At 37.1% G+C, this 115,627-nt stretch overlaps 2 protein-coding genes and 1 pseudogene across 2 annotated transcripts; 2 read left to right on the forward strand and 1 right to left on the reverse strand.

The window, feature by feature from the left end:
• Window positions 1-30,544: 30,544 nt before the first annotated feature.
• On the forward strand, window positions 30,545-88,826 carry Dytn (dystrotelin). The gene is given in 14 exon segments (XM_021263434.2): window positions 30,545-30,960; window positions 34,116-34,311; window positions 35,712-35,797; window positions 36,540-36,676; window positions 46,737-46,772; window positions 46,993-47,110; window positions 47,113-47,155; window positions 49,839-49,944; window positions 51,637-51,718; window positions 51,721-51,787; window positions 79,884-80,043; window positions 82,062-82,194; window positions 82,197-82,541; window positions 88,639-88,826. Coding segments are annotated over 14 exon segments (1,713 nt in total). The 5' UTR covers window positions 30,545-30,860; the 3' UTR covers window positions 88,743-88,826.
• LOC101715714 (NEDD8-activating enzyme E1 regulatory subunit-like) lies at window positions 76,571-78,131 on the forward strand (annotated as a pseudogene).
• Window positions 88,827-90,996: 2,170 nt separating the features above from the next.
• On the reverse strand, window positions 90,997-97,953 carry Fam237a (family with sequence similarity 237 member A). Its single transcript, XM_013074492.3, has 3 exons — window positions 97,860-97,953; window positions 95,870-96,291; window positions 90,997-91,711 (listed from the first exon to the last, which is right to left on the reverse strand). The coding sequence occupies exons 2-3, from the start codon at window positions 96,279-96,281 to the stop codon at window positions 91,578-91,580; spliced, it is 546 nt and encodes a 181-aa protein (XP_012929946.1). The 5' UTR covers window positions 96,282-96,291; window positions 97,860-97,953; the 3' UTR covers window positions 90,997-91,577.
• Between the last annotated feature and the right edge of the window lie 17,674 nt (window positions 97,954-115,627).

Below are 115,627 nucleotides of genomic sequence, written 5' to 3' on the forward strand. Positions count from 1 at the left end.
GGGGCTGGGGATTTAGCTCAGTTGTTCTGGTGCCTGGCTCGCCAGTGCAAGGTCCCGAGTCCAGTCCCCAGTACCAAAAAAAGAAAAAAGAAAAAGAAAAGAAATTGGTGTATTAGACTATCTTATCTCCCATCTTGGATTGCTGTCAGGGACACATACTGTTCCTCATTGGTTCCTTGTGTATGTGAGGGATGTGCTCCTGGAAGAGGAGGGCAGTTATTGGATGTTTCTAGATGTTTTCTGTCACAGATCTGCCATATATTTTCTTATTTCATTCTTACAATAACCCTATGATACAAATTGTAATATCTCCAGAGAAAGCTCAAAAAGTTTATTTTATTCCTTTGATATTTATAATGTAAAGACAATAGATTTCTTAAAAGTGTTAAGAGTCAGGGTCTGGGGTTTTTACTTACAAGTAAGCCAGTAAGTTAGTTTATTACTGTTTCATGGGTGTTAGCAGAAGGCATAAAAGCCCTGGCTCAAAGACAGAGAACATTATTACAGTGTAGCAAGAAAACAAACAAACAAACAAGACTTGTATGGGGTAGGTTTGGAGAAAGAGCCAGATTGTGGTATGTTTCATTAAGTCTCAGTGATCTGGATTTTTTTTTTTCCAGTACTATGGATTGACCTCAGGGCCTACATACTGAATTATATCCCCAGGCCTTTTTATGATTTTTTAAATTTTGAGACAAGGTTTTACTAAATTGCTAAGTTGCCCAGGCTGGGTTTGAACTTACCAGTTCTCTTACCTCAGCCTCCTGAAGTGCTGGGATTATAGGTGTGCCCCACCACACCAGATTAGTGATTTGGATTTTGAAGCCACTAGTCATATAGGAAACTATTGTGTGAATCCAGGCAAGGAGGCTAGTGACTTAGGCTAGGGGGGAAGCAGTGGAGATGGGAAGAAGTGGAGAATTTGAAACACATTCTGGAGGAAGGATTCATGGTATTTGAAGGGGTGTGAAAGTAGTGAGTGAGCAAATAAAAAGGAGAAATACCTGGTTTTATTTCAAAAACTGGGTGGATAGTGGTGCTTTTTCCTGAAACATGGAAGGAGAATGGAAAAGAATAGGGAATCAAAGGCATATCAAATTTAACAACTAAATTGAGGTGCCAAATTATCAATGAGCCTACAGTTTAGAGGAGAGATCAGGACTAGAGTTAATTTATGAATTGCCTGCTTAACGGTGATTAAGGGACCCACATATTACACAACATACATAGGAGAGGGAAGGGAGCCAAAGACTTATTAAGATGACATTCCAGTATTTAAAGGCCATATTGAAAAGGAGTCAATGAAAAGAAACAGGTTTCAGTTTGGGGAGAACCAGTAAAGAGTGATATAGTAGAGATGAAGTGAGTTTTTAAATAGGGAAGGTTTCAAAACCCAAGCTAAAGATGGAGAAAATAAATAAATGTGTCAATGTTTTTAGAAGCCAGGTAATCAGGGTGAAACAGACCTGGAAGAAAGGAAAAGAAGAACACATGGTTTTGGATTGTAGAATTGGAGCTGAAGGTATCACAATGAAATTACAAAGGAGCCCAAGAAACTGAGCATCCTCATAATGATGAACACAGATTTTGGGTTCTAAAACCATTCCCCGCTAAAAAGAAACCCAGGCAAAATGATTGATTATTGGACTGGGACCGGGTAAGTATATAATCCTAGAATATCTTATTGAACCAGGAAATAATAAAATGCTAAAACAAAAATATAATGGGATGGTACATACCTAAAGAACACAGACACTAGCTTGAAGTGATAATTCAGTAACCAAGTATATGAAGGTAACATGATCCAGTAATTAAACTGATATCATGTTCCTCCTAATGTGATGGAGTGAGAAGGATAAAGCATTTCTTATGGCACACTGTATTGGTAAGTTTTCCTCTTATTAGGACAAAATACTCAATACTCACAACTTAAAGGAGTAGGGGTTTATTTTGGTTTGTGGTTTCAGAGGTTTCAGTCCATGGTTGCCTGGCTCCAAGGCAGAAACATCATGGTAAAAGGACATATTGAAGTAAAAGTGCTTACTTTGTGACAGCTGGGAAACAATGCACAGGGGAAGAATGCCAAAGAGGAAGGGGCCAGAGACCAGATGTGGGAACCAAGGTGACACTATGCAGATACACCCAGAAGTAAACTTTACCAATACCCTAGGTGGCTCCCAAGCTAGTCAAATTGTCAATCAGGATTAAACATCAGATATCCCTGCACCATCAAGTATGGATTGAAAATAGTCATGGAGAAGCAACATACAAGCACAATTTGAGACACCTTCAAAATAGCTGGCCCACACAATTAAAAAATGTCAATGTCATGAGAAACAACCAAAAACTAAGGAACTGTCCAAAATTACAGGACACTAAAGAAATATAAAAGCTAAAGGTAGTATATGATACTAGATTTGATCCTGGGCCAGAAAAAAAATGCTATAAAGGACATTATTTGCAAATTTTGAATAATACCCATTGGATAACTATGTTATATCTATGTTAAATTTCTTGATTTTAAAAATTGCACCATGGCTGTGTAGGGGAATCTGCTTATCTTTAGGTGTCACTTAAGAAGAAAAGGGGAAAATATCTGCAACTTACTCTCAAATGGTTCGGAAAAAAACACTATGTCATGTATGTGTGTGTGGTGAATTAATACAATAACAATTTATAAATCTGGATGAAGGGTATATGGGGTTATTTGTAATGATCTCTCAGATTTTGTGTATTTCAACATTGAAAAATCAAAAGTTTAATATAAGAAAGCTAAGATAAAGCTAGAGAAATGAAGCTCAAATTTAGTAATTTCGAGGTCACTGAAGATTTCATATATTGTTTTAGAAGCTTCAGCCACAAATACATGGGGTCTGTCACCTTTCTGCCTAAATATTTCATAATCTTTATCTAAGCATGAGTTAAATTCTCCTATTCTGTGTTCTAACTGGCTCACTGACATATTTTTAATTGCTTGACTTGTCCCGCAAACTGATGCCAATGACATAAAATAAGAAACAAGATACAAAACAACAGGAAGATGCAGCCTGCACCAAGCACACCAGCGGGGACCAGCCAGAAGGTGAGGATCCCTCACCACTGGCCATGACCATGGTGGCAATCCACTTAGCTGCACAGGGGCCTGCAGGACACCCCCACCCCCACCCCGGCCTCTTGGCTGTACCACTACCTGGTTCCACACTACAAAGACACAGGGGACACCAGGCCACCAGACCACCATACAGGGTAAGTTGGAGGGATCATCACCTCCCATAAGAAGCTGGACTATCCTCAGGGGAAGGGGAGCAGGAACCTGCAGTACAGCCTTGCAGAGTTCAACCCTACAGGAGGACAGGGAGCTCAACTTGGGACTTGCAGCCAGAAATCTGCATGAATCTCACGGGTCTGTGACTGGCTTGCTGAGACTCATTGACTTATATCTGCACACTGCTGCCCACATTGTCTATAGTGACAGCAGAGACATACCCTGAAGGAGGCCATTCATTTTCATTTTTATTTATTTCCAAATTTATTATTATTGGGGGGTTTTTTGCTCTTATTTTTAATTCGTTTCCTACTCTGAAAATTTTTCTTTTTTTCTTTCTTTTCTCTTTCCTTTTTCTCTCTCTCAGACTCATTCTTGCTGTCCCACATTGTTCTTCATCTCCCTTTTTGTTCCAGTTCTGGTCCTAATTCAGATTTCTTATTGATTTTTCTTTTATTCTCTTTTTCCTTCTCTCACTTGTGTCCTCCAGCCTCACTGCTAAGCTTCCCCTATCCTTCTACCTATCTATGCTTCCCTTCACAACTCCTTCTAACTCCCCATCCTGAAGGGTAAAGTTGCTATATTGAAGAGTTTATTCATCATAAACATGTTGGGTTGGTCCTCAACTTTGATTTAATTCACACAGTTAAAGGTGATAGATTAATAACTACTACAAGTTGTCATTTTCTAAGATGTATTTAATGCTATGGTGTTGCTGATTTTATCACTTGGGCTAAGGTGCTGTGATTGATCTAGTCAGTGGTCCTTCCTGGTATAATGAAAATGAGATAGGCTCAGAGTCATTAGAGACTCAAAACCTAAACACCAGCTATATCTGGAAGACATCTCGAAGAAGCAATCATTCCATAAGGGTTCTAATTACAAGCAATAAAGATACTTACAATAAGCAATTTTGAAGTATCAACCCAGGAATTAAACCAAGGACAGTACCAAAAACAAAAATGAGAAGACATTTAAGCAAGGCACAAACTCAGACTTTCACCCCACCAAGGGTAAATTCTGGGGGAAATGAGATGGAAAAGTCTGATAATCAACCACCTGGACACCCTGAACTGATAGCACAGGAAGTAACAAAACAGACAAATGAGGCTCTAGAAAAATTCAAAGCAGAAATAATCTCCCAGATAACTAAAGAGATGGTGAGCAGAGTGAAAGACATGATTAGAGGCTTTAGAACAGAAACAGATAAAAAAAAAATAGATGAGCTCAGAAACATGCTGGAAGCCATGAATGGCCAGCATAAGAAAGAAATGGAAACCATGATCACCCAACATAAGACAGAAATGGAATCCATGAAACAGGTTCAAACAGATATTCAGGAGATTAAAAACTCCATTGAAAGTATGCACAGCAGATTAAGGGAATCTGAAGACAGAATATCAGTTATAGAAGACAGGATTGTGGTTAAGGACCATGAAAACAGAGATTTCTTAAAAATAGTAAGGGACCACAAGAAATCAATCCAGCAGCTGCTAGATGATGCAAAAAAGAATAACATAAGACTGATAGGAGTCCACAAAAAACAGGAGAAAGCACAATTGACATAAAAAACCTGTTCACAGAAGTAATAGTGGAAAACTTCCTATACAGAGGTGGAGAATTGAACATACAGATAAGTGAGGCATATAGAATTCCAACTAGCCATGATCAAAAAAATCTACACCTAGACATATAATAGTCAAGATCCCAGAAACCCAACAGAAGAACAAAATCCTACAAGCAGTTAGAGAAAAGAAACAAATCACCTACAAAGGAAAGCCCATCAGAATCACAACAGACTTCTCAACACAAACCGTCAAGTCAAGGAGAGTCTGGAGTGAAGTATTTCAAGCCCTAAAAGAAAATAACTTCCAACCTATACTGTTGTATCCTGCAAAATCATCTTTCAAAATCAATGGGGACAAAGAATACCTGAGAAATTTCATGAACAGCAAACCAGCACTCCAAGCAATTCTAAACAATATCCTAGAAAAAAACAATGAAGGTCATAATTCCATGAGGCCCAACAGAGGGAAGCCACCAGGCAAGTTAAGAAACTAAAGGGAAAGGGGGAAAAATAAGAAATGAAAGAGCCAACAAAAGTAAAACATCATGACAAGGATGAGTCAATATCTATCATTTATAACCATCAATGTTAGTGGCCTCAATTCACCAATCAAAAGAAATAGACTGGCAGAATGGATTAAGAAGCAAAATCCAACAATATGCTTTATACAAGAAACACACCTAACTCAAAAAAGAAATTCATAAACTGAAAGTAAAAGGATGGAAAAAAGTTCTCCATGCCACAGGAACCCAGAAGAAAGCATGAGTAGCAATCTTATTTGCAGACAAAGTAGATTTCAAACCAAAACTAATTAAGTGAGAGAAAGATGGTCACTACATCCTTGTGAAGGGAACAATCCAAGAGGAAGAGATGACAATCATAAATATATATGCACCAAATAAAAGAGCCCCCAACTATACAAAACAAATATTAATGGACATGAAAAATCAAATGAGCACTAACACAATTGTACTGGGGGACCTCAATACCCCACTATCACAAATAGACAGATCATCTAGACAAAAAATTAACAAGGAAATTCTAGAACTGAACCAAGCTACTGAACAAATGGACTTAATAGATATTTACAGAGGGTTCCACCACAAAATCAGAATACACATTCTTTTCAGCTGCACATGGGTCATTCTCCAAAATACACCACATGCTAGCTCATAGGAAATGGCTAAGTAAATGTAAAAAAATTGAAGTTACCCCCTGGATATTATCAGACCATAGTGCAATAAAATTGGAGATTAATAACATAAGAAACTGCAAAAAACCCTGAAGCACATGGAAACTGAATAACACCCTCCTGAACAACCAATGGGTCACAGAGGAAATTAAAGAAGAAATTAGACAGTTTCTACAAGTAAATGATAATGCCACTACAACATACAAGAATCTGTGGGACACAATGAAAGCAGTTCTATGTAGGAAATTCATAGCACTGAACGCTCATATTAGGAAAACAGAGAGAACTCAAATAAAGAACATAATACAGAACCTTAAGCTCCTAGAAAAAGAAGAGCATAACAAATCCAAATTTCGTACAAGAGAGGAAATTATAAAGATCAGAGCAGAAATCAATGCAACAGAGACTAAGAGAACAATACAAAAAAATCAATGAATCAAAGAGTTGGTTTTTTTAAAGAATAAATAAAATCAATAAACCTTTAGCCAACCTTATCCAAAAAAAGGAAAGAAAAGGCTCAAATCCATGCAATTAAGAATGAAAAAGATTGGCTGGAGATTTAGCTCAGTGGTTCCGGCACTTGCCTCGAAAGTACAAGGTCCTGAGTTCAATCTCTGGTAAAAAAAAAAAAAAAAAAAAAAAAAAAAAAGAATGAAAAAGGTGAAGTCACAACAGACCCAGCAGAAATCCAGAGGATCATCAATACCTACTCGGAGAACCTGTACTCTAGTAAAATGGAAAACTCAAAAGAAATGGACAGATTCCTAGATACATACAAATTCCCTAAGTTAAATAAAGAAGATATAGAAATTCTAAACACCCCAATTACAATGAGTGAAATTGAAAATGCAATAAAAATTTACCAACAAAGAAAAGCCCAGGTCCTGGTGGCTTCCCTGCTGAATTCTATAAGACATTTAAAAAAGAACTATTGTAATACTCTTTAAATTCATCAAGGAAATTGAAAGGGAAGCAAGGCTTCCAAATTCATTCCTGGAAGCAAGTGTTACTTTATTTCCAAAACCAGGGAAAGACCCAAACCAAAAAGAGAACTACAGGCCAATCTGAACATAGATGCAAAAATCCTCAACAAGATACTGGCAAACAGAATACAGAGGGTCATCAAGAAGATCATACACCCTGACCAAGTTGGATTTATCCCAGGGATGCAGGGATGGTTCAACATTCATAAATCAATAAATGTAATACACTATATTAACAGAGTCAAGGACAAAAGCCATATGATCATCTCAATAGATGCAGAAAAGGCATTCGATAAAATCCAACACCGATTCATGATAAAAACCCTACAGAAAATTGGAATAGAAAGTTTTTATCTCAACCTGATTAAGGCTATCTATGAAAAACCAACAGCCAACATCATACTAAATGGTCAAAAACTGAAAATTTTCATGCTAAAATCAGGAACAAGACAAGGATGCCCACTATCACCACTCCTGTTCAATATAGTTCTGGAAACATTAGCCACAGCAATTAGAAAAGAGAAAGAAATAAAAGTAATAAAGAGAGGAAAGGAAGAAGTTAAACTATCATTATTTGCTGACGATATGATACTTTACATAGAAGACCCAAAAAACTCCACCAAAAGACTTCTACATTTAATTGACAGATTCAGTAGAGTAGCTGGATACAAGGTCAACAGTCAAAACTCAATTGTCTTCTTTTACACAAATAACAGACTCACTGAGAGAGAAATTAGGGAAACAATTCCTTTTACAATAGCATCCAAAAAAATGAAATATCTAGGACTCAATCTAACAAAGGAAGCAAAAGACCTCTACATTGAAAACTACAGCACTCTGAGAAAAGAGATCGAAGAGGATATAAGAAAATGGAAAGACATCCCTTGCTCCTGGATAGGAAGAGCCAATATAGTGAAAATGGCCATACTTCCAAAACTACTATATAGATTTAATGCAATACTAATTGAAATACCAACAATATACTTCACAGAACTAGAGAAAACAATCCAAAAATTCATTTGGAACCAGAAGAGACCTAGAATAGCAAAAGCAATTCTAAACAACAGAGACATGGTAGGGGGTATCACAATCCCCAACTTGAAACTATACTACAAAGCTACTGTGATAAAATCAACACAGTACTGGCAAAAGAACAGACCTGAGGATCAGTGGGATAGATTAGAAGATGCAGAAACAACTCCAGACATACTCAGCCACCTCATCTTTGACAAAGGAGCCAACCACCATCATTGGAGGAAAGATAGCCTATTTAATAAATGGTGTTGGAAAAGCTGGATTTCAACCTGCCAAAGATTAAAACTAGACCCTTACCTATCACCATGCACTAAACTAAGATCGAAGTGGATTAAAGATCTAAATATTAAAACAGAAACACTAAACTTGCTGGAAGATAAGTTAGGTAGAACTCTCGAAGACATTGGCATAGGAAAAGACTTTTTGAACAAAACCTCAGTAGCATGGGAACTAGCACAAAGAATCAACAACTGGAATCTCATCTTATTAAAAAGCTTCTGCACTGCAAAAGAAACCACCAACAGAACTAAGAGACAACCTACAATGTGGGAAAAAGTTTTTAGCAGCTGTGTCTCAGACAAAGGACTACTATCTAGAATATACAAAGAACTGAAAAAAATCAGACCCCTCAAATTTAAAGACCCAATTCAAAAATGGGCATCTGAAATGAACAGACATTTCTCAGACAAAGAAGCAAAAGCAGCAAATAAACATATGAAAAAATGTTTCACATCACTGGTCATTCGAGAGATGCAGATGAAAACAACACTGAGATTCCACCTAACCCCAGAAAGCATGGCTGCTATCAAGAAATCAACCAATAACAAATGCTGGCAGGGCTGTGGGGAGAATGGAACCCTTCTCCATCGTTGGTGGGAGTGCAGGCTGGTAAAACCACTGTGGAAATCAGTATGGCGATACCTCAAAGAACTAGGACTAGAGGTCCCATTTGACCCAGCTATTCCCCTGCTAGATATCTTCCCCAGAGAATTAAAAGAATCATACCACAGTGATATATGTGCACCCATGTTTATAGTGGCACAGCTTGTAATAGCTAAAGCTTGGAAACAGCCCAAGTGCCCATCAACTGGAAACTGGATAAAGAAGTTGTGGGGGTTTTTATTATAAAATGGAGTATTTCTCAGCCATAAAGAATGAGAAACTAGAGACATTTATAGCTAAATGGGTGCATATAGAGCCCATACTCTTAAGTGAAATAAATAGGACACACATGTGTAAATACTGAATAGTTTCTGTCGTATGAGAAAATGAAAGTGTAAATAAAGGTTAAAATGATTAAAATGAATAACTGATAATTTGGACTAGGAAGAAAACGCCCAAAGGGGTAGGGGCAATGGGTGGGGAAGGGGAAAGGAAAGAAGGGAAAGGAAAAAGTATGAGAAAAGAAAAAAAAATGGAAATGAAGTCTATGTAAATAGGGAAGGGTGGAGGGGGTGAAGGGCACACAGGTAATGAGGAAAAAATAAGAACCAAGATACATCATGTGCAGGTACAAGCACCCAGTGATAAATGCAAATGTATTGTATACCTAAAATGTACCAATAAAAGAATTTAAGAGGAAAAAAATCAGGAAAGAGATATAGCTATAATCATTCACACCTAGGAAATCCTCAAAAGTGCGCTCTTGTAGATTAGTATAAATGAGGCTGCACTGAAATGGAGGAAAATAATGATAATAATAGCAACATTTACTAATGAACTGAAAGATTTTTACACTGAAAAAACAAACATTGATGAAAGAACTTGAAAAGACACAAACAAATGGAAAGATATTATGTGCCTATGAATTATAAGATTTAATATTGCTATGATGTATATACAACCCAAAGTGACCTACAGATTCATGATAATTCAAATAATTATTCCAATGACATTTTCCCAATAATAGAAAAAACAGGGCTGTGGATGTACCTCAGTAGCACAGTGCCTACTTGGTAATTGCGAGGTCCTGAGTTTGATAACCAGTACCAAAAAAAAAAAAAAAGAAAAAGAAAAAACAATCCTAAAGTATGTGCGGAACCAAAAAACATCCCAAACAGCCAAAACAACCTTGAGAAAATGAACAAAGCCAGAGGTATCACACTGCCTAACTCCAAAATAGTCTACAAAGCTGTAGTGATCAAACCAGCATGGTCCTGGCACAAAAATAGACATATAGACAGACCAGTGGAACAGAATTAAGAGTCCAGAAGTGAATTCACAGATCCATAGTCAATTAGGGTTTTGTTTGTTTGTTTGATTGTTTGTTTTTTGGTACTGGGGATTGAACTCAGGTCCTTGTGCTTGCACAGCAGGCAGAGAAACCACTGAGCTAAATCCCCAGCCCATCAATTGGTTTTTGACAGAACTTCTACAAACACAAAGAGAAAGGAAAGTTTCTTCCAAAATGCTATTGAGACAACTAGATATTCACATGAAGAATAATGAAATTAAACACTTTTCTTTAACATTAACAAAAATCAACTCAAATAAAGTCTTAAGCATAAGACCTGAAACTACTTGAAGGAAACATACAGGATAAAGCTCTATGACATTGACCTACAGTGTTTTTTTATATGAACTCAAAAACAAATATAACAAAAGCAAATATATACAAATGTGATTACATCAAATGACCTAATCAACAGAGTAAAAACATAACCTACAAAATGGAGGAAAATACTTGCAAACACTATATCTAATAAAGAGTTAATTTCCAAAACATATAAGAACACAACTCAGGAGAAGGAAAACAATCTAATTTAAAATTAGGGAAATCTCAAAGAAGACTTAAAAATGTCCAGTAGGTTTGTGAAGAAAATGTTCATCATCACTAATTATCAAAGGAATGAAAATCAAAAGGAACAAGATATTACCTCACACCTGTTAGAATGACAATTATCCAAAAAACAAAAGGTAACAAGCCTTGATGAGGAGAAAAGAGAACTGTTTCACACTCTTGTGAGAATGTAAATTAGTACAGCCATTATGAATAACAGTAGAGAGCTTTCTCAAAAAGTTAAAAGTAAAACTACCATATAAGCCAGCAGTCCCACCTTGGCTATCTATCAATGAAATCACTACGTCCAAGAGACGCTGAACTTCTGCATTTGATTGCAGCGTTATTCACAATAGCAAAGTGTCAATCAATGGATGATTGGATAAAGGAAATGTGGTATGGCCCAGCACCCAGGAGAAGGCTTCCAGGCCGCCATACCACCACCTCCCCCAGCACAAAGAAGGTGAGCCACTGAGGTGCCGGCAACACCCCCACCTGACAAAACGAGAAGACACATAAACAAGTCTCAAAACCAGACTTCCAGATCACCTAAAGCAACCCCAAAGGGAAATGAGACGGAACACTGTGATATGCAACCACCTGGACTCCCTGAACTGGCAACAAAAGAGGATCTGGAAAAAATAAAATCAAAAAGGATTTCTCAGATAACAGCAGAGATTGTGCCCATAGTGCAAAACATGATTAATAAATCTAGAGAGGACACAGATAAAAAAAAATAAGAGGATCTGAGGAACATGATGGAATCTCAACATAGGAAACAAATGGAATCCATAAAACAGATGCAAACAGATTTCCAGGAGGTTAAAAGCTCCATCGAAAGTTTACACAACAGAATGAACCAATGTGAGGATAGAATTTCAGATATAGAAGATAAGATTGCAATTAGTGACCAGGAAAAGAAAAAGTGCTTTAAAATTGTAAGGGAACATGAGAAATTAATCCAGCAGCTGCTAGATGATGCAAAAAGAATAACATAAGACTGATTGGAGTCAATGAAGAAACAGGAGAGAGTGCAGATGACATAAAAAAAACTCTTCACAGAAGTGATGTCAGAAAACTTCCCAAGCAGGGGCAAAGAATTTGACATACAGATAAGGGAGGCATATAGGACTCCAGCTAGCCTTAATCAAAAAAAAAATCTACGCATAGGCATATAATAGTTAGGATTCCAGAAACCCAACAGAAGAACAAAACTCTACAAGCAGTGAGAGAAAAGAAACAAATCACACACAAAGGAAAGCCCATCAGAATCACAGCAGACTTCTCAACACAAACCCTCAAGGCTAGAAGAGCTTGGAGCGATGTATTTCAAGCCCTAAAGGAAAACAGCCTCTAACCAGATTGATGTACCCTGCAAAACTATCTTGCAAAATTGATGGAGAAAAAAGATACTTTCATGACAAAGAGCACCTTAGGAACTTCATGAATACCAAACCAGCACTCCAAAAAATATTAGACAATATCCTAGGAAAAGACAACAAGGATCACAACCCCAGGAAACCCAGCAGAATGAATCCATTAGGTGTGACAAATTAAATGCAAAGGGGGAGAATCCAACAAAAAGAAAAAGCCATGACAAGGCTTTTAAAACTTTTAACTTCATCTCCCTAGTGAGTGTATAATTCAATCTTGTTATTGTACTGATTAGTATTTTTCTGATTCTAGAGTTGCACACCTTTCTTGTGCTGTACTGGCTATTTATCAGCTTCTTGTGTCTACTTTTTAATTGGGTTGTCTATTAATGAGCTGTAAGAGTTCTTCATATATTCTGGTCATAGGTTATATGCATTGTAAATATGGTCTGTTTAAGGACTACTTTTCATTTTAACGATGTCATTTAAAATTCTAAATTTTGATGGAATCTCATTTATCAATTTCTTTCTTTTATACATCATGTTTTTTGTATCATAGGTAGTCTTGCCTACCCTTAATTCATGAACATTTTCCCTTATAATTTCTTCTAAAAGTTTTATACTTTTAGGCCTTCATATTTAGGTTCATAGATCCTTTCAAGTTATTTTTATGTATGGAAATAAAGGGTTGAGGTTAATTTTTTATATACGGATACCAGGTGTTCTAGTGCCTTTTGCTGAAAACACTGTCTTTTCCTTGGCTCTTGAATTGAGTTTATATTCTATAAAATGTTAATGTTAAATAACCTTTCTAAACTCAGTGGACCATATATGTGTGGTTCTGTTTCTAGATCCTCTGTTTTATTCAAATGATCTATATGTCTTTCCTTACACCAACACTGCCTTGATTACTGTAGCTTTAGAAGAAGTCTTAAAATTAGGTACTAAACATCTTCCAACACTGCTTTTTTTTTTCTTTTTCTTTTTGCTTTTCTAGGCCCTTTGTACTCCTACATAACTTTTAAATTTCAATATCCAATTCTTCATTTATAGCAAGTATACATAGACCTGAATTTTTGTATATATATCTTGTGTTTTCTAATCCTGCTAAATTTGAATACAAATTCTAGGGGCTCCTAGAGATTTCTTAGTATTTTGTCTGTAAATGATCACTTCATCTACATATAAAGATTTTGCTTCTACCTTGCCAATGCTATCCTAATTGTGTCATTTTATTGCCAGACTATTTTGGTTTTGGCCTATGTTTCAAAGTTTAATGGACAGATGAAGAGTAGGCATATCTGCCCTTGTTCCCCACCTTGAGAAAACATTGTATCTTCTCCATTCATATAAGGCATTCTCACTGGGAGTATGGAGTACATGTCTTTAATCTGTAGAGAAGGTTCTGGTTCTACTTCTAGTCTCCTGATAGCTTTTACCATGAGCAGCTGTAGAATTTAGTCCAATACTTTTTCTCCAACTAGTGACAGGATCATATGGCTTTTTCCTTTCCTCTGTTAAAATGATGACTTTTGGGGGTGGATCTTCCAATGCTGAACCAACACTGCCATCTCTATAATAAAACCACTTTCTACATACTTCCAGATCTGAATTCTAATTGTTTTGTTAAACAAATTTCTATCTATGTCTATACTTTTTACTTTTATTATCTTTATCCAGTTTTAGGATTAGCACAATGTTGATTTCCTAAAATGAGGAGAGAAGTGTTCCTTTTTTTCTCTGCTTTAAATGTTTGATATAATTTATCAGTTAAAATGTATATGAGCCTGCTGTTGTCATATAGGTAGGTTTTCAAGCTAGGAATATACTTTCTTTAATAGGTGCTATTCAAATTTTATATTTCCTCCAGAGTTAGTTTCATTAATTTATCTTCCAAGATACTTCATAGAAGCTGTCAAGTTTATTTCAAAACAGATTTTTGAAATATGCTTTCTATATCTTTTTAAATTCTGTAAAATCTGTGGTAATATCCCCTAGGTCTTGATATTTTAATTTAAAAATGTATAATTGATATTGTGTAATAGGAAGTTAAGGTCTAAAGGAGCAGGGGAAGTGGGACGGGTAGGGGAAAGGAAAGAAGGGAAAAGAAAAAATATGAGAAAAGGAAAAAAATGGAAATAAAATCTTTGCCAATAGGGAAGAGTGGAGGGGGTGAAGGGAGGGCAGGGGAAGGGGAAAAATCATAAGAACCAAGATACTCATGTAATGGTACAAGATCCCAATGATGTATGTAAATGTATTTTATACCTAAAATGTACCAATAAATTTAATGGAGGGGAAAAAAAGATTTACTACGTATATAAACAGGGGAGAATAGGTTTAATCGAAACCAACTGGGAAGCACATAGAGATCAAAAAGCATTCGAGGATGGCCCACATAGGATGCACACTCTACAACAGCACTACTCAGCAAACCCACAAGGGTTCATACAAACAACAGCACCTTCAGGAGGTACAGTGGTGATGCGCTGGACATGTACCTGTATTTCCTAGAAACTAAGACCAAGTCTTATATTAATTTCTGTTTTAGAAGATGCTGTAGGGCTTATTTTCGGATGATGTGTTATTTTGTCATGTACAGAAATCTATATTCATTCATTTGCTCATGTACAAAAATCTACATTTATTCAAATACAGTCATGTCATCTTCTTCTGGAACATCGTCATAACTCTCCAAACCCTAAATTCTGGACTGAATGTCTTGTAATTCCACTTCCTAGAGAATCATTGGCCCCAATCTCTCATGTCCAGCAATAAAGCTCTCCTTAAATGCACACTTCTTGAACATGTAGCCTGATCATAGTGCACTGGCAACACAGCCCTCAGTAATTTTATCCCATGAATTCTTCACCCAAGTCAGGCTACGCTTCACAAAGTTTCCATTAAATCAAGTATTAAGTGAATACTTGTGGATATAGGCATGGTAGCAAAGATGATGACAGTTAAGAGTGATGATCCACCCAAAAGGTACAAAATATTGGCAGGCACCAAAATTCAAAAAATGTTTCTTTAATTCACATAAGCACATTAAGTACATCCATTAAGATGTATTAAATTCTAAAGATTCACATTAGACACAACAACATCCATTTGTTATCAAATGTGCACATTATTTGTGCATTGTGTTTGTACACTGATTAGACATTCAGCAATAAATCTCAAGTTCATCTGTTTACATAGGTGTTTATCATTCATCCAAAGGTACCTACTTGGGGATTTACAAATTATATTATAATTTGTAATAATTATAATTTATATTATTTATTTTAAGTATTAACAACAATGGTATTGTTTATTATATTTAATTATATATTAATATTATTTTATAATTTCAATGTCTCTGTGGCGTGTTGCAATGAGTATGCTAAATGTTTCTGTCTGGCTGATGCTTTTAACTGGGGTCCATTTTGGAGGTAAGGCTTATATTATGAGCATCCTGAAAAATCATGCTAGGGCTTATTTTCCAGTTAGGTCTTATTTTGGGGGAAACACGGTATTTGTCAAGAAGTACTCTAAGTGTTCAGTAGCAGTGTCTGGACCATTAGCACTTACTTATCTCCACAGTGCTCCTGTTCCACAGCCAATTCCCAGGGGGAGAAGTATTTTATAGATTAGACTCCATAGCAGTGCCACTCAATAGATTGCTCTGTTGTGTGACCAGCATTTCAAGGAACAGCTTGTTTGACATACATTCAAAAAGACAGTTTCTACAAATAACTCCTAGTTTGCTCAGTTCCCAGTGTCCTTGAAATGCAGTCCACACAAACTTACAATGGTTCCTTGACTTAGCGGGAGTCTTAACACACAGAACAGGTTTCAGGGATATAGTACTAAATGCCTTCATTTTTCTCAAAAAACAGTACAATGAGGTATTATATATTTTTGAACAACAATAAGAAAATAGATTTTGTGATTCCACTACAAAATAATGGGCAGGTGAAATGATGCATATGCTATTTAACTCATTTTAGCCATTCTATAGCATATACATATCTTAATACATCTTGAAGTACCTAAGAGTGTATAATTTGGCCAATTAAAATTAGATAGTCTTTTTAATATTAAAAATGGTACAAAATGCATTTGTATTTACTTAAATGATCAGTTGACTTCTCTCTCTCTCGTTTTTTTTTGTTTGTTTGTTTGTTTTTTGGTCCCGGGGATGGAACTCTTGTCCTTGCACTTGAGCAGAAGGCGGCGAAACCACTTAGCTAAATCCCTGGCAACTTCTCTGTTTTTTAACAAAGCAACTTTAAGAGTTTTCTTTATGGAGCAATTTACTTAATACCTAAGTGTTTTTATTTTATTATTTTTTGGTACCGGGGAATGAACTCGGATCCTTGAGCTTGCACAGCAGGCGGCAAAATCACTGAGCTAAATCCCCGGCCCCCTAAGTGATTTTGTATATGTGTGTGTATAAATTTTCTCTTATGGCACCTATAATACATGATGTGATCAAAAATACAATATTTTTTTATTAAATTCTTTTATTGGTACATTGTAGGTATACAACACAATTACATTTCTCATTGAGAATTTTACCTTTACATAATGCATCTTGGTTCTTATTTTTTCCCCATTCCTAGCCCTCCCTTCATGCCCTCCACCCTTCCCTATTTACAAAGACTTTATTTCCATTTTTTCCATTTCTCATCAATAAATACAATATTTTTAAAGTTTGAAAATTTATTATAGTAAAAGACATATTGCCATTAATCCACCTCAGAATACTCCCCCTCACTTCAAATATACTTATGCCATTGTTCTTGCCACTCTGAAGCAATTCCAGAAGTCCACTTTTGTGTCTTTGGTTGTGCTGTCATAGCTGCTTTAATGTCCTAAATCAACTCACAGTGTTTACCTTCATGGTCATTCTGACTTTTGAAAGAGCCAGAAGTCACACAGTGCCAGATCCCAAGAATAAGGTTGTTACAAGCCTGCCTTTCCACTGGATGGCACTTGGCTGCAGCATTCACCATATTTTTGAGCCCAATTGGTAAAGACACTGTCGAAAGAGGACTTCCAGAGCATCCGAAAGTGGCAAGAACAATGGGATAACTGTCTTTGAAGCAAGGTGGAGGAGTATCTTGAGGAGGATTCAAGACAATGTGTGTTTTACTATAATAATTTTTTTAATTTAAACATTCACTATATATTTTGATCATACATACTAGATTATATTATGCTATCAATTCTCAAATGTCAAGCATCCTAGCTTACATCCCCGAATAAAACCTACCCAGTTGTAGTAAATTCATGTAGTAAATTAGTCTTTTAATATGCAGCTTCTAAGTTCTTTATTGAGGAGTTTTTCTCATGCATATTTATAAATAACATTGACCCATATTTTTGTTTTGAGCATATGTGTGGAATAGAGAGACAGAAGAGAGTGGCCCAGGGATTTAGCTCAGTGGTTTCGCCGCCTGCTGTGCAAACACAAGGACCTGAGTTTGATCCCCGATACCAAAAAAAAAAAAGAGAGAGAAATTATGACTGTTTTATTTCAGCGTGCAGAATTTTGCTGATTTCTTAAAATGAACCTGATAACTCCATGTGCCTTCTAACCACATCCACAGTATGAGAATCTTGCATTTTTAGAGCCGCAAATACTTGACACATACAATTCTCTTGGCATAGAATATTATACTTTTAGTTCTTTTGCTGTATATTCCTTGGTATTGGTTTCCTGTTTTTTTCTGGAGTCAATTTTAGCAATCTATTTCTCTGAAATTGTTCATCGTGTATGCAAATGTATGTGTAAAATTATCTTATAACTTACATGAGGGACTACTCACGTAGTTTTAGGTATAATGTCTCAAGGCTCCTCTTTCTCTCTTGGGAGTTACAGTCTTCATATGTTTATGTGTAAGGAGCCACCAGCTTGAGGGTGAACGCAGTCCTGGCTGCCTCAGACAACAGTTGCTGTGCCCAGTTTCTGGCTGGCCGGAAATGTGTATTTCTAAACCCGAGCAAGCTGCAATTGTATTGATTGAACCCTCTTCCCGCTTTCTTCCTCAAGGGGGAGCTCATTCAGAAGGTAAAGATAATTACCAATTAGGGTTTACACAGACTGCTACCATTTAACAAAAGATGTCTCCTCCTCAGTCCTTTATGTTGTAAAATTCCAATAACTGGATATGATTCATAACTGCATACAAAAAGAAGGGAGAAGGGCCAGGGATTTAGCTCAGTGGTTTGGCCGCCTGCCTGCCAAGCTCAAGGTCTGGAGTTCGATCACTGGTGCCAAAAAAACAGAGAGAGAAGAGAGAGAGGGAGGGGAGGAGAGGTCTTACTGACTGTCTAGCTGACTTGAACCACAGGTCACAACGATAACTAGAGTTCACTTAACAGAAGTTAGTGAAACCAAAAGCTTTCACATCTTTTTTCTAACCTTGTCCAAAATCCCAGTAGGTTAAAAGCTCAGGACTATCAACTGTCCATTTGCTTAACTTACTTTTCAGTATACTCTGATACATTTTTATGCGGTTTAAGACCTATTTAATTATGTTTTATTTTGATTGGAACTTTAAACAACTTTCTTTTCTTTCTTCCCTCCCTCCATGTCTTCCTCCATTCTTTCTTTCTTTCTTTCTTTCTTTCTTTCTTCCTTCCTTCCTTCCTTCCTTCTACCACTGAGCTAAAGGCCCAATTCCCTGGCACAAGATTTTTGATCCAAGGAATTAATCTATACTACAGATCTACTGAAACCTGAACATGGCAGCATTCAGAAAACATTCAAACCTCCTCCTATTGCTAATACTTCAGATACTTTAACATGTATTGATGCTGTTATAATGTAATCAGAACTTCTAAATATGATTTCACCTTTGAGTTTGTAGCATTCAGCTAGAATTCGTGTGAAATTGATTTCCTTTCTTCCTAGATTTTTGTCTTATTTGGTTATAGAAAAACTCTTTTTCCTCCTCTTTTGACCCCATTCTTCTCCCATTTATCAATTTTCATTTTTTAAGATGTTTCCAGTTTCAGTTTTTAAGAGGCATAATACTAAATTCTCAAAAAGAGAATGATAAATTGGCTATTCTTGGGCTTTATACTCAATTTTCAATTGGGATATTCCAGAGTGATTTGTGTCTGCTTATCAAGGTTGTTTCAGGCATGTCGATTGGGACCATGCACTCTTGGATGTTTGGCTTTCCAGGTATGGACTGGGCATTACACTGTGAGTAACACATCTGTGCTTGAGGTTCAGCCATTTTTGAGATACAGGTTAAAATCGATTTCTTACCTCCTCAGTACTCAGAAGACCTTAATAGTAAAGTTCTAATATATCTGGTTCATGCTATACAACCTTTTAAAAATCCCAGTAGAAGTAGAACAGGTTAATTTTTAAACTAAACTATCTTAGGAATAAGACATTTTAAAGTTATATTTAAAATTTAAGAGGAAATGTGTTTGCCTCACATATTATAATTATCCATTTGAAGATTTTCATTTAGTGCCTTTTAACATATATAAACATACTTCTGTGTTTATACAAGAATTCACAAAATGAATTAGATTTCATTTTTTTGCAACTCTTTTCTCGATTGGTTTGGGTATGGAGTGCTTCTCACTATTTCCCGATCTCTATGGTAACCCCTGCTCTCCATGGCACCCAGAAAATGTTTTACATTTCTCTACTACACACAAAACTAAGGCCCTTTGAAGCAGAGATGTACACATGGCCTTAAATTATTCAAGCTCTTTATTACTAATGAGTGCACTTTGGGGAGCCTTTACAAATGGCGCAGCCACAAACATCATTGTTTTGTGTGTAGTTGCTGGGCAGTGAAAACAACAAATGAACATAGCGTGGGATGCTACATCCAGAAGCTTGATATTACTCAGCTTTTCCTTTGCCAGAACTTCTGAGTCATTTATACAGACTGTTTGACTAGAACGCTTCTTTGAGGAAACTAGGACAGGTAAGGACCTGGCAGAGTGCATCTCCAGCCACCCTGGCTGGACGGAAGGTGACTTTCTTTTAAGGTGGGGACCTCAGCGGACACCTGCAGAAGCACTTCTGCACCAAAGACAGTGCTGGCCTGATTTCCCTTTCTGCAATTTTTCAAAATAGATCTTACCTGAATATACTTGGAAACTTCCAACATTTTGGCAATTCTCAGATTATTGTTGTTACTATCACATTTTTGTAGAACTGATGTAATAAGGTTTTGCTTTAGTTTCTCTCTGTGTAATGATATTTATCTGCACAGATGATGTGTATTTTAATTCATTCATTCATCAAAAAGAAGTAAATACTATTTAAATTTAATGACTACGTAACTTTTTAAAACAATTTTCAACTGCCCATATTAACAAATAGGTTGTATTTTTCTCAGAACTACTTAAGGCTTTCTTACAACATAACTCATTGTTTTTGTTGAAAGAACATAGTTTGAACAACAGTTGTAACTTTAAACTTTTAAACTTTAGTTGTAACTTTTAAACTATTAATGAGGTAACAAATTGACTACTCTTTCTCACAGGAAATATTGACTGAATTTTGTATAGTCACATATATATGTGCTTATATATGTTATATATATGTAAATAGTATTTGTTAGAAATTTCATATCTAGAATTATTTAGCATAGTATTATTAGAAATTTAAGCAATTGAGAGCTTCAAATTTTATCTTTAAATTTCAGTAAATTTCTTGAAATGAAGATAGAATCTACTTTACGAATGATAATGCCTCAAAAGTCCTAGGTATTGATGATACTAGTTTTAGGAGCTGTTCTCAGCTTTCTGAAAAGTGCTGTGAGTATGTTCCTCCTTTTTCTCCTCTCAAGAGATTTCATGATCTCCCTGTACACCTTGCGATCACTGTCTCACAGGTAAAATTATCTACTCTTGATTTTGTTCCCCCCAGTCACCCCTCCATTGCAAAACCTTCTGCAGAAAATATTGGTTCATTTTTAACCACAATAACCCTCCTGCTATCTGTCATCTCAGGACATTCATCCATTGGGCTCCAATAAACAAAGTGAGTAATGTTGTGAAGTTTCTGCACATAGTTTGTAAACAAAACTTTAGGCACAGATTAAGGCAGTAGGCAAATTTCTGGCTGAAAAAAGATTCTATTAGGAGATTAAAGTGTGTTTCTCTTCTAAACAGAAATCTACAATGTGTTGAAGAGTATTTGGGCACCAAAAATAATTTAATAAAAACTTGATATTGATATGAATACATTTTAAATTGTTATTTGAATGCACAAAAAGTGTGTTATTTTTACTTATCTTTGCAGTTTGGCACTAAGATGACATCACTACAGATATTTTAATGTCAAGGGTAAGTTCACAGTGCAATGTAGGCCCAAAATTGGGAGAAAGGTCCCACAGCTGTCACTGTCAAATAGAAATATTTGATAAATGGGTAGTAAAAAACCAATTCTCCTTTCTCTTAACATCTCTGGATGCCAAGTTACGCAAAGGACTGGTCCATAGCATTTTGTTACTGGATCTATTTGCAACCATTTCCACATAGCTAATCTAGATTGTTAACTTTAGTTGTTTGATATAAAATTCTGTGTGCTCTTATTATTTATTTAAAACAGCATTATAAATGATTCAAATTACCTTTGAGTTTCCCAAATTGGAGCTCTGCTCTCAGTAAGTTTAACATGAATCACAAGTAATACAAAGCTCAACTTTCTCTCCTCAAAGCAGTGTTTCTCAAATTTAGTATGCATGCAGGTCATCTGGAACATTTATGAAAATGTTGGACTCGGCTTTGAAGTTTATGTTTCTGTAGGTTTGGGACAGAGACTAGGAATGTTCATTTCTGACAAGTTCCAGGGCAATGCCAATGCTACTTGGCTGGGGCCATGCTTTGAGGACCACAGGCCTAAAGTATATATTTGTAGATCATCAAATTAGATGCTGGTCAGTTGAAGGAAATCTTATTACACTCTCAGCAGTATCTGTGGAAGATGAACATAATGTGGTTAAGCAGAACTGAAAATTGTTGAGAGCAAATGACATTTCCCAAATTGTTCCATGAGCATGAACATGTGTGGCTTATGTTAATGTCTTCAAGCAATGAAACTACTTTGTTCATAGCTTGCGGTCTGAAACATCCAGCAAATGCTTCTTTTCTTGAGTTTTCTCCCATCATCAGGGGGACAAAAAGGACAAATGAAGTCTTGAGAGAGCAGGGCTGGAGGCAGACTGCCTGGGATGCACACTTGTTTTCCCTGTTCCACTGTAACACAGCTTGCCATGTTATGCTGCATGGCTTCATCAGATGACTCTGCAAAGCCTCACTTGACAGGAGTGATGGGCCAGATGGTCAGGCGGTCACAGAGCTCCTCCTCCACCAAGAATGACATCTGGGACCTGCAGAGCCTTTGGTTTGTTGATTCTCTATATCCACTTAGTGCAACTGAGAGGAACCAGACCACAAAACTAGCCAACTTCCAGAGGAACAAAAATGTTAGGCATCACACTTTTGTAAATTTTTTCCACACAATTATGTCCACTCTTAATTTGTTTTCTTTCTCCTCACAGAACCAGGCATGTTTCTGTTCTCCTCCATTCTCTAATGTTGGACTTATCTCTGAAAACTAAGCACTTCTAAAACTTAAGGAAACATTGAATAACAAAAGAATTAGAGCAAATTGTTAGTTCTTTGGGATCTTTGAATTTGTTGAAAAAAGAAAAAGGCAGATATGGAGGGTTCTTGAACCAGTTCTCTTGTTTAGGTGACAGTTTTTGGACACAGCCCGGATTCACCTTGGGTAGGTGTCTTTGAGTCATGAGCCTATAATGATCATTGCCTCTGTATACAGTTACTTGCTGCTTGGTATCCACAAGGAATTGGTTCCAGGACTCCTGCAGATATGCCAATCTGTACATGCTCAAATCTCTTATATGAAATGTAAAAATAGTATTTGTATATAACCTATGCATATCCTCCTGGACACTGATCTCTACATTACTGGTAATACCTAATGAAATGTAAATATTATATAAATAGCTGTCATTACTGTATTGTTTAGGAAATAATGACAAGAAAAAGGTCTGTTCACATTCAGTGCAGATCTTATTTTTTTCTAGTATTTTTGATCTTCTGTTGTTGAGTTCACCAATGCAGAAACCCCTGCAGCTCTGCAAAGTGTCTAGTGCTCCGTATCCACATGTGCAAGAGTAGGACCTTACGTATGCCACAACATTCAAGGGTAAGAGGCATCATCTTCCAAACCTAAATGAAGTCACTGTGCTTCAGTATGAACTGTAGACTGAGTCAAGTTTGAGAAGAAGCCACTCCTTAGAGACAGACAGAAACTTGGAGGCTTCTATCCTTAAAATCTGATCAGACTGCCTGGTCTGATTTACTGTTGCGGTACCATGTATTATCTTTGCCTTTGATTTTGGAGTCCACTCTCCATCCCTAGTGTCCTTAGCTATTTCATGCAGCCTTAGAAAATCACCTGGGCTCCAATCCCAAATTCCTGTCCAGGCATCAACCTCTCTCCCTCTCCAGGAAAACTCCAGATCAATTCTTTGGTGGGCCTGTCTGTCCTTTCATGCTAAGCCCTACAAACAAGGTAGACTTCAAGGACAGCTTCTTAAATTCAAAAAGACATTAGATTTCCCCAATAAATAAAAAGAGCTTAGACCTTGGAACACTCCGAGGAATGGGCACAGAAAAATTCTCTTTTCATTCTTTAAATTCTCCCACTGCTGCAACAAGAAAAAAAAAGTAATGTCACCATAAATTATCCACTCACATATGTCTGAATCCATGAAATACACTGAGAAATCCATTGTTTCATTTTTGGGATCCATTTAGTGAGGGCCAAAGGACTGGTTGTGTTTCTAATCACAGAACTTCCTCAGCACATAACCCCTTTACTCCCAATAGCCTGAGGTCTGTGGTAATCAGCTGATGTTATGAAAGCTGCTTTGTCTTTGGCAAGGCTTCTTCCCCTAAGCATAACAGATACAAATCAGTATTGGGCTCAGAGCTTGGTATATGTGGAGCTCTTGCCTTAGAGTGAGCATTAGGGGGTGTAAACTCTACAAATTGGAATTTGTTATCACTAGAACTATTGGAGTCAGAGTTGCTGGGCAGTTCTTTCCAAAGTTTGCAATTGGTTTCCTCTCTCTCTGTCACCACTCCAACTAGTCCAAACCCTCACTCTTTCTAAAGTTTTATTTTTTTTTTCCATTAAGTTTATTGGTACATTTTAGGTATAAAATACAGTTACACTCATCATTGGGATCTTGTAACTTTACATGACATATCTTGATTCTTATTTTTTCCCCATTCCCCTGCCCTCCCTTCACCCCCTCCACCCTTCCCTATTGGCGAAGACTTTGCTTCTATTTTCTTTGCTTTTCTCATATTTTTTCGTTTCCCTTCTTTCCTTTCCCCTACCCCTCTCACTTCCCCTACTCCGTTAGACCTTTTCTTCCTATTACACAATATCAATTATACATATTTTTAAATTACAATATCAAGATTTAGAGGACATTACCACAAATTTTACAGAATTTGAAAGGATATAGAAGGCACATTACAAAAATATTTTTTGAAATAAATTTGACAACTTCTATGAAGTACCTTGGAAGACAAATTAATGAAACTAACTCTGGAAGAAATATAAAATTTGAATAACACCTATTAAAGAAGGTATATTCCTAGCTTGAAAACCTACCTATATGACAACAGCAGGCTCATATACATTTTAACTGATAAATTATATCAAACATTAAAGCAGAAAAAAGAAGGAGCACTTTTCCCTCATTTTAAGAAAACATTGTGCTAATACTAAAACTGGATAAAGACAATAGAAGAAAAAAGTATGAACATAGATAAAAATTTGTTTAACAAAACAAACTATTAGAAGTCAGATCTGGAAGTATGTAGAAAGTGGATTTATTATAGGGATGGCAGTGTTGGTTCAACATTGGAAGATCCAGCCCTATAAGTCATCATTTTAACAGAGGAATGGAAAAAGCTGTTTGATCCTATCAGTAGTTGCAGAAAAAGTATTGGACTAAATTCTACAGCTGCTCATGGTAAAAGCTATCAGGAGACTAGAAGTAGAACAGAACCTTCTCAACAGATAAAAGACATGTACATACTTCCAGCAAAAATACCTTATCTGAATGGAAAAGATACAATGCTTTCTTCCTAAGGTAGGGAACAAGGGCAGATATGCCTACTCTTCATCTGTCCATTAAACTTTGAAACATAGGCCCAAACCAAAATATTCTGTCAGTAAAAATAAACAAATAGCGTAGGATTGGTAAGGTAGAAGTAACATATTTACACGTAAATGAAATGATCATCTACAGGGAAAATACTTAGAAATCTCTAGGACCCCCTAGAACTTGTACTTGAATTTAGCATGATTAGAAAACACAAGGTATATATAAAAATTCAGGTGTGTGTATACTTGCTATAAATAAAGAATTGGATATTGAAATTTAAAAGTTATGTAGGAGTACATAGGATCTGGAAAAGTAAAAAGAAAAAAAAACTGTGTTGGAAGACGTTTATTACCTAATTTTAAGACTTCTTCTAAAGCTACAGTAATCAAGGCAGTGTTGGTGTAAGGAAAGACATATAGATCAATGGAATAAAACAGAGAACTAGAAATAGAACCACACATATATGGTCCACTGAGTTTTGAAAGATTATTGAACATTAACATTTTGTAGAACATAAACTCAACAGCAGAGGAAAAGATAGTCTTTTCAACAAATGGTACTAGAACACCTGGTGTAAAAAATTAACCTTAACCCTTTATTTCCATACATAAAAATAACTTGAAAGGATCTGTGAACCTAAATATGAAAGACTAAAACTGTAAAACTTTAAGAAGAAATTATAGGGAAAATGTTCATGAATTTAGGGTAGGCAAGAATTTCCTAGGATACAAAAAACATGATGTATAAAAGAAAAAAATTGATAAATGAAATTCCATCAAAATTTAGAATTTTAAATGACATCGTTGAGAAAATGAAAAGTTAAACAGACCATATTTATAACACATATAACCTATGACCAGAATATATAAATAACTCTTACAGCTTATTAATAGACAACCCAATTAAAAAGTAGACACAAGAAGGTGATAAATAGCCAGTACTGCACAAGAAAAGGTGTGCAACACTAGAATCAGAAAAATAATAATCAGTACAATAATAAGATCATATTATACACTCATTAGGGAGATGAAGTTAAAAGTTTTAAAAGATCAAATGTCAGCTTAGGTGTGAACCATTTAGAACTTTCTATTAATGCTAATGTGAATAAAATAATAAAAACCATTTTGGAAAACAATATAGAAATTTCTTGTATTACTTAAGAGAAATGAAAACACACGTTCACAATAGATTTGTACATACAGGTTGACTGTCCCTTATCTAAAATTCTTGGGACCAGAAGTGTTTCAGATTTTGGTTTGAAATCTACTTCATCTGCAGAGGATAGCTACTCCTTCTTTTTTTTTTTTTTTTTTCCATTCCTTCACATGGAGTATTGTTTTCCACCCTTTAACTTTCAGTCTATGAGTTTCTTTCTGAACTAAGTGTGTTTCTTGTATGCAGTATATTGTTGGATTTTGCTTCTTGACCCATTCTGCCAGTCTGTTTCTTTTGATTGGCGATTTGTGACCAGTAACATTGATGGTTATAACTGATACATATTGACTTATCATTGTCATGACTTTTTCTTTCTGTTGGATTCTCCCCCTTTACATTTAATTTCTTGTCACACCTGATGGATTCATTCTGCTGTGCTTCCTGGGGTTGTCTTTTCCTAGGATATTGTCTAAAAATTTCGGAGTGCTGGTTTGGTATTCATGAAGTTCCTAAGGTGCTCTTTGTCATGAAAGTATCTTATTTCTCCATCAATTTTGAAAGATAGTTTTGCAGGGTACATCAATCTGGGTTGGAGGCCGTTTTCCTTTAGGGCTTGAAATACATCACTCCAAGCTCTTCTTGCCTTGAGGGTTTGCATTGAGAAGTCTGCTATGATTCTGATGGGCTTTCCTTTGTATGTGATTTGTTTCTTTTCTCTCACTGTTTGTAGAATTTTGTTCTTCTGTTGGATTTCTGGAATCCCAACTCTTATATGCCTATGTGTAGATTTTTTTTGATTAAGGCTAGCTGGAGTCCCATATGCCTCCCTTATCTGTATGTCAAGTTCTTTTCCCCTGCTTGGGAAGTTTTCTGCCATCACTTCTATGAACAATATTTTTGTTTGTTTGTTTGTTTGTTTTTGGTTTTTTTGTGGGGTTTTTTTGGTACCGGGAATCGAACTCGGGTCCTTGCACTTGCGCAGCAGGTGGCAAAACCACTGAACTAAATCCCCAGCCCTGTGAACAATATTTTTATGTCATCTGCACTCTCTCCTGTTTCTTGATTGACTCCAATCAGTCTTGTTATTCTTCTTTCCATCATCTAGCAGCTTCTGGATCGATTTCTCATAGTCCCTTACTATTTTAAAGAGATTTCTGTTTTCCTGGTCACTTATTGCAATTATCTTCTATATCTGAAATTCTGTCCTCACATTGGTTCATTCTGAAAGAAATATGCTGTGCAGCCCCATCAGGTCTGGGGATCAATGCTGAACACAGGGCTGTTTCTGATTTCCAAGAGTAAGAGAAGGGCCCTTGTCCATCAGCAGCCTTCCCAGTGTCTCTTGCCCAGGTCTCCCCACTGTCTTCTTGTCCTCACAGCTCTCTCAGCTGCTGTGGTGCCCTCTGCTGGAGACAGCCTGAGGCTATGCCTAGGTCTAGGCACTGCTGTGCCTCCCAGGTCTTGAATGGGGTCCTCTGTTCCACATCTCTGATTATTTTCATGTTCTGGCTGGGTGGGGGTGGGAGCAATCCTTTGTCCTACCACTGGCTAAGGTTGTTTGCTTGTTTGTGTCCATGGTCGCAGTGCAGCTGGGGAATGTCCCTTTTCTGCCATCTGCCAAGGCTGCTGTCCCCCTGCATCTCCAGTCACAGAGCAGAGGGAATGCCTCCCATCCTTTGTAGCTGGGGCCAGTTTTAATGCCCCTGGGTAGTCCTGGGAGCTCAGTTTGGCTGGATCCAGTCTCTGCTTCTTAACATAAATTCCCTCAATCTGCTGACCTTCTGCTGAGAGTCTATCATGACTGGACAGCTCTTTCCTACTTTCTCAGGACAGCAAAGTGGCCCTGGAAGAAAGCAATGCTGTTCTGCTGTCAGAGTTCAAGTTTGCACCTCTCTGCACAAAATAGTGGCCCTGCACGCAGCCACCAATTGCAGGAGCCTCACTTACCAACTTTTTCCCCTGGAGTGGGAGGTTAGGGAATATTGTCTCGCACTTTCACTGCTACCACCAATGTACAAGATTCTCCTGATCCAGGTCTGGTCTCTGTTTCTCAGTGAGCCACTGAGTGGAGTGTTCTTCAATCTGAGTCAGTAATCTATTTCTTCTGTAGCAGTGGATCCTATTTTTTTCTCCTCTGTCAATTCCTTCAATGTTCTCACATGCCCTCTCCACCCTTTCTTTGGGTCTTCAGACTGTTGATTTCCAGGTTCCAGGGAACTTGTCCTGGATAAGTTGTATGTTCCCTCCCCAATGACTCTTAGATCTCCAGCTCAACCCAACCAGCAACCCTGACTCCAGACACATAATCAAAAGATTAAGGCCAGTTCAGCCCCCAGAACAGCTCCCTCCCAAAGGTCTTTAAAATGAGCTGTAAGTCTGCAGCCACTAGACACATGGGTATCGAGCCCTTGGAATGTAGCTAGACTGAATTCAGATGTATTGCAAGTGTAAAAGAGATATCAGATTTCAAGAACTTAATATGAATACCTCATTAATAACTTTTATGTTGATTACATGTTAAATGGTTATTTTTGACATCTCTATTAAAAGTAAGGAAGGAGAAAAGCAAGAATACTCCATATCACCACTATGATACATCACTAGTCTGGAGCAAAAAAATAAATAAATAAAATGTAGGGCAACAGAACCTCTACTGTCCCCTGCACACTGTTGCAAACAAAGCAGGCATTCCTTGACAGACCTTGTCCAGAGAACCCTCCAGTAAATCAGTGTCAGTTGGTTGGATTTGGAATAGAGTAATGAGTTGAAATTTGCTGTTCCTATTTGGGAATTTTAATCTATGAACACATATATTCACAAGGTAGAAATACTGGAAAGGAAGACATTCACAGCTTTTATCAAGATTTGCAGATTATCTGATCATTTATGTAAATAATCCCTAAAAATCATTTGCAAGTTGGCCGGATCCAAGACAATTGCTCCAGAATCAACAAACTCCCTCTGCACAGGTAGTTTTCAAACCTTAGTTTACATAAGATTTACTTTACTGTTGAAGCAAATGTCGGTAGATCTCCCTTCTAGAGTATGGAGTTGAGGTTTTGGGGCAATCTTGTTAGAATCTGTGTTTCTAACAAGTGCCCAGGTGGTACTGATGCTGCTGGCCCTGGAGCCATATTTTGAAGACCAGTGCTTTACACCAACAATAATCACTTAAAACAGGAAATTCTAGGTGCCTAAAATTAAACAATTAATGTTATGCCCTTACAAATCTTTTCTGGATGACATTAAAGAGGGTATGAATGAATGGGGTGATCTACTCTGCAGTTTTCAGTTTTGATAGATATGAAGACTGATCATTTTTGTATTAGACAACAAGTAATTCTGTTATGTGATGGCCAAAAGACATGTGGTTGTTACATGTCTCTTAAACAAAATGAAAATCAAATCTGGAGGACTGATGAAACCAATTTAAATCATAGGTCCTCAAGGAAAGGAAGAGAAACAATTTATTAAGTATATTACTTACATGTTTGTAGTTAAGTCATGCAAATACCCTATGAGGAATGTATCATAATCCTTATTTATCTGATGTAGAAACTGCAGATCAAAAACTAAATTACCCTAAAGGAGACAGGAAGGAAGCGGTAGAACTAGGCATGGCTGGCTCCTGGGCTCTGTCCTCTCCTCCACACTGTGAAATGGGCAGCTACACACTCAGTGCCTGGGGAGAGCTCAGAAATGCTCGCCATTGCTGGACTGATGTTAACCTCAAAATAAGATATATTAATTATTATAAAAATAATATATGCCCTTCATGGACGATTTAGATAATAGTGGCAAGTAAAAAATAACTAAAAGCACCAATAATTTCAGTATTTCACTTACTCACTGTTAACAATGAGATGGATGTCATTAAAAGTTAAAATCCGCAAGAGTAAGGATTTTTATCTGCTGTATTTTCAAGGACGTAGAATTATACCAGGATCAGGTGCTAAAAGTTCATTAAATATTTGCATAGTTTTTGCATCTTTTTCATGTATGTATACACATTAGACTGGAATATACTAACAAAATTGAGTTTATGTTCTACAGTTCTTTGTACTATTTGTTTCACAAGTACATTGCCTTATATAAAAAATGAAAAGATTGATGCAGGAGGACTCACTAGTTTTTGGTGAACTCTTTTATTTGGCAGATTCAGAGAGTACTCTTAGGGTCACTCCCAGCAGTAGGACACGGTAAGTATATTACTGCAGAATTTGTTTGTGGATAGAAAAGAAAGCTTTCCATCTTAATTTTGGGCTACGTGATCTCTAAGATTTCCTTCTAGGATGTGGGATTTATATAATAAGACAGTCCTTTACCCATGATATTTCATATTTCCTGTACAGACACTCTTAATAATATTGAGAATTCTATCTCTAGAACAGCCTTCAAATTACAGTCATGGGAAACTCTATGCCAGTGTAAGTACAAGCTCTCTTGAATCCCTTGAAATATCTGACCTTGATGATGTGTGATGTAAGAGTCATACAGAAACCAGAACTTTTCCCTCCCCATGCAGGTAACTGCTGGGTTCTAGAAGGTTGGGCCTCTGCACTGAGCTCATTTGTGACAGAGAAGACCAGCTCTGTGTGGGGGTGGGGTGGGGTGTGTGGAGGGTGTCACTGTGTGGCTTTGTTACTGGCAATAGAAAATGACTGTGGATGAGGACTTCAATTTTTTTAGTTTTCCTATTTGGCTTCTAGAAACATTTAGTTTTCGTTTTCCTTTCAAGATACCAACATCAACACAAAATACAACTACCAAAAAGTTAGTTAAGGATCTGTCCTTACAGATTTAAGTACAAAAATTTAAATTTCAAATTGAATGTTCAAATTGTATTTCCTATCTATAACTGACCATGCAAAGGAATGGTCAAATAAAAGATATACAGGCCATAAAAGTTAAAATCAGCTAGAGAGTTCCCTCGAATCCCCCTTTTGAATTAAATGTATATCTGTTTGAGTACTATGGCTTTCTTTCCTTATACTGTTTTCTAGGTAAAATATAGTAAAATTTCTCCATAGTGAAATAAATTCAGGTATTCACCATATCCAAAGTTATTAATCATTCACACGTTCTTTATTGCATTAAAATCACTTCATGTGAAATAATTTCTGACATTTATATCAAACTTAAACTGATGTAACTTCTGATTGTTGCAATTTTTACATTTTCCCTTCTACCTAATAAGTAATAAAGACAGACAGTTTTCCAGTTGCGCTTCACAAACTGTACATGATGTGAGGTAGGGAACAAGGTGGGAAGAAGAGATGGAAGCAGGCAGAATACTCAGATACCACATCCTCAACAAGAACAACTGTATTTCTCTGTTTTCTGTACTGTGCTTCTATAGCAGATTCCTCTGAAGAAAGGATTTGGGGCTTTACAAACAGTATTTTTTAATCACCACTCTAGACAAATAAAACTCACCTATTACTATTTTTTAAATTCTGAGGATAAATAAAACATACAATGTGCTCATTAAAAATCTATTCCCAGCAGAGGTGGAAGGATTCCAAGTTCAAGCCCAGCCTGGGCACCTTAACAACTTAGCCAGATTCTGTCTCAAAATAAAAAATAAGAGAGCCAGGGATTTAGCTCAGTGGCTCTGCTGCCTGCCTCGCAAGGGCAAGGTCCCAAGTTCAATCCCCGGTACCAAAAAAATAATAAATAATAAATAATAAAAAATAAGGGCTGGAGATATAGCTTAGTGCAAAAACCCTGAATTCAATCCCTCATAATACGCACACACAAACACACACACACACACAATTACCCCAATCATGCTGGATTCAATCCCTCATAATACACACACACACACACACACACACACACACACACACACAATTACCCCAATCATTTTCATGAAGATTTTCTCCCATTAAAGAAAGTTACAAGCAAAAGTGCCCATAAGTCTCCATCATTAATGCTTAGAAATACAGAACAACATAATTGGAGAATGTAGATTTTTAAATTTTTATACTTTTTGTTATCCCTGCCATCGGAAACAGTGAATATAAATAATAATTATGAGAAATATTAACAATGCATAAGTCAGTGAGTGAAAATTCTAACTAGAAAAAGTATCCAAATATCTGAAAACAAAGCAAAACAAAAAACCCCAAACACTGCGATAAAGTGTCACATGAACTCCAAGCAGCCAGCCCGAAGAGTATCGCTGAGGAAACCTGGTGTGAAATTAATGGACAGCACCATTATCTGGCTTGCCGGAACACAGAATCTCCACAGAAAATAAAACTTCCTGCCTTCAGAATTCCAAGCCCAGGTGACAAGGTTTGAGATCAAATAATGATAAAACAGTGTACAGCTTCAGCCAGCTGGGGCCAGGTTTTATTTAAGCCCCATTCCTAAAACCTCTTCTCTGTTCCTTAGACGCTCCCCTTAAAAGCAATATCAGAGAACAAATAAAAATTTTATGATACTTGCTGGCTTCCTTATCTGTGAGAGTGATTTATGAAGTAGAGAGAAGCATGGGGTTTTATCATTTCACAGGCTGAAGCATTTCAAATGCCAGCCACTCTCGGTTTCTTGACATCCCCACTCTCAGGTGACACATGGGGTGTTTATTAATTTTATCTGTCGTCCTCTGCCCATTGGAAACTATAGGGTTAGCTCCATTTCATTCTTCTTTCTATTCAGTGCCTTGTACAATTTTTTAGAAGATATATATATGTATGAAATAAACTATTATTTTTATAATCAACTCTAGTTTTTATTAAGTGCATTTTCTAGATTATAATATTGATGGAACCAAGGTTTTTTAAAATGATATTTCTAAGACAAGAGTGGTGCCTAAAAAAAAAAAAAAAAAAAAAAAAAAAAAAAGAGTGGTGCCTAAAGAGTGATAATTCAGGGCTGGGGATTTAGCTCAGTGGTTCTGGAGCCTGCCCTGCAAGCACAAGGTCCCAAGTTCGATCCCCAGTACCAAAAAAGAAAAAAAAAGGAGTGATAATTCAGCAACTAGTCTTTACAAAGATCACTGGGGATTTTAACTATGGCAATTAACATCCTAACACGCTGTCCTCTTCTGAAGCTAGGGTGCAGACAGAAAAGATGATTTGAACATGAAAGCTTAATTTGTTCAGTCCACTTAATGCAGAAGATAAAAGATTTTTTTCCTAACTTATCACCATGGTGTCTTAACTTGGTTAGAAGGCTTATTTTTCAAGTTTCTCACTTCTCTTCCTTTTTAACTTCATTCCACAAAATGACAACCTAGAGATTATACTGGTAATAAAGTTTTGATTATGTTTTATTATCTCAAAGCATAGTTTTCCAAAATAAAATTGACCATCAGAATAGTAATGCCTGAATTACACTCAAAAATTATGTATCCATATGGTGGTCGTATTTAATTCCCTTTAAGGGGCCAGGGATTTAACTCAGTGGTTTTGTGGCCTGACTCTCAAGCACAAGGTCCTGAGTTTGATCCCCGGTACCAAAAAAAAAATTGATTGAGCCTTTAAGGAAAACAGCAGACATAAGATGTTCTTACTTAAACCCTAGAAGGCACTTGATTTATTTGAAGGCTCAATTTCCCATCTGCTTCTTACAGTGGACTTGGTCAGCAGCACCTTGATTCAGGAGGTCTTAGTCCAGCCACGTGTCTGGGAGGCCAATGCAGGGCTCCTTTCTGTGCCACGGCTTTTTCAGACCTTCCAAGAGCTGTTTCAGAGGGCCAGTGTGGAAACACAGGTGCATCCCAGAGCTGCAAAACTCACGTTGAGTCTCCTCATGGCCATGTGTGACAGGTGAGGATGACGCGTCACACAGTGACCTCAAGGGCAATGTTTAGTTGCTACTGGTCACTGGCCACTTCATGCTAATGTGTGCCTGAGGTTTGGTACACAAGAAGCCATCTTTATTTCTTTTCTTGTTTTCCACAAATTTATTACTCATTCAAGACAAGGCCAAAGAAGCGCATGCTTATCAGTGTCGCTCATATAAATGACTGGTAGGTAGTAAAAGGGGGAAAAAGGCTCCACCTTACTCTTACTCATTTCACCTCCAGAGAAATAGGCATGCCTTTTGCAAGGGCAATCATACATATACATATACATACATTTAAAATTACACTGTTTTGACTCCCAAGTAGTATATTTCTTCACTTATTTCTTTGTAACCCATGATCAATTACTGTTTTGGTTTGGTTTTTAGCTAGAATAAGATTGAATAGCCAGTGCATGGATGGCTAACCTACAAACTAGTTTAGACCGTGGCAAAGGATTAATTACATGTGCTCCTGAGTCAGTAGCTTTGCCCTTCAGTGTGCATGCACACACACAGGTTTGTATATGGGAAGGGGGGCAGACATGTTTTGGTGAGCTGTAGCTTTTACATTTTTCTGCCTCACCTCAGTTTCGTTTACCTTACATAATCTTGATTTGACTGACTTCATTTTTTTAGAGTGAATTTTTTAAAAATTGTAATCAATATGAAGTATTTGGAAAATAGAGAACAAGAATAAATGAGAAATGTTACCCATAAGCCTGCTTCGCAGAGGCAAGCACCATTTGAATCACTGAGCAAATTTCTTATAGTTGTTTTCTTTTCTGGTTTATGATTTACTTTTAACTGCACGAATAATATAGAAACACACTGTCAGGTTATATCTTTCTTGATTTTTGCCTCTTTCAACATTAAGCTTCTGAGTGTCATTTCAACTAGTGTACATGTTTATAACAACCCTCCTGCCTTTGACAAAATGTTCTGCAGGTCTGTAAACTGTGTAGCCAGTGGGCAAAGGATAATTAGTCTCTGACCCTATGAACCAGCAGAGGTTTTGTTTGTTTATTTTGTTGTCATGCTTGCTCATTTTTGTCCTTATCCTTGTTTTTTGCTTTCCAGGCAGCTGAGTGCTGGGACTGCCTGCTCCACAGGGACAGGATGCGTCCTACATCCCTAGTCCCCAGCACAGTGCACAGCACAGAGAGATACCCAGAAATGTTTGTGGAATGAATGAATGAATGAATGAATAGTGAAACATTTTAATTCAATAGTTTGTTCTGTCAAATCTACCTATAGGAAAAGAAGCCATGAAAAGCTAGGACTTACAAGAAGTCTCCATTAATAGCTATGGTTTTTATAAACGATTTCTTGTAGACTAACCCTGCCCTTCCCTTTCTTGTCTCTGTGATTTGTTCCCATGCAGCACAGGCAAGGGTGCTCTCAAGCTTCTGCTCGTGGCTGCTGCCCCCATTGTGCTCTCAGGGGACAGCCCTCTGACAAAATACGGAGGTAAAGTGTATGAGGTTAGTGTGTTCAGAAGTGCAGGGCTGAGGAGGTTGCTCAGTGGCACCGCGCCTGCCTCGCAAGCGCAAGGTCCTGAGTTTGATCCCTGGTACTAAAAAGAAAAAAGAAAAAGAAGTGTGGTGATGCCACCCACCCCCCACCAAAATCTCCAAGGCATTAACTTCTCCACTCATTCCTCTATCCCTGTTACAGTTACTCTTGCTCTTTAAGACATACTCAGTATGACAGGCTTGTTTTATTTAAGAAAAATGGTTGGTTAAGATTGAGAGAATTTGGAATTTTTTGAGATCCTGTATGCACTATTTTGTTGCTCTTGACACTTGATTGTTTAGGGATTAGGCAGACACCGCTGATTATTGCTCATTGAGAACTAGGACGATCCTCCCATTGCTGTTTACCAACCTAGTGATTTTAAATTATCAAGAAGTTGAAATACAGGCCGGGGATTTAACTCAGTGGTTCCGCCGCTTGCTGCGCAAGCACAAGGACCCAAGTTCAATCCCTGGTACCAAAAAAAAAAAAAAGAAGAAGAAGTTGAAACGTGAGTGGGTTTTTTTAGTTATCCAATGATCTAGATTGGGAGACCTTCAAAAAAGTGAGCAAATAAGCAAGAATATAACTCTGTCTCCCTTTCTCTTCATAGCCACAAAAACTTAAATCAAAACAAACACCCCTCAAAGATATGAGTATTCAATCTAAATATGTCTTTTCTCTCTTATGTGCCTAGCTCTTTTTCAGCTCTATACAGAAAATAACAAAGGAGGTTATGAATCCAGGGCACACATCACTCAAAGGGTTTTGAGAAATTTACTAACAGATCTACAGCAGGTCAATTCTTAATACTCAAACAGTCTGGTTTTTACAGTGTCAATTTTACCCTTATGTAACTCTCCATGCAACCCTGTCCTCTTTGTAGCCACAGCTATTTTCTGAGGACAGGGTCCATTTCCTTCAGAATGATCTACTACAATTTCATCCTAACTGGTTTCTCCAGTTTAAGCCTTCCCATTTTTATCTCTTCCTCGGCACTGAGTCAGTGACCTTTTCAAAATGTAAATGTCAGCCTGAGACATTTATGAGCTTTCATTACTGTAACAAAACAACTGAGATAATTGACTTAAAAAGAGGCAATGTTTGCTTTAGCCCACAGTTTTAGAAATTTCTGTTCACGTTCAGTTGGTCCCATTGCTTTTGGACCGTGGCAAAGGAGAAAATCATGGCGGGAACACATGGTAAATACTTCATGGTGACCAGAAAGAAAGGAAGCCAGGATTCCACAGTCCCCTTCAAGGGCAAAAGACCCAAAAGACCTAAAACCTCCCACCAGACTACCTCTTAACATTCTCATATCTTCCCAGTAGTACCATGTGTTAGGCCTTTGAAGGACACTTAGGTTCAAACTACAAGATACCTCATTCCTAAAATTCCTCACAGGCTATTCATGTCTTTAGAAGAAAGACTAAACTCCTTAGCATCACAAGAAAAGCTTTTTGTCTTTGGCCTAATCCTTCTCCTTTTAAAAAGAGATAATCTCATGATTCTCATGCAAATATAAAGAGAATCTGTGTCAAAAATCTTTTTTATTCATTAATTAAAAGCAAGCACCTATAAAATGCCACAGCTAGTTAAAAGGGATGGGGGGGCAAAGAACAGACAAACCACAGGACTGGGAATATTCAAATGAATTTGTAGGCAGATGCCAAACCTACTTCTGGGGAGAGGAGAATGTTGTCCCTCAACCAGAACAGAATTTATTTACATGTCTACAGACAAGAATTATTTGCATTGCTATCAGTTTTCTATAAGTCATCTTTAACCTCTGCAGAACTATAAAATACCTAGTTAAGGACCATGGTGTGTTATCTCTTCAGGTTCATATAAGCAGCACTGAAAAGATAACCAGGAGTCTTTTTTTGTTCATTCCAAAGTGTTGAATTCTCCCTTGCTCTCTGCATGCCCTTTAATGGCTGCACATGGAAATCCCTAATGGGCCTGAGGTGTGCCTTTCTCCGTCCTTGGCTTCTGCAGTTCCATCCACCTGCACTGCAACTGCTCATCCTTTTGAAGGACCCTTGTTAGCAAGACAGACTCCATATTGCTGCTTGACCCACCTGCCTGCCCTTTAGATGAACTCAGAAGGAGGAAGCTTAGAAACCTCCTCCCCTTAGAGAGTCTCTTAGAAACAACAATTAATCAACTATTGTTTTACAAATGTTCTAACAGCAGGACGTTCCGCTTCTGTACCTTTTGCTTGCTTTACTAGTTCTATCCCATAGAGGGGCCTAGAAACTGTTGGCCTCAAAGGTGTATAAAACATGTTTGTCACCCCCCAGTTGAGGCTCGAGTCTGATGCTCGGCTCGGGTCCCGGCCCGGCCCGTAATAAACTCCTGTGTGGATTTAATATGGGTCTCTGGTTGGTTCTCTCTCACTGGGTGCAACACTTTCACTTAACAAATACTGCTCATCTTTCAAGATCATTCAAATACCAGTCACCACCTCACCCAAAGCTTAGCTCCTTATGTATAATTTGCTACAGAGTTTGTCAAGTTTTACTGGCTGCTTCCCCACCAGCCTGAAGGGCCTTGTTTCCCAAGGGCAAGGATTTTACCTCATTCATGTTTATATCTATTGCCTTTAACAGTGCCTGATACTAAAAGGCCTTCAATAAATGCTTAATGAATGCGTAAAGCACCAAAATAAAGATTTCCCATAATTTCCTATGTTCTAAGAATGTACAAATTTGATACTGTTTTTATCCTTATCAGGCAGGGGAATTTGACTCCCTTAAAGTTGGTACATTATTTTCAGTGTTAAGCTGGTGTGAAATGATACATCAAACAAGAACCACCACAAACAGATTGAGCAAGTTCCAGACTCCCTTGTGTGTAAGTGGTTGCTGCCCCCTTTATGCCTTTAGCCTTGTTTGAAAGATGTCTCTATTTTTCTTCCAGCCTGGAAAAAATCTTCATACTTCATTTTCTGTACTGTGAAACCATGGAAACTCTATCATTTTTCCCCTGGGCCTGCGTGAATCAACTTTTCTCAACTGAGTATAGTCATCATAGGGTTACAGAAGGAAAATATCTATCCAAAATTTACCTTTGCTTTTATTATTTCTCAATATTAATATTTTATGTTGTGTTCATCACAGTAATTAATACTTAACTTATTCTGGAAATGCAAAACAAAATTTAAGATGTTCATATTTCTTATATTTTAAATGACAGGTAAAATGGTATGTATCAAGTACAACAGAATATTTTAAATATATATGCTTTGTGGAATAGTTAAATCTCTCTAGTAAGCAAATTCATTATCTCACCTAGTTATTTTCTTTTTGTGATAACAATGCTGAATATCAACTACCATTTTTCAAAAATACAACATATGCTTATTAACTATAGCCACTATGCTGTACAGCAAATATCTTCAATTTATTTCTTCTACCTTAAGTAATTATAAAATTTTTAATCAACAGCCCCACCATCCTCCCTCCCTGTAACTATGCCAGTCTCTGGTAACCACCATTCTGCTCTCAACTCCTATGAGATCTGCAACTTTTTGTAGATTCCACATATGAGTGATGTCACACAATGTTTGTCTGTCTGTGCGTGGCTTATTCATTTAACATAATATCCTCTAGGCTCATCCGCGTTGCTACAAATAGCAAGATTTCCTTCTTGGTTGAGGTTGAATAGTACTCCATCATGTACGTGTACCACACTTTCTTTATCAACTCATCTGTGGACTGACACTTAGACTGCGTCCATATCTTGGCTATTGGGAATAATGCTCAGTAAACATAGAGCTGTAGATATCTCTTCAATATATTATTTTCCTTCCTTTGGATCTATACAAGATTGGGATGGCAGGATCATATAGTGGCTCTATTTTTAATATTTAGAGAAATATCCCAACTGTTTCCATAGTGTCTATTGTAGTTGAATAGAGTACAAATGTTGGATGGACTGCACTGGAAATGCCTATCATGTCCATTTGGTCTAGAGTGCAATTTTAACTCAGTGTTCAAGGCTGGGGTATAGTTCAGTGGTAGAACACGTGTTTAGCATACTAGACTCCGGGTTCCATCCTTAGTGCCACCAAAAGTGGTGGGGGGGCAATAAATCTGATGTTTTGTTTTGTTCCTTTTTCTAAATGATCTGACATTCAGACATTGCTGAAAGTATGGTATGGCAATCCCCTAATACTATTCTATTGCAGTTCAACTCTTCCTTTAAGTCTGGAAGTATTAGCTTCATACACTTTGGTGCTCCAATGCTAGATGCCTATATTTACAATTGTACACCCTCATACTTAATTGACACCTTATCTTATATAATGACCTTCTTGGCCTCTTTTACAGTTTTTGACTTATAGTCTTTTTTTACCTAAATAAGTATAGTTACTTCTCTTTCCTTTTAGTTTCTGTTTGCATGGAATATTTTCTTAGCAACCCTTCACTTTCAGACTATTTGTGTCCTTACAGGCATAGTGAATCTCTTTCTTGTTTTATCCATTCTGCCACTCGGTTTTTTAATTGGAGAATTTAATCTGTTTACATTCAAGGTGATTATTACTAGACAAGGACTGACTACCCTCATTTTGTTAGTCTATTTTTTTTGGTAGATCCTTTTTTCCTTTTCTGTTCTCTTATTTCTTCCCTTCTGATTTAGTGATTTTTCTTTAGTAGTATATTTTGATTCCTTGGGTTTTTAAATTTTTAGTGTGCCTGTTATAGGTTTGTACTTTATGGTTAATTTGAGGCTTACAAAAATATACTTATAATAGGTTACTTTAAAATGATACTCATTTAGCTTTGATTGAAAAAGTAAATAAAGGTTCCACACCTAAACTCCATTCCCTGACCTCATATTTTGAATTTTGAGATCACAATGTATAATTTTTTATATTTTATATCCCTCAGTAAATTATTATAGTGATTATTCTTTTATTAGTCTTTCCTCTTAACCCTTCTACTAACAATATATGTGATTTACCTACCACCATTACAATATTTGAGTATTCTGAATTTGTCTTTGTTCATTTTTTTATCAGTTAGTTTTATACTTTTAGATGTTTTTATTTTACTCATTAACATTCTTTTCTTTTGATTTAAAAATTTTCTTTATTATTTCATGTAAGACAAATCTGGTGGTAAAGAATTCCCTCAGCTTTTGTTTGGGGAAATTTTCATCTCATTTCTTCATTTCTGAGGGACAGTTTCCTGGGTACAATATTCTTAGTTAATATGTTTTTTAAAAAAACTCTTTCCCTTCAGTATTTTATTTATTTTTTTGGTACCAGGGATCAAACTCAGGTGTTTGCGCTTGTGCAGCAGGCGGCAAAATCCCTTCAGTATTTTAAATACAGCATCCCATCCTCCCCTGACTGTAAGGATTCTGCTAAGTCTGCTACTAGGCACATTAGAATTCTCTTGTATGTTATTTCCTTCTTGTCTTCAGCTGCTTTCAGGACACATTCTTTGTCTTTGTTTTTGGTAGTTTAATTAAAATACAGTTGTTCCTCAAGATCCACACAGAATTGTAAGTGCCCATTGCAGACACTAAAATCCATGAGTGCTCAAGTCCTTTGTATAAAATAGCAAGTATTTCCATATAACCTACACACATTCTTCTGTATATTCAAATTACCTCTAGATTACTTATTATACCTATTAAATTATAAAAGCTATGTGAATAATTGTCATTTTTATGTTGTATTATTTGGTGGATAATTATGAGAAAAATGTTCATACATGTTCAGTAGGAATGAAATTTTTTTTCAAATATTTTTATCCGTGGTTGGTTGGATCTGGATGTGAACCCTGTAGATATAGAAGGTCAACTGTATGTCATGGCATAATCTTATTTGGATTGAAGCTGAATAGAGACTTTTTACTTTCTTGTTTGTGTGTATTTATATCTTTCTCCAGGCTTGGAAAGTTTTCTGTTTTGTTTTTTTTTTTTAAGCAACCTTTCTATCCCTTAATCTCTTTCTACTCCTTGAATATCAATATCAATGACTCTGTTTTCTGTTGCTGGCTCATAAATCCTATAAGTTTTCTTCAGTCCTTTACATTGCTTTTTTTTCTTTCTCTTCTAACAGTATATTTTTAAGCAACTTGTTTTTGAGTTCATATATTATGTGCATTGTATTTGTGTGCTCTAGCATTGCTAATTGTTTTTAATTATTTCAATTTCTCTGATAAATTTATAGACTATTTCTTTATATTTTCTTGAAGTTTGCTGAGTTTCTTTAAAATGAATTTTTTTGTATTCTTTATCAGAATTCTTTGTCTGTTTAGTGGTGTCCTGTTTCTGTGGTTATGCATGACCCTGTGGTAATGTGTGGATGCCTGCACACTGAAGAGGTAGGCAGGTAGTGGATACTCAAGTCTTTGCAGTCTATCTTCGTCTGGAAATGTTCTTTAATGATAAGTCTGTCTAAAAACTCTAGACAAGTTGTCTGTTGTGATCCCTAAGCCCAGGATCACCATAGCCAGCACCCAACCAGGGTGGAATCTAAACCAACATCTGTAGAAGCCTGCCTATTGCTGGGTTATTTGGAGCTCAAGGCTACCATAGTTGGCCAGCAGCTATACAGGCCAATTTGAGTCCATCTTTGAGGGGCTATGGACTCTCATCCACACTGGAATGGGTCTTAAGGTTCAGTTGACAGATAACAGCCTAGGGTTATGGGCTGTGGAGATCTTCCTGGTGCTGGATTTTAGTGTGGTGAGACTAGCTTTGGGGTTCTATGAAAAATACTGCACTTGCTTTCTTCTCTTTTCCCCAAGCAAGTAGTAATTGTCTTGGCATTGTTCTGCCTTGGGTTGAGGAAGGGATAACACAACTAATATAAAACGGTTCTTCCTACTTTGTTCAATATTTTTTTGCTTATTGTTAAGCTGTAACCATGTACTATGATCTCTCCCTGGTTTCTTTTGCTCTTGATAAAGTACTGTGTGCATATATAGTGGTTTAAATTGATGATTCTGAAGGGGACAATTGCTGAACCCCATCTTCTGCCATCTTGCCCCACCTCCTTCTCCTGTCTTCAAGATGCTCATATTCTGTAAATAACAGGATGACTTTTAAATTTTTTGTCACACTAAAATATCAGGTATAGACAGTTTCAAGCTGTTCTGGTGGTTGAAGCAGCATGTGCCTCAGAAAGCCATCATAGCAGATGTTCTTCCCCAGCTATCTCAGAACTTCAGTAGGTGGGGAGCCAGGGCGCAGAGGGGAATCTGTTTACCCATCTATGCAACTAGAGCAGTAAGAGGAGGACGGGGTGAAAGGAGATGGGTTGAGGGACATTTTCTTTTTTCTGTAGAATTCCTTACGCTGCTCCCCTGACTACTACAAGTAGCTGCAGACTAGCACCAGTCTTGTAGGCCCACAAAGTCTGCCTTTGTTCCAAACTCAACTAAGGTCATTAAGCTACTGCAGTGACAGCTCCTGCAGCAGTCCACACCACCCTACACCTATTAGTATGCTCCTGAGAAAACTATTAGGAAGATGGAAATTTGCATAACAAATTGTCACCCCATTAACTTCCACTATGGACACAGAGATGAGTTCCAGTAGGAAATTCCAGACTATACTATGTGATTCAAACTCTACCCTAAGAATTCTAATTATCCATTCAAGTGCCATTCTGTCTGTGTCAGCATGCCATCTACTCACATTTAATTCTTCCATATAACACCTACATGAAATTGGTCAAATGGGCAATTAATCTGTGAAATCTTTGTGCACATATTTAAGAGCAAAAATGTACATTAAAACCCACTACAGGAATGAATTTTCTTTTCACTAGTGCTAGAACCACAGAGCTGGCAAGCTGATCTCATATTATCCACCTCCCTTATTTTACAAATGAAGTGAAACTCCTTTTCCAGAGCTCAAGGACAACAGAGAAGCATTAATGTTGTACCAGCAACACAGTCTGAATAAGTGGTCCAGTTTGTTCGTCCACACTAGGAAGCCAAAAGATGAGAAATGAGTTCTTTTTTCAGACAATGGCCCAATAACATAGGGGTAGTTACTTACATTTTGACTGATGGCAGGATTATTATCAATTTAAAGTACAAACCATCTTGTCACTCTTACGTACATGTTTGTTGACTTCTGCCTGGCTAATTGTCAGCAAAGAGCTTCTAAGTACCACTTTCCTGATTAGAGGAGTGTTTATTGAAGTTGATGAACTCGGCAGGGAGGTCTTTGAGGTTAGTCCTGGACTTGTAGACAATGCCTGCTGACAGTCTGTGCTGTAGAAGATGTCAGATGTGAGTTAGGACCCCTGACCACATGGAAACAAATGGAGGTGACAATACACATACCTGTGCATTTAGATTATGTCACAACCAAGCCACCCTGGACATCTTGGCAGGCACAAAAGGTTCTTACTCCCTTAGTTAAATTTCTTCTGGTGACTGTGTTGAAAGATGGACGCAACTGAATGAGGCATTAGAGTATCTATAAAGTCAGGTGATACAAAGTTTGGTAAAAATCTCTTAACCAAGAGTAAGGATTTCTGGAGTGAACCCCCAGTTCTGCAGTTAATTTGCTTTTTCGACCTTGAGGGAAGTGTCAAACCTTAATCATTCTTTTTTTTATTTTTAAAAAATGTTGAATTAACAAAATGAAAACTATACATAGTCAAGATGTGAGCAAATATGGTGGTCATCCCAGCTACTCAGGAAGCTGAGGCAGGAGAATGACCTGAGCTCAGGAGTTCGAGGCCAGACTGGACAACATGGCAAATCCCTATCAGCAGAAGGCAAAAAAATACATAACTATGCACTGTGTAATGGTCACCAGAGTCAAATTACTAAACCACATCCGTCACTCCCACAGTTGCTGTTTGTGTGATGAGGGGAGGGGTGGTGAGGACACCTGAAATCTGCTCTCATATCAAATGTCAAATAAACAATAGAGTATTAGGAACAATAATCACTGTGCTCTACATTAGATCCTGTGTTAGCTTCTCAGGACTGTGACAAAATGTGTGACAAAAACACTTAAAAGAAGGAGAGATTTATTCTAGATCACGGTTTCAGAAGCGTCAGCTAGGTCAGCCTGGGCCAAGGTAGACACACTATGGTCGGCAGGTGTGGCAGAGGAAGGTGTTCAGCTCAGTGCACAGGAGGCATAGAAAGGGGGAAGAGCCAAGAGCACCTGTGCTTTCAAGGTTCCTCCTTTGTTTTCATTCCATCTGGGCCCCCAGCCTAGTCGACAGTGCCACCCACATTCAGGGGATCTCCTCCCTCAGCTTGCTCTTCCACACTCCAGGCATCTCCAGAAACACCTCTCAGACAAACTCAGAAGTGTCTTTTACTAATTTCCTTGGTGTTTCTCATTCCAATCAGGTTGACACAATTAAACATCACTTTATCTATCAGTCAGTACTTACTAGAGATGCAGATTTAATGCAAGATATATAAATACAGAAGAACTTACAAGACTGGCTTACAGTGGCCACCCACAGAGTCAGGTGTAGAAGAGTGCAGAAGGGCTGTCTTGCTCTGGAGATCTGAAGGACCGGTCAAAGGTTGAAGCCCTGGAGCTCTCTGTAGTGTCCCATGCCAGTCCATATCTGAAGTTCCGAAGGGCCTGCACTGGAAGCCAGGAGACTTCATCCAAGGTGAAGGCGAAGACTGGAGCTCCTCCAAAGAAACAGAAGCAAGACTTCCTTCTTCATTTCCCTTTTATCACATTCAAGCTACAAGCCTATCCGTTGCTGTCATTCACACCCAGGATGGGTCTTCTGTCTTCAGAAAATACTTTCAGCCACACCCAGAACTATGCTGATCCAATTTAGTTGGGCATTGCCTACTGTTGACACAATCAGTGAATGACCACAATCACAGATCCCCAGAACTTATTCACTGTATAACTGAAATTCTGTGCTCTTTGACTAATATATCATATCCTCTCTCCTCTACCAACCTCTAACTCCTCAATACCCCCCATTTTACTCTCTGTTTCTGTGAGTCCAGCTTTTTAGATTCCCCATCTAAGGAATATCATGTAGTGTTTATCTTCCTGTATCGGGCTTGTTTCACTTAGCTATTGTTTTTCAGGTTTATCTATGTTGTAACAGTGAGGGGATTTTCTTCTTTTTAAAGCCTGTATAGTACTCCGGTTTATAGATACTATATTTTCTCCACTCTTGACCTAAGTTGTTTCCAGAGTTTGGCTATTGTGAATAGTGCAACAGTGAACATAGGGTTGCAGCTATCACTTTGACATAGTGATTTTGTTTCTTGTCACCCCCTTGGTTTTAACAAGGATAAAGATTAACACCTCAAAAGATAATATTTGTTAAAATGAGATGATGTGAAAACATTGGCAAAGTTTTTCCTTAAAACCACTACAAACTTAGGCCTGGGATTTAGCTCAGTGATTTCACCACCTGCTGAGCAAGTGCAAGGACCCGAGTTCAATCTCTGGTACCAAAAAAAAAAAAAACACTACAAACTTTAAAGCAGTGTTATTGTGACTTGCATTTCATGGGTGAACAGGGCAAAGAGAAACTAAAATAGTTTAACTGAGATCACAAGAAGTGAGCCAACCACCTTTTACTGCCCCAGTTGCCAGGCTTTCTTCTCTCATTTTCCTTTCTCCTCTTCCTCTTGTTCATTCATTGCTCCAACCCAAACACTGCACAAAAGCCCTGCAAATTTCTTCTTGCTTGGACTGGGGTTAGGGTTAGGGTTAGGGTTAGGGTTAGGGTTCTTGCTTGCTAACCCTAACCCCCATCTGGACTTGGAAACCCAATACTGGGACCCTATGGCTATGAGTACTGTCACTCAAGCATGCCAATTCAGGTGGCCACGTATATCTGGACTTTCTGGCTGCTGATGTGAGGCTCCCTTTTGCAGATCCCAGCTGTCGTGGGTGATTGTTGCATGCTGAGCCCGTGGACAGTGCTGTCCACAGCTGTTTCCAAGGGGTGAGTGCCATGGAGATGTCGCTGACCCCAGGAGTTTGCTGACAGATTCAAATCAGACTCCGCACAGCAGCCCAGATAAGCTTACTTAGGAGGTAGATTTGCCTCCAGCTTTTCACATCATAAACTTCTTTGGCAGAACACATAGAAATAGTGCCCCCAAAGAAGGCAAAAGTACAAAGTCGTGCCTAAAAATACGTTTTAGCATGCCATTGATTTTCAGGTGTTGAGCCCAGGAATCAAGGAGGAGAAATTCCTGTCTTGGGTGCAATCCGAGCCTGTCATCCTCCTGTGGCTCCCAAACTGCTACCGACTGTCAGCCACAGAAACGGTCACTCACCCGTGCGCTGCAGCATTGGCAGGACCTTTCTGATCATGGGACTGAGGCACAGTCATCTCCACTTCATGCGTGTCACTCTCCAAGTGGGTCTAGAGTTGAGGCAGCACTTCCCTCCAATCTTTCTGAAAACTCAGTTGACTTTTTCAGCACAATAATTCCCTGATTGAGGCAGCCTGGTTGAAAATAAATTTATCTTCCATAAATTTTCCACTGACTCATACTATGATCAATATTTTTATTACTCTAAGAGAAAAAAATTGTCTTTTGTTTAACAGCAACAAACAAACAACAAAACCTTTTAAATACTTTGGAGTCATCCATAACAACAACAATGGTAGTTTATATTTGTTAAGTGTTAAGCAAATGCAAGGCTGAGTTTGCATAGATCATTTTATTTAAAATATGCTATGCTTACAAAGGTGCTGTTATTAACCTGATGAGTGGTTTAATAACTTGCTTATGTTCACACAGTTCACAAGTGGCAGAGGCTGGCAGTCTGAACAGAGTCCCTGTTTTGCAATCTTGATACCCTGCTCCCTTCCTAGGTAGATGATTGACAGCAAGGTACGGAACCCAAAGGAATGGTCTGCTTTTGTAAGAGCAACTCAAGCCAGATTTTCTCTCTGCCTAGAGACAAGGATCAGATTTAAAAGCTAAGTTTAGGAGTTAAAGACTCAGGCCTTTCCACAGCCTTGGGGGTGACAGTCAAAATTCCATCTTAGAGAAAATGTGATATAGGTCTGCTGTAAATAAAGCAATGAGGAAGCAAAATTATTATGGTTTTTATTACAGATTTGGGGAAAAGAGAAGGAAAACTAGCAGGTTTGGGCCAAGCATGGGCATCCCCATGATTCATGGTGAGCAGGCACAGGTATGGAGTGGAAGCTCACAGAAGCTCTGTTACACTCAGGTGGTGAAGAGCAAGTCACAACTGGGGTACCCGGAAAGGAGAGGACAAAGGCCCTAGGGCTTGGCTCTTCCTTTCTCATAATTCCTGACCTTAAATAATTAGACCTTTTAAATATTCCCCATAGATATAAAATAGGTCCACCAGGCCCACTAAAAACATAGAAATTAAGTTTTAATTTTGCTGAGAAAATAAATTGGGTCTGCAGGGAATTTAGAGTGCACAGTAAAATTTCTCTCCTAAAAATCTCTGCAACTAACTGAATATCAACCAATAAAACATATCAACAGAAAGGACTGTTGGAAACCAAGCCAGCAAGACCACAGAAATCTCCATACTACAAGAAAAAATAAGCTCTTCTTATATCTGACAGTAGAGGACCAGAATATTACTTACCTTGTTGTATGCATGCTATTATCATTTAGGCAATAAGCAATGTAAAAGTTGTGTTTTATATAATTGCTACATGTTCTACTAGGTCAGGGATAGAATTATCTTTGCAGTTATATAAAACATTACTTTTACATTGAAATATTGTTTCAAAATCATTATGCATAACATAAATCAGATAGTCCTATTTTGTAGATGGCACAAATTGAGTGTCTTAAAGTTTAAGTTTAAGTGATTTACTCAGGCCTCTGAGCAAAGCAGAGGAAAAATGCCATACTTACATTTCCTTGTCTGATAAAAAGAATATTAAGCTTCCTCCTCAAAATGCTTCCATGTGAGGTCTCTTTTTTCCTAGGCATTCAGAGCAAAGTAAAACAAGGAGGGGTTGATTAAATGATGTGTGGGGCTTCTTCTAGCTCTAACCTTCTAAGTTTATTAAAAATTGTTTGGATTTTTTACAATCCTAACCATAAACTTGTTCTTGGCTCTAGGAAAGCTCAAGCAATAGCTTTGGCTTTAGGGAGATTAATAACATCATTTTAGAGTGGAAGGATTCACAGGTCTGAAGATAGCAGGAAGAGGACAAAGTCTTGATCTTCTAAAGAAAGTACAAAATGTACAAAACTCAGAAATAGCCCCTCCTAATCTATGGAGATTTAAGGGTTTCTCCTACAGGTTGTAGCACACAGGACCCTGCATATAGAAGGCATGTGATATTAGGGTAGTGGGAGATAGGGGAAGGGGAATCGGACCTATATGTCATGCCCTGCTGGATAAAACTATGTTAACATAATGCCTTATAAAGATACTGTCTTAGTTGCTCTCTTATTTCTGGGACAAAATACCTGACATTCACATGTTAAAGGAGGAAATGTTTATTTCAGTTCATAGTTTATAGAGGTTTCAGTCCATAGTCAGCTGGCTCTGAGACAGGGTGGCGTGGCAGATGGACATGGCAGAGGAGAAACAGTCCATGGCAGGGTAATCAGCAGCAAGCTTTCCTTTCCCTTTATATTCCACCCAGGCTACAAGCCTATTGTTTTTAGCACCCACACCCAGGGTGGGCCTTCTCATTTTCTACACCCAAAACTATGCTAAACCAATCCATAGACTAATTCAGTTATCACACACCCTTAATCCAGTATCACACATATATGATCCAGCCACCTCCCCAAAACTTCATCTTTGCACACATGTGGCTTTGTGGGTACATCTACATATAAGCCATAAGAAATACTACCAAAAAATATTTCTTTGATTAAATAAACACATCAATGTTATTTCATACCCTTCTCAACTTTGAAAGAAACCTTACACTCACTGAACAGCTTATACATCTGTAAGTTTTGAGGGGCTCACCCTCCACCTAAGTATTATTTCTTTGCTCTCCTAGAGGTAATGATGTAAGCTGTCTTTCTATTTTAATTGGCAGATACCACTGTCTGAAGTGTCTCAACTTTGGCATCTGCCAGGTGTGTTTCTTATCTGGTCTCAACAGCAAGTCCCACCCTAAGTCACATCCTGTAATTGAACACTGTGTTCAGGGAACATCTAATACAATCTGCTAAAGTATTCATTCATCAAGTCTTCATAAGCAACAAACATTTTTTTAAAAACCTTCCTTTCAGTGGGCTGGGGATTTAGCTCAGTGGTTCTGCCATCTGCCTCACAAGTGCAAGGTCCTGAGTTCAATCCTTGGTACAAAAAAAAAAAAAAAATCTTCCTTTCAGTAAACCCACAGATTCCCTGTCTGTCATATTTAACACTAAGGAACCTTAACCTTAAATATCTTTCAGTATAAATATGCTTTCTTTATATTGCAGATTTTAATAAAAAGTTTTGGGGGAAAAGAAAAGCTGAACAGAGTCCAATTGACCATTGATCCCATGCTGTGCACTAGAAAATATCTGTGAAAGTTGGAGGAGGCATTGGAAATTTGCATAGATGAAAAAGTACTCTGGTTTGGTAAAAATGATGCAACAAAGCCTCTAGTTAATAGCATATTTCTGGAAGTTTTCTTTGTAACATATCTTTTCTTGAGCCATAGTATTTTTTCTTTAGAGAAAAGAAAGATTACTATCTCCATTTTGACTGAGAGTAACTGAGGCTTTACTGCTACCTTTCAATATTTTAAAGAAAATTATTAGTGTTCACTAAGTGAATTTAGTTTTTTCCAAGAACAAAGAAAAGTAAAACAGCACATTTTAAGCAAAAAGTCTTCTAATTTTTAAAGTAAGAATATTGTATTTCATCACTAATTTCCTGAGTATCAGTTTCTCCGTGCAGATGATACCCGCTTCAAATACCACAGTAGTGAAGGATGTCAATTGGTAGTCTTTGTCGATGATAGCTTTCCCTCTTTCTATTTAACATGAATGGTCCACAAAAGTTAAGTGTCTGATCTTGCCAAATAATTTACAGTGATCTTGCAAACCAAGTCCTTCAATTTCATTGGCCTATCATCTAGTTTCCTGTTCTGAAACCAGGCGCTTGATGATGTTACAGCGGCACCATGTGGTCACATTTATTACACTACAAATTTCAAGTGCTGAAAACTTGCTGATCAAATCGTGTTTCTTTTCTGTTTCTTTTTAGTAATCCGATCTTTTCTTTCTAAAATTTTATTTTTATTATAATTATTAATGCATATTAATTGTCAAAGTTAATAAAATTCGCAGTGATATTTTCAGACATGCATACGTCCTGTGTTGCTACTATTCTTCTACTATTCACTCTGCCTCCTAGTTCCCTTCTCGTCCCCTAATTATCCTTCTAGCAGAAGTTCTTAAGGTGGAGTGGAGAGGTGGACATCACGTGGTACACACATTCACTGAAATTATATACAAGATTAGATCTACGAGTATTTTTCTGGAGATAAATCCTCAAGTTACTGTCAATTCTCAAAGGAACTCCCGACTCCACATGTTAGCAACTATAGACTACTGTGCTCACATTGCCTCCTTTAGCTTTAGAATCTCAAATTACTGGGTTCCTCTGAAGAAGTGAAGTTATTGAGGAAATTGGGACATTTAATTGGGAGACCCAGGCTATGTGGATATTTACAGAGAGAAAGGGAAGAAATTCCCAGAGTAAGGAAATGAGATTATTTTCCAAAGGATATAAAAGTAAAAGAAATGATTCCAAAACCTATCATCATGTCCTGTCCACCAAAGCATGGAAAGAAGACTGTTTAGACAGATCTGATGACATTTTTAACATTGGCCTTTCAGCAGATGTCAGCAAAGGAGAATACAAAACTTCTCCTCAGGATGCTCGGAAACAACCTCTCCTGGGGTGCTGTCAGGGAAAAGGAGATCTGAGAAGGCTGTGGCTGCCGAACCAGATGACACTGGAGGACCCAGCTTACCACAAACAGACCAAGTGAGTGAAACTCACAGTGTGGCAGCCCAGGGAACAGGATATTGCCTGGAGCAGGCAGCAGAGGGCGTGCCAGCAGGCTTTGTACTACTGAAAACCCTAAAAAAGGCAAGTGGTAAGTATAAGTGAGAGGTAGCCATGCCTTTTAGTGACGATGCAAGGAGAGGTATCAGAGACACAGAAGATTCTGAGGCCATTACATAACTTCTCTCTATATTCCTACTTTTTGATGGTTTGCCTTTGGAAGCCTAATTCAGAGTTGATACTTCAATTTCTTAAAAAAAAAAAAAAAAAAAAGGAAAAGAAAGAGTGTTCCACTGTTAACAGAGCAGTGCCATTCACATTTTAGTGTTACCAAAGCAGAGATTATGATATGGACGCATTTTTTTCATTCTTTGCTTCACCTATATTAACTGGGGAGCAGAGCCCATGTTGTTAGTTTCTAAAATATTATTTTTATTAGCCTTATTTTCATCCTTATAAGGAGGACTCACTTATCATTGAATATTTTGGTTATTTCCATTTTTGCCTCCCTCATAGTTCTACAGTCAGCATCCCTATACATGCACCTTTCTGCATATTTTTATTGTTTTATTAAGGTAACTCACTGGCCACTCCACAGTCTGCTTCTAGTGCTCAGACGATGATCTTCTCCAGTCTGGGTCAATTTGTGTCCTTCCTCTACACAGACCTTCTAATGGCTTCACAGAAAGCCACAGTCCTCCCAGTAGCTTTAAAACCCTGCTGCCTACCTGCTCTGAGGCCTTATGTGCCTCTCCTCTGACTTATTCTACTTCAGCCCCATGACTTTCCTAGCTGTTCTACAAACATGCCAGATGTGCTGCCACCGAGGGGGACCAGTCCTTGCAGACCACCTCTCTGTGTAGCTTCACCCCCAGAAGTCTCTGCTCAAATGTCATCTCATCCTTAAATCCTTTGCCTGATGACCTTGACCACTTCATCCTCCGTCCCCACTCTAACACTCCCAGTCATCCTCCCTGACTTTATTTTTCTTCAAAGCACTTCTCCACTGTCAGGCATTTCCATATATTTGATTTGTTTAATTTACTTATTTATAGTTGTGACCCCCACTTCATGAAAATGTAAGCTCTATGAGGAGAGGAATCTTCTATTGTCTCCTGCTGTATTGCTAAAGTCTACAACAATATCTAGATATGATAAATGCTCAATATGTGTTGGTTGAATGAATTGATGGACTGACTGATAGATGAACGAATAATAAATGGATACATAAGGTTGCTCATGAACTCTTTTAGAATGAACTATGAAAGAAATTCAGAAGGAGTGCGGGAACACAGTGTGAAGACAAGGTGGTGAAGTTTGACCAGGCTGGAATAAAGACCCAGAGTCTCACTGTCGGTAAGCTGCATGTGTGACCTTGGCAGAGGCCTTTAATTTCCCAAGACTCGCTTTCTTTACCTAATAATGAGGATTCCCTGTCCTTCACAATCTCAGAGTAGCATTTGTGGAAATAAGATAAAGAAAGGGCATGACAAGGACGATGAAAAAATAATGATTCTTAAAACTTCACTTCCGTTCTGTGTGCCCCAAGTATAATAGGGTTGTTTCCTCAAAATAATATTATTAATAATTTTCAGTTTACCTGCTATTCCACTTATGGGGATCTTCCCCAAAGAATTAAAAGAATCATACCACAGTGATATATGTGCGCCCATGTTCATAGCAGCACAGTTTGTAATAGCTAAAACTTGGAAACAGCCCAAATGCCCATCAACTGGAGACTGGATCAAGAAAATGTGGTTTTTTAATCAAATGGAGTACTACTCAGCTATAAAAAATGAGAAATTAGAGACATTTATAGCTAAGTGGATGCACATTGAGGCCATACTCTTAAGTGAAATAAATAGGACACACATGTGTAAATACCAAATAGTTTCTCGGGTGTGAGAAACTGAAAGTGTAAATAAGGACTAAATGTATAATAGGTAATGTGAAATAGGAAGAAAAGGGGCAAAGGGGAAGGAAGTGGGAGGGCTAGGGGAAAGGATAGAAGGAAATGGGATTAATATGAGAAAATGGAAAAATAGGAACAAAATCTTTGTAAATAGGGAGAAATGGAGGGGTTGAAGGGAGGGCTGGGCAAGGGTGAAAAATAAGAACCAAGAGAGACTATGTAAAGGTGCAGATTTCCAATGATGAATGTCATTATATTGTATACCTAAAATGTACCAATGATTAGAATGAATAATCGATAATGCAAAATAGGAAGAAAAGGTCCAAAGGGGTAGGGGTAGTGGGAGGGGCAGGGGAAAGGAAAGAAGGGAAAGGAAAAATGATGAGAAATGGAAAAAATGGAAATAAAGTCTTTGTAAATAGGGAAGGGTGGAGGGCGTGAAGGGAGGGCTAGGAATGGGGAAAAAATAAGAACCAAGATGCATCATGTAAAGGTACAATTCCCAGTGAGAAATGTAATTGTGTTGTATACCTACAATGTACCAATAAAAGAATTTAATACAAATAATAATAATAATAATAATAATTTTCCATTTAGCCTGGGTATTGATGAGTTCATAAATTCTTACTAGACCTAGGTGAAATGAAAGTGAAATGTTACTATTTTACAATGTGGCAATACACAAAAACACATTCTTGATATCTGCTAAGTTGGTACATTAGCGCTGACCATCTTCTAAGAGGTTAATGGTTATTGCCAAGTGATAATAATGAATTTATTCAGTGATTCAGCAAAGAAAATGCATGGTAAAAAGCTTCCTCCCTTTTGATGTGAATTTACTTACTTTATATATAATTATTCACACTGAAAAGAAAATAATTTTATTTATAAAAACATAATTGAAAGCTAGGTATCAAATATCACCACTGCTATTAAGTATTCCAGGAAGTTCTTGTAAATACAATAAAAAAAGAAAATTGAAATACTGAAAAAGAAAAGACCACATTGCTTTCATTTGCAGCTAATATGATTGTGAATCCCTAAGAAACCCCAAGTAACTCTAGCAAAAACAAGAATTAATAGGCTCTGAGTGAAGACAGGCTATAAAAAAAATGTACAAATTCATAGTTCTTCACTATGCTAGCAATAACCAGCTACACATTTTATAAAAATCCCATGTGCAATGATTATAAAATTTACTTTAAGAAAAACTAGAAAAAAAGTTTAACAAAAATAAGATTCATGTAAAGAAAATTATATTCACTGAGTACAGAAAATAAGACCTGAACAAAGAGAGAAAGATACCAAATACCTAACAAAGAAAACACTAGCATAAGACTGTTCATGCTCCAAAAATTCAAATAGTCTATCAGTATTACTCAGAGACTCAGTATTTATAAATTTTCCTGCTTGGAAAATTTATTTGTAGCCCCAAATCCCTATTTGTGGTGCTGTTGCAGTGTTTACAGACATGTAGAAGGCAAGATGTTGGCGTTAGCTGATACGTACATCCCCAGCTGAGGTCCAATTTCCTGCTGTAGCTCTCATGTGTAAGCAAGGATCCTTCACACAGTCCAACTGGGGCCATGTTTTTCACATTTATGTGGTTTTTGTGGGTAGTTTCACAGGTGTGTTCCTAAGAATAAGAAAGCTATGATGTATGTTAATGAGAAAATGTGTGTTAGATGAGCTTTATTCAAGCATGTGCTACCATGCTGTTTACTGCTGAGTTCAATGTCAATGAATCCACAACATATGTTAAATAAAACTGCCTGTAAACAAAGACTTAAAACAAGGTTATGTATTGATTGACTGATGAAAATTTGTGAACAGAAGCCACAAAAACTTAACCCTATATTCCTTCCAAGAACAATGGTTCAGTATTCGCAAAGTCAGTGTTCAAGGTTATAGAACATAACTACCATGAATAATAAGAATTGGCTATATATAAAAAACACAGCAAGTAAAAACACAATGCTTTTTAAATAAGATAAAAGAATTTCAAAGATATGTTGGAAGAATAAATGTACAAAAATAGTCAAACTTATAAGTTGATGGCTATATTCTTTAGCACATATACAAACCTACTATAGAAACACTATGATCAAACAGTGTAGTAGAAAAGGGAATGGATATATAGATCTTATAATGATAATGTATAATTTAATAATTGGTCCAACATGTGATAAAGGTGCTGTTTCAATTCAGTAGAAAAGAACTCCTTATTCTGAAATTCATGAGGTAATTCAAAATCCATCTGAAGGAAAAAACTGGCCCTCATTTTGCCCTTTATGCTAAAATAAATTCCAAATTGTATGAAATTTAAATATGAAAACAATTTTTTAAAATACTAGAAATAGGTTTCCTAATTTAGGAAACCTGCAGTGGGAAAAGACTTTCCTACACGAGACAAAAAAAGAAAAAAAAGAAAAGAAATCATGAAGGAATAGGCAAGCAGATGTGTGTAACAGCATGCAAACTTAAATATTTTTCTATGATAAACAGTATCACAAGCATAATCCAAAGATGAGCCTTAGACTCAGAAAGACATTATCAGCAATAAGACAAATTAGGTTATTCAAAAGCTCCCTGAGAATTGATAACAAAAACTCAAGAAGAAAATGAAGAAGAGGAGAAAAATATACCAAATATGTAAGTAGGTTATTCTGGAAGAAGAATTCTAAATGGCTGTTAAGCTCACAAGAAGATGGCAGCCCTACTAGTAGTTAGAAAAGTGCTTACTAGAAGGGCAAAGGAAGGACGCAACAGAGGATCCTTGGCTGGTAAGGATGGAAGAAAACAGATACTCCTGAAATTTGGTAGAAGTACACGTGGTTGTAGACCTTTGAGAAAATATCTGAAAAGCATTTCATTTATTTATTCCATAAAATATGATTAATTAAAAGTTTTTATACTATTTAAATATTCACTAATATCTAACACTGCTCTGAGCATTTGGAATACATAAGTGGACAGAGACAAAGATCTCTGCTTTCATGGCACTTTCTTCTTTTTTCTTAATACATTATTTTTACCTTTTAAAATTTTTTATTGAATGTATTACAAGGAGATATTTTGGGTTTTTTTGTTTCTTGGTACCGGGGATTGAACTCGGGTCCTTGAGCTTGTGCAGCAGACAGTGAAACCACTGAGCTAAATCCCTGGCCCAAGGAGATATTAATAAAGAAGATATAAAAACCATTCTATGAAAAAATATTTTTCATAACAAATATTATTAGAGAACAACCAGGGTAAATACACTGTGTATCGTGATCTTAAAAGAATATATCATTTGCTAATCTATCCCTCAGCTCATTTCCTAATAATGGTATATCTTTTTTTGCATAAAACATTTCAAATATTGACAAAGTATCTCACATTTTGTATAATTTTGAACAATTTCTTCCTATTTCACAGTATTTTTCTTTTTGGTCCTTATTTTCACTTTGAATTTCTCACACCAGAAAGACAGTGTGATACTTACACATGTCTGTTCCATTTATTTCACTTAAATGTACATTCTCAAGGTACATCCATTTACTTAGAAATGTCTCAAGTTTATCCTTCTTTAAGGCTGAATAATATCGCATTATATTTTTAAAACTTCATCTTTTTTATCCATTCATCAGTTGATGATCATTTGGGCTGTTTCCAAGCTTTAGCTATTACAAAATGTGCCATTATAAACATGGGTGCACATATATTGCTGTGGTATGATGCTTTTAATTCATTTGGGAAGCTATCCAGAAGCGGAATAATGGGACCTCTAGTTCTCGATTTTGAGGAATCTCCACACTGATTTCCACAGCAGTTGTGCCAGTCTACACTCCCACCAACAGTGGGTGTTCCTTTTTCCCCACAGCCCCTCCAACATTTGTTGTTGGTTGATTTCTTGATAATAGCCATTTTTTCTGGAGTGAGATGGAATCTGAGTTCTTTTAATTCATCTCTCAAATGAGCAGTGATGTTGAATATTTTTTGTTGTTGTTGTTGTTGAACATTTTTTAATGTATTTATTTACTGTTTCTACTTCTTCATCTGAGAAGTGTGTATTTATCTCAGATGCCCATTTTTGGATTGAGTCTTTAAATTTGGGTGGGATGATCTTTTTCAATTCTTTATATGTTGCAGCTATTAGTCCTTTGTCTGAGGAACCACTGGCTAAAATTTTTTCCCATGCTGTAGGTTGTCTTTTCACTCTGTTGGTGATTTCTTTTGCTGTGCAAAAGCTTTGTTTTTTGGTTTTTTTTTTTTGGTACCAGGGATCGAATTCACAACCTTGTGCTTGTGAGGCAGGCATGGTGCCACTGAGCTAAATCCCCAGCCCAAAAGCTTTTTAATAAGATGAAGTGGCAGTTGTTGATTCTTTGTAGTATTTCCTGTGTTGTCTGGGTTTTTTTCATGAAGTCTTTGCCTACTCCTATGTCCTCAGGTGTTCTACCTATTCTCTCTTCCAACAGATTTACTGTTTCTGTTTTAATATTTAGATCTTTGATCCATTTTGATTTTAGTTTAGTGCATTATGAGAAACATGGATCTACTTTTAGTCTTTGGCATGTAGAAAGTCAATTTTTCTAGTGTCATTTATTAAAGAATGGCACTTTGTTCCTAATGGAGAAGCCAGACAAAGAAAAATAAGTTCCTAAGTGAAGTACATAGTACATTTGAAACTGTTAAGTGCTAAAGTGAAAGGAAAAAGGAGAACCAAGAGAAAGCAAAACTTGAGAGTTGGTGACAAATTTAAAGAAGGTGATCATAGAGAGCCTCAGGGAGTAGTGCCCTGAAAGAAGGGGGGACATCATACAGATGTCTGGGAAAAGTGTGTTTTCAGTTGAGAGTGAGCTCGTGCAAAATGGAATGCATTTGGCAGGTCCAAAGGAAGTGAGGAGGCCAGGGTGACTGAGTGCATTGCAGAAAGAGAGTAATAAGAGAACAGAGGAGAGGAGGAAACAGGGCCAGATAGAGGTTCTGGTACATAGGCCAATGGAAGGACTGGGGCTTTTGCTTTGAGAAAAACTGGCAGGGTTTGAGTAGAGGATCTAACTTAAGCTTTAAAACTCTCAGTCTCAGTAGTAGAGTACTTGCCTAATCTGTGAAAGGCCCTGGCTTCTTGTTCCCAGCACTTACAAAAAATAAAATAAAATTGTCAGTCTGACTGCTCTGTTGAGAATAGATTAAGGGGTGAAGAGTTAGAAACAAGGTCATATAAACAATTTCCTGAACTTTCTCCTAATGTTTCTATTTAGATTTAATTTTAAATTTTAATTTAATTAGAATGTAGTTTACCTTGACTTTTTTTAATTAGACAGGCAGTCCATTAAGAAATATTTTTCCTGCTGAATTAAAATTTCAACTCTGCCACATATTAGCTTCTCTCATATGCCTGGATCAATGAATAGAATTTCTATTCTCAGATCTATGTGCCTCTTCTTGTATTTGTACTAAACACTATGGTCATAGTGGCCCTAAAATAGGAGGATAAAGTACTATCACCTAGAATCAGAGACAGTTGGTGGAGAAGTTTTCTGAGGGCAAATCAGGAGTTTGGGTCGGGACACTTGAAGATTGAGGAGGTTCTTAGAAATCCACGTGGAGATGTTAAGTAGGTTGTTGGCTATTCCTGTCCAGAATTTGGGGAAAATTGCATGCACCAGAGACACAAATGCAGGGGCTTTGGTGTATCTATTATTTAGAGCCATAGATATGCCAATATATCTGTGAGAGATTGTTCACCACAGAGAAGACAAGGTAATTACAAACTGAGCCCTGTAGCATCCTTCTTTACAAAGGAAAGGAGGAAAACCCACCTAGGGAGACTGACACAGATTGGAGAGTGAGGTGGGAAGAAACTCCAGAAGGTGAGGAGTCCTGGAAGATGAGTGAAGAAAGTGTTGTAGGAAGAGGGTGTGACAGTCTACTGTGTCAAATGGCACTGCCAGTCCAAGCAAGAATTGCCTTGAGTAAGATCATCGAGGACTTTGAAAAAGAACCTTGTAGGACAGTGGCAGCAGAAAAAAAAATCAAACTCCAGATTCGTGATTGAAGAAAGAATGGGAGCTGAGAAATGAAAGCAACCAAATAAGAAAATCCTAGAATGTCAGACTGTTGATGAAGCATAAAGATAGTGTAGGTAGTAAAGTGACTAGAGTTGAGTGTGGGGGTTTTTTTTGTTTTTTTTTTGGTTTTTTGGTACCAGGGATTGAACTCAGGTCCTTGAGCTCGTGAGGCAGGTGACTGAACCACTGAGCTAAATCCCTGGCCCTTGAGCATGTTTTGTAATGGAGAAAATAATAGTATGTGTACATATTGAAAGAAATGAGTAGGGAGAAAACATTGATGATTTCGTGAGAGGAGAGAATGGTTGCTATAATTAAGTGAGGAGAGATACAGTGTGTGAGGTTTAGCTTTAGAAGAGTAGGATTTACTAAGCTTGTAAAATAAACACAAAATTTGGCCAGTGATCCATTCTTGGAAAGCTGCCCTGTAGGAATGGAAGCAGCACTAGGCAATAAATGAAAATGCTTATTGTAACATCGATGGTCAGGGAAATAAAACAGAAACAACTTCAGGTCCCTTGGCAGAAAAATGATGAAACACATATGATACAGAATACAACAGAATCTCAGGAATGTTCTTAAGGGAACAAGTTTTAGTTCCTATCTCTTATATTAAAGGGCATTTACCATCAAACACAATGAGAAAAAAAAGTAAGCAACAGAACAATGTGTAGAGCATGATGCTTTTTTGTTTGTTTCAAAAACAAATTCAGTATGTGTTTAGATATTTGTGCATGTTTACATGAGTACAGAACATGGTGTGTGTGACCATTCTGGCACCCTGACTTGAGGCTTCCATCCTCTAGGACTGTGAGAAAATAAATGTCTGTTATTTAAACCACCTAGGCTATGACCTTTTGGAACAGCAGCCCAAATGGACTAAGATGAAATGAAACAAACTCAAGGTAGTAGAATTATCTCAGATGGGATAGGAACAGAGTGTATCACTCAGAAGATGTGTTACAAAGAAGTTATAGGTTACTCTTTTTTTCTGCCCAAATGCTTGTGTCTTAATAACATAGTTCAGTGTACCACCAAATAATCATTTCTTTCCTAGGGCTCTCATTGTGTCCTGTAGAAAGTATCACAGTATGTCAGAAGGAATTGTATATTCATCTGTCTCTCAGATATGGACTGTCTGTGAACAGGAAGTTCTCTGCTTTTTCATTATCACTTTTTTATTTGCAATAGCTCAAGATGGCTAGATGCTTTAAAATGATTTTGAACAAAGGAATAAAACTAAATGCAACTGTATAAAATTGAATATGCCTGACCTTAAACTGGTGTGTTCCATGTTCTTTTCAGATATAATATGCTCAGCACACACCTTTATTTAGAACCTCTAGTATCTGACCTGAACACACGGACCTGGAAGATATTTCTGCAGTCATCCCAGAAATTCTTTGTATTGGCATGTCTAGATTGTCATGAAGAAGGGAAAATGGAATTTTCATTCCTATTATTGGATAATTGTCTGTCAACTAAGTAGTCTGACTGGAAACAAGCATAGAGAAAGAAGTTGGACTATTTGATTGCTGTTGAGGGGTTGGCTATTGCCTTCAGTACCTGATTTGGCAGTTTGGGAAAAGGCTTCCCTCAGTGTCACACCTACAACTCCTCTCACTCTCTACTTTCTCACAGGCTCCCCATTCAGTACGGTAGCTCTAAACTACCTGTGCATGTAAGGCCAACGAGACCCATGGAGGCAGCAGCCACAGAGGACTCCAGCAGTATTCATCAGAGATTATCTCAGGCTCAACGAGTGAAACACAGTGGCCCACATTACCAGGTGAGTCCCAAAGGGAAGGCATCAGTATTGATGCACAACAATCTGGACCATTTTATAAGAGTGTAGTCAAGTTTCACAAATCATTAACTACTTTATAGTCTGCAAGATGTTAATGTGATTAATGGAAAATCTAGAAACTTATTTTAAAACAAGATTTTTAACTCCAATTAGGAAGGGCTATATATTTATTACAGAAAATTTGAAAAAGCCAGAAAAGAACAAAGAATAAATTTTAAAATATAAATAGTCCATTATATATGCAGCATTAATATTTTTATATAGGAAGTGTATAGGGGGCTGTGGGACCCCCTGGCCGCCTGACTGAAGGTACAGCAAGGAGAAGAATAAGACAAGACAAAAGTTTGACTACTTTAATGGGGGTCCAGGATGGTCAGAGCTCTTGTCAGGCTAAGACCCTGAGGCTTGGACTTGCCACTATTTATTGATCACACAACTTTGCAAGGAGCATAAAGGTAGATGCACAGAACAGCAGGGCTAAGTTGCTGATATGAGCTAAGCTTGTAAAAGGAGGAATGATGCACTCCCGTGAAAGACAGCTTGTGCTTAACAAGTAACCTATGCTTTCTTTCTTTTTTTTTCCATTCAGTTTTTTGGTACATTTTAGGTATAAAATACAGTTACATTCATCATTGGGATCTTGTACCTTTACGTGATGTATCTTGGTTCTTATTTTTTTCCCATTCCCCTGCCCTCCCTTCACCCCCTCCACCCTTCTCTATTTGCACAGACTTTGTTTCCACTCTTTTCCTTTTCTCATGTTTTTTTCTTTTCACTTCTTTCCTTTCCCCCACCCTTCCCACTTCCCCTACTCCTTTAGAACTTTTCTTCCTATTACACCGTATCAATTATACATTTTTAAATTACCATATCAAAATTATCACGGATTTTACAGAATTAAAAAAGATATAGAAAGCATATTACAAAAATCTTTTTTTGAAATAAATTTGGCAACTTCTAAGAAGAAACTTGGAAGAAAAATTAGTGAAATTAACTCTGAAAGAAATATAAAATTTGAATAGCACCTATTAAAGAAAGTATATTCCTAGCTTGAAAACCTACTTATATGACAACAGCAGGCTCATAAACATTTTAACTGATAAATTATATCAAACATTTAAAGCAGAAAAAAGAATAACACTTCTCCCCTCATTTTAGGAAATCAACATTGTGCTAATACTAAAAGTGGATAAAAACAATAGAAGAAAAAAGTATGAACATAGATAGAAATTTGTTTAACAAAACAAACTATTAGAAGTCAGATCCAGCAGTATGTAGAAAGTGGTTTTATTATAGGGATGGCAGTGTTGGTTCAGCATTGGAAGATCCACTCCCAAAAGTCATCATTTTAACAGAAGAAAGGAAAAAGTCATATGATCCTGTCAGTAGTTGCAGAAAAAGTATTGGACTAAATTCTACAGCTGTTCATGGTAAAAGCTATCAGGAGACTAGAAGTAGAACAGAACCTTTTCAACAGGTAAGACACATATTCCATACTTCCAGCAAAAAATGCCTTATATGAATGGAAAAGATACAATAGTTTCTCCCTAAGGTGGGGAACAAGGGCAGATATGCCTACTCTTCATCTGTCCATTAGACTTTGAAACATAGGCCCAAACCAAAATAGTCTGGCAATAAAAGGAAAACATTAACATAGGATATCCAAGGTAGAAGCAAAATCTTTATATGTAGATGAAATGATCATTTACAGAGAAAATACTAAGAAATCTCTAGGAGCCCCTAGAACTTGTATTTGAGTTTAGCAGGATTAGAAAACACAAGATATATGTAAAAATTCAAGTGTATGTATACTTGCTACAAATGAAGAATTGGATATTGAAATTTAAAAGCTATGTAGGCATACAAAGGACCTAGAAAAGTAAAAAGAAAAAAAACAGTGTTGGAAGACGTTTAGTACATAATTTTAAGACTTCTCCTAAAGCTACAGTAATCAAGGCAGTGTTGGTGTAAGGAAAGACATATAGATCATTAGAATAAAACAGAGAATCTAGAAATAAAACCACATATATATGGTCCACTGAGTTTTGAAAGATTATTGAACATTAACATTTTATAGAACTTAAACTCAACTCAACAGCAGAGGAAAAGATAGTGTTTCAGCAAATGGTTCTAGAACACCTGGTATCCGAATGTAAAAAATTAACTTCAACCTTTTATTTCCATACATAAAAATAACTTGAAAGAATCTATGAACCTAAATATGAAAGACTAAAACTGTAAAACTTTCAGAAGAAATTATGAGGGAAAATGTTCATGAATTTAGGGTAGGCAAGAATTTCCTAGGATACAAAAAACGTGATGTATAAAAGAAAAAAATTGATAAATGAAATTCCATCAAAATTTAGAATTTTAAATTACATCTATAAGAAACTGAAAAGTAGTCCTTAAACAGAATATATTTATAATACATATAACCTATGACCAGAATATATAAAGAACTCTTATAGCTCATTCATAGACAATGCAATTAAAAAGTAGACACAAGAAGGTGATAAATAACCAGTACAGCACAAGGAAAGGTGTGCAACACTAAAATCAGAAAAATACTGATCAGTACAATAACAAGATTGTAGTATACACTCATTAGGGAGATGAAGTTAAAAGTTTTAAAAGAACAGATGTCAGGTTAGGTGTGAACCAGTTAGACCTTTTGAATACTGCTAATGTGAATGCAAGGTGATGAAACCACTTTGGAAAACAATATAGAAATTCCTTGTATTACTCTTAAGAACCAACAGTTCGGTTCTTAAGTTTTTACTTAAGAGGAATGAAAACATGTGTTCACAATAGATTTGTACATACAAGTTGACTATTCGTTATCAGAAATTCGTGCAACCAGAAGTGTTTGAGATTTTGACTTGAAATCCACTTGATCTGCACAGAGGATAGTTACTCCTGCTTCTTTTGGGGTTACTGTCACATGGAATATTGTTTTCCACCCTTTAACTTTCAGTCTATGAGTTTCTTTCTGAATTAAGTATGTTTCTTGTATGCAACATATTGTTGGATCTTGATTCTTGACCCATTCTGCCAGTCTATTTCTTTTGATTGGTGAATTGAGACCATTAACATTGATGGTTACAATTGATATGTATTGACTTATCCTTGTCATGACTCTTTCTTTTTGGTGGATTCTCCCCTTTTGCATATAATTTCTTGTCACTCCTGATGGATTCTTTCTGCTGTGCTTCCTGGCTTTGTGATTCTCATTGTCTTTTTCTAGGATATTGTGTAAAACGTTTTGGAGTGCTGGTTTGGTATTCATGAAGTTCCTAAGGTGCTCTTTATCATGAAAGTATCTTATTTCTCCATCAACTTTGAAAGATAGTTTTGCAGGGTACATCAATCTGGGTTGAAGGTTGTTTTCCTTAAGGGCTTGAAATATGTCACGCCAAGCTCTTCTTGCCTTGAGGGTTTGCACTGAGAAGTCTGCTGTGATTCTGATGGGTTTTCCTTTGTATGTGATTTATTTCTTTTCTCTAACTGCTTGTAGAGTTTTGTTCTTCTGTTGAGTTTCTGGAATCTTAACAATTATATGCTTATGTGTAGATTTTTTTTTTTGATTAAGGCTAGTTGGAGTCCTATATACCTCACTTATCTGTATGTCAAGTTCTTTTCCTCTGCTTGGAAAGTTTTCTGTGATCACTTCTGTGAAGAGTTTTTTTATGTCATCTGCATTCTCTCCTATTTCTTCATTGATTCTGATTGGTCTTATGTTATTCTTCTTTCCATCATCTAGCAGCTCCTGAATTGATTTCTCATGGTCCCTTACAATTTTAAAGAGGAATCTTCCAGGCCACCATACCACCACCCCAAGTGCCAAGTTGCAGAGCTGCTCCAAGCGCAGAGGAGGTGAACCTTCTGGGCCACCATACTACCACCCCAAGTCCCAAGGAGGTTAGCTGCACAGGCACCAACAGCACACATCCTCTTCCCCACCCCCTTGAAATGAGAAGACACATAAACAAGTCTCAAAACCAGACTTCCAGATCACCTAAAGCAACCCCAAAGGGAAACGAAATGGAACAATCTGATGCTCAACCATCTGGACTCCCTGAACTGGCAATGAAAGAGGATTTGGAAATAATGAAACCAGACATGATTTCTTAGATATCAGGAAAGATTGTACCCATAGTGCAAGACATGATTAATAAATCTAGAGCAGACAAAGATTAAAAAAAAATAGAGGAGCTGAGGAACATGGTGGAATCCCATAAAACAGATGCAAACAGATATCCTTGAGATTAAAAACTCCATTGAAAATTTACACAGCAGAATGAGCCAATGTGAGGCCAGAATTTCAGATAGAGAAGATAAGATTGCAATTAGTGATGAGAAAAGAAAAATTGCTTTAAAATAGGAAGGGACCATGAGAAATCAATCCAGCAGCTGCTAGACAATGCAAAGAAGAATAACATAAGACTGATGGAGTCAATGAAGAAACAGCAGAGAGTGCAGATGACATAAAAAAAACTGTTCACAGCAGTGATCGCGGAAAACTTCCCAAGCAGGGAAAAAGAACTTGACATACAGATAAGTGAGGCATAGAGAACTCCAGCTAGCCTTGATCAAAAGAATCTACACATAGGCATATTATAGCTAAGATTCCAGAGCCAAAAAGAGAACAAAGCATTTAGAGAAATAAACAAATCACATACAAAGGAAAGCCCATCAGAATCACAGCAGACTTCTCAACACAAACCATCAAGGCAAGAAGAGCTTAGAGTGATGTATTTCAAGACATTAAGGAAAACAACCTCCAACCCAGATTGATGTACCCTGCAAAACTATCTTTCAAAGTCGATGGAGAAATAAGACACTTTCATGATAAAGAGCACCTTAGGAACTTTATGAATATTAAACCAGCACTCCAAAAAACTTTAGACAATATCCTAGGAGAAGACAATGAGAATCACAAAGCCAGGAAGCATAGCAGAAAGAATTCATCAGGAGTGACAATAAATTAAACACAAAAGGAAAGAATCCAACAAAAAGAAAAAGTCACGACAAGACTAAGTCAATACATATCAATTGTAACCATCAATGTTAATGGTCTCAATTCACCAATCAAAAGAAATAGACTGGCAGAATGGGTCAAGAATCAAGATCCAACAATATGCTGCATACAAGAAACATACTTAATTCAGAAAGAAACTCATAGACTGAAAGTTAAAGGGTGGAAAACAATACTCCATGTGACAGGAACCTGAAAAAAAGCAGGAATAGCCATCCTCTTTGCAGATCAAATGGATTTCAAACCAACACTGATTAACAGATACAAAGAAGGACACTACATCCTATTAAAGGGAACAATCCAAGAGAAAGAGATGGCAGTCATAAATATACATGCACCAAACGCTGTGCACCAAACTATATAAAACAAATGCTAATGGACATGAAAAGTCATATATGCACTAATACAATTGTAGTGGGGGACCTCAATACCCCACTGCCACAAATAGATGGATCAACTAGACAGAAAATAAGTAATGAAATACTAGAACTCAATCAAACTCTTGAACAAATGAACTTAACAGATGTTTACAGAGTGTTCCACCCACAAAATCAGAATACACATTCTTTTTAGCTGCACACAGGTCATTCTCCAAAATAGACCACATACTCACTCATATAACATGTTTCAGTAAGTGCAAAGAAATTGAAGTTATCCCCTGTATATTATCAGACCATAGTGCGATGAAATTGAGAACAAGAGCAAAAGAAACCACAAAAATTTCATAAACACATGGAAACTGAACAACACACTTCTGAATAAACAATGGCTCACAGAGGAAATTAAAGAAGAAATCAAACAGTTCCTACAATTAAATGACAATGACAATACAACATATCAGAATCTATGGAGCACAATGAAAGCAGTCTTCTGAGAGAAATTCATAGCAGTGAATACTCATATTGGGAAAACAGAGTGAGGCCAATTAAACAACCTGATGCTGAACCCCAAGCTTTAGAAAAAGAAGAGCAGGACAAATCCAAAGCTCATACAAGGGAGAAAATTAAAAAGAGCAGAGCAAAAATCAATGCAATGGAGACCAAGAGAATAATACTGAAAAAATCAATGAAGCCAAGAGTTGGTTCTTCGAAAGAATCAACAAAATTGACAAACCGTTAGCCAACCTTAACAGAAAAAGGGAAAAAAAGGCCCAAATCCATGCAATTAGGAATGAAAAGGGTGAAATTACAACAGACCCAGCAGAAATCCAGATGATCATCAATACCTACTTCAAGAACCTGTATGCCGATAAGATGGAAAACACAGAAAAAATGAACAGATTCCTAGATACATATGAATTACCAAAGTTGAACGAAAAAGACCTAAAAATTCTAAACAACCCAATATCAGTCAATGAAATTGAAAACATAATTAAAAACTTACCAACTAAGAAAAGCCCAACTCCTGATGGCTTCATTGCTGAATCTACAAGACATTTAAAGAGGAACTACTGCCATTACTGTTTAAATGCTTCAATGAAATTGAAAGGGAAGCAATACACCCAAATTCATTCCTGGAAGAAACCATCACCTTGATCCCCAAAACAGAACAAGACTCAACCAAAAAAGAGAACTATAGGCCAATCTCACTAAGGAACATTGATTCAAAAATCCTTAATAAGATACTGGCAAAAAGAATGCAGAAGATCATCAGGAAGATCATACACCCTGACCAAGTGGGATTCATCCCAGGGATGCAGGGATGTTTTAACATATGTAAATCAATCAACGTAATACACTATGTCAATAGAGCCAAGGACAAAAACTGTATGATCATCTCAATAGATGCATAAAAAGCATTTGAAAAAATCCAACATGCATTTATGATAAATACCCTACAAAATTGGAATAAACGATCTCTATCTCAATCTGATAAAACCTATCTATAAAAAACGAACAGCCAATATCATACTAAATGGTCAAAATCTGAAATCCTCCACACTAAAATCAGGAACAGGACAAGAATGTCCAGTGTCACCACTCTTGTTCAGTATAGTTTTGGAAACATTAGCCATGGCAATTAGACAAGAGAAAGAAATAAAAGTAATTAAGATAGGAAATGAAGAAGTCAAATTGTCATTATTTACAGATGACCTGATACTCTATATAGAAGACCCCAAGGACTCCACCAAAAGTCTTCTAGACTTAATAACCAAATTCAGTAGAGTAGCTGGATACAAGGTTAACACACAAAAATCAATAGCTTTCTTCTACACAAACAACAGACTCACTGAGAGAGAAATAGGCCAAACAATTCCTTTCACAATAGCATCCAAGAAACTGAAATACCTAGAAATCAGCCTAACGAAATTAAAGACCTCTTCTCTGAAAGTTATAGCACTCTGAAAAGAGAGATTCAAGAAGATGTCAGAAAATAGAAAGACATCCCTTGCACCTGGGTAGGAAGAATCAACATAGTGAAAATGCCTGTACATCCAAAACTGCTATATAGATAGATTCAATGCTATCCCAAATTGAAATCTCAGCAGCATACTTCACAGACCTGGAGAAAACAATCTAAAAATTCATTTGGAGCAAGAAGAGACCCAGAAGAGCAAAAGCAATTCTAGGCAACAGAGATATGGCAGGGGGTATCACAACCCCCAACTTGAAACTATACTACAAAGCTACTGTGATAAAAACAGCATGGTACTGGCAAAGAAACAGACCTGAGGACCAGTGGAACAGATCAGAAGATGCAGAAACAACTCCAGACCCATTCAGACACCTCATCTTCAACAAAGAAGCTAAACACTCTCACTGGAGAAAAGATAGCCTCTTTAATAAATGGTGTTGAAAAAATTGGGTTTCAACTTTAAAACTAGACCTATACTCTCACCATGCACTGAACTAAAATCAAGATGGATTAAAGATCTAAATATTAAAACAGAAACACTAAACCAACTGGAAGAGTGTTTAGGAAGAACTCTTGAAGACACTGGTGTAGGAAAAGATTTTATGAACAAAACCTCAGTTGCCCATGAACTAGCACAAACAATCAACAAGTGGGATCTCTTCTTATTGAAAAGCTTCTGGGGGCCAGGGATTTAGGTCAGTAGTTTCACTGCCTACTGCACGAGTGCAAGGACTCGAGTTCAATCCTCAGTACCAAAAAAGCTTCTGCACAGCAAGAGAAACCACCAGCAGTGTGAAGAGACAACCCACAATGTGGGAAAAAATTTTCACCTGCTGTTCCTCAGACAAAGGTCTACTATCTAGAATCTATAAAGAATTTTAAAAAATCAGACCTCCCAAATTTAAAGACCCAATCCAAAAATGGGAATCTGAAATGAATAGACATTTCTCAGACAAAGAAGTAGAAATAGCAAAAACAAACAAACAAAAAAACACATGAAAAAATGTTCAACATGGCTGATTATTCAAGAGATGCAAATGAAAACAAGGCTGAGATTCCACTTCACCACAAAAGAACAGCTGCTATCATGAAATTAACCAATAACAAATGCTGGCAGGGCTGTGGGGAAAGAGGAGCACTGCTCCACTGCTGGTTGGTGTGTAGACTGGTGCAACCAGTGTGGAAATTAGTATGGATATACCTCAAAGAATTAGGACTGGAAGTCCCATTTGACCCAGCTATTCCCCTGCTGGGGATCTTCCCCAAAGAATTAAAAGAATCATACCACAGTGATATATGTGCACCCATGTTCATAGCAGCACAGTTTGTGATAGCTAAAACTTGGAAGCAGCCCAAGTGCCCATCAACTGGAGACTGGATAAAGAAAACGTGGATTTTTTATAAAATGGAATACTACTCAGCCATGAAAATGAGAAATTAGAGACATATAGCTAAATGGATGCACATTGAGGCCATACTCTTAAGTGCAATAAATAGGACACACATGTGTAAATACTGAATAGTTTCTCTAGTGTGAGAAACTGAAAGTGTAAATAAGGACTAAAAGATATAATAGATAATGTGGAATAGGAAGAAAAGGGGCCAAAGGAAGGGGAAGTGGGAGGGGTAGGGGAAAGGAAAGAAGGGAATGGAATTAATATGAGAAAATGAAAAAATGGAAACAAAGTCTTTGTAAATAGGATGGGATGGAGGTGTTGAAGGGAGGGCAGGGGAATGGGGAAAAAATAAGAACCAAGTGAGACTATGTAAAGATGCAAATTTCCAATGATAAATGTCATTATATTGTATACCTAACATGTACCAATAAAATTAATTAAAAAAAAAACAATTTTAAGGAAATTTTTCTTTTCTTTTCTTTCCTGGTCACTAATTGCAATCTTCTCTTCTATATCAGAAATTCTCTCCTCACATTGCCTCATTCTGCTGCGTAAGCTTTCAATGGAGTTTTTAATCTCCTGGAAATCTGTTTGCATCTGTTTTATGGATTCCATTTGTTTCCTATGTTGGGATTCCATCATGTTCCTCAGCTCCTCTATTTTTTTTTGTCTGTGTCCTCTCTAGATTTATTAATCATGTCTTGCACAATCTCTGCTGTTATGTGAGAAATTATTTCTGATTTCATTTTTTTCCAGATTCTTTTTTTGCCAGTTCAGGGAGTCCAGGTGGTTGAGTATCAGATTGTTCCATCTCATTTCCCTTTGGTCTTGCTTTAAGTGATCTGGAAGTCTGGTTTTGAGACTTGTTTACATGTCTTCTCATTTTGATGCAAGGTGAGGAGTACTGCACCAGTGTGGCTCACCTCCTCTGCGCTTGGGGCAGGAGGTGGTATGGCAGCCCGGTAGCCTCCTCCTGGGTGCTGGGAGCAGCACCTCACTTTCAAGGCTCCATGCTGGAATATCTAATATTTTCAAGCCAAGGATGGTGGCTCACGCCTGTAATCCCAGCGCTCAGGAGGCTGAGGCAGGAGGATCACTGTGAATTTGAGGCCATCCTGGGCTACATAGTGAGTTCAAGGCCAGCCTGAACTACATGGTGAGGCCCTGCAACCTGATGAAGTACATCTTGGGAGCAAGCATTTCAAGGGGTTGTGCTTGGTGGAGGAAGTGCAGGCTGATTCTAGACTCTGTAATCTCTGCACTTGGGAGCTTGAGGCAGGAGGACTTCAAATTCAAGTCCACACTGGGCAATTAAGTGAGACACTCGTGGAAGCCTGGAAGCTTTCTTTACCTAATGTTTGTTGTGGGAGAATGGCTACATGAGAGTCATAAAGTCCTCAACTGCAGTGTTATCTTGGCATCAGAGGCACCACTGACCATTGAGGCCTCAACTGTGACTTTTGGCATAGGGAGTTCTATTTCTGCATGCCAGCCAAAGGCTTATCTAGCAAGTCACGTAGGCCTAGAACAGACTCACAATTTAATCAATAGCTAATTCATATACCAATTCAATAATATTTTATAGCCTGCTCAGTGCAGTTTCAAGCTGATCTCTGGCAGAGGTGTGATCAAAAATGCAGTGAATGTTTATCTTTTTAAAATCTATTACAATGAAAGACACTCTGCCATTAATCCACCCTCAATATACTTTCCCTATCTTTGAACAAACTTATCCCATCATTCTTGTCACTTTCTGAAGCAATTCTGAAAGTCTCCTTTTATGAGTGTCTTTAGTTGCATTGTCCTTATTGCCTTGATGTCCTAAATTCATTCAAAACACTTACATTTCATGGTCATTTTGACTTTGAGGAGAGGCAGAAGTTGCCTGGTGCCAGATCCAGTGAATAAGGTGGGTGGGACATGCTGTGATGTTTTTATTTGACAGACATTGCTGTAAACTTTTTGAATGGAGTCAAGACATCAAGGACATCAGCCGTGAAAGGACATGCATGAAAGAGAAGTTCCAGAACTGCTTCAGAAAGTGGCAAAAATGATGGGATATGTGTGTTTGAAGTGAGAAGGAGTTTCTGGCGCCTGCCTTGCAAGCACAAGGTCCTGAGTTTGATCCCCAGTACCAAGAAAAAAAAAAAGAAAGAAATGAGGAGTAACTCTAATGGCAATGTATCTTTTACAGAAATAGAGTTTTAAAATTTTTATTTAAGCATTTGCCCTTTTTTTATACCTTATATGTAGTAATTTTTTATTTAAAATACTTTAAATTATACAAATAAGATATGAATCTGTCTTATGAGAAGTTAAATTATGTTAAGCTAAATCCTTATCAGCCATAAATCCTAACCGAGAGGTAATCTGTTTGAGATGGGGCGGGGGGCAAATGAGTATTGTCTATTAAGCTGAAAGCTGGAGAACTTTGCACATGTGCACAAAAAAATGTAATTCTCTTCATTGCATCAAGGCTTTTAATTTTGAAAAATTATAAACAGCCTAATATTGAGACTCATTCAATAAACTCTGACATTTATTCTATAACTATATCAAGGTAAATCCACATGCACAAATGTAATATGCTTCTTGGTTGATAATATTGATGTCAAAAAATTTGCAGGTTTTTATATTAATGTAAACTCATTGATTGAAGGCTATGCTGAGCATGTGGAAGCTGTGTGCTACTTAAATTAAGAGGCAGATAGAACAGTTCACTCAGAGAGGCCACAAAGGGCACCTGCTAACTAGAAAATGTGACTTTCAGTTTGTGTACTGCCGAGTGTCTTCTTTGTGCCGTTCTTCTTCCTTTTTGAGACTGTCCCTATGGAATAGCACTATGATGGCGGCCAGTTTCTCTGCAGATCACTGTAAGCAGGAGAGGAGGCTGCAGAATACAGTCACAGCTGCTTGTGCATGTTGAGTCTTGAGATCCAGTCTCCTGTCTAGATGTGTGAGAGCCCATGGCTGGGGCACTTGCCTCAGAAGGCTGGGTCTGGCTTGGTCAGGTCGGTACAAGCCCTCAGTGGCCCTTCAGGGAGCTGAGCATGATGTGATAGGTTTGTGGGGAAATCCCAAACAAGAGCCATCCCAACCACCATTAACTCAATAGGCTTGGTTAATTCAAAGAGAAGGGCCTCAGTGTTCATCCAAGTAGGAAGCAATGCAAAGAACATAAAGTAGAAGGTGGAAGAAAGTAAGTTAAAGATTTCTTAAGCCAAGGGAAAGAAAGCGACCCAGATGGTTTTAGTAAATGCTTCTAGAGAAGGAGAGGTTCAGGGCAACAACCTAACTTGGGTAAAAGATTGTCTCAGCTTATTTTTTAAATGTGAAACTGCTTTCTATGTTTTCACTTCTTTTGTGTCAATAAATTATGTACATACCTGCATAACTGTTCATGGACATAAACCAAAACATCGGCTACTTTTTTGAAATACACCGTGCTTTTCCAAGAAACATCATTATCATGCTCTGATGGTAGATTTTTAGGAATTTGAGTTAAGTTCAAACCAAAAACTCATTTTCCCTATTTCTCACCTTTCTAGAGCATGGTCAGCATTAAGAATGAACTGTGGAGGACTCATGAATCCATTAATGCTCTCCAGAGGGAAAGACGGTAAGATTCATGAGTGGATGCCAGAAACAAATACTGCCAGCAGAAACAAATCAGGAGCACTTCCTTTAGCTTCTATAGAAAAATTTCCTATGAAGATTTTACTTTTTTTTAATTTGGAAGAAATTCTTCAAGCAGAGAAGTCCTACGCTTCCATTATTAAGGTAAAAGAGTAATTTGACTCTACTTGAGTAGGTAGGCATAATAAAAATCATGTCACTAGTTATAGTAAGATTTACTTTTGATTATCTGAATTTATTCCTTGAAAGCTGGTTAAGCACTTTCAGTAATGTTTTGATTCTTCCACATGTTTATTTAAGCATATAAATAGGCTTGTATATATGTTGCCTACTTCTATAAAAATCAATATACCTTCCTCAATAGCATCTAACTTTTTACCAGATTTATTTGGATGATTGCAAAATCTACCACCTTCTTTTTGTGTCTCAGGGAACAAACCATTCCTTGAGCCTGTGTCTCCTCTTGTCCTTCCTTTAGAATACTGAATTCCTAGGTCTCAAACAGAAGTTTTTCCTCTGAGAAGACCTGTGTGTTCAGGCACAATGCTTAATATCTGGTAGAGGTCCAATAAATTAATGATTCTGTATGTGAATATATTAAAGATAAACTTCATAATCTAAATGAATGAAAGGAAGTGTTTTTAAAATTGTGATAATGTATGAAAAGCTGATCAATAACACTTTTAAAGTACCAAAATAACTTACATTTTAAAAGTAATTTTGATCATTTTCATGGAATAAGGAAAAGAAATTAAAACCAAAGAAAGTGGTATTAAAAATCCATTTTTGAAATTTAAAGTGTAGAAATAAAAAGGAAATTTTGCGATGTGCTATTTAAAACCAATTCCTGGGGATGGAGATGTAGCTCAGTGGCGCTGTGCCTGCTTCAAAAGTGCAAGGTCCTGAGTTCAATCCCTGGTACCAAAAAAAAAAAAAAGATCCCTTCAAATTAAATTATTCCCTTTCATATAATCCCTATCTACCACATACACCATTATTATCCTAGGAAAGTATTTATTACTACAAAGCGTGAGGCTGATTAATAAATGAAACACAAAGTGAAGGTGCAATCCTTATGCAGGGCTGCACTATCATTGTTACCAACCTTGGATAAATTTGTAAAGGGCAGGGCTTCTCAAACCTGTGTGTAACATAATACAAAAAGGTATAGATAACAGGCTGAATAACAACTTGGGATGAGTAAGATGTCATACAGTAGGATGATTAAGACCAAAGTTTAAGACATTAAAAAGATGTCCTACAGTTGTAGGCCCAGCTTCATGAAAAGGGTGAGAAATACCTAAGATATATAATTAACTACCAAGTTCAGTAACAGCCAGCATTGTATCACTGACTATTTAAAAAACAACAGTCTTAGACAATATTGACAGAAAGCATATCATTCAGTTACCTATTTATGATTCTGTACTGTGCTTGGGACTCACAAGGGAAGTTGTGTTTCACCTCACTGTGCTTGATTAGCTTGCCTTGGGGACATCTGGATTCCTTTTTAAAACCTAAGGTGATTCAAGTTTCTTAGCTCCAGAAAGCTGAAATACATATAAAGATCTAAAAATTTGGAAAGCAGATTTCTGGTCATCTGGGAGAAATTATTTCTCAGGTAATCTGAGCTGTTTATTAATAGTAGAAATTTGTCTGGGCTCCTAGCTGCTGAAAATATTTGTATCAAACCAATTGTGTTTACTAGAAACATTCCATGAGAATCTCTCCATAAAAAAAGCCTTCTTGTAAAGAAAGAAAGAATTAAGCCACAAAGTATTAGCCTGAAACAATACTGATGGTCCAGGTGCAGGTGCCAAAATTTAGTCCTCAGGTCTGAAGGCTGTAGGATGTTGGGCCACATAGTTCATTTGATGGGCTCATATATTGTATACTAATGCCAAATTATACTATTCAATATTGGGAAGTTACCAGGATAAAGATGTATCTGAAAGTTTACATACAAAATCTTTTATATTTTGGACTTTTGGTTTGCCGCCTTTCATGAGGTCTTCAATGTAGCACAACCCAAAAGTGTACTGAACTATACAATTATAAGGACTCGGAGAAAGCTACTGCTAGGGTTTGTTGTTGTTTTATATTGTTTAACTCTTTGGTTTCTTGCTTTCCTGCTTTTCTTGTGTCTGTTATATTTGGCTAATGATGACTTGAATATACTGGTAACTGACAAAGGTCTTCCTTGATAGGGTTGAATTTGAACATCTTGGTAACTGACAAAGTCTTCCTTGGAGGACTCAAAGAGTATTAGTTTAAGTGGCTGAGAGGACTTTTAAAGTTATTGGAATGTGTTTTTTAAAATCAGAGTAAGAGAACAGAAGTACAACCGACAGCTGAGGTTGTGGGGTGATGATGGGGAAGAGGCTTTGGAATCTGCTCATGTTTGCTTGATAAATGCAACACCTACAGGCACTGAAATCCTTAAAAACTTGGTACTACTGGGCCGGGGATTTAGCTCAGTGGTTCCGCCGCCTGCCTCGCAAGCACATGGACCTGAGTTCGATCACTGGCACCAAAACAAAAAAAAAAAGGCTTGGTACTACCAGGTATTGGAACATTTATGGTTATTGATGGAAATCAGGTCAGTGGAGAAGATGCTGGAAAAAATTTTTTCCTTCAAAGGAGCAGTATTGGCAAGAACCAAGCTGAAGCTGCCATGGAGTTCTTACAGGAACTAAATAATGATGTCTGAAGTTTTGTGGAAGAGGTTTACTGTTGTGGTTGCAACTCAGCTTCCTGAAAGTATGTTGCTACGTTTAGCAGATGTCCTCTGGAATTCCCAAATCCCTCTTTTGATCTGTAGGGCATATGGACTAGTTGGTTATATGAGGATCACTGTAAAAGAACATTCAGTAATAGAATCTCATTTAGATAAGACATTAGCAGATCTATGACTGGATAAGCCATTTCCTGAACTGAAAGAACATTTTCAGTCTTATGATATAGATTATATGGAAAAAAAGGACCATAGCCATACTCTATGGTGGTATAGTGAAACAAATGGATGAATTCCTAAAACCTATAAAGAGAAGACTTCAGAGATTTGATTAGACAAGAAATTTTGAAGAATGAAAGTGGAACGCCAGAAGATGAAGAGAATTTTGAAGAAGCTATTAAAAATGTGAACACAGCATTAAATACAACTCAGATGCCAAGCAATAATGAAGATATATTTAATGATGATCACTGTATAAATATTACAAAACAGACTCTACCATTTTGGATTTTGGCTCATGCCTTAAAAGAATTAGTAGGCCAAGAAAGTCAAGGAAATTTACCAGTGCAAGGCACAATTCCTGATATGATTGCAGATTCAAACAAATATATAAAACTGCAAAATGTCTGCCATGAAAAGACAAAGAAAGATGCTGCTGCTGTGTGTCATCATGTTGCCAAATTGTTGCAGTCCATTGCCAGGCACCAGAATCCATTTCAGAGAAAGAATTAAAATTACTCTGTACCAATTCTGCATTTCTTCTAGTGGTGAGATGTTGCTCCTTAGCTGAAAAATATGGTGTGGATACAATGAACAAGGACAAAATTATTTCCAGCATGGACAATCCAGATAATGAGATGGTATTGTACTTACTGTTACGGGCTGTTGATAGATTTCATAAACAATTTGGTAGATATCCAGGGGTATCTAATTATCAAGTAGAAGAAGATGGAGGAAAATTGAAGTCCTGTCTCACTGATTTCCTTCAGGAATATGGATTATCTGTAATGATGAAAGATGATTACGTCCATGAATTTTGCCAATATGGAGCTGCTGAGCCACACACCATTGCTGCATACCTGGGGGGGAGCTGCTGCTCAAGAGGTTATTAAAATAGTCACCAAACAATTTGTAATGGGGGGGGGGTACCGGGAATCAAACTCGGGTCCTTGTGCTTGTGAGGCAGGCGGCGGAACCACTGAGCTAAATCCCCGGCCCAAATGTAGGTATTATTAAAAATTACAGGGCCAGGGATTTAGCTCAGCTCAGTGGTTCCACCGCCTGCCTCGCAAGCACAAGGACCCGAGTTTGATCCCTGGTATCCCCCCTCAAAAAAAAATAATAATACCTACACTTACAGTGGCATGTCACAAACTTCGGCAACTTACTAGCTCTAGATTAAGCACCCTGTATACTGTGTTAATGACTGAAATTGTAATTGTTTTCAGTAAAATTATTGTACAGTCTAATCTGTAAAATTCTGCTGAAGGACACCTGTTAAACTGTTTCCTCAATAAACATTTTTCTCTTTTGTAAAAAAAAAAAAAAAAAATCAGAGTAAGAAAGGATCGGATTTCTGATAGGACTCTACCTACTTTATCCTGGAATGCAGAAGACATGTCTTCTTAGCAGTTCAATAGTGGTGGACTGGCCAGAGACGAAAGGATGTGGGTGGTAGACAACAAGGAAGAAAGAGAGACTGTCATTGTTAGTGGTCAAAGCAAGCATAGCATTTTAGGTACAGAGAGCACTGTCAGTAGAGACACATGAGGACATTTACTTGTTGTCAGTTATATAAAACCCTTGGGCTGACTCTTTCTGTAAAACCCATCACATGTACACATTCAACACTACAATTATAATTAAATATGTTAGCATCGGATTCTTGCTTCACCTGAGTGACTGGAAGTTTGAGGACTATCTTTCAAAGACCCTGCTTCGGATAGGAGCCCCAACTACATTCCAAGACCTCTCCGAGCACTGTAGAAATTGAGAAATTCAAAAGTGTTAACATTGAGAAATGTTGCATTTCACATGAGAAACACCTATTTACATAAATTCTATAAAAATGCTATAGCATGGATCAAAGAATAAAGACTATATTCAGACATTTTAAGTTGTATACCAATTATGTGACAAGGACTATTTTAGGCCAACCCTGAAGACATGATAATAAACAAAATAAAAAAAATTTTGCTAGAATCAAGAGACAGTAAGCAAAATAGAAACTGAGTAATACGTAAGTAAAATAATGAGTACAATATGCAGTATGTCATAGCTTGTGACTGTCCAGAAGATTAAAGGCTGGAGCCCGTGACAAAATCTAAGATCCCTTCAAGCGCCTAGCTACTAGACAGGATGAAGAGCCATAGAGACAAAACAAGAAAGCAAGGCGACGGGAGTGTCAGAGAAAGGCTGGGGTTCCGGTTTGTAATTCTTTGTAGGGGGTCAGGAAGTCCTCACTGAAAATGTAAACGTTTTAGCAAGGACTTGAAGATGTGAGGAAGTGAGTCAAGGGAGACTCGGGGAAGGGAGGACGAATAACCAAGAGCTCTGTGGCTGAAGGGCAGTGAGTGAGCAAGAAAAGCAGATGAGAGCAGATAGGGAAGAAGGCTTGGCTACCTGCTGAGCTTGCCTGCCTCTGGACCTGCTTCAGTTTGCTCTAAAAGAGGAGGAGGGGCCACTGGAGGTTTTGAGCAGAGGAGGAACATGATTGCTTGGTTCATTCTTAAAGCAGTTCATGAGTTGAGACAGGAAGGGAAACCAAAACAGACCCACAGCTCATGAACTGTATCCTTGTTCCTGCCCTGTGGTCTGGGCTAGTGTTTGGTGTTTAGCCATGCAGGCTGAGTCGTCCTTCTGAGTGAAGTGCTTCTAGACAAAAGAATGATGGATAAAGTCAATATTAAAATTTGGGTAGCTGGTGGAAGTACATTATCAAAAGTAATTCAAAATGTGCCAATAAAATCTATAGTGAAATTGCACAGATAATGGACCCAAAGGGCATCTGGACATGGTGAAGAAACAGAACAGAACTGATCCATGTTAGACAATAATCAAGAACCTGCTTACATCTTGCCAAGGTCCAGGCAGGGTGCTGGCCTCTTGCCCTTCCAAACCACCCAAATTTCTTCTCTTTTCAGGGTCCTTAAAAAGCAATTAAACCGATACAAAGACAAGTTGGGAGCAATATACATCTCCCAGGAAGAAATAAGTTGCAGATCTGAAACAAAGATTCAGGAACTCAGAAGCAACCAGGATAGTCTATGGTCCAAGCTACAGCAAATGCAACAGGACATACACGTGTATAATGTGGGAGATGGTGGGTCTATAGATCGCTTGGAAGTCTAACCTCAAGTCCTCCAGCCAACGTGGGCTACAGTCCAAAGCCTCGTGCCTCACTTAATCAGCCCTCTTTCCATGTCCCTTCCTCTCCATACTCAGACCTTTCCCCACCTCCACCCTCTGCACTATGACCTTCCCCTTCCTGAAAGCAGGAATATTGAAAGACAACAGAATCCATACCATTTAGAAGCAACAGATCTGGGTCAAAGCAGTTCGTACAGCGCTGGTTCTTAAACCTCTTGGGCCCAGGATTCTTTATACATTTTTAAAAATTTGAGGGGACCCCAAGGTGCTTTTGTTTCTGTGGGTTATATCTGTTGCTATTTACCATGCTCAAAATTAAAATGGCCAAGCGTTTAAAATATACTCATTAACTAATTGAAAAATAAAAATAAACTCATCATACATGTAATATTTTAAAACAATAAGTACATTTTTTAAACTCTAGGTGACATTATTTTACATTTTTTATAAATCTCTTTAATATGTGGCTTAATAAAAGATCACTGAATTGACAGATTGCTTTAGTAATCAATCTATTGTAAGATTTTTTGGTTGAAGGATATGAAATAGGGGCCCATATAGATTTGCAGTTAAAAAAAAGTGTATTTTCAAAGTCTTTCAGATAACTGGGGATACTTGTCTTTGATGCCACATCAAAACATAATAAAAAATAATTCCTTAAAGGATAGTTGTGATATAGAATATGAAACCATATCTGTTTCATTAAAATGCAGTTTTCTAATATGCTTTTTATTTTGGGGGGGGGTTGGTACCGGGGATCGAACTCGTCTAATATGCTTTTTAAATGGATTCACCTATGCATGATTTTTATTAAACAACATACATTAGTCATTTGGAAAATATTGTTTCACTGAACTGTGCTGCACTTCCTAAGGCTCCCTTATTTCATTACACAGATACAAAGAAATTCACATTCATTAATGTCACATTAATTTCATCAGAAAAGTGTTCAAGAATTGGAAAGCTATCAAGCTCCTGGAGGTAGATTCAAGTTTTCCAAAATTCTAATTTTTGCTTGAAAGCTGAAGTGTTATAATTGACAACAAATGCAGTTCATTGTTTTCCTTGCAGTGACATTCTTGATTTATTCAGTTTTCAGAAAATATTTGCCAGATGCCCAAGTATGAATAATCATAATCTATCAGTCTTCCTTTGGCACAGGAGGCAATGTCTGAGCTGCAGTATGCATCCAAAGTGTTTTATGCACGCATCCCTTTTCATTACACACAATATTTAAAAGGCATGGTTTATTCTTAAGAAAATTCAGAACTTTTGCTATTCCATCAAAGATATCCTTAAGTGGAACTGCCTTTTTCTAACTTGGTAATGTATGATGGTGTGCTGGCGCTGCCTTGACCCTTCCTAAGGCACCCATAGCCATCCTCATTGTTGGTTTTGTACCACCGTTGCAAATGTCAATGCACTAAACAGTCAAAAATATCAAATGAATCACTATGCAAATAATTTTATTTCACCAATCCCTAAAGGAGTCTCAGGAATTCCCAGGGCTGGGGATCAAACTCTGAGAACTGGGCTTAACATGGACCACATCCTAGATTTTATACTTCTGGCTTTTATAAAACCTCTTATAATACACCTGCCAGACCAATTGTTATGAACATTTTATTGTGATCATTTTTGTCTATCATCCAATGTATGCTTATGTTTTCAGAAATTCCTTAGAATATTTTTAGAACCTGGGCTTTTTAGAACTTAGAATTTTTTCCAATTTTCTTGTGATTATACCCTATGATATTTTACAACATGAAGTGTTCCAATCCTTTAGAGAGTTTTAGATTGATACTGAATTAACCACATAAAATAAAATGAATAATATATTTAGAGGAAAAGGAAACATGTCACATTAGCATCACTTGTTGGAATATTAAAATTTAATGCATTTGTGAAAAGGTAAATATTAGTTTTTTATTAACAAGATTTTCTTTACCCAGGCAATGTTGCAGCCACTCCATCCCTCATCTTCCTGTCAGCATATGGTGTCCAAGGTTGATCATTCTTCAGCTGATAAGTTTTGGAAGGAAGGAGATTCTTCTCGGATCAAGAATGTCAGAGGATCATCTGAGGATGTAAACCTCTTCCTAACCCTGCTCTGGTTGACAGAAGCCAAGTAAATGCAGAGCATGCGCCACCAGATTCAGAATCACCAGTAACCATGCTGCAAACTACCAGTGCACAAAGCCACTCACAAAAGATACCAAAGAAAATCCTCAGCTCCCTGCCCAGTTGTCAGCAGGGACTACTGCAGGACAAGTCCCAAATTTCTCCTTTTGAAATGACCAGCACTGCTCAGGCATCCATGGGAAGGAAAGAGATAGTTAACATCGCAGAAAGAAAGGATTAGCTGGAAGAAGAGGAACTGCAAGAACTATTGTCAAAACTCATGGATGGATTCAATCTAGAAGTGCCGTCAGGTAAGGTTTTCAGTCAGGACAGACAGTGATGGCCAGGAATTTGGGCTGCCTTTTAAAAACCTCTTTTGTAACATTAGCCCAATGGCTATTGTTTAGAGTAGAGCAGAGTTCTGAATCTGGGATATCAGTAGCATCTCTGAACTTGATTTCCAATATTGACCTAAATAAAGAATTATTGTGAGCATTAAAGATGATAAATCATGCAAATCTTTCATTTAGTATGTGGCACATATTAATTATTATGTAAATACTTAGTATTGCAATTATTATTTTTCAGTAACCTTAAATCATATATAACTGGGCAGCCCAATGTCACCATTTAAAAGTAGGGACAATAATGCTGCTCTCACTGAATTCATAAGGGCTTTTTAAACATCCTTTACTATAGTTGTTTCTAATGTTGTGGAGTGACATTGTCTTACTCTAGCTAGAATATATCTATATCCTTTTGAAAAAATTAAAAATTATTTATTTTGGAGACTTGTGAGTTATTTAGATATCTGTGATAGAGTGAAGAATAACATTCTCTTGTGTGTCTGCATTCTCAGAAGAGGCCTGAAAATATTTCTGAGTTGTTTTATTTATCTTTCCAGGACTGCCATTAAAAAGTACCATAGACTGAGTGGCCTAAACTCAATGCCCACAAAAAAGGAGGAAGAGGAATAGGAGGGAAGGGAAGGTCGAGGAGGGGGACTTGTTGATGCCTACATTCTATCTGTCTTTATAAGGTCTTCTTTCTGTGTATGTCTTTGTCCACGTGTGTTCTTCTTTGAAATAGTGCCCATCCTAATAAACGCAATTTAAGTTAGTTATCTCTTTAAAAATATTAACTCCAAATACAGCCACATTCAGAGGCTAAGACATCAATGTACGGATTAAGGGCGACACAATTCAGACCATGACTGTTGGGAGCAATGCTACATGATTTTAGGGAAAAATCATTTGGTTAGCCTAGTTCTCCTGCCTACAGACCAGCCATGGAATTCCGAGACATAATTCCATTTTGGCCTCCGCTGGCCTCGGGTCACAACTTGGGACCTCAATGATCCTGATCCGGTGATGCTGTGATTCTCCAGGACAAGATTACATCAGCTAAAGACATCCTGGGAGGAACAAAATCTTCATCTACTCAGTTCCTCATTGTTCTTGGATTGTTACATCTTGTTCAGGCGGATGTACTGAACTCTCTGCAAGTCATTGGTTACATTTGTTTCTCCCGATATACTGAATAAAAGGGGTAAACTGGGGATTTTCATTTTTGCTGCCCAGAGCAGCACTGATCAGACCCAAAGCTCAGCTTCTTCTCAAAGTCTCATTTTTCTACCTTTCCTGTAATTTGCCTTGTGCTGCCATGGCTCGCAGGAGACTAGGACTTACTGCAGAGGTTCCAGTAATGTCCCCTTTCCCTGTTCCCTACACGTGACAACTGGAGAACTATATATTGGGCGCATAATAATGTCAGTTTTATAGAACTTACTAGAACCAAATCAATGAAATAGTTTATTTAGTGATTCCAAAAAGCTCTACAGTAAATGAAATTGGAGTTATAATCTCAATATTAGAAGAAACAAGTTCACAGAGATGCTAGAAGCACACTCAAATGGCTGGAGACAGAGGATGAGAGCTCCTTGTTCCTGATTCTTAAACTAATATAAAATTTCACCCACTGTATTTCCATCTAAACCTCCTTGGGACCTTGATGAGTATTCAAAGCTAAGTCAATATCCACTTGACTTTTTAAGGAAAATTTCACTTAAAAAGTGGGCATTATGGGAAAGTTTTTTAGTCTTTGACAACTTTACCTTACTTTTATTTTTTTGTTTGTGTTTGCAAATGACTTGATGAAAGCTTCTAATTTCTCAAACTGTGTTGGGCCAACCCTCATAAATGTAGTCATAATAATATATATTTCAGGTTCCTAATAAATTGAATCTATTACTCCTATTTGGAAGACAATATCACAACATTTGTCCAGTTTAATCCTAAAGGTAAAAGATTCATGCATATTTTAAGTGATTTATCAAGTTCAGTGTATATGAATATATCTATATCCATCTATACATAAATCACTATTCCATTAAGAGAAAAATCATAACAGAGGAAAGTGTATGTCTAAATTCAGATGATGTGAATTTAGAAAATTATAGTGAATAATATACATTAAATAGGCTAGTGGTATTACTTTGTCTTGTACAATTTTTTTGTCTTGTACAATTTTTTTAAATATCCTTCAAAAATTCACCTGTTTCCATTTGCAATCTCAATAGAATCACTGAGGTCCTTTAATATGCATTATTATATAAACATGCTTCTGATATTAGCAAGAAGATATCCATCTCTTTTTGTTATTAAAGCAATCTTTATTTTGCAATAAGATTTAAATTTTACAGTATTATTTCTTTTATGTCATCCTTCTTTATTTTAGGCCTTTAATCATAAGACCTAAGAATTTAAGTTAACCTTCATGGCTGCTGTTTTCATCCTCTATCACTCGTCATTTAAATATTTCTAATTAAATTCAGGTTCCCTTTTCAATTTTGTATTGATGATCCCATTTTCAAACTCCACTTAGCCATTGGCAACATAGATTATAAAAATATATTCCAGGGGCCAGGGATTTGGCTCAGTGGTTTCACCGCCTGCTGCACAGGCTCAAGGACCCAAGTTTGAGCCCCGTTACCAAAAAAGAAAATATATCTATATATATTCCATAATTTATACATGATCTATACATGCTTACCAAAATACACCAGACTTAGTCATAGCCAGAAGTATCATGACCAATCTGATGAAGATATGGAAGCTAAAATAAGATTTATTATTTTTGTTTACTTCTGTCTCTATTGCAGAAGTGTTAGATAACAACAGGAAGTTTCTGACCACTTTACTGTTCTAGAATTTTTTATATTTCAGGATTGTTGGGAAAATTAGAAATATCTGTTGTTTGTAATATGTTAAGATTTAGTCAGACAAGAGTGTCAATATTATCAGCCCAGTATGATGATTATCCTAGGAGTTGACTGTCCTTTTGGATTGTGTTTTGCTAAGACGCCTCCACATTTTGGAAATTAAGATGACCTTTATGTTACTAAAGGCTTAATTGTATTAAAACAGCAAACCTGATTATCATTTTTGGGCAGTTCTTGACATCAATTGAATAGAGTTAGTCAGCATCAAGATCTAAGATAATGGAATTTCAAGAGACTATGAGAGCTTAATGGAAAAGAGAAAGTTATGTATATAAGGAGTTCCCTAAAACTCTTTCAATTCTAAATGTTGGGCTGAAAATCAGTATCAAACAATTTGGTTAAAACTTGTAGTAAAAAAATCTTTGCTCCTGTGTTAAAGACAAATTCCTCCAATTTTTCTGTCCTAATCAATTGTTCACTTTCCATTTGAGAGTGACATTTCCTATGTTTGTCTCCTAAATTATTTTTCTCAGCTTTTCTCCTGTGGGGGACCTGGCCAGAAGTAAATGATTAAACTGAATGATTAAACTGTGGGACAAAAGCACATAGGCTCTGAGGAGTGAACAGTTAAAATAGGGGGCCTAAGCACACAAATAATTAAACTGTGGGGAGAAAAGCACACAGGGTCTGTGAAGAGTGAATGATTAAACTGCAGGACAAAAGCACATAGGCTGTGTGAGAATCCAGTAGTTCAACAAGAAGTTTAGTTAAGGATAGCATGTTGCATCTGGCCATTGTCCTTTCCCTTTCCCCGAGAAAAATTGCCTAGCCTAGAGACATCTCCTGCCCAAACTACTTTTTCTCCTGCTTTTTTCTCTTACACTGATATTCTGAATAAAAGCCAGAGAGTTCTTGGCATCAGGGTTTTTTTAATAGTCCCTGTGGGCCTCTCTGTGGATTGAACTAAGTCTCGTCTCCAAGTAATCTTTTTCATCCTCTAGGCCGCCCGCGGTCACTCACTGCAACATTCTCCATTTCCTTTTTGGTATCCACTTGCCAAGGCATGTTTCAGTGATGAGAAAGGAAGATGGGAGGAGGGTGGCAGGATTAGGACAGCACGGCATGAGAGCAAAGATGGTGGATTGGACTAGCATGAAAGCACTGGCCATAGCTCCTCCCCCCAGGATTGCGCAAAGCATGCATAGGAATAAACCCCAAATCCCATCTAACCCGGAAGGAAACAGATGGACTATGTATCCACAATTCAACTCTTCAGAGGTCTGTCCAAGACACTGGCTTGTGCATACCGCCTCGGACTACTGACAGGACACATCATACTTCAGATGCCTAAGGCTACAAAGAACAATGACAGAAGGGATAACATGAAGCTTGAGAGGCTCTCAAAATATCTGACCAGACTGAGGCTCTTTTTCTGTATGGCAAGACATAAAGCACATGTAGGAGAATGTGCGAAGATGAAGAGAGGCAGCTATTTTTTTCTACTATGTATAGACCAGCACAAAGAGTAAAGAAAAATGAAGCAAGGACACAGGGTCCAAACAAACGAATAAGAGAGGGATCCAGAAATGGACCCTTGTGGAAAACTGGCATATGAATTACCTGACAGAGAATTTAAAATAACTATCATAAAAATTCTCAATGAAGTCAGGAGAATAATGCCTGAAAAAAAAAAAAAAAGAGAATTTCAACAAACAGAAAACGTTTAATAGAACCAAACATAAAACTTAGAGCCAAAAATACAATTGAAATGAAAATGTCAATAAAAAGATTCAACAACAAACTAGAATCAACCAGAAGAAAGAATCTATAAACAATTTCCAATGGGTTTAGATCATGGTTAGCTGGCTTCAAGGCAGAAATGACAGAGTGGAACAGCCTGGCTGAGGATAGCTGCTTATGCCATAGCAACCAGAAAGCAGAGAAAAGGGAGGAGCTAGGAACAAGATACACCCTCCCTGGTCACATGCCCAGTAACCTACCTCTTCCCACCAGGCCTGACCTTCTAACTGCACAATCATCTATGAACTGATGAGTACAGTGCCCATGTGATCCAATCACTTTCCAAACGCAACAGATTTCTAGGGAACACTTTAGATCTAACCTGTAATAGTAACATTGATCGTGGTAAATACTAGCCGTCTTATTTTACCAGCTAGCTTAGAGGAAGGACAATGTTCTTGGGAACTGAGGAAAGAAGAGTTCTTTTTTTTTTTCTAAGTTCTTTTATTGGTACATTTTAGGTATACAATTCATTTACATTTATCATTGGGTATTTGAGATATGTCTTGGTTCTTATTTTTTCCCCATTACCTGTGCGCCCTTCACCCCCCCTCCCTTCCCTATTTACACACACATCATTTCCATTTTAATTTTTTTTCTTTTCTCATAGTTTTTCCTTTCCCCTTCCCCTCCCTTCACCCCTTCATCTTTGGACCTTTTTTCCTATTTCAAATTATCAATTACTCATTTTAATCATTTTAACCCTTATTTACACTATCAGTTTCTCACACTAGTGAAACTATTAGGTATTTATACATGTGTTTTCTATTTATTTCACTTAAGAGTATGGCCTCTATATGCATCCATTTAGCTATAAATGACTCTAGGTTTTCATTCTTTATGGCTGAGTAGTACTCCATTTTATTAAAAAAACCACATCTTCTTTATCCAGTTTCCAATTGATGGGCACTTGGGCTGTTTCCAAGCTTTAGCTATTACACACTGTGCCACTATGAACATGGGTGCACATATATCGCTGTGGTATGATTCTTTTAATTCTTTTGGGAAGATCCCCAGCAGGGGAATAGCTGGGTCAAATGGGACCTCTAGTCCTAGTTCTTTGAGGTATCTCCATATTGATTTCCTCAGTGGTTGCACCAGTCTACACTCCCACCAGCAATGGAGAAGGGTTCCTTTCTCCCTACACCCCTGCCAGCATTTGTTATTGGTTGATTTCTTAATAGCAGGCATTCTTTCTGGAGTTAGGTGAAATCTCAGTGTTGTTTTCATCTGCATCTCTTGAATGACCAGTGATGTTGAACACTTTTTCATATATTTGTTTACTGCTTTTACTAAAGAAGAGTTCTTTGTGCAACACATTTGTCCAGATCAACCTGAGAACCTACAAGTGCTCTTCTCTGAAATGGTCTTCCATTTGTTGATTGCAGATCCCCAGTCTTCAGTGAACATGGATCTGTATGGTGGAGCTGAACAGGTGTGCAGGGCTTTCTCTGCCCTTGTGGATCAAATCACTTTGCCCAACTTGAAGTGAAAAGGAGTCCAGGCTGAAAGCCCCTTGGTATGGTGATAAATGCACTTTCAAAATCTGAATTAAAAAAACTAAGCCTCCTACCTCTCCCTCTCCCTGCCCCCACATTGATGTGAATTATGAAGTTTCTTTTTTTAAACTTTCTTCCTTAGGTGTCTTAGTTCTTCAGAGTACAGCCTCAAGGGTGAGGGGTAGAGGACCAGCACAGTCCATTCCAGGTGTCAGAGGAATCTTGTTCTCTCTTCGAACATTTTGGTAGTAATATTCAAGTGTGTGATCTTCATGAATGCACAATCTTCTTTAGGCATCATTTAAATTACTGAGTTGATGATCTAATTTTATATCTGGATGCTTTGGCTGGAGAATAAACTTGGCATTGAACTAAATACATGTCAACATATGTGCACACATTAACACATATGTGCATGCATTCATGCACACACAAAGAGTTTATGTAGAACTGATGAAATCTGGATTGCACTGATGTCAGTTTCTTCGTTTTCAGTTTTGTATTATAGTTATGGAGAATGTTCTTGTTGGGGAAAATTGGATAAAGGGTATGCAAATGTGCCTATATGTATTACCTCTTATAATAAGTACCTCAAAAAATTTTTAAACTTGTCAATATTTTTCTCTAAAACTTCACATCTAATGAATTTCACTAAATTCACCAAACACCTCTGTGTGTCCTTTCTTTATATGTTGAATCAGGTTATAGATGCACAACTGATGTTCAAAGTATTAGCTAACACTTTTTGACTATTAGAACATTTAGTTTTAAGCACCTTATATGTACTAACTTGTTCCATTCTCGCAACAGAGCTACAAAGTAGGTATTTTGTTTTATAAGAAAAGTGAGGCACAAAGAGGTTTAGCAACTCATTTAAAATCATTTGGTTTGAATTTAAAGTTGGGATTCAAACCTAGCTCTGGGGCCTATAATCACTACTTTGTAATTTTTATCAATAATATTGTTGATTTCTCCATTTTGAGTTGTTGATTTTTATTTAAATAATCTTTAATTCCTATACTATTTACAAAGTAAAATAATGTCCTTTTGGCTAGGATTAGGACTAGGTTATCCCTGATTAATCTTATTGTGATATTTTTAAATTTGTTTTTTTATTTTGTTTTTCCCATTTAATATATTCACTCTCCTTCTTACTTCGTGCCAGAGTATTCTGTAAGTTTGATAAGCATGCCTTAGAGCATGGGTCTGCAAACTATAATCATGTGGGCCAAATCTTCCCCACTGCTTGTTCTGTAAGGCATGAGTTAAGAGTGGTTGTTACATTTTTTAATAGTCAAAAAGGCTATTTTGTGACACTTGAAAATTGTATGCATTCAAAATTCAACATCCATAAGTTTTATTGAAACCCAACCATAACTTTGGATGTATATATTTTTATGACTTATTTGTTCTACCAAAGCTGACAGAATAAGTTGCGGCAGAGACAGGAGCCCACAAACCCAGCGTGATTACATTTATACCCAATCCTTGGCAGAAACACTGCCAGCTCCTTTGGACGAACAAAGAGCAGGCTCTATTCTCCACGTGTGGTGTCTTCTCAGTGATGTATGATAGGTAATGAGTTCGTCAGATGGTTTTGAAGAGTATGATGAAAGATTATCAGGGAAAATAGCATTAAAGAAAAGCCATGAGTTATGTAGAAAAGGTAGCCAAAGGATGGCAGTTAGGTCTCCTCCCCCAGCTCTTTTTCCAGGCTTTCTTCACCTGTGGTAAAGGTGAAACTGTCTTCTCACAAGAACTCTTTAGGTAAGATTTCTTCCTTCAGGAGGACCCCAAATCTTCAGTGAAATGTTTACTGAGGCTTTTTTTTTAACCTGTAAGAAGCAAGAGAATTGCTAACATTTCTGAAGTCCAAACTGGCTGTCAATCATTGTTATAGGAGAATGATTACAGATATGGGAATAATTAGAGATAAAAATAACATTGTGTCTGGAGTTCAAATAAATTTGCTAATTGAATGTCACTGCTATGGCTCTCATTCAGGCCTGGTCATTTTTCAGGGAAAAAAATATTTATAGGTTCTTCTCTTATAATGTTTTTCATTTTAATTTTATTTTGCTTTTCAATGCAAGATATAACTAATATAGAGTTTTAATATTTAATCAAAAAACAAAAGTATAATTGGGAGATAATTTATACTTATGCTACTTTATTAGAGTTTGGACATCATTAATGGTAACATTAAATATTGAAATAAAGAAACTCCAATAACATTATTTGGGGTCCAGAAATTTTATTAATTTTATTTCCTTTAAATGAATATGTTATTCCCCAGATTTTTATTTTGTTTTATTTGTTGCTTTATTCAATATTCAAAAAATATTCTCTCAAACAAGATTTAGCTTCACAGGTTATCAGTAACAGGTATTAATTTATATATAGCCCCTTATATGCTACTGCATAAGCAATCTAATGGTTAATAGCTTGAAATTCATGCAGAATTTTCAGTGAATTAAATCCATTGTCCTCTGGTTCATTAATGATGTCAAGATTTCCAGATATAATCAAATGAATATCAAGAGTTGGGGTCTTCCAATCCCCAAGTCATCTTCAGAAGTTACTTAACTCATTTAGACAGTGGGATGTTCTAGCAGCAGACACCATTGGAAAGAACATGCTGGTTGCCTAAAAAAATGAAGCTTTAAATAAGTTTTCTTTGAGAATTTGGCTTAATATTTATCCCTGGACATGTCCACCATTTAAAGTAAATAAGTAAATATCAATAGTTAAGAAAAAAATATTTATGTGCCTATAATATTATATGCATATGTTTAATTTCAAGGCATGAGTTACTTCAGAAGTCAAATTTATTTTCTCTTTATTTCCAGGTTCACTTTTCCAATGAACCTAGACCCACTCCTGCGTACATGCATGCTTATCAAATCTTCAATCAACTCTTTCTTCTTTAGGAACGGGGTTCTTAGGAGCTGAGAATATGCACCTGAAAGTAGAGAAAAGGAATTTCATAAGACCATTTTCAGATTAATTAAATATCAGTAAACTTTTTAAAAAGAAAAATTGCTGTTTCTGCCCTCCACTATCAAAAGTTCTATAAATATACTGTAGGATTATGTATGAGAATTTGTATTCATGAAAAATTTTGTGCCCTACGCAATCTAGTTATGTAATCTAAATTACATAAATTATAATAAAGATATTCCTTTGTCAATATGCATTAAAATATTTCTTACTTAAAAAGTTAAAATAGTTGTCATATCATTTTTAATATCAAAATATAAAGAAAACATTTCAAAAGTCCCATAATATAGTCTTCCAGAGATAACCTTAATATTATTCACATACTTCATACCATGATTTATTTAACCATTACCTACTGTGGGGCATTTAAATTATTTCTAGGTTTTTCATTACTGTAAATGAAATTACAGTGAACTGTTTTATAGTACTCATTGGCTGCACCTCTGAATGCTTGCTTAGAACAAATTTCTAGATGGGTAATTGCTGATTATATTGCTTAGGAAATGTATTAGAATAAAGCAGAAAATCAAGCATTTGTGAGTCAACTTATTAAAAAATAAGCAGCTAATTAGATACCAACAGCAAACATCATCAGATTATAAATTATAATCTGAATTATAAATTAAATTAATTAATAATCTAAATTAAATTAATCTAAATTAAATCTAAATTATAATTTTCTCATCACAGAGAAAAGACTCATGATTTTTCTAAAACATACAAACTGTCAGGCCCAGTAAGGCAGATTTTTCTGTCCTTAGTGTCAAAGCAAAGAAGCTATCATTTTTTACACAAGCCAAGTTGTACTTTAAAGTGTCTTTGTTTGCAGAGAAGCCTCTACTAGCCTATGAGTTAACCTAAACTCTGAACCCTATTGTTTTTTCTTTAGGTCTCTCTCCCTCTCTCTCTCTCTCTCTCCTCTCAATAATGCATCAGAATTTAGTGATTAAGTATGGGAACTTTGTCTTTACACCTTCCTTCAGATACTTTAATATTCAGCTAGAAGGCTATAAGTGAATGCCTTCCTAGACTAAACAACAATAATCTTTAGAGTGTTTTTTTTCTCATAATATCATCTCCAGCCCTTAAAATTTTTGGAATTCTCATTTCCTGACTAACTCGGTTCCTGCTTTTCGTTGTAAAAACAACCATGATGTCCAATGTACCACCTAGCTATCTTTGGAGTAAAGTTCTTTCAGATTCTATCTAGAGTTATATACCTTTCATACATTCCTCTTTTTACCGAAACACAGAACATTAGAAGAGAGAACATGAAGGACTGTATAGGTCAACTAAGCTTTTCCATATTCTTTCTTTTCAGATGAAAACTAAATACACAAATTAATTTGCCCAAGATTACATGACTATTTGATATCTCTTGTTCTCATATTTGTTGATGCATATTCAAATATGATATAGTCACATACAAAATTACAAGTTATGTGTTTTAACAAAGCATGACTCATAGTAAGATTTTTGTAAGTAAATTTAAAATATTTGATTTAAAGATAACAAAGCAGTAAGAACCTTTTGGTATACACACAGACACTTATTTTAGTTTTTCTTCCTTTCTGTCCTGATGATACAATTTCCCCCAAGAACTATAGGGACAAATACCTCTTCACCCTCACCTTAACCCAATCTGGTAACACAATATCCCCCAGAGACAAAAGAAAAAAAAATTATTGACACTCCATACAGGTACATCTAGAGCCCAGCAGAGCCACTAGAAATTTAATTGAGCCTCTTGAAGGGAAATCTCAATGTTCTGTAACTAGTTAATCTTTGGACATCCATCTCTTTGGGTTTCTTTGACCCAAGAAACTCTTTGTGATGATACTAACCAAACAGAAAGTCTTGTTTCCTAATCTGCAAACAATTGTTTGTACTAAGCATTAAAATAACTTCAATAAAGTGAAATATTCACTTCTACCACTTGGATACTTGCAAAGCAATTCTCGCTAAAGTTTGAGATTGGCTGAGAAAGCGGCAACTGGGTAGTGAGTAGTAGGAAGCGGCTTCCAAAGCCAAAGCTATTCAAAGAAATGTTATTATATTATTTTCATGTTCAGCTGAACACAAACAATATTTTTCATTTAGTCTCTAGACATTTTTCTGAGGTACTCAGAGTGAGCACAAGATAAAAAAAATTGGTGATGATTTGAGTTCAACAGCTAAATGTGTCAAGAGTGGAAGAAAAAGCCCTATAAACCACCATCAGCAGTACAGAAGAAAATATATGGTCCTTACTAATGTTGCTCCCCAGAAAACCTCTATTCAAACTGTTTTTAAAATACTGGTAACCAAAATTTAAAGATATTCATTCTGTATTTCTACTTCAGTACCAAAGCTATTTAGATAAAATTTTCTCTAAAATATGAAGTTAGGGCCAGGGATTTAGCTCAGTGGTTTCGCCGCCTGCTGCACAAGCACAAGGACCCGAGTTCGATCCCCAGTGCCAAAAAATAAAAAATAAAAAAATAAAATAAAATATGAAGTCAGTGTATATTACAATTATACCTACCAAAATAATAAATTTACCTATAAATAGTAGTGGTGAATTGTCTAGTTTTGTGGGCCAGCAAATCATGAGGATAGTTGCTGAGGTTGATGCAAATTATATATACAAGGTGTTATCTAAAACTACTGTGTGTTTAAATTTTTTTAAATTACAATAAAAGAAGCATTGTCATTAATCCCTCACAAAATACTCCCCCCTTGCTTGGAATGCATTTATCCCACCATCCTTGCCACCTTTTGAAGCAGTTCTGGAAGTTCTCTTTTGCATCTTCAATAGAGCTCTCATAGTGGCCTTGAGGTCCTGCTTCAATTCATAGTGTTAATCTTTTATAGTCCTTTTGACTTTGGGGAAGAGCCAGATGTTGCACAGCACCAGCTCCAGTAAATAAGGTAGACAAGGACACATAAAGATTTTACAGGTTTGCTTTTCCTTTGGTTGGCACTCGGCAGCAGCATTCACTGCACTTTTTTTTTTATCACACCTTATAAAAACACTCATGAAAGAAAACTTCCCAAACTGCTTCACAGAATGGCAAGAATGATGGCCTACATCTATACAAAGGAAGAAGAAGTATTTTTAAGGGGAATGAATGGCAATGCATCTTTTACTGTAATGACTTTTAAAAAATTTATTCACTGTATTTTTCAGTCATCTCTTGTGTATAAGCACTGCGCAATCTAAAAAAAGGACAGTGCTAGAGCTATTACTGTTGCTATTTTAATAGAGCAATTATAGGAATATGTAAAAATTAATTATGTCCAGTGGTATGTAAATAATTCTGAAGAGTTACTGCCACCTAAACAGCACTTGCTACAAAGTTTAGAATCTCATTGGTTAAAATGATACCCAAAAAAGGAACAAAAACAATATGAATACAAGTCAGGAATCTCTGTTACTTACAAGGGTTTGCTGGACCTCAGTCTAATTTTATAGAGGATATTTCTTTTATACCCCTAGAGAAGACTATATTTGGTTACAGTATTTACTTCAATGATAACTTGTAAATGTTTACGAAGTTCCAACTTACTAAAACTTAGTGTCCGAAAGTTAATTACTTCAAAAAGCAACAGAGTAAAGATGATGTCAGTGGATTTTTTCACTCTTTACTTCATCAACTAAGTATCTTTCACAGAGCCCCTCCACTGGTACAAAAGCAATGCTTTTTCAACATAAAAACACTTTTTGTGTGCTGCAAATATTTCCTAGGCTTATATTGAAGTCCGCCCAATTCCACAGCAGGTAAACACCAAGTTATGACTGTGAATGTTCAAGTGTGTTGATCAAGAGAATGCCTTTATATCATATTTGGAAATCATTCTTTCCCCTTTTTACCCCAGACTTTTCCTTGCTGCTCTTGACGTGACTTATGAGAATGAGAACAGTATATTGATGTAAATAGCTGTTATGAAATGCAAATGATTTCAGTAGCCACTATGATGTACTATCTATCTTTACTATCACTTGTGTGTTCTTAGGTTCATCCTTTGAGAGAAAGATATGAGATATTGGGTTTCCCTGAAGCCATGTCCTTTTCCTCTTACACAGCATGTTTGTATGTGATTGACCCCTTTCAAAGAAGTGAGAACTTGTGTTAAGCACCTTTTTTACTCCCTGCATGCTGCGGCTGAGCTGATGAGACTTTTTCTCCCTCTCCAGCCAGTTGCCTTCTTCCTAAGCCATGGTTTCTTGAGAGAACACAGTCCACATAGATGTCCCAGAAGAGCTGAGCCAGATCCCAAAACAGGGCCCCATGCTTCAAGTTCTCAGATGACTTTAGGTAAATCATAAAATTCCAGAAGCCTGAAACAGTGTTGGAAATGCGAGGCTGTTGCATTTCCAGGAGAAGTACTGAGGAGGATTCCCAGCACTGAGGATCAGCTTGGTCAAGAGCCAGCAGATCTACCTGGCTATGACAGAAGAAAGGAGACACACAGCATGTTCCCAAAATGAGCAGAGAGCAGGTGAGGCTGAAGGGGCAATGGATCCTTCTTCTGTTTCCAGGATCATCCATGGCCCTGAAACTTCACAGGATGGAAATATATCAGTCCTTCATTATGTTCCACTCAGGAAAAAAAATAAGTACCCCCTGAAGAAACTTAGCCCAGGCATAGAAAACACACCATGGTCACTAAATAAGAAAAAATCTTATCCTAGCTCCCATACCAAAACCCTAATTTTCTCTAAAGTGATTCATTGCCAGACCAGTGTAAAACCAAGATATTTAGGCTAACAACTATTCTGAAGTTTATTTGCAAGACTAATAACTGAAAAATTTTTTCCCTGGCAAAAAGAATATAGTTTTAAAAGAATCTTAAACCTAGCCTTCTTAATCAAGATATCTATAAAATTAAAAACTTGACTATATTTTAACCTTGTATGCTTTCCTATTTATAGTGGCTTTTAATTTTTTAAAAAAGAGACATAAGTATTATAAATTATTATAATAAAAATAAACAGAAGATAGGTTCTAAAAATATGGGTAAATATATTTTGGAACTGAGGAATATATATTCAACCCATTGGAATGGAGTTAATAGACATTTTACGAACACCTCCTCGATTCTGACATAACTGTAATAAAAATTTTTCTAATTTTTCTCTTCTTGCTATGAATCTCAAGGATTGTAAAGAAAATGATTTGTCTCTTATTCAACTTTCCTAGCTCTCAATGTGTACTGCAGTAGAATCAGAGAAGTCACATGTCACCTTGAAAAGATTCTTATGTTACCACTTCTGCCAAGAGCAATGGGGAAATTCTGTCCTTAAAGCAAGTTATATTTTCCCCAGAAAAAAAAAGCTTATCTGACTACCTACAGACTATACAAAATGTATGTTACACTTTAAAACTTCAGTATAAAGAAGAAACAGGAAGGGAACGCACAGCTCACTTCCAGTTTATGTTTCCCAAGCTTTCAAATGTTAATATCATAAAGGCAAGAAGGCCACATTCCCATAGGAATATTTATGGGAATATTTCTATATCAGAATATTGAATGACGACACCGTAGATAAAATCTCTTCTGCATAGCAGCAAGACATATCGAGGCAACCTCAAACTAATATTTCAGAAACTCTTTAAACAGGCAAATTCCTATTTTGAAAGGGCAGGTTCGAGATACAAATTATTCCAAAACAGTGTTCTATTCTATGTTTTTATATCGTGTACATGTCAGTTCTATTTGAAAAAATATTTGTCGTACTCTTTTCAGACAATATCAAAGTCCAGATCCCCAAAGGCTGCCTTTGTATAAGCCGTCAGGGCTAAGTTTCCAGAACGCAGAGGGCGGGACGCTGTCCGTGGTGCTGAAGTTGGCGCTGTGCGGGGCTCCCGGTGGACTGAGGTCACAGCGCTAACGTTCATCCTTTAGGTTCTTTTAGGAAAGGGTTCTCTGAAGCTAGAGGGGTGTTTCTCTGAGTTCTTTTCCCCTGGGCTCCTCCGCGCTCCACGTTACGAGCATCGCGCTGCATCAGGCGCGTTCTGGTCCCATACCTGCTTTCCCGCTTCACCGGGGAACTGCGAGACCTGAACCCGCTCTTGGGCTCCTCACCTTACCCGCCTCGCTGTCCCCAGGGCGCCCCTCGAACTCACCGGCCTTGCGCTCTCGTATTCCCTCGAGAGCCGGAGAGGACGCGCTCCGACTGCTCCCTTGGCGAGCGACTGTCCCCAGCGTCCGAGTCCTGAATGCCACCGCGCCTCTTCTTAAGCAGTGGCAGCTCTCGGCCCCTCTTCAAGTCTACGTCAAAGCGCCTGGAAACTGCTGCCACCTCTCGCCTCCAAGTCCATTTCCCGCACCCTGCTCGTCCCTTCCTCCCCTGAGGGTTTCCTTTCAAGAAGCAAGCAGGCTTGGCCACCCACACCTTCCCTGACTCTGACCCACGCCCACCCTCCTCCTGGTGGAGTGAGCTTTGGTGCGCTTTGGTGACCACAACCTACCTTTGATGTGTAATCCTGCGAGGAGGAAATGGAAAGTTGGGGCCCAGCTCTTTGTCCATCTAGAGGAGAGAGCACAGTTGCCAGAACCCTGCTCTCTGCATACCTCGACTAAGCATAAAGGAACAAGAGGAAAGACTGGGGTTGGAAAAGGGACATGGGCACCCTCCTGGCTGCCAGTAAGGGCTCTGAGGAGCTAAGGTGACTCCTGGGTTATTCTGGAAGTGAATTTCTCTTGCCTGACTGAAGTCCCCAACTGGGTGGAGAAAAGCAGCTCTGGGGCAAAGAAGGAATTGGCATAGCTGGAAACTCTCCCAACTGGGGTCAGTAAACTCAGTAGGTCCAGCCTAGGTTGTTGCTGGCATAGTTTCTTCAGCTTTCTGCTCCTGGTGGGGGCCCTAATTTCCAAGAGAAGAAAAAGCCTGGTATCCTCTTCATTCTCACCTCAATTTCTCCATCATTGACTGGACAGGAGGATGTCTGCTTCTATTTACCCTCCTGGGGTGTGAGAAAAGATAAAGATAAGGTCTTGGGTTTGCCTCCTCAACTTCTAGGAATTCAGTCTTTTGGAGAAAGTTATCAGAAGAATGGGGCATTTTAGCACAGTGTGTGGCCACAGAGATAGAGATTGATGAAAGACAAGCAAGGGAGACTATGAAACTTATCAGATTCTTAACATATTTTGATGATACAATGGGCAGGATTATGGGGTGCAAGAGAGAGATATTGAAGATGTTATCAAGTTTTGAAAGCTTAGTTACTGAGGTTTGGAATTATCATCAGCTGAAAGGTACAAGTCTCAGCTGAGGAAAAGTCTGGAAAGGAAAATCAAGATTTTGGTTTTGTATGTATTGAGAGAAGAGTATGTCAAAATGGAGATACTATGTAGTCAGGAAAGGATGAAAACTGGAGATAAAACATTTGAGACACTAGGCTAAGGAAAGAAATCTAGCTTTGGGATTCTTATCAACATATAGGGTATAATTTAAAACATCAAAAATTGTGAAAAGAGGGTAAGTAGGATAGAGGTTAAGAAAAGCCAATGCATAAGCAATTAAGGAACAGAAATAAAAATGAAGAAATTAGGGTACCTTGGAAGTCAATGAGATAGAATTTTTCACAGGGAGGGAAAAAATCAATCACAGGACACTGATTCAATAAAGGATGTCAAAAAATAAAGAGGAAAAATTTTCCACTGAATCTACAAAAATAGAAGAGCTTATTAAAAGCAATTTCCATTGAACATTGGGAAGAAGAAGTGCTGATTGAAGCAGAAATGGAAAGGAAGGAAAGGAAGGCAGCATTTGTAGAGGATTTTCTACAGCTTTGGTAAGACAAGGGAGAAAGACTAGAACAGAAGGAGAAGGGTTGGGACTTGGTCATATTTATAGCCTGGAGAAAAGAAACCAAGAGAGAGGGAGAGGTTCAAGATCATGAAAGAAGAGTGAGAAATAACCTTAGAAGAAGCAGAAGTAGTGAGGATAAGCAAATGAGGAGGAGTTGGCATCTTACAGAACAGGAGCTAGCTTGCCTTCTGAAACTGAAGACAGAGAGAAGATGACCTTTAAACATGGATCTGTGCATAGACAGTATGGTGGGTAGCAGAGCAGGAGTTGGGAGAGGTGATAACTGATAGCCCCAATTTTCTCAGTGAAGAAGAATGATTATTCAACAAAAGCAAAAGAAGATAAGTGATCAAAGATCTGAATAATAAAACAGAAATGCTTACTCTGCTGGAAGATAAAATAGGTGAAACTCTTGAGGTCATAGGCATAACCTGCTGGAAGATAAAACAGATAAAACTCTTGAAGTTATAGATGTAAGCAAGGACTTTCTGAAAAGAACTCCAATTGCACAATAGATAACATCAAAAGTCAACAAACAGTACTACATCAAGTTAAAAAGCTTCTGCATGGCAAAGGAAATAATCAACAAAGTGAAGAGACAACTTATAGAATGGGAAAAAGTTTTCATCAGCTACACCTTGGACAGAGGACTAATATCTAGAATACATAAAGAGCTCAAAAAAAATTAGATCCCGCAAAATAAAAGACCCAATAAAAAATGAACTGAAATGAATAGACATGTCTCAAAAGAAGTATAAATGGCTCACAAATACATGAAAAAATATTCAACATCAATGACCATTAGAGAAATACAAATTAAAACAACACTAAGATTTCATTTTACTCAAGAAAGAATGACTATCATTAAGAAATCAAATAATGACAAATGCTGGTGAGGCTCTGGTGAAAAAGGAACCCTTCTACATTGCTGGTGAGAAGGTAAACTAGCACAACCATTATGGAAATCAATGTGGAGATTCCTCAAAAAGCTAAAACAAGAAATTCCATTTGACCCAGGTATTCCCCCAGTAGGAATCTTCCCAAAAGAATAAGACATCATATTACAGTGGCAACCCATTTTCTGGTTCCCCTTCTGTCTCTCTTAGGCAGAAGCTTTCTTTGTCCTAATAAATTTTTCCTACTTTTATCCTCTGTTGTTCCTAGAATTCATTCTTTGATTTTAGAGAACATGAACTCACGTTTCAGATATCTAGTAGGTTTGGAAGTTAAATCTCTTCCCCCCATATCATTTTGGAGATCTTCCACCAAGATTACTGGTCAGAGGTGTTCAACAACTAAAGTTAAAGTTTGGAGACCAAAACTAGAAAGGTAACTGGGCTAAGAGGACAGCCAATATTTTGGTCCTGGCCCCTCAAGGTCAACAAAGTATCCAGGACATGAAGGAACCTTTCCTACATCTTTGAGGCTGCCAAACTCCAAGCAGTCATACAAATGGAACCAATGACAAATTTACTATAGTTCTTTTACAGGGATTCACCAGATTGACTTTGTAAACAGCTCATAATTGATAAACTACACAATATGACTTCTATGTTGGATTCTGAAGTCCCCTGGACCTTCTCCTTATCCTTTCTGTGGGAGGCTATTACTAGTTCCTCCCGGTGGAAACCCTTATTGGCTATATTCATAGCAGTACTGCTGACCTTATAATTTGGCTCATGTATTAACTGTTTCTTTGGCCTTATCTCCTCCAGACTCAAAGCTATATGGCTACCAAGATGACAATGCCTGGCACCTCTCAAGGGCCTTTAGATGGACTCTCTGTAGTGTAACTCTAACTGCTGATCACAACTACGACCCTCTTCAGCTGGAAGTAGCCAGAACAGTCTTTGGCCTTTGCCCTCTCACAGCAGTTAGGGGTACTTCTTCAGAGGGGGGAATATTTCAGATAGGTAAGTTAATTAGATATCTTGTGTGAAATTAAACAGGACCAGCCCTCCAGGAGCCAACACAACAAGGCGCCAACATGGAAGACAATCAAGACACATTCACTGAAGGCCAGAATTGTAAGAGGAGAGAAACTACACACCCTTGTGCTTCCCCTGGGGATAAATGGCAGTGATTGATATTCTAAATAGGTATAAATTACCTGGGTGAGGGGTCAAGGTCTTAACCTCGCCTCCCCAGGAAATATCCCTGACCCTCACTCTTACTGAAAATCCTTGTATGCTTGCTACGTGACTTGCTCCCCCATTTGACCCCCATTTAATCAATAGTACCTGGGTGATTGTACTTGTAATCTTATTGGTTGGTCATGGTCTTGTCCCACCTCATGCCCACCTTGTAAATTTCCACTGGGTCTTATAGTTTTGTCCCACTTTGTACCCGCCTCACCACATGGCTTTGCTGTATAAAACATCTTTGAAGAGTGGGGTGAGTGGGCAACCCACTTTCTGGTCTCCTTTCTATCTCTCTTAGGCAGAAGTTTTCTTTCTCCCAATAAATTTTTCCTACTCTTAAAAAAAAAAAGACATCATATTACAGTTATATCCACATATCAACCTTAATAGCAGTACAAATCTTTTTTAAAATTAATTTTATTGGTGCATTTTAGGTATACAATATAGTGACAATCATCATTGGAAATTTGCACCTTAACATAGTCTCTCTTGGTTCTTATTTTTTTCCCCATTCCCCTGCCCTCCCTTCAACCCCTCCACCCCTGCCTATTTACATAGAATTTGTTTCTGTCTTTTCATTTTCTCGTATTAATTCCATTCCCTTCTTTCCTTTCCTCTACCCTTCCCATTTCCCCTTCCCCTTTATCCCTTTTCTTCCTACTTCACATTATCTATTATACCTTTTAGCCCTTATTTACACTTTCAGTTTCTCACACCAGAGAAACGATTCAGTATTTACACATGTGTGTACTATTTATTTCACTTAAGAGCATTGCCTCAATGTGCATCCATTTAACTATAAATGTTTCTAATTTCTCATTCTTTATGGTGGAGTAGTACCCCATTTTATTAAAAAAAAAAAAAACCCACATTTTCTTTATCCAGTCTCCAGTTGATGGGCAATTGGGCTGTTTCCAAGTTTTAGCTATTACAAACTGAGCAGCACAAATCTTAATAGCTAAATCTTGGAAACAACCTATATATCCATCCATGAAAGAATAAAGGAATGTGATATTTATACGTAATGGAATACTACCCTGCTTTAAAGAAGGTCAAATTTGAGTCATTTGTAGAAAATAGATGCACCTTGAAAACATAATTTTAAGCAAAATAAATCAGACACACATGCTTAAATTACAGAAGGTTTCTCTCATACGAGAAACCCAATGTATAAATAAAAAGCAAAATAAAAGGTAGATAAAATGAATCAGGAAGATAGTTCTTTAGCAAATGAGGAAGGGACCAAGAAATGGAAGGAAAGGGGAAGGGGTTTTAAAAAAGATTTAATGCGCATCATGTACATGTACCAAATATCCACAAGGAAAGTAGTCATTATGTATCATAAACGTGTACTAATAAAAACATTTTCAAAAACACTTTAATGAGTGCATAAAACTCTCTTGAGTGAATAACCATTTCTCTCTTAAAGAACACTGAGATTGTTTTCAAGAATTAGCTATAAACTACAAATCATTTTATGACTAAAACCATAAAACCTTTTGTGCACAAAAAAAAAGAGTAGAAAAAGCATCAGAATGATCATTGAAGGGAAGAAGAGAGAGCAGAGGGAAAACTGAAACCAAAGAACAGAACTAAAACTCAGGTAATGTTGAGACCGTGAATTTATAATATCCCATTCCGTATGCTTGAACAAGTTCTATGAGGCAGCACAGTGTAATTATAAACACTGTTGTGCTCTGGGTCCCAACTGCTTGGGTCTGCACCCTGTGTCATTCATTTTATTTCATTGATTTTTAGCTGACCTTTTTTTTTTCCACATTTAGCACTGCTAAAAATCAGAATGTTATCTAGTGGCACCTCGTAATTAGATTTGCAGCATTTTCTTTTATTTTAAAAAATAATGTGAGGCCTACAATTGATGGTATCACTGGTTTGATGTGCTTTGAAAAATTTAATTAACCTCTGTGAAACCATTTTCTTGGCTGTAAAATGGGCAAGAATTTCCCTTATGGTTAGTCAGGGTAAAAGGAGATCATGTAAAGAAAACACCTAGGCGGGCCGGGGATTTAGCTGGGTGGTTTCGCCACCTGCTGCACAAGTGCAAGGACCCGAGTTCGATCCCCAGTACCAAAAAAAAAAAAGAAAACACTTAGGATGGTGCTATGTGTACAAAGTATCTGATAAATATTAGGAACAGTAGTGTGTAAGTGACTGTTGAAAGAATGGTTATTATACCATTGAATCAATGTTAAAGTTTTGTTAAGCAGGTGCAGATGAATAATAAGGATACAAGAAAATCAAAGATTTAAGCAAGTTAGAAAAAAGAAAAGACTGAAAGTAAAGAGGAAAAAGATGGAGGACAAATGAAGAAAACTGGAGGTTTCATTGGACAGGGAAACAGGTAGTAGAGGGGTGAAGAAAGAGGATTCTGAAAGTCAGGGAGTTTATAGTCATAGGGAGATTATGATTCAGATTTCAGAAGTACAGCAGATTTTTTTATTCTTTTATGCTCTGGGTCCTGAGCATAGCCACTGAAATGAGAGGAGCAAATGCAGGGGTTACACCAGTTGAGCCCCACCTTTCCTGAAGAAAAGTCTGAAGAAATGAATTGAAATGATTTTCCTCATTTCATAGAAGCTGAGGATGTGAGACATTGCTCTCCCAGCCAGAGCGCTCACAGCAAGGCCTTCCAATGGGAGTTAAGTCTTTTTAAGTGAAAGTATAAAGTCTACTCAGATGCTCTGTTTTCCTTTTTAATACAATTACTTGAGACTGGACTTTTGACTTTCAGTAAAACTTTTTCTACTGGTGTACTAAAATATGATGCCCTGATTAAACATCTCTCATAAATACAATTTACCAGTTTCCACTTAAAATGTAAGTAATTATTTGTTTAAACATTTTTATTTAGAATAAGATCCTAACTACTACATACTCTGTTGTAATTAACATTTTATATTCCTTGATTAGCAGGGCAGTTTGGATAGATTTTTGGGAATTTGAATATGTGGTTATTTTTAAAATCCTAAACTGCAACAACAGCTTAATAATTGTATAAATAAAATGGCATGCCAGTTCTTGCGCTTAGATGAAAAGAAAGCCATCCCCAAACCATTTGAATGAAACATTTTTTATTCTGTTGAACATGAGGATGCTTAGTTTGGTATCTATATGGTTTCATTTTCAGACTAGACTCTCTCTAGCAACAATAACATATGGCCAGCACCTCTAGTGTATAAAACATTATTTATGTACATATGATCTCATGGAATCCTAAGGAAAACACCATTTTGATCTTGCCTTTTTCTCATTTTTTTAAATTAAATTAAGGGATCTTCCTTGGTTCACTTAACTGGTAAAGAGAGTGCAGTTCAGTTTCCAACATTTGTCTTTATTTATTGTCACTTATCTGTTCTAAATAATGTGCTTATATAGACACATCCACAGTTACCCTGTTCTCTTCACTGTATAGTCTGTCCACATTTCCCTACTTGCTCCCCAATACCAACCAGAAAGAAGCTTATGGTGGGTCCAATTTACAGAGAAAATAATTTTAACAAGTTACATCTGGGCTCAGTTCATCACATGATCAACCTGAATGGTTTAAAAATATTCAGGAAACCAATGGGTCCTTTAAAATCACATGATGCTAAACTGATTTGACTGGCATTTGTCATCTAGAGTTGTTTCAGTTTTATGCAGTTGCAGCCTAGGGCTAAAGCATGACTAGTTGGGAAGTAAATTGCAATTAGCTGAATGTGCCCCATGGGTAGATTTTCTGATTTTTGCCACTTGAAGCAATTCTCAAAGACATTAAAAGGGACTTCCAATTCATTCTAATGAAATTCAAGAGCAGTTATATAGATAGCTTGCATTTTCCCCAGAACATTAAATTTGTAAATAATGAGGACAGCTTTTAAGAATAGGGTGCATTTTTAACATTTAGGATCAGATAGTAAAAATAATTATTTTTTCTCTCATTCTTTTGTGCTTTTTCATCATTTGAAAATGGCAATAAACAAGAACAATTTCCTGGAATGCCCGTTGAGGTAAGTGGATGAGTCACTCTTTAAGTGTCCTCAAATTCATAAGGACAAGTTGTAGAGAAGTGGTCAGATAGTACTGAATATTGATTCCAAAATGTGTGGAAAAAGAAAATTACTCAAGGATACAGGAATAGTTCATTCATCTGTTTCCTGTTTGACCATTTGAAGCTATTGTAATTGTAATAACAGATGTAGTGGTGGTTTCTTTGCAGGCTACTACTCAAGGAGCTTCTATTCTTTATCCATTCTTTCTAGAACATTGCAAAACCCATAGAGGGTCCTATGGCTTTGTCAAGATTTGAGTTTATATCTTGCAATTACTCCTGCTGTTCAAGAGTAACCATTGCAGGTCTTTGCCATTAGAATTGTTTGGTTTACTCATTTTTCGAAGAAAGTTAGAATTTAAGGGATTGGATACTCAGGCATCACTGACAATGGCTTAAGGGTTTTTCAGTAGTAAATTTATTTTTCCTAAGTCTTTATTTATTTATTTATTTATTTTGGTACCAGGGATTGAACTCGGGTCCTTGCGCTTGCGCAGCAGGCGGTGAAATCACTGAGCTAAATCTTCAACCCTAAGTCTTTATTTATTATGAAATAGCAAAACACAATATCTGAAGGAAAGATAGCCTCTGTAATATATGGTACTGAAGAAATTGGGTTTCAACTTGCCAAAGAATAAAACTAGACCTGTATCTCTCACCATGCACTAAACTAAAATCAAAATGGATCAAAGATCTAAATATTAAAACAGAAACACTAAACCAGCTAGAAGATAGGTTAGGTAGAACTCTTGAAGATATTGGCATAGGAAAAGACTTCATGAACAAAACCTTACTCGCATGTGAACTAGCACAAAGAATCAAACCTGGGATCTCATCTTATTAAAAAGTTTCTGCACAGCAAGAGTAACCAACAACAGAGTGAAGAGACAATCCACAATGTGGAAAAAAAATTTTACTAGATGTAAATATATAAATAATATATAAATAATAATATATAAAGAACTTACAAAAATCAGACCTCCCAAATTCAAAGACCCAATCCAAAAATGGGCATCTGAAATGAATAGACATTTCTCAGACAAAGAAGTAGAAATAGCAAATAAACATGTAAACATCACTGGTCATTCAAGAGATGCAAATGAAAACCAAGCTGAGATTTCACCTCACTCCAGAAAGAATGGCTGCTATCAAGAAATCAACCAATAACAAATGCTGGTGGGGCTGTGGGGAAAGAGGAACCCTGCTCCACTGCTGGTGGGAGTGTAGGCTGGTGCAAGCACTGTGGAAATCAGTATGGAGATCCTCAAAGAACTAGGATTAGAGGTCCCATTTGACCTACCTATTCCCCTGCTGAGTATCTCCCCCAAAGAATTAAAAACATCATACCACAGTGATAGATGCACACCCATGTTTATAGTGGCATGATTTGTAATAGCTAAAACTTGGAAACAGCCCAATTGCCCGTCAACTGCTGACTGGATAAAGAAGATATGTGTATTTTTTTTAATAAAATGGAATACTACTCAGCCATGAAGAATGAGAAGCTAGAGACATTTATAGCTAAGTGGATGCACACTGAGGCCATGCTCTTAAGTGAAATAAATAGGACACACATATGTATATATGAAATAGTTTCTCTGGTGTAAGACACTGAAAGTATAAATGAGGATCAAAATGTATAATAGATAGGACTGGGGATTTAGCTCAGTGGTTTTGCCACCTGCTGTGCAAGCACAAGGACCCGAGTTCGATCCCTGGTACCAAAAAAAAAATAAAAATAAAAATAAATGTATAATAGATGTAAAATAGGGGAAAAAAAATCCAAAGGGGAAGGGGAAGTGGGAGGGGTAGGGGAAAGGAAAGATGGGAAAGGAAAAAGTATGGGAAAAGGAAAAAACAGAAATAAACTCTTTGTAAATAGGCAGGGGTGGAGGTTGAAGAGAGGGCAGGGGAATGGGGAAAAAAAATAAGAACCGAGATACATCATGTAAAGGTACAAATTCCCAATGATGAATGTCATCACACTATATACCTAAAATGTGCCAATAAACAATGAAAAAAAAAATCTCTACCTTGATGTTGTGTAGGGGGAGCAGGAGATTCACAGCCCAGAAAGCAGGGGTCCAGTGATAATCACAGACTTTTGCCAAGAAGAAAATGCATGAGAAAGGACAAACAAGGATATAGAGCTCTGTGTTGGATGTATGGGAACATCTTGCAGCAGGACCAGGACTCCCGGAAGGAACAACTTTCCTCCAACTCATGTGTGTCTGAGGATGCTAGCTCCACTCTGCTCTAGACTCCCATAAAAATTCTTCCATACTTTATTTATCTACTGTACTTTAATATGGTGGATCCTTGACTTACGAACTCAATCATTTCCTGAGAGCTGGTTGGAACTCAGGTTGGTTGTAAGTCAATACAGCTGAGAAGATCTGGATGTTTGCCTGGGTACACACTATAGATAACAAGAGGCAGATGAATCTTCTGTTAACCTAATTAACCCAAGTTTTCGTATTATCAGGCCAGTTGTAACTTGAAGGTCCACTGTACATGCCTGTCTCTCCTCACGTTCCCCCTCTCATTCCAACCACCTTAAGAGAGGAAATTATATCTAACTCTTCTCAATCTTAGTGCCAAACTTACATATAATTTCTTAATCAATGGTAGCTGAATTCATTTGTGAGAATAGCACCACTTTGAACTTGAGACCAGAGTAGTGAGAATCATTAATCAACTTTGATGAATTTTCTTTCATGTGTCTAGACAAAGGAGTAAAAATATCTGTCAGTCAATTTAGTTTTCTTTTTACCTCATCCAGTGCCAAAAATTTTAAATATGGTTTTGCTGAATGGAGAGATTCCTTTATTATGATTATGGGCACATCCGCCGAAATGGAGTTTTGAGTTGAAAGACCATAATCTTAAAAATAGACGACAAGTATGAAAGTACACAATTTTTTCTGAAAAAATGATTTCTTGTTCAATAACAAGATTTGCAATTTCAGTCACTGGAAAATGAGAAACATTTTTAAACAGTTGGTTTTTTTGTTGTTGTTTTTGTTTTTCCATACTGGGAATCGAACTCAGGACTTTGTACTTGCCAGGCAGCACAGTGTCACTGAACTACATCCCCATCCCATATTTTTAATCTAGTTTGATAATTTTTGTAATATGGTCTATCAGCCAGGAATGCAATAAGCTAAAAGTCTTAGTAAATCTGACTACACTAGCATAAACAGAAAGGGATTTGTATTTCATATTTAAGAAGTCTAGAAGCACGTGGCTGTTGATTTCAGTTCTGTGGACCAAGGACATCAGGCCCTACATTTCTACAGTTCTCCAACTTTCTTGCACACATGATTTGGTTGCCACGGCTCCAGACATCACATTCAAACCATAAAAGAAACGGAAGGATTCAAGCGCAAGGACCCGAGTTCGATCCCCAGTACAAAAACAAAACAAAACAAAAACAAAACAAAACAAAAAAAAGAAATGGAAGGATTGATCCAAAACAGCCATATCTGTCCCTTTTAAAGGAAGAATATTATAGGATTACCATAACTCCCAGCAGCAGACTTACGCTTGCAATTCATGGGCTATGTTGAGGTCATTTGTCTGTTTATAAGTGCAATCAAGTCTGGGAAAAATCTCCAATGCGAGGCAGTAAAGCACTGCGACTAGGGATTTGGGAATGGCTTTGTTTGTTTATTTTTTGGCAATTAGCGAGATTAGGCTCACAAAACAATCTGAGCAAATAAGAGACTATGCATCAAATAAATTCAAGCTTAACTTTAAATTGAAATAAGTCCTTTGTCACTTATCTTTTTATTTTCTTAGGTCTTAAAATCCTTATCTTAAAATGGAAGCTTTATCCGCATTCACAAAATATTACATTTTGGAGAAATAGAAGATGTTATTTAGGGATGTATCTGAAAGCCCACTGTTTCTAGAGCTCGGGGGGGGGGGGGTACCGGGGATCAAATTTGGGACCTTGTGCTTGTGAGGCAGGCGCTGGAACCACTGAGCTAAATCCCCAGCCCTGTTTCTAGAACTCTGAACAAGTCACTTCATCTCTATTGCATTAATGTTCTCCTCTGTAAATTGAGCAGTTTTGATTAGGTAATGTCAAATTTATTTCTTGTTTTATAAATTTATTATTCCATGATTTGTGGCATTAATCCATAAATTCAATGCCTAGAAATCCTGAGGCTTAGCAAATTATTAAAATTAAAAGCTAGACCTCGGGCCGGGGATTTAGCTCAGTGGTTTCGCCACCTGCGCAAGGACCCGAGATCGATCCCCGGTACCAAAAAAAATAAAGCTAGACCTCATACATAGAATAAAGAACTAAACATTGGTAGGCTCTAGGAATAAGCAATTACACTGCTTGATGAAAACACTAGAGAAATTTTCACACTTGTACACTAAGAAATATATACAAGCATGTTCATAGGACCACTATTCATAAGAAAGTACTAGAAACAACTCAAATGCCCAGGAAGTGGGGAGTGAATTAATTACTTGTTTTCACAGTAGACTATTTCCAGCAGTTAAAATTAATGAACTATAGCTACTTAGAAAGCCATAAATGCATTATAGAAATATTAACACTGAGAAGGAAACATAAATTCCAAAAGATTAAATATATAATGTCAGTATCTTTTTATAAATTCAAAGCAACTAAAACTAAATAATATGCATGTTAAGAATATATGAAAGAATATGTCCATGTTTCCAAAGGTCAATGTAATGATTATGGTAAAAATTAGGGTGGCAAGTACCTTAGGGGGGTTGGAGACCAATGGACTGGATAGAGGAGATACATGCACCATGTTAATTACTGTCATGTACTGACTATCTTGTTGCATAGCAGATTCATGGATATATATTACATGATTTTAAATAAATAAGCAGGCAATTAAATATATATGTGTATACATACAAAAGACTAATGGATAATGATAGGATTGATAAGAATCAAGGATTATGATTAATCTCATTTTGTGCACCTCAACTTCGAGTGAAAAAAAAATAGAAGTCAATACTATCTTCAGAAGATCTTTCATCCTCAACTAATGGCAGAATTTTCTTTGATATTTAAGTTATCTTTTATTATGGCATGTTGTCATTTAAATAGTGCTAGTGAAACAAGGAAGGAAAATAAATACATCACACTCTTTCCTGAATGCTAGCCCTTCTTGGGATGACAACAGTCACTATCTATTTCCTGTGATCACTGGTATCTCCCTGGTTTCTTCTCTGCAAGAGGTCAGGACAGTGTGGTAGGAAGGTCCATCCACAGTGCCTTGGTATGTGAGAGATCATTGAAATCACAGAATACTTCCAGTTCAACACACATCCTGTATGAAGTGTCAAGAGAGATCATCAAGATATGTTTTGAACCACTGATAAATGCACAAGTTGTTGGGGAACACAGCCAACAAAAACAGCCAAAGAGTAAGGTACGAAATGTTATGACACATATCCAAACCAAAGCAATTTATTTGTTCTGTATATGTATATATACACAGTGTGCTTGCTATTCACTGTTATAAACATAAGGGAATACTGTCAATGAACAAGATACACACAGTCTTTGTTCTCATTACAGTCTACTACAGAAAGCCAACAATATTTAGGTAAACAAATTTTAAAGAGCAAAAGTGAAATGAAATAAAATTGTATACTGTATTATGATAGAGATCAAGGAGAAAAACATTGCTATAAAAGCAAAAACAACTTTAGTTCTTCTAACTTTTTCAGATCTTCAATTCCTGCAAGCTTTGAAATTGCATCAGCACTCATTGAACAAAATCATAGCCCCTTATTCATATAAAATTGACTTGTATCAACCAGATTGAAGTGTCATTAGGCATACACATCAGAAGCCACTGAAACCACTGAAACCTACTCAATGTGTAGGTGGAGAGATAAGTCCCTCCACCATTCTGCCACTCTGCAATCAGGCTCTTGTCCAGCGGCAACCTCACTTCCTTGAAAACCCTTATGTACAGAGGTGACTCAGATTTCCTATTATGGACAGTGGCTTCTGAAGAAGAGTACATTTCCTCTAACGGGATTCTGCTTCTGATATGTCTGAGGGTTAGATCTGCAAGTAACTTGCCTATTTTAATATAGGCCTAATATATATTCATAGTATATATAGCTAATACAACGCTTCTAAGATATAACTTCCATCCTATCTTGCAATCCCTTATTCAGGTTAAGTTTCATAGTTAACACCCATCTTAAGATACTCATCCATATATTGCTTTGATTTAATAGCAAAATACCAAAAACCTTTTTAAAATTTTTATTAGCACAAGCTTTTGTGAGGAGTTGGCACACACACATAACACATCTCAATTCCTTTTATGTCCCCTTCCCCCCCTCTCCCTCTCCCCTCTCTCCATCCAGAAAACTTTTAGACTCTAACAGAGTTGTGACGTTAACTAAGACAACAGTTAAACCTTAGTGAAATGTGTAGCATTTCCTATATATAAGTTTAGTGTATTTTTATTTTTAAAATTATGAACCTGATCCAGAGTTGATATCAGAACCACCTTAGGGAATACTCATTGTATTTTATGAAATTAAGTTTCATCTAATTTTAGAAAATTCTGTATAAACAAAGCCAACTGAAATGCAGAAAGACAAGACGGAAGGAAGGAAGGAAAAGATAAAGGAAAATTAGCTACCTCTGCTCTCAAACATAACTTCTGCCTTTGATATCCAACAGAATTGTCATCCCCAGCAGAAAAAGAAATCTGATTTTGGAGCACATTTCTTGAGCTTCTGCTTCAGTGTCTTTTCCTAATTAGGTACAAGACACTACCAAGAGAATTATCCATGAGCTCTATTACAGAACCACTGCACTGATGCATTTCTGGACTAGAAAGATGGCAGGCAACGTCTCACACCACATTTGCATCAAACATTTCATCAAATGTCTGGCAGATTTTGGTGAGCTATTGGTTGGAAAGACTACTGAATCCTCTTTACCCTCCTTGGTTGTAAACATTTCTGATGTAAAACCCTAGAATAGCGGAAGAAATCAAAAGAGCAAAAATGGGCCAGGGAGTTAGCTCAGTGGTTCCACTGCCTGCCTTGCAAGTGCAAGGACCCGAGTTCGATCCCCAGTACCAAAAAAAAAGAGCAAAAATAAAGTTAAAGTCATGTTTATCTGTTAGTAGACACAGCCCCATTTTCTTTAACCATTTTTTAAAAAGTTATGCTTCCAATTATGACCTACTTCATTTTTTATCACTGTGGTTCAAACATACTCTATACATAGCCATGGGCCCCAGACCCTACACTTCTCCCTTTCTCTGACATGGTTCAGGATAAGGCCCAGTCCCATACTACATTCTAAACACAGCCTCACTCACACTGGGACTATTCAGCAAGGGATGCTTCCTAGGTTTAATTTTTCATCATGAGGAAAAAACCCTATTGTTTCAAGAGCAAGATTTCTCCATGATTTTAAGCTATCAATCACTTGTGCATGGAGCTCAACTTTAGATGTAGATCGCATTTTATGCAAGGAATTCAAAATTTCTCTTTCACTGTAGTAAAACTAAAAATATACAAAACTTCCTAAGCAGTAAAAATTCCAGAGCTACTTAGCTAACCACAAAAAGGGTGGCCTAAGGGTGTATACCAGTGGTAGAGTGCTTACCCAGCCTTTGTGAAGATGCTGAGATTTGATCTTTATCTCCTGTGTTGCATATTATCTGTGTTGCAAAAGTTTTGTAATAGTCCGTTACTATAAGTGATACGCCATTTGTGGATATATGAATGGTTTGCCTTTCCTGGTAATTAAAAATTGTTTAGATGTCGGTAGTTAAAGGACTTCTTCCAGGGATGGTAATCTGGAATTCATTCATCTGTAAGAAGCTAAAGGCTTTTATTCCATATGGGCAGCTATATTGTTATATAACTTGAGAACAAAGCAAAAATGGACTGAATGGACATTTCCCTTTGTTCATCTGAGTGTATGGTCTCATAAAAATATTTGAGTACAAGTCCTTCTCAGATATCTTAACAAAGAAAAACATTTCTGATCATAGCAAATTGAATATGGTTTATTTTATCACTTCAGACAATATATCACCAAGAGTGGAAAGCCAAACCAACTTTCTAAGAAAATGCAATGCAACCAGAGCCCTGACCTTGTGCCAGGCTTTTCTACTTGTTTTTTTTTTCTTTCCTTTTCTTTTTAATTTTGTTTTTGGTACCAGGGATCAAACTCCGGTCCTTGTGCTTGTGAGGCAGGCGGTGGAACCACTGAGCTAAATGCCTGGCCCATACTTGTTTTTTTTTCTACTTGTGTTGTCTCCTTTCATTTATCTTCAGCTCACATTTCTGAAAACACTAAATGCTTGATGAAATGTCTTAAACATCTCACCTCTTCTTTATGTGACACCAGAAATGTAATTTGGAGACTCAAGAATAGTTACAACTTTTTTGTGTTCCACCTTATGCCACCTTCCTGCTTTTATGTCATAGTGACCCGAGTAATATTTTTTTCCTGTACAGAGCTATTGTGATGTTATCGATAAATAGTTAATCTGCTGATAAATAAAAATTGGCTTCTGATAAGGACAAGAGTGTCATTATAATCTCTTGTTTCTGGGATGCCAGAACGCTATAATTTCAGGTTCAGTCTCAAAAAAAGTACAATTGTAGCATAGTAATGGAAGTAAATGCTTCTTTTTTGTAAATCATTCTTTTTTTTTTTGGTACTGGGGATCAAACTTGGGACCTTGTGCTTGCAAGGCAGGGGCCAGAACCACTGAGCTAAATCCCCAGCCCTGTAAATCATTCTTTTGTTACATTAAGATGTTGTCAAAAATGTCTTCAAGTGTGACTATTCCAGTTTTCCACAAAAAATTTCAGATATCTCAGTGAAGTCTGCATGTGTTTCACTAATGGAATTGAGTGTTGTCTTTTGAAGAGTGCCACTATGAATTCCTCATGGGTTGGACTTAAGATTACAATAGGAAGTCTTGACTCATTTCTCTTGGTGAATTCCTTCTTGGGACCCACAGAATTCAGTTCTGCTGTCAGTAAGACTTTAACACACAATGAACATCTCACGGAGGGAATGGCTCCTTCCTGCATTTATTCTCTATTTTCTCTCAATCTCTTCAACCCCCTCTTTCCACCTCTCCTCTTATGGCTCCTCTCTTGGAAACTGCCTCTTAAGTTTTTATGGCTTCAGTTACTTTATGATTTAAATATTATATCTTAAACTATGGCATAAAATTTTATATCTTATAGATACTTCTCAAGTAAATATTTCTATACTAACCCTGGTGATGAGTTCCATATCCTCGTTTCAGTAACCTGCTAGATTTCCTTTATCCCCCCAACTCCAACAGATTCAAAATGGAATATACCTTTGCTGCCTAAATCAGGATCTTCTCCAGATCCTCCCCATCATCCTAATCACCAGGTGTCAAACCTGGCCTTCACTTCTACTCTTCCCTTCCCTTGCTTAGCACAATTAACTCTTCAATTGTTAGTTCTGCTTAGTGATTTATCTCTTCTTCTCCACTTTCCATTGACAAAGCCCTGTGTCAGTTGTTCATTATCTTGGATCTGTGGTATGGCCGTGGTGTCCTAGTCCAAAGTCCATCTTGCATATTACTGGCAGATAGCTTTCATTACTCTGATCCACTGAAACCTGCTCACAACTGCCTGCAGAACCAAGCCCACACATGACAATTCAGGATCTCTACCATTTTCCCCAGGCTAGAGTTCATTCCTTATTTTTTTCCTTTCCCCTTTGTATAATCTATTCTCTGATAAAAATAAGTTAGATTGGTTTGGTGATTGTTTCAGATGAAGTTTTTCAGGGAGCAGTCTCTGGGGCAGACAGTAGCTGACAGGTGGTTTATTAGGCAGTGATTTTTCTACAGTT

Source organism: Heterocephalus glaber, unplaced genomic scaffold (assembly GCF_053883595.1).
Source record: "Heterocephalus glaber isolate CG9 unplaced genomic scaffold, H.glaber_assembly_v1.0 deba00000621, whole genome shotgun sequence".
Lineage (NCBI taxonomy): Eukaryota > Metazoa > Chordata > Mammalia > Rodentia > Bathyergidae > Heterocephalus > Heterocephalus glaber.

What these genes read in the sequence shown, in the direction of transcription:
- Fam237a (XM_013074492.3), bottom strand. Translation starts at nt 96,281, where the DNA reads ATGGATGATCCTGGAAACAGAAGAAGGATCCATTGCCCCTTCAGCCTC. An exon ending in GCATGCAGGGAGTAAAAAAG is followed by an intron (nt 91,712 to 95,869) that starts GTGCTTAACACA and finishes CTCTACTTTCAG; the next exon opens with GTGCATATTCTCAGCTCCTA.